Here is a 137,350-nt window from a genome sequence, read left to right on the forward strand (position 1 = left end):
GAAGTAATCAGCATTGTTAGTGTAAAGATAATTTACCAATGAATTTAACTTTCCTGGTCCATGACCCATGAGAATTTGGGCTGCCAGATTCACCGCAAATAATTGCATCAACCCTGATCTCCCAGACTGAAGGAGGGTAAAGAATAAATACAGTAGATTGGATGATGGAACACAGCTGTTTTCTTCTGTCAAAAGCCTGCATCACTCTGGATTTGTGAAATAATGCCATCTTGTGGTGGGGATATACACTTGTGGTACATTGTGTTCTTGAAGTATATTTTTTATTATAAGAAAATTATCTGAAACCCCAATATCGTCTGAACATGTTATTTTGTTTCACCACCTACTGCAAAATGTTTGTGATAGATGTGACTTGGATAAAGGACTTACTTTCTCACATAGAACATGTCATCCATAGACACATTCTTATATTTTGCCATTCATAAATGTACCCCCAACTCACTCCCATTTGCACATACACATATAAACACACACACTCTGCCTACACAATTATTAGGCTACTTCCTCAACCCAACTTTTTTCAATATTATGTGCCCTTTTGGCTCATTATTTGCTATTAAGTAGGCCTACTGTCAGATGAGTGAGTAGGATGTACTTGTCGTCCCCATCCACGAAATAACTACATACATCCTTTTCATTGATCAAACATTGCATAATTTGTGTAAGTACAATTGAGTTTCTCTAAGTTATATAATTATAATAAATGGGAATATAATGATACATAGATGCTGAAATTATACATAAAAAAATATAATAGGAATATCACAATGATGTACATAAATAGAAGCATAATAACACGAATGTGTTTTTTTGTTAAACCTGAAAACTGGAGTAAAAAATGGGAGGCGTGAGTCATGCTCTAATAAATCGCTCTGTTTGGCTGTCAGAGCTGTCTGTCAAAGGCCGCTAAGCCACACAGGTATCGCCATGCCGCAACAGGGGGCGGGATTAGTGGTAGAGTGGGGAAAGAGCACAGAGCGAGCGGTGTCAGCACAGCAGCGGCTCCGGCAGAGGGAGGAATCAAGTGGGATACGCGTTGGGCTGTGTTATATCATTCGGCTTTTCTGGAATACTTTCAATTACCTCTCAGAAGGTAGGTCACAGATTACGTGGATTCGTGTAGAATTCTGCTGGTCGTTTTGTCACCCCCTGAATTGGTTGCAACGGTTGTTTGTCCACGTACAACCAGCCAGACAGGAAAGTGCACGCGCTAGCTCAAATGAATCGGGATAGTCAGTAAAATATTATTTTGTTAAGCTAGCACTAGCCTTCAACAGTGCTTTACTGAAAACGCCCAAAAGTTTCTGATCGATAACAAGAGAAATTGCCCATTTTACAGAAAGGGTTTTGTTCCTTTTGGTGTGGGGTGGGTTAATTCTCGACATGAAATGTGCTGTCGTACGTTGTTAAGCGGGGTGGGGTAGGAAACCATAGTGCGGCAGGAAAACTTATCTCAGAAACGATAGATCCACATACACGGAGGTGCAGGCAGCACAAACCGCGCCCTGGCCCTTTGCATCCTACACTCTTCAAACCGAACAATGGACGCCAAACAAATTCACACCTTCATGAATTAACTATTTCATTTTCAGAGACAATTTATTGTTTTTTCTTACATGTTACCCTTTGATAATGATGATCCAATATTCATCAAGATGCCAGCTTGAGATTTGACCCACTAACACACTGGTATGGAAGATATATGGGAAAGGGGGTCAGAGCACGGAAGCGGTTTCTGCCTCCCATCTGATCTTGCCACTTTAAATGTTACCTAAGTGCATAATCACCGTGTCCTCAATCAGCTTTTCTTGTTTGGCCACAACACGTGGAGAATTTATTTTTAAATAATGCAGAATATTTGCAGGCAATTACCTCATGTAGTCGATGGGCAGACATTGAAATACCGTTTTGCTGCACCCGAGTGTATGTCTGGGTGCACCATTATTATGTTTACAGCTGTTTTTAATTTTAGTGCCCTGACATCGAAACAGGGGTTTGATTTAATTATATTTAAGTCATTTCAAAGACACACTGTTGCCCTATTTATTAGTCTGATCTGCCTAAATATTTTATTCAAAGTTATCACGACTGGAACACATGTCAAATAGGGTTTGCATAAGTGGTGCTAGGAGTACAGATTATTTTAATTATTTATTGATCCCTCCATTATTTGTTTGGCCATCAGCCCATACACATTCAGTTGAATTAATACAAAACAGAGAAAAGATGCATAGCCCCACATTTTAAGTGTTTTAAATATGGCCGTTTTGGTTTATAAAATTACTGAAACAAAACGTTAAATAACTAAGCTAATCAATCTATTGATCAATTGTTTTAAGCCCTGGCAACGAGTATACATTTTTCTAAAGCCTCGCCCTTAAAATTGGACACCGTTCGAAGGTTTTAGGGGGATCAATATAGACTTAATGGTGCTACCTCTCCTCAGTTGGTATTCGTAAAAGATCTCTGCATTTTGACCATAGTGGCTGGGTCTTGACCCCAACCAGTCCTTTGTGTGATCCCTCTGTTGCTACACCACCACCTGCTCATTTGCTTGCTCATCATGACAATGGGGCAGATTGACCGTGGTTAGTTAGTGTGCCAAAAGGCAGCAGGATTTGCATATTTGGCCCCTGTCTTGAACTAGGTTACTTGGCCTCCGTGTGTACTCAACTTGTCAGTTGCAGGAGTTTCCCTTGACGAGACTTGCTGCGGGATGCAGAGCAGGTGAAGGCTGACAGAGCGACCCCAGGGTCATCAGTCAATAGTATTACAGCTGTCTTTGGGCTGGTTAACCATTCCAGACGCATCAACCTCTGCTGGATGTGCAGCAGTACAAGGTCTATAGAAGTGTATGTAGCTAGCCTGCCTTCCTATGGCTGGGCTGAGAGAGGAAGTGGGTCAGGAAGCAGAGGGAAACTAAGCATGACATGTAAGTTTTGGTTCCTTTCAACTGTTTTTTTTTAAAGCAACCTATTTAACATTAATTTTTGGATACCATGAAAACAGTTTCTATATGCAGCCTTTCTAGGACGTCGACATTAATTGATTAGTAGTTTGATATCCCTCCGGTCAAAAGTATCGTATTATATCAGTTGGCTCGAATAATCATGATCCTAGAAAATTAAGTATTTGCTGAAGAATAAGTTTGGCCTCAGCATCTCAGTTGGATTCAAACATGTCTGACATACCTCAGTTTGTGTCCAGTCTTGTCTTTGCAAGATGTTATCTCACTATCTACACTTTCGAGAGAACATTTCAGAATGACATGCCACAACTTGAAAATTCAGCAGATTTTTGAATTTGATTTACATTTTAGAGCTGGTGAGCTACCAATGTATTTTTTCTAAGCAATACACTTTTTTTGCGAGGACAGGTGGGAAGAAACATCTAATTAACAAACCATTTGCTTAGCATGTTGGTGTGTTTGATTTTTTTTTTGAACCAGTCTTGCAATGAATCGGATCACATGTCTAAATGTGTCCTGCTTATTGCTTACACAGTAGAAAACACTCGGCCCCTATATAAATATACTGATCATAATAGTCTCAGTTTATTGGATGTCTGGGCGTCTTTTGATTTACATATATGGTAAACTCTTTTTTTCTCTTGTATCTATGTTATGTTTTAAAGAAATAAGTTTGCTTGTTCTGCAAGGAATCTAAATAAAGTTCAGTTTCTCTCTTTCCTTTCTTGACAAACAACCCCATATTGTCAACCTTTTGTAGCTTAGCATTCACAGCTGATTCACACACAGTCTTATACTATTTTGTCAATGCTTGGTCTTTCCCACCACAGCTGACAACATCTGTTGAAATGGAGCAGTGGTTCATGCATTGCTCATTGGGGGAGGGGGAAGAAGCTGACCAGGAAGAGGAAGGGACATGCTTTGTACCCTCTGGATGTAATATTAGAAGTTAAGATTTTAATTGAGCAAAAGGTTGCAGGTTGTGTTGTTATGTTGTTCACATAAAAAGAGAGGTCCAAGTGACAACCTAGCCCCCGATTATACTTTAAATTTTGTGTTGCTGTAGGTACAATAGTTAACCCTACAAACCCTCATCAGAACTAGAGCTTTTCCTGTTGTAACTATGTAGGATTTAAAGACAATCTTGACTTTTAAATAGGATAAGAAGTTTAGGAGTTAGTCTTAAGTCTCACAGAACATAAATTGATAGATTTGCTGGAATACATCTTAAGGCCCCGTGTCCATTAGCGTTTTTCGGGCGTTAAACGCTGGCTGTGCGCTCAGGAGTGTGTCCACTGAGCGTGTTTTTTGGACTTTCTTTTCAGGCATTTTATGCGTTGGGGGAGAGAGAACGATGTGAGTAGGGGATAAAAAAATCTGATCGTCATCTTGTGCACTGCCACTGTCAGGCCTATGATAAACACTGGTTTCACTGTTTAGGCTCGTTACATTTTAATGAGTAGTCTTGTCAAACGGAGAATACTTTCCACCATCCTCAGTTTGGATGAGGAGTTATCGTGGCTCCTGCAAACAAACACGGAGCAAGTAGTAGTCTTATGTGTGCGCATGAAACGATCTGTAGGAGAAAAAAATTACAGCGAATCAAGTGTCTGCTTAATTGCTCCCACACATAGGCTTTCCTCTCTCTGTTTTGGACCTTTTTAAGTCAATTATTTCGTACAGTTTCTGGTAAACAGAGTCGGAAAGAAGCAGTTTCTCTTACGTCTTCTTGGTTGCCAAGGCGACGAGTCCCGACGATCTACTATCTGATTGGCTCGTTGATAAAAAACGCCGGCAACGCTCCCGACGCTTTTCTGAAAAGGTGAGCTTTTTTCAACTGGAAGCACTCGAAGCGACCGCACAAAAAGGGCAAAAACGCTTGAAAAAAAAAGTGGGCGCTGTGCCTTTTCTCCGGGCGGCGGCCACTTCTCATTGGGAATCAATTGGGGAAAAAAGGAGCTTGCAGTCGGAAAAAGGCGGTAGGTGGACATGAGGCTCGATCAGCATTACACCAAACATACAGATGTTTCCTATGTCTGTATCTAAGGAGTCTGTTTTTCCTGTTTTGGAATAAGGAAGTTGGCAGAGCCTCATCCGTAGACATTAACAGATGAAAATATTTCAACACCATAACTCACTCCCACTACATGCTACTGATACACACACACTTTATATTCCAGTTTGAGGAACTTTATTTGAGCTAGTGGTAATCGGTTCTGTCTATAAGTTACACTCAGTTGGACTTTAAGCCACATTGCTCTTGTGCCTGCAAATCTCATTTCCTCCACAAAGTATACAAGAATACAATAGCATTCCTTAAAGCTACGGTGCGTAATGTATTGTGTTCCAATTGTATTTAAATTGAGCAGAGCAAAGACTGCATGGTCACTTGTGGTTGGAGAGGTGAAAAAACAGCACCTTATCTCATTGTTGCAAAAAGCAGTGGAATGCAGTTGGAATCTGATTACAATGGTGGTCCGTGGCCTTGGTTACAGGAAGGGGATTTAGGTGGCGTCTCATGCGGTCTTGGTGACAAAAGGCAAAAGGCAACCAGTGTATGGGGTGCACTGAGGCGACATCGTGTGTGTGTGTGTGTGTGTGTGTAGTGGTTGCGGGGATGGCATGGCTAGCACAATGTGGGAAAAAAAGTGTGTGAGCATTAATGACTGTATAGTCTCCAAAGTTACGATATGAAACTTTCTTACAATAAATTACCAATTTGTAGAATGTCATACATTCATCACATACTAACCCCCCCCCCCCCCCCCCCCGTATTGTTAATATGTGTGTGTATATGCATGGCAAGCATTGACCTGGGGCCTATTGCATAAAAGTGGAATTAAGATATCCAGGATGATTGATAAGGCCAGCCTTGACAAAGTTTAGCCTGGGCACTTTGGATTAGTCAATTGCATAAACGCCAATCCAGGATGTAAAGGGGCCGCTTTGTGTCAAGCCAGGTGTAAGTCATTCTGTTAAGTGCCAGCCCACAGCTTTCAGAAGTAGACCCAGAGATCGAACACAGATTTACTGATGTAAAAATGTAAAAGACGGCCCATTTTCCCACAATGCCTTGCTAGTTTAAACCGTAAATCAGGGGGCAGTTCATTTTATACAGGGGATGTCATCTCTGCCAATTAATCTTGATGTCCCTGCATTGTTTTATGATAAAATAGTTGACAGTGAGCAGTCTGCAGGTGCATTTAAAAAATAGAATATCATGGAAAGTCCATTCAAAAAGTTAAACTTTCATTACACAAAGTGAAATATGTCAGGCCTTCTTTTTGGATGATTGATTGATCATGGAATAAAAAATCCAGTAGCCTATCTCAAAATATTAGAATATTGCATACAACCAATCAGAAATGTCGACCTTCTGAAAAGTATGTTTATTCTAGATTAATTTCACTTAATGTGTAATGAATCTAGAACATATTTAAGTTTCACTTTTTGAATTAAATTACAGAAAAAAGGAAACTTTCATTGATATTTAATTTTGTTTTAGATGCACCTCGATATAGTTATAAGTACAAAGTGAATTTATTTGACTCACATTTGCAACGTCATCTACCATCGATAATCAATTGTATAAATATAGCCCGCAATATGAACAGACTATTACATAAATTATTATAATTTATATCATTTCATCTTAATGTAATTATAATTAAGTTAATTATAAATGGTTCAGGTTAAATAATAAAAAAGAAGAACTATTTAACTAAATGACAATGCAGTCTTTTATATGGTACTTTAAAACAGGTTATTGAAACTTAAGCATTACACAGAAGATCATGGAATAACTGTTAAACACCTTCAGATCGGAGTGACAGCTGACTGAGCCAGTCAGGCAACAGAATAAGTTTATCCTTTACGTTTAGCCTGGTCAGGACCAGGCTAAACGTAAAGGATAAATCTCCAGGGTAACTTATGTCCCTCCGCTTTTATGCAACCAGATCATGGCTAACGCAAGCCAGGATAACCGAAAAATCCTAGGTTAATCCCTTATCCTAGTTTTATGCAATAGGCCCCTGGACTAAGGCTTCCAAGATGACGCTAGCAGCCACATGGCAGGGAATCTGCAATAACAACAATGATAAGTATATATAAAAAATAAAGGAATTGCCAAAACTAAACATGTGCCAGATTAGACCTGTAACAAATCAGGGTTGAGCCTAGTTTTATTTGCTCATTGCATTGTGTATACTGTATGCTGAGGGCTTAACGCATATCGGGGACCTTAGCTTTAGAATATGTGCCATTTTCAAGATTATTATATGTGAAGATGAGACAAATGTTACAAATGTGATTAGCTTTGCAGATTAACAGATATCCTGCTTTGCAATCAAAGTATGTATTGTTTTAGGGTTATTGCGAATGCAACAGCCACAAAATGTGTACATTTTGACTGGTGAGTATTAATCAATTTGTCAAATGGCTGCTCTGTAAAATCAGTGGTTTTTGACAATTAACCAAAAAAATAACTACCTACGAGGAACTTTTAAATATTTCTGAAATACTCTAACTTTTCTTTTGATTTTCCTCTTTTTTCCCCCCTAATTTTTATCGTGAAGAACCGATATTTAAGAGAGCATGTTTTAAAGCTGGGGTATGTATATGATTCGGGAGAAAATAGCAGTTGAGAGAATCCTAATACCTCAACCGCTCTACTTTTTTTTGTTTCTTTTCAACTAGTGTCTTTCCCGGTCTTTCCTCGTATGCTTGCTGTCTTAGCGGTTTAAGCAGTTGTTGTTAAATGGGAAATAGGACATTTAGAGGCCGTTGATTGTAGACATTGCTGTTTGTCGGCTACCGTAGTGCCAAACACTGACGCAACAACGTTGGTGCCAAAGTGAATGGAAAGTCCCATCAGCCAAAAAGAACGGAGAATCCGAGCCTTGCTCTGATTGGTCGAAGTTTACATGAGCGGCACACAGAGGCAGGGGAGAGCAGAGTGATGAGTAGATATTCTCACACCACTTCATCTACATAGCTGAATGACATTTTTGCCAAATATTACAGTGAAAAAGTTACCCACCCCTAGCCTGGAAATCCAGACCCTGATATCTTGAACGATAGAGGGTCTGGCCACGATCATTAGTAATTTCCAACTACTTTCCTACTCGTGCATTTCAAATGCCACTGCACGCAGTTGGATAGCACTACAACCAATCAGAGCAATGCACAAGGCGACGTGAGCCCCTTTCGTTTAGCGAACAGCTGTTAAACTGTTAAATTAAACGTTTGCCGTTGTCGGTCGGCAAAATAGAACATTCCACTTACTTGCTAATGAAAGATTTGAGTGCCGTCTTCCAAATCGTTAAGGGTCGAGGCCAAAGCAGTCTCAAACTCACACAACATATCCGCAGCCATATTTGATGTTTACTATAACGGCTTCGACGTCGCATGCACGTCACTGTCGTCATCCGGTTACGTCCTCCCCAGAGCACCATATAAAGGGCTCTGGCGCGCCCATATTAGATAGAACCAATTGAAACCACCAGCCAGATTTCTGGCTTTCTTGATAAAGCTTCAACGGAGCGTGTCCAGACCAACACGCGCAGCAAATTTAATTTGCCAGCGCCTAGTGGCAGGTCTGGGAATGCCAGGCTAACCCACCCCAGCTTTAATGATCAAATCTTTTGGAATAGTAATGTAAATCGTTTTCCAAATTAGCTGACTGTTTAGGCTTTGTTAAAATTTTCCTCTAATTCTGCTGCTCCTCGCTGTCCCACATATGCTCATCCTGATTTTTTTCTGGGATTTTCACGTTATGTCATATTTCAGTCATCAAGTGCACCATGAAACACAAAACACCATGGGCAGTTCTGTACCCCAACAACAAGTTATTAAGGCCGTCTATATAGGTTGTAATGACAAACATGGTTCAATCTTGTTCTGTGTTGCAGATAGTCCATAAAAAATATAATCTTGGGGATTCACAGAGCCGTACAAGGCTTTGTGAATCCCTGTGAGGCTGGTTATCTGCTGCAACGGGATCTTAATGTACACACTTTAGTTAATCTTATTATTGTAATAGTTGTATTGTCTATGAGCTCTTTTAATGAGAAACCAGTCAGAGTTACAAATAGCTGTTGACGGAATCGGGTGGCCCCAGGTTGTTATCGAAATGTGTGAACCTAACTCAATGTGGCAGGGATGGGCAGTGTTCAATGTCTCCTGTCCTGAGGATTTGCCACAATCTTGCATGTTCCTGCACATACCCCATACTCTATACACAGCTGCATTTTAAAGTATGCATGCCCCACTTGTAAGAACCTCCAATGACTGAGTAACACAAGTAAAAGGAGACATTTTAAATTTCCTGAACAATGATATTCACCCCCCCCCCCCCCCCCCCCCCACCTCCAGGGCTTTATTGATCCACGTGTTCAGTTACTTAGATGTTTCCTGGTGGATCGAGTGACAAAAAATAGCTTGTCCTTCCAGTAATAGGACATTTAATAGGAACACAGACCAAACAAGAGCCTTCGCTAAGCCTATGTCAACAAAACTATTTCCTCTTGGTTTAAAGGAAGGCAGCAGTCACTACTGTGAGGTAGAGATGAGAGTAAAGATGCAATGACCCACTTTTTTCTGTTCCGATCCAATTCTGATATCTGGGTTTTGGATACCAATACTGTCCGATATCATAATTAGTTTTGGTTTGTGGTGATATTATGTGAAATCAAATGTTATAAGAGCCCAAATGGATTCAATACTGAAGCAGACCAGAACTTCCTGTGTTCCTTTAGTACTTAGTACCTTCATACTACTGACACCACCATTTATATAAGAAGTCTTAAAGAATAACCAGTGACGGTAAGGATAGCCTATAGACCCACATTTCCTAAACAGAATCGTCAGACGTAAATGGTGTTGAAGGATGCTAGAAACTGTCACACTGGTCCCATTTCCTGTCGGTCATTTCCTCAGGCTGTGTGGTCCTCCTTCTGTCTGTGCACATCAGGGTCAGCTCTGCCTACTCGGGAGGCAATAAGGTACATGGTTATTCTTTCATCTGATTTACCCAACAGATAAACTGAGTTCTTTTTACTGAATCAGTGAGCTGTTAATCTCAGGAGAGTGTCTGTGAAGAGCATAGCATTCCCTCAAGGTGTCTCTATCTCTGGTTTTTGTATGACTGGTGCCAACGTTCTACTGCCTCAACACAGCCCCTGCTGACATTTTTATACATGCAAAAGGTCAGCTGTGATCCTTATGCTTTGAATATGGGATGGGTCATGAAATCTTAATATTTTATAATTGATTTAATGGATTCAGTCTCGAGTCTTTAGTTTAGCTGCTACAGTTTTGCAGTCATTGTGTTTAATGATTGTTTTTTGACAGATCATTATGAAAGGAATTTTAGAACGGATCACTGCTCCAGTAGTTGTTGTTAGATGTCCATGTGTGGAGAATGACTGTGCTGACTATTAGTTCCTCGGCTTTCTGTGGTAGTCCAACAGGAACGTGGCTGTTTTGGATAAGGTCTATTGCTAGTTTTGAACAGTAAATCTTCCCTTGTTCTGGTTCACTGCTCTTTAAATTGTACTAACAAATACATCTGAGCGCTCTTCAACCACCTAGCACCTAAGATGATTTAGTATAGTATAAAGGTCCCAGGTTTCAAAACTAAGGGTTTTCTCATTTGTGTTGCCTCAAAATTTTGGGAATGGGTATAGTCTTGAACTGTATAGTTGAAGATGAAATGTACAGAGGACGCTCATCGCTCATTAGCTTATCACAAATACTGGTAGTCATTGGAAAGTATCAATCTGCCTCCACAGACAGTCAGATAATAAGTTTACAACATCACTAAACTTTCCTGTGTGCGTGTTGAAACTTGATTATTTACCACGTAAGGTTTCGTTCTATATTTAATGCACTTTGTCCTTTTTAGTATCAAATACATACCGCAAGGAAACCGCGCAGTGCGCACGTATGTGTAAACTACCACGGATGTGCTTGTCAGTAGGTCTACAAAACAAAACATCTATGTTTACGAGTAGAAGTGCGACATAAAGATAAAGTGCTAAAAATATCGATCCCTGCGCAACCATTCTGAGCATCCAGTGACCAAGAAATGGTTATCTCTTCCTGAAAAGGATGGTTGGTTAGGATACACCTTAACCAAACAATAAGGCCTACTCAACGAGACCTAGTGTTGCTTTGTAAGCTGCAGCCCCACCCATTCTGCTGTGACCTACACTGATATAAGCCCAACCCTCTCCACTAAGGTTTCATATCAAGTTCCTGCAATCAGGTTTATCTAAAGGGACTTTTACATGTTGTACTATTTTTTTTTAATACTTTCAACCTTTGTTTAAACTGTAACACCCTGATATAAAAAAAATCTTTCAATCATGAATGGTTGGGACTTGGTTTTCGCAACAGTGATATTAAACATTTCCTTGTGTTCGTAGAGCTAAAAGGATAGTGTGACTGGGGATCTTTGTGCAGGCCTAGACAAACCTCAAGAATGCAGTGATTGTTTTGTCAAGGCTAGTCACACTATTGTGGTGATAAAACACATTTTATAAAGCTTTCCCCAATAAACAATGTACCATTCTGTTGCAAATAAACGGAGCCAAGAGCCAATTTTTGGTCGTAGTCTACATACAAGATTTTATTATTTATTTATTTTTTATTTAACTTTTATTTATCCTCGAGAGACCAATTGAGGGGTGACCCTCATTTACAATGATGTCGAGTTCAAAGCAAATTCAAAGGAAAAACAATACATACACAATATTCAATGCAAAAACATCAAATACACAACAACAGGTGAAGAGAAAAAAAACCAATTGAAACATTTACACAGTGGTGAAGAGTGGCAGCAATTAAAATTAAATGGGTGAAAGTACAATATAGTCTAATTAAAACAGTTACAGGCAGAGTTTGGCAGATTTAAGATAGTTTGTTTAAATTGGTTAAAAGATATGAAGGTATTTAGTTTAATTTGCTGCTGTAAGTTGTTCCAGGAGTCGGGGGCACTGAAGCTAAAAGCTGTCTTTCCCAGCTCAGACCGGGCTTGTGGGACATAAAGCATAAGCATGTCAGTGGAGCGGGTCTGATAAAGTTTTTTATTAATTTTTTTTTTTAATTATGTGAACATTAAAGGTGAGTTTATCAACTATACAGATGCCGAGATATTTATATACAGTGACTCTTTCAATTAAAAATAAATGTTTTGTAAATATATTGAAATCATTACAATTTGTAGTTCTTGCTCTGGAGAAACACATATATTTAGTTTTGTCTGTATTAAGAACAAGCCTGAGGTCCACTAGACAGTCCTGCAGGGTTTTAAAAGAGCTCTGTAGGCACTGAATAGATTGGTGTACCGAATCAGAAATGCAATACAGTACTGTGTTGTCAGCGAGCATACAGATGGGCGTGACAGTTTTTTAGCGATAAAACAATGTTATTGATATTAATTGTGAAAAGAACTGGACCAAAGATTGAGCCCTGTGGGACACCATTTATAACTGTTAACTCAGATTGGTAGCTACTAGCTAACCAGTTTAACTGATTGCTGTCTATCAGACAGATAATCCCTAAACCAGCTACATGCAGAATGATGATGCAGAATGAGAACCAATGTCATGTAACCTCTGTAAGAGCAAATGGTGGTCAACAGTGTCAAAGGCCTTTTGAAAGATCAATAAAAAGTGTTGCACGGTGCTTTTTCTTGTCTAGTGCTGTAACAATGTCGTGATGTGAGAAAAATAGAACATATACCTTGTTTTAAAGCAAAGAGTTTTATTCTATCGCAAGAGCCACTCCGGAGCGATCACTGATGACAACATATGCAACAGTATTTTGTCAAGTGATGGCGGTTTCTGTGAAATCTAGTTTGTTTAATCAGATGTATAGTCAGGCTGGCTGGTAGATCATCAGGGGCTACTTTTCCCTTACAGTTGTTTTCAACCAAGGTGACAGCGGAGACAGTGCTGTGGCCTGCCCTGAAACCAGATTGGAACAGGCTCAAAATGGAAGATAGAAATGTTTTTAACTGATTATTAATAAGTGATTCCAGGATTTTTGCCAGGCATGGGAGTTTGGAAATTGGCCTGTAGTAATTAAGATTATTTTTGTCATCACCTTAAAGGGATTACGTGATCTTTTGAAGGGAGCTTGATTGAAAATGGGTCCTAATTGTCCTTCTCCATGTACTCCTTTGGGTTGATGGCGAGGAGCACATCTACAATACTTGTAGGAGGGTCAAGGGTGAACAGAGGAGTTTGAGAGACAGGCAGTATGTTGTTATTATTATCATTATTATTTTATCAGTTTTAGAATGCATACATCCTCCATTCTGAAAGAGTTGTCCAGCAGATACAAAATGCGTATTTAAAGCTAAACCAATCTCTTTTTGATCCTTTAAGGCATTTGCACTCCGGGCGCGACATGAATAAACGGCACAAATTGCTTCGCGAAATTGCAGCTGATGAAGCTCGTATTGACTCTGTATACGTTCTGTAATTATTAATAAAGCGTGAATTAATCGCACAAATAAAACGCGCCTGGTGTGCAAAGGCCTTTTGAGAGTGATCATTTATTTTGATCTGAATGGGAACTGTGCTAGAATTATTTGTATTATAGTTCACAGCCTTCCAAAATAGTGCAGGGTTTGAATAGCAGTTGGAGATTAATTCAAGGTAATGACCTTTTTAAATGATTAGATCAGCCTTAACTATACTACATATGTCACCTTTGGATTTTACCACTATGAAAATCAAATTACATATTTTGCCAAGTAATTTCAGGTGATACATTGGCCATGCAGTCATAGCCATGCTTCGTTTTACATAAGTAATCCTTATCCTTCACCAGGTTCAGTAGATGGAAGGCAGCAAGTCAGTGCTCAGTAACACATCTAAACCTCTTCCTGTAGTTTGCAGATTGGTCTGGCTTCCAGTTGATCAGCGCAGTCCATTGTCAATGGTGAAAGAGAATTCGGAGCTAATTACATTTGTCTGTTTTTGCAAAGCAATGAGTAATTCCAAATGTTGAGATACAACCACCACTACCACGTTTAACTGTAGTTTGCTTTTCGACATAGGTAACCCTTTGAGACATTAGTTTTGTACATTTTACTTGTGTTTCTCTGCTTGTTGGGTATTCCCCTGTTGCTAGGCATCATGTCTGGGTTACTAAACATGGAAAGAGATTGCTGCCAACTAAACACCCATGCAATAGCCAGTGGCATAAAGGAATGTTTTGCTCATTTCTTTTTTTAACATTTGACAGAACTATGTCTCTTGCTTGCTGATTTTAAGTTTAAATTACTGTTGACCTCACCTGTTGTAGACGACACTAAGGAGGATAACACCCAGCATGAAGGGTTCATGCCTCCTAGAGAGCAGTCATGAGACATTTTCATTGATGCAGACTGCCAGGACAACATATGGTTCCATTAGACAAGCCGTAGGGACTAGCTTTTAATGACAATTTACACAGTCCAACAATTAGCCTGTCAAACACTCTACAGTCATTTAGTTTATATGCCGATTTCAACTTTCCTCCAATCCCATCACATGTTTTCCCCAACTATGTCATTCTGAAGGGTTTATATTTGCTTAATTGAATCATCACTACCCAGTATTTTCAGACCAAGCATGCTTTTTTTTAACAATTTAGGATAAGTGTCCAATGGATTTTGTTTTTAAGTCCCAGATTGGAACTAAAACAATTTCAGCAGAATAGGGAAAATCTTATAGGGTCAACAGCGCACTGAAAGCGACGAGAAGCCAGTTTCATATTGTTCCGTCAGTCTAACAAGGCTACGTGGCAAGCTGGCTTAATGCCCAATCTGTTCTGTCTTAATTACTCTACTAGAGTTATTTATTTGCCAGGAGAATCTTTAGATAATTCAAACAGAAGACTACACCACTGCATCAGTGAACACAAAAGCTCACCAGCATGAGCGCATTGTCTCCCTGAAGCCAGACTTACCATCAAGTCTATTGGTCTTATACATCATGATGCACACAGTTCTTAATTTAGGATTGCAGGTTAACTGCATTCTGTATTTCAATAGGATAAGAATAATAATCTTTTCAACATAGTTTAGAGAATTTTCTGAAACTTTTCTGTAAAGATCTAACACGTAATGATCATTAACTGCTTAATCTAATTAGAATGAAATGTATATTTTAGCGTGCCTGCAGTGGATGAAAGACAGTTGTTTATGAATGATGTGTTACAGAAAAGTCAGGCTGTTGGGACACGCCCACATCCTTACAGGAAGAACTTCCTGCATGTGTTGTGATCCTTGTCCTGTCGGAAACAAGCCATACAAGTGTTTCTCGCTCACTTATTTTTTCACTCTTTTACACACATGCGCACACACACAATTGAAAACCACCTCCAAAACATGTCCCACATCCTGTGTGCTGTGATTTTTATCATGTTGGTGATTCAGGCTGGCAAACTGTTACCATGTGCTGTGTCAAAAAATTTGAAAGATTTGAGGAGTTTCACAAAACCATCAATGAGCATTTTAGAGCTTTTGTCTTACTTTAGGCGTTAGGTCGGATTGGACTTGGGTTTTGGCCGTTTATCTTAAACTGGCCAGCTTTCCATTATCTTTGGAAATGGTCTGTTATTGTTAGCACAGCACTGGGTCTTGAATGGGCTTGTTTTCCAAAGCGCTCTCGTCTGCCGGCAGACTCTTGTCTTTGTGTAGTTTTTTAGCTGAAGCAGCTACAAAGTCTGCTTTTGTTTTGGATTGGGTATGTCCTATTTTTTGCCACATATACACCATGGTAGTATTTCAGCTGTCCTAATATTTGGCTAACAAAAGCAAAGAAAAACAAGGCAGGGAAAAATACATGTCCTACAAGTCCTATGAAATATCATCAAGCATGTTTTTTTTAAATATAACATTAATGAGCTATACCATGGTTTTACCTGAACATTTCAAACACATTTTTTCTATAAAAGTTAGTCTTCGCAGTTTTGAAAGGTTTGCTTCCCCCGGCTATTCACTGAGGTGTATTGCTGCTTTTAGTTTTGTTATCTAAGGATGTTTAGCTTTCTGTGTGATCACAGGAGTCAGGAGAACTCCGAGACTAGATCAAATTGATTGTCAGGGGGACTGGCCTGACTTTCTACACATAATTTCCCTTAATCTTTCTGTCGGATAAGGCCGTATCAGAGTAACATTATCGATCCTGCCCTTTCCAAAGTACAATAAATTCATATTTGCAAGATAAAACCTGTTGGCACTAGGGGACGACGAAACGATTAACCCATTTTACTTATTACTAGTGCTGTCAAATGATTAAGATATTTAATCGCATTAATGTCATAGTTAACTCGCGATTAATCGCACATTTTTATCTATTCTAGCCTAAATGTCCCTTGATTTCTTTTTGTCCCATTATTTTTTCTCATTGTAATGCTCTTTTCACACCCATTCTCTACACCCTTGTAATTCAGTGTATTTCCCCCCACCCCTAGAACAGCATACACAAACATAATTGGAACTTCCCTTTTTATTTAAAAACCAAACCATAAAACAACATAGGCTATAGCCTATATAAAACAAATTAGTATTAAGGTGGTTGCTGCCTAAATGTTTTGGGAGTTGTTCATCCACGACCTATTTCAGACTGTTTGTGGAGTGGACACATCATACACTTGTCTGTGCTGGTCAGAGCCGGCCCAAGCCTTCATGGTGCCCTAAGCGAAATATGATTAGGGGGCCCCTCTCCAATGTTAGCGCTGCTGAAACTATAGATCTTTGTCACATCATTCACACAGCCAGTGATTTTTTTTAACCTTTTTAAAGTGAAATGCATGAATCTGGTGCACTTTGAGAGGAAAATTAAGAGGCTAAATCTGAGAAATTGTGTGAACAAATAATTTGGAGACACTGGGTCAGATGAATTAGAAGCTATTGAAGAGAAGGACACATGGATTTTCCATAAAAATATAAAATAAAATATTATGAAGGGTCCTCTGGGTTGGGCTTGGAGCTCTTTTTCTTTTACGGGACATATTTCTCTGTAATATAATGAATGCATTTAAATGCAGTGAGAGGAACGAAGCAGAAGAACTCTGTTGTCCAGCTACTGTATCTTTTTTTCCACAGACGAGGCTGAAATAGGCTATAGTCTAAACACAGTGCATGGGCAACTGAGGGCAGCCCCATTTCCAATAGTTTTTAAATAAACTCAATACACACTGTGCATGGATGTGAACGTGACATGATCAGATAATTTCGGATTACCTCCCAGATGAACTGATTACATTTTTAGGCTGTTAATTATCTAGACCAAAACATTTTATTCCTTTCTTTGTATGATAACTTACATTTGCATAATATGATGTCAATATCAAACACACTAACTAAAAAAACAAAAAAATCTGGAGGGGGCCCCCCAGGCGGTCGGGGGCCCTAAGCGACCGCTTAGTTCGCTTATGCCTCGGGTCGGCTCTGGTGCTGGTGGTTGGTTGGTATGCCGCTGCTGCAGCCGAGGCTTAAATCACCCTTGATAGCGAAAATTGAAGTGAAAATGAATGACTGGCGGCTGCCACTAACGTTCATGCAGGTAGCAGGGTTATAAGTAGGACTTTTGCAAATGAAAAGCTTTCTTTTCTGTTCTTTTTCCGCGTAGTCCCCAAGTCACACACGGAAGACTAGTGAAGGTCGCGCAGCTGAGCTAGGAAGTGCTAGGTTCCGGTTTCTGCTTCAAAATAAAAGTAAAAATGTACTTGATGTTTAGCTGTTTTGCCAGTTAAATTATTTTAATGTAAAGTTACGCTGTATGACATGTTCCAGTTGACTTAACAGTAACTTAATGGCGAGCCATATGAATAGTTTGTGGTGTTTCAGTTGTTCTAACATTACTAGTTGATGCAACAGCATGTGAAAAAAAACCACAACGTTTGCTAGGCCATAAAGAGCGTTAATCGCACGATTTAAAAAAATGTACGCTGTTAAAATGGGTTTGCATTAACGCCGTTAATAACGCTTTAAACTGACAGCACTACTTATTACACTTTAAAACATAATGATTTTGTAACCGTATAGGCACAGCTTTACCGAAAAGGGTGACATGGGGACAAAGACAGACAATTGTAACATCTTCCAAATCACAATCCAGCTACACATGCTCATTTGCATGTTATACACAAAGTAACAACCAAGTAAAACAATAAATAAAATACTTTAATAACAAGCTACTTAATGAAACCCTGAGTTGGTAGGGAATTATATTAAAATAAATATGACACTATTTACAATTAAAAATAAATAAATCCTACATCTGTTGTGTTGAGAAATAAAACAAAATATTCATTAAAGGTTCAGTAAGCGGAATGGTCAGTTTAGCTAACTTCCTGTCACTGACTGCAGTTAGCAGTCCCCTCCCTCGTCCCCACGACACCACATTAATGCATTGCGGTCTTCAAGCAGCGAGTTATCTAGCATCATCTCAGATCCATAAGTGTGATAAAACATGATAAAAACCATCAAAACAGACATTGGGAAGGATTTTTACCTGCTACGCCATTGTAGGCCGTGCATAAAAATTCACCCATCTGTCGCTCGGTTTGTAGCATTCTCTCTTCTGATTGGATATCAGTTTCGGGATCCCTGAAAAGTTTATTTACAGATTACATGCAGAGCGGGTGATTGAGAGATTGGCTTTATGAAACGTGCACACTATGTGATCACTGTATGAATATAGATTTAACACTTATATTAACATAAATAAATCGCTTACTTCACCTTAAAGCCACTACGAGTAACTTGGTCCTTTGGCGGCCCCTTTGGACAAAAGCGGTATTATTTTTACGTCGCCAGCTGTCGTGAAGCTGTTTTCTAGCTCGTGCCGGGCGTGCAAGATTCAAATAATCAGGAAGCAATATAGTGCATGTCCGTGTGTTGAAAGTTTGAGGGCACCGGATTCTTTTCGGCTCCGTTAGAGTGGTTAGTGACACAGCATCAACTAATGCCAGTAAGTGCTACACACACCTGATTGCAATGAGTTGTTGCAGTGTCACCGAAGTACTCTAACGGAGCTGAAAGACTCCGGGTCCTCACAGAAAGCGAATGAACGAGAGACGGCAGTTAGTATGGATCACGATGAGGTAATGTGTTTATGTTGTTGTAAATAATGACTATTTCAGATGAATAATGGTCGACTTGTCTGATGATGGTGAGGCAAAGTAAACTTTGTTTTAGTAGGCTATCGTTTGCTCTTAAAGGTAATTTATGATTATCAGAGTAAACATGAGGCTGTTTAAAAGATATTTAAATGTTACTTGGAGCTGCTTTTAAGTCGTGAATTTTTTTTCCTCAGACAAATCTATAATCGTCATATCCCTAGTTGGTAATACTTATTGAAACTGTCAGCAACACAATGCCCAGAAATTCCAAGGGGACCCTTGGAGTAGGGAGAAGTAATAGTTTGCTAGAAAGCGCTCCCTGAGTGAGTGAGGGAGGGAGTTGAACACTTCTGCCAAGAAGATGTGTTGTGGAAAAAAAGCTCACACACAGTATGATCCCAGTGCTTTCTGCAGTTTGTGGATTGGGATGTCTTGCGTTATTTAAAGTATGCTTTGGCTCAAATAACTCTACTCTATCCTGTGTGCTTGTTATGGTTACTGTGATTTATTTTTTATTTTTTAAAGTTTTTTTTTGGCATTTTTATGCTTTATTGAAAGTGTAGAGACAAAGTTGAAATGGGGCTGAGAGGGGAGTGACATGCTGAGAGCAACCGCGGGCTGCTGGCCGAGGCCCATGGGGGGGACGCCCTACCAACTGAGCTAAGGGCGCCCCTGGTTACTGTGATTTTAAACGTGTTCACTCATGCCTTCATATCAACAGTGCTTGCCTTTTGAGTTAATCTGCTAACAGCATACTTTGCATCTTCCTCTCTGCCCTTTGCACAGATATGAGACGAGTTGTACGGTGTAGCAAATTCCGTCACGTCTTTGGCCAGGCGGTGAAGAATGACCAATGCTACGATGACATCCGGGTGTCAAGGGTCACATGGGACAGCTCCTTCTGTGCAGTCAATCCCAAGTTTGTCGCCATAATTATTGAGGCCAGTGGTGGTGGAGCTTTCCTCGTTCTCCCTCTTCACAAGGTAAGTTTATGGTGTATCATGAAGTAATTAAAGACAAATTGGATAATCAGTGCATTGTACTAGGGCCCGACCGATATGGATTTTTGGGTGCCGATGCCGATTATTTTCTGAGAAGAATTACGATATCGATTAAATCGGCCGATTATTATTTTTTTTTAATCCCATAAATATATATTGAAAAAATTTACTTTTTTGAACCCTTAAATATATATAAATACTTGTTACTGTCAATAGGTGTACAGGAACTTCTTATTTATTGAAATATGCATTATCTAAAAAAAAAAATAAGTGTTACAAATATGTCTAAAGTGACATGATGCATTTTTAAACTCAGACATTAAGCATTTTATGTAACTGCACCCAACCCTCTGGAACTCCCTCCCTCCAAACATCAGCATCTCAGACTAAATAAACTCATTCAAAAGTCAACTCAAAACTCACCTCTTGGAGAAAGCATAATTACACCGGACTCCACTCCAAACCTTATCTTTAATTTGTCTGTATTTTGTTTTCTTTTTCTATAAGTATGATTTTCTATATGTTTGATGTAAAGTGTCTTTGAATGATCTCCAATAAAGCACTATATAAATTCTATATAATAACTATAGTAATATCAACTACTATTAACAGTCAAGAGATGACCAATGACTCTGCTATTGGTGTCAGGGGGAACTCTCAAGTGTGAATTAATCCAATGTATTACAACACACATGCTGCTGCTGTTAATATGCTATAAGGCCTCCGGGGCAGCAATGCATCTCACTCAACATGATTGCTGAAGAGAAAAAAATAAATAAAAATCGGCAAAAAGTCGGAGGCCATTTTGCGGAGATGTGCTATAATCGGCCGATTAAATCGGGCGGCCGATATATCGGTCGGGCCCTACATTGTACTGTATTCACACCAATCAGAGCTGTCCTTTTTAAGACAACTACATGGAGAGAACTGGATGTGTGGCGTAAAATTGTATTATTGCCCTCATCAGTAAATTACATAAACAGAAGAAAAGCTATGGCCTCTGAAGAACATATTTGGACTGAGAGCATTTAAATTGTAGTAAGAGTCGAACAAATAAAATATTTCTCTTTATTTTCTGAGAGTAACAGAGCATATGTCCAATGTTTTGTAAGGTAAATAAAAAAAATTGCATTGAAGACTACCTCTTTATTAGAGGGCGTGCTGGCTCTTTGTCAGTGTTCCTCGGGATTCATGTTTACCAGCGGGCTGTTACACACACCCTCCATGTTTACAACAGAAACCACTCCAAAGCCCTGGAGCAAACTGTCTCCTGATCTTTGACACCATATAAGGAATCGCTTCACTAGAATTGCTAGTGTTTAGCTGTAAACAAGTTAGCTGGATGAATACAGCCCTCCCCTTTTTGTTTCAACCCTGTTGTCATAATTGGCCTAATTAAAGGTCACCTATATGCAAAAGGCCATCTGTGTACACAAGATGGCCTTTTACATCTACCTCCACTTGTGATAAGCACAGGTGGTAGGCAGTGGAGACAGGCTCTTAAACAGAACGTTTCAGAAAGAGGCTAAAAAGAGTATATTCTGCAATGGCACTGTTTCTAGTAGAAAACCAAATTATTTGACCTTTTTGAGGTGCAATAGAGGTCAGGCTGAACGCAACAAGGCGTTTTAGCTTGTCTCTCGGAGGACCCTTGAATGTCGTTATGGTTGATAGTGGTGAATTGCTGACTGGGTGTTTTGTGTTTGGCAGCTCCTGACACTGTGAGTGACATAAGTACCGCAACACTGTTGACAGATCTAACTCGGTCCTGTAATTAGTACACACACCAGTACCCTGCCATGTCATCTGAGAAGCCTCTGGCATAAGGGACCGGATCCTCTGGCCTGTCATCACATCGCTTACACCTCTCAGCACCGCGTTCAATACAGAGCTTGTCGTTGCGTTGGGCTGCGAGCTTGACCGCTTTCAGAACCCCTGCCCACCTCTGTGTCTGTGTAAGAACGAGCTGCCCCTTTGCATGGCCAATGTTTCAGTACAGTTATGGTGTGTCAAGTCTACTTTCACTGCTGCACTAAAACTTGTGAGAGACTGAGGTCTTTATGTTCAGAGCAAAGCTCGGGCAATTTCCTCAATTGAGAGATTTAATTTAAGCTCTCTTGATTTTTAGATCTTCCCACGTACAAGCTGGCAGGGCGTGACATAGACTGATCCTTCAGATAAAGAGTTGAACTCATTTCAACAGGCCATGCATTGAGACACTGGCACTGAAAGGGGAACACCATGTTATTTAAGACCTGCAGTGTGTTGAGTATGCTTAACTTTGGACAGGAAGTATTGCCACCAAACCAGTTTTACAGCTTAGCATGTGAAGAAAGTCAGTTGTTGGGATGAAGGAACAACATAAAATTTTCGTCTTTAGTTATGGTAATCACCAGTTTTTTTTTTTCTTCTTTTAGCATTTACCAACACCGTGGTATTCTCCAATACAATTCTCTGACACAGTAGGTCCATCTGGATATCTCAGTATATCCTCACCTGGCAATGCAGATCTCAAAAGTGGGGCGAGTCTGTTTGAGTAGCGCTGCAGTCTTGTAACAGAGTTGCACTCGTCACCTGAGATCATTTCAAAGAAAAAGCTGAATAAATGAGGATCCTGAGGTTGCCTCTTGATTATGAAAAAGATAATGTTATTCTTTAATAAATGTTTACAATGAGTTTACTAAGTGTCTTTCTTTACTTTGAGCTTTTGTCACACATAACTCCACTTTATAAAAATCTGAGCTTGATATAAGTGCACTTGCAGTTTCAATCACCTGTGCCTCATTTTATTTATTTTTTTCAAAATGCACCCACCCCTTTTCCATCCCTAATGTAATGGTGCATCTGTCCAGCTAACCCATCTGCCTATGCTGCAGAGCTCCCAGTCTCTGCGGGCAGCCAGCTGCTCAGGGCCTTTGTCCTATGCTTACTCCCAGCGCAGCCCTTTGTCCTTACCACACTTTGGCTGGGGGGAGGCACAAGTGTGATGATGCTCCTTCCCCCTTCACAATTAAGCCTGATACAACTGTGCAGCGCCTTTGTTTGGGTGATGAAGTAACTGTAGGAGAATTAACTATTGAATTTATCATCAACCAAAAAATTAAAATCTACTCTTTGTTAATTGTATCTGGAAATGGATTGAAGCCTCTTTGAGTTCAGAGGTTGATGTTGTGGGTCTCTGACCTGATGGAGGTCTGAGCCTCATTTTCAACCAATGGAGCCATCTTTGTCTGGCTCAGTAGGGAGAGGTTAATGCTGCTGGCCGCTGTGACTCAGCACAACCATGAGTATTGTTGCTTCCTCCAATCAGAGCACAGTGATTTATAGAGAGGGCATCTGATGTCCAGCTCGACACGTCATTCCTTTGCCTCATGCTTTCAATCCCCCCCTTTCTCCTTCTTAGCAGGATGCCCGCTAATTTATTCCCTGATTTCCATATGAAGGAAGCGGTGGGAGTGAATGCAGCAGCTAGCAAGTGTTCAGTGAAACATTCCTGATAATTCCTCTGTCCACTCAGTGTAGGAGAAGGGAAGTCTTAAGTCATTAGTTTATGTGGTTCATATACTTGAATTACAAGTCACTGTGATTTATCCAAGCAGTGCCATTGTTACAAATTCCATGCGTCAGTCCAATTTTTTCGGTTTCCTCTTTTGTCGGTTTCTTTTCAAGATTGAACTTAACTACAGCCATAACACCACGTTGTGGCCTTTGGTTGATCTAAAAGGCATGTTTCATGTTAGTGCTTTAAACGCTGCCTCTCTAGAAAAAGGATGATCAGATGTGGAGTGTGTTTTTATTTGGATCCCTCAATGCACCATTCATCCAGTGCTCAACCTTTGCTGTTACTAATCCTGGGGTGTGTACACAGTGACACATTATTTCTATTCTCTCTCACATACACCAGTTAGTCCCATTTATAAAGCTCTGCTCCGTCTCTACACACAAAAATACATTGGATATGCATAATTTGTCCTCATTTTTCCTCATTCTTTGTCCAGTTTTTGTTCCAAGACCTCTATACTGCTCAGTTGCCTCTGCTTTTGCCGCTTCTGCCGCTCAGTCCTGCTGACTGCAGATTTTACCATATATGGTCATTCTCTGCTCCCTGTCTGACAGCCTTCCAAGACCATTTCCTCCCTGCCTTGCCATTGGCTGCTTCATGCAGTGTCGTTACACATGTGAATTCTGGGATAGGCCGAAGTATGAAGAGCGGCCAAGATGAGAGAATTGGGTTGAAGTCACATGTTGTCCATGTCAGTCACTCACTGTATCCAAGTGCCATATTAGAATAATACTTTTAATGTGATAATAATGAGTATGGCGGTTGGATTACTGATTAATAATTAAAATATGTTAATGTAGAGCTGTGAGCCCTGATAGTTTTGTTAAATACAACCTTTTTTTAGCTGCACTTACAACAAAGCTATTATGTTGTTTTTCTTTACCATAGGAGGTGTGTTCAATAGCATTTTTAATAATTTTGTGCATTTAAGGTCTGCTACAAAGATAAAAAATTCACAAAAGAACTGCAGTTGCAGACGAATGCACCAACCTGGCAGACAAAATCCCAATCTCTCATATGTTCCAAGTTCTTTCTAAAAAGATCTTTTTGGTCATGTTACCCTTTTCTTCAGTTGATAATTTTGAGGGCCACATGTGTTGGACTGTATTACAGCACGCACCGGAAAGAAAACGGGAAGATGTATAGACTTAAATTCAATTATTCAATTCATTAGATATCTTGTCTAAGATCATGCATTAAAAGGACCATGAGCAACCACCAGCTAACCTTTTCCTGTTTCAATAGATGTGGTACTTTACAAATACTTTCTAATTGGCAATAGAGCAGCAACCATTATTCAATGTTTTTTTTCCAAAAAAGTAGTCTTGTTTTATGTCTGGAATTAATCTTATGACCTCAATTCACTACATTGAATACTGTACTACAGTATGCAGTGAGTGCACTGACTGTAGTACATCTCTGTAATCAAACTTTATTTTTTAAGCTCTATGAAGCTATGGGTCCTTCCAGTCCGTCTGTAGAGAACTGCAGTAAATTGTTCCGGCCCTATCATACAGATGGAGAGACTTGTAAAAGTGGAAATTTCCATGGAGCAGAGAGCAGCACTGGACAGCATGCAGACCCTTTTAGTGGTGTGCATGTGTGAATCACATGTTGAGCTGCAAGGAAAGGAAGTGTGCAGGCCTCTTGTGTGAATGAAAAGAATGTCCTCTATCGCCTTGAGGGAATGTTGTCCATCCATTTTTGTGTGTGTTTCAGGGTTATGCTTTGTATCTAACGCTGTGTGATTCACTCTCATTTTCTGTAGTCTTACGGGTTGCTATGCAACTGGTGTTTTCTATGCATCAGACATTCCTCTCCAAGGATACAAATGTCTGTAGTGTAGTGGACATGGACATGTTAGGTATTCGGCTGTTGAGTTTAGCCCTCTGCTGTTAGTGTGGGTGTTTTTTTTTTTTGTATATAAACGCTCCTGGTGCGTTAATTTTATTCCCTTTTCTGGCCAACATCAGTTATAGATCTTGCTAAGCACGATACATATACCTGATGGTTGGTTACCATGGAGATGATTGTCTTGCTTGGTTGGTTTTGGCTGTAAGAATCGAGCCCCCTCCCACTTCTTTCTTTCTATCGCAGTGTTGTGAAAGTATGACGTACTAAGAGTACTTTATAACTGTTCACTGGCAAGCCAAGGTGTAATATCTTGATGGAGCTTGTGAACTTTTGGTCCGATTTACAAAATTGGAAAAATCACAGCGCTAAGTAAAATTATATAGGGGAGAGTGGTGGGAGTCTCTTTAAAGGGAGGCCATGACAGTAATGTCTCCAACTAAAATATGTATGTATATTTCAGGATGTGGTGCATCCCCTGCAACAATAACTTTGGATCTGAAATAAACTTTTGAAGAAATATAGATTTCGGAAAAAAGTTGTCTTGCGGCACAACTTGCCAACGGTGCGGGGTAAGTTGTGTCGTTGGAGAGAATACCATGGGGTGATATACAAGTGATACTCATATTATTAGAATATCATGGAAAATGAATTGGAATTGAGGCAAGAATTCATGCAAAAGGGGCCCAAACCAAGTACTGAGAACATATGCATGATTATACTTTATAGAGGGCAGACATTTCTGTTTTTAAAATCCCTTATTCATTGATTTCATGTAATATTACAATTTTCTGAGATTTTGAATTTGGGGTTTTCATAAGCTGTAAACCATAATAATCTAAATTATAACAAATAAAGGCTTGAAATATCTCACTTTACATGTAATGAGTCTATATAATGTAGTATTTTCACCATTTTAAGTTGAATTACTGAAATTAACTTTTGCACAATATTAAAATGTTTCGAGTTTCACCTGTATATCTCATAAACTGTAATACAAGACAAATCCATTAGACAATTACTTATTTAAAGTAAATATTTTACAAAGATTGAAGGTCAATTTTCTTAAACAAGCAAAGCTCACAATGACAAAGTCACCATCATCTTTCTGGCCATCTGAACTTTCATCAGTGGTGTCTTTCGGTGGAATGGAGATGTTAGTCTCTTCTGAGTTACTGTAGACAATCACTTTCTTTTTGGTGACCAGCGTACAGCCATGCCACTGGCACAACTCTCAGAAATGTACTTTTCACTAGCTGCTCCGTGCTTGTGGAACCAACTGCCACCCGACCTATGTGATTCCCCCTCCATTTCTGCCTTTAAATCAAGGCTCAAAACCCATCTGTACACCCTGGCTTTTCCTCCCCATTAACTATCTTACCTCTGCACTACTATCTTTGTTTTATATGTGGATGTCTGGGTTTTATTTATTTTATTTGTTATTGTTAATTTACCTTCATTTTGTATCTATTGAAGAATATTATTAGAAATGTGCTTTTATAAATCAATTTTACCTACTTACTTACTTACTTACTTACAACCGATCCCAGGCCCTTTGGCACAAATCACCCCAACCCCTGCATTTTGGATAATTAGCATGATGCAGCTGTTTTGGGCTGACATCGTTCTAACTGTATAGACTCAAAGTGTAACATACTAAATCACTAAAACATGTGTCAAATGCTATAATTGTTCAGACACAATAATCAAAAAACCTTGATCATGGAAATTTTACTTTGAAAGGCAAGAAACAGTTTTTTGAGCTTAAAGAGGACCTATTATGCTTTTTCTTCTTTTCTGACCTATAAATGCTATTATAATGTTATACAGTCATGCTACATGACACCAAAGTGTCAGATAATGACATACATGCATTTTAGACAAATTCCCTGCTTACTGTATGGTGTGGCTGCAGGTGGCTGTGCACAGCCTAAACACTCCGGTGCAGTTTGCGGCAGCCTAGTGTCTAGTTTCCGGGTTTTATCTAGTAGATAAAGCGGATTTTCCATGTATGGTCATGCTGCTACACGCTCAGACATGTGCCTGTCCCTCCCTCCCCACCTGTTCAAATCTGCCAGCGCTCACACTGCGGTCCGCTCAGTGTAACGTGACACCAGGTGGTGTGCCTGTTGCTATACCTTCTCTGATTGGCCAGATTCAAACTGAGTGCAGAGGGACAGAGCGTTTTTGCTGAGACTAAACTGCAGTACCAAAGTTAGACTGTAAAATAGTATAACAGCACCCCTTTAAATGTGCTTATATCTTATTGCATGTGTCTCCCTTCTTTACAGGATAAGTGAAATGGATGGTTCTTCAAAAATATGTGGTTACATTTCCAAATTCTTCCATGGTTTTCTAGAAACAAGGGGTGGCACTACTTCCCCACTGGCACAGCTCCCCCCACTCTCCCCTATTTGTCATATTAAGTTTACTGATTCAGAGATCAATTTCTTGTGTATTCTTTTGCTTTAATTTTTTTTTGTCATGTAATTTGACAGAATTGATCCAAATGTATTTATGCTGTTAGACTGCTAACTGACTTCACTGTAGCTAGCTGGTTGCTAGTCAGTGTTTATAAGATAAAAAGTTGCTACTTGTCAGTTAAAACCAATTTGTGTTTTCCTGCAGTCAAAATCAGAGGAGCCTTAGCAGCAGTTGATTCTGCACAGGTACCAGTTTCAGTTTGGTATGACACCTCTCTCTCTGTCTTTTTTATTTCACAATTTTCTCAAGTCTGAGCAGGCAGTCACACATTTCTTTTAAGATGTCAGTTACAGTAAATAAAATGTCCATTGGTTACCAGAGCAAAGTACTGTCCAACATTTGTAATTACAACCAAAATAAATTAATTAATTAAAAATGAATAATAATAATAATAATAAAAATAATTATAATTATAATAATTGAGATTTCAGACTGGTCTCTACTTATTTCTGGGAGGAACGGAGGCTCCAGAGAATAAGCTTATTATAAATAAAAACTGCATATGATTGAGCCCCCAGTTACCAACCAGCAGTTAGGATGATCCCAGTGTCTAGTGTTTGACCTCGGCACATTAGTGTTCCTAATGAAAGTCAGATTTGAACACCTTGTATCTGCCTCGTCTCAGTCCTGAGTGACATCCCATCATGCTTGTGGCTGTAACATGGCTTCATGTTAGATCTGGGTTAGAATGAGAATTCCACATTTTAAGACAAATACAGACTTGCAGATTTGCCTGAAGGTCTGTTTTTCCAGAGGGAAGAATACAACAAGTTTCCACATGTTAGGCTGCCTGCACTGCTCTACACAAGTAAACCCACTGCAGGGAGATCTGTGTTATGAGCTAGTTCTGTGCAGCTGTGGGTGTTGTTTTCAGTTAAACTGTTAATTGGCAGTGCTAACAATTATAGTGATATAACTCCATACAAATTCCGTGCCTGCCTCATGTATCATGTTATCAGATGTTTATGCAAGCTTGAGGCAATATCAACATGTGTTTGCTTTTTAGACCCTGGCATTTCTAATAATTTATATCAGACACAAAACACCATTAACACCTCAAAGGGTGCTACATTTGACACCATAGCCGCCCTCTTGCTCTCATTAGTCATACCCATACCGAAGAAGCCTGGGGCCAAGGTGTGGAATGTAAAGAACGCCTTGCCGTACTGTAGGTCCTCTTCTGCCATGTCTGGGTTGATCAGGGGGTCAAGCTCCCGTTATTTTTTTGGGTTTAAACACTGATTTATAGTAGTATAAATAGTAGTATTATTGTTTAAGTAAATTGAGTACAATGGAAAATAACGTTGAATTGTTGGCCTGTCTTACTCTGCAATAAGTTTGTCAGACTTGTTTATGCTGTTCCTCTTGCTACACCTGGTCATCTGTGTCCTTCCTGCTTTACAACCTTGATGTAAGAAAAATCCACTGAACTCATCTGTAATATACAATATCTGATGAGATTTAAGTGAATCTGTACATAAATCATGTCTACCTCGTAATGCAAATATTGCCTGATTGGTGATCAACTTAATAAAAGTGGAATTTCACAGTAGACTCAGCTGCAGAGGAGAGGTCACCAGTCTCATATTTAATGTTATCTGATCCTAGATGGTGGTGTCTCATAAATCGACAGTAATGTCAAAGTATGCTTTCTTTGCTCTCTGCTCTAGGATAGATTTCAGGGTGTGTTCAGCAGCCAGGGTGAGGTTTAGACAACATCTTGTGACACACACACACACACACACACACACACACACACACACACACACACACACACACACACACACACACACACACACACACACACACACACACACACACACACACACACACACACACACACACACACACACACAGGACTTTGATCACTAAACTTGGAGTTAGAGTATGTGTGACAGCCAAACTGTATCAGTCATGTGACTGCATGGTTGCAGCTGGCCTAATATTTTCATATAGTTGAATCACTTCCTGTGATTTGTATAGATGTCCAGCCATTGTTGCAGGTCTGTACAGTTTGAACAAGACATTTGAGATAAGAATCATGTTTGTGGGTGATATCAGCATTGTCATAGCAGCAGCAGCAGGTTTAAGGTCCCCTCTGCTGCGTTATCTGCTATAGCAGAGGCATATAAATGTTCCGAGAGAAACATGACACCATTATCCTCCAAGGCCTACAGTCGGCCTCGGCTTGACTCGGGTTTTGTGTATCACTTTCTTTTGTACCAAACATAAAAAATATTTGACTACCATAAATAGTGAATGTGAACAGGTTTGCTGTATAACACTTGATGATACACATCTTTTTTTATGCTCTTTTGAAATTTTCATAGTCATAGTGTGCTGCAGGAAGTGAATTGTGCTACAAAGCTGAAAGGCCATTATTTACTGCTTTCTGGCAGTTCCATCTTTTTGAAAGCTTTCATTTACATTGGTTGGTTTGGTTGCTGTGACATTTTTAAACTTTGTCACTTTACTTACACCTGTAGTCAGGACAAGGTGACTAAAGCAGCATGCTTGCTAGTTAACCACATCACCACTGTTTTACAAATGGACATAAATCTGGCTTGTGCTGTTGACTGAAGTGCTACAATGCATGTATAACATTTAGCGAGAAAAAGGGTTCCAGAGGCCAGTAAAGAAACACAAACAATTACACAAGATGCAGCTGCAGGTAAAGGTTTATTTGAAGGGGGTGGACAATGCTGGGTAAAACATTAAAACTCATATTGCCAATCTGCACACACTGGAACCACCAGTGTCCAGTGCAGTGCTTTCTTCTTGGTCAAAAACATGCCATTCGGCTTGTGTGAACTCCAAATATGTTTTAGTACACTGTTTGGCTATTCAGTACATCATACATGGTATGACAGCTTAGATCTTTTGTGTGTGGAGTGACATTTGTAACGGCTTTGAGTTATGTTCTCATGAGGTATGAGTGTAGTTCTGGTTTTACTAATTTCTGGAGAGATATACAGTTTTGAATTTAGTACTGCTTCTCCAGCCGTTATGGTTGCTACTCATTATAATGTCAGTGTAGCTGTGCGCAGTTCGTGATTAAATTTTTTTGTATTGGGGAAGCCATCATGCTTTAAATAGGGCTGCAGCAGCAGGACTCTTTCCAGTGACATCATCTCTCTGGCCATGCGGTGGGACTCGGAGTCAACATGGACTATGGTGTGTCACCTCACCATGCAGAGACAGTACCTTCTTCCTCTTGCTCAAAGGGTCCAGAGATCAAATCCACCATCAGTTTTATTTAGGTCAGGAAGATAAAGGAAGCTGAACAGTATAATCAAAGGTTGTTTGTGTGCATCTGTCAGAAATTCCTTCTGTTGCCATTCAGTTCATTAGCTGTATAAGAAGGAGGTTATGTAGAGGGCGATTTGTTTGATTCAGGGTTACCATTTTAGAGTAAGGAGTTGGCTGCTGTGTAACACTAAGCATCTGCTGGCAAATGTAAAAACTGTATAATGATGTCACCACTAATAACTTTCTTTAATTACTGTTGGTGGTCTATGGGCTAAATCTAATCTTAGTTTGCTTCTATTTAGCACCATTATAACCTTAGCCTTTTCTGGCTGAGTGACAGTGAAACACCAAGGCTGGTGATCCTCTGGCTTTAGACGGGTTATCTGTGTTCATGATGTGTTAATCATAATTTGTTAATCTGCCATGTAAGAACACTCAAAATGTACAATTTAATTTTCAGAATCCTTGCTAGACTACAACTTGGTTGACGGTTTAGTGGGTCTAGGTGGGATGACCAATTACAATGTATTTTTTTATGGAAGTCCATTGAATTGCCATGCTGCCCTCAGCTCCGTTCTGTGTCACTTGCATCATGTAATTTAATTTTGCCTATAGAATGAATCGGTTAAAGAGGTGGGTGTGTTTGCAGGTGGATAATACTTTTGGATAATTCTGTAATTGTACTCTTTCAAAACATGCAACACTAAGACAAATGTCATATTTAATTTTCTCTTGTCTTGACTTTTTACAGACGGGACGCATTGACAAGTCCTACCCCTCAGTGTGTGGTCACACAGGCCAGGTGTTGGACATCGACTGGTGCCCACACAATGATCAGGTCATCGCCAGCGGCTCGGAGGACTGCACAGTGATGGTAAGGTGTTCCCTCATCCTTTACACCTGAACTTAAACCCTTGAGTTCTTAAGTGACAAGAGACTGCATGCTTTTATTGCAAAAGGCTGGGCTGTTGTAAAGCAGGGATGGGGCAGACCTCACCCTCTGGATTAGATTAGGCTCAAATATGTGTTGTAGGAATCAGAGCTGGGGAATGATTTAGCTGTTTATTGAGCTGAGGTCACCAACTTTTTTTCAGACTGTAGTTGTACTTTACTCCTTATGTCCTTATTTGGGCCATGAAGGGCTGAGATTACTATGCTGCCTGTTAACGTATGCTGGTACCACTTCCTACCTGAATGTCCTAACTTCCAGTTGTACCTACTCTGAATCAGTGCCGTATGAATATCATGTTTGCAGAAGTATAAGCCATGAAAGTCAGGAACCATTGATGGTTCCTCTTTTTCATGGCATTTGACCTTTTTAAACTGAGAGTTTAGTCTTAACAGGCTCTTGTAGATGTTTGCTTTTAGATTAGGTGGGAGTAGTGTAGTTGTGGATGCAATACCTTTTTTTTATACAATACAAAACATGGATTTTAATTTTCATATCACATTCAGTCCCTAGAGTTCATCAGCATAAGGCAATGCATATTAACCAACCAATGCTGCTGTTGACTGTCTGTGTCACTGATTACCTTCTTTAAAATATGTGAACATACAGAATTTTTTTTTACTGAAACCAGCAACTATTGGAATGCTAAGAAAGTTGCATTTTCCAAAGTTTTGTACTGCATTTAAACAAGATTTAACTTTTATCTTTTACTTATTCATCATCAGAAATTGTACTCGGTAGTTGTATAGTTGAATACAATTTGTGTAGTGCTCAAGCCACACGTGCAGGCTTCATACTCATTTTAATTAGGAGAAGAATCAGTTATGTACTATTTATGTAACATGATCATTACAAACCTTACTGTATATATTGTGGAATTGTAATGTTTATCCCAGCTGTCATGCTGTTGCTGAAGTACTAGTCACTGCTGCCCCCCTCTGGTTCCTTTTGGTAACTACGATTATTGGTGTCAGAAAAGAATCTTTCAGCATTTATCATTTTGTCAAATGTACAAAGGTAAAAATGAGTCAAGCAAACATCACGGTCAGCTGTGTGCCTGACCTCTTTCCTGTTCATGTCATCCACAGGTGTGGCAGATTCCTGAGAATGGTCTTGTCACTCCCATGGCTGAGCCAGTGGTGGTACTGGAGGGACACTCCAAGCGCGTTGGCATCATTACATGGCACCCAACGGCACGCAATGTCCTTCTAAGTGCAGGTAAGCGCTCTATTAAAATCTTAAACAACGTATACTTGTGGCTGTAGCATGAGTATACAAGGTCAAAATCCTTTTGTTAGTTGCTGTTGTCCTGCTCACCTTCATCTTCACTCTGTTGTCAGGTTGTGACAACCAGATCATCATCTGGAACGTGGGCACAGGAGAGGCTATGATTTCCCTGGAGGACATGCACCCTGATATCATTTTCAGCGTGTGCTGGAACCGCAATGGCAGCCTCATTGTCACCTCCTGCAAGGACAAGGGCATCCGTATCATCGACCCCCGCAAAGAGACTCTTGTCGCTGTAAGCAGTTTTCAAAGATTTATTTGACTTGTATCCATGATGCTGACCCATCACTGGATTTAAGTTACCATCAGAAGGAAATTAGTAAGAACAAATGAGTTTTAACTTAATAGTATGCTTTAGTATGCTTTATATTGGCACCTATCTAAAATTAGAGCTTACACTGGGATTCACAGAAGGCAAATAAAGTGTGTGTTTTTGTTTGTTTGTTTGTTTGTTTGTTTATTTATTTATTTATTTATTTATTTATTTATTATGAATTACAAATTGACCCAGAGTAAAGTTAAAGTGGTAATAAACTGTTTTGTTGACCTGTAAACTGTACTTCACAGGAGAAGGAGAAGGCACATGATGGCGCTCGACCCATGAGGGCCATTTTCCTTAAAGATGGCAGCATCTTCACCACAGGTTTCAGTCGCATGAGTGAGAGGCAGCTAGCCCTCTGGAACCCGGTAAGCTGCTTTATGTATGCTGAATGAACTGCATCACTTCTGTGAGCTTTTCATTTATGTGAACTTTAAAGGTTCAGTAAGCGGAATGATCAGTTTAGCTAACTTCCTGTCACTGACTGCAGTTAGCAGTCCCCTCCCTCATCCCCACGTCACCACATTAATGCACTGCGGTCTTCAAGCAGTGAGTTATCTAGCATCATCTCAGATAAGTAAGTGTGATAAAACATGATAAAAAAAACATCAAAACAGACATTAGGGAGGACAATTCTGCCATTGTAGGCGCATAAGCATTCACCAATCTGTCGCTCTGCGCGTGCCGGTTTGTAGCGTTCTCTTTTCTGATTGGATATCAGTTTCGGGATCCCCGAAAAGTTTATTTGAAACAAATACCATATTCACAGCATTATTACAATGGGGAAAAAAGATACATTAAAAGTAACAACTGCTTCCTGTTTTTTTTTTTTTTAAAGCCATTGCCTTTTCTTAGGCTCTTTATTTCTCTCTCTCCCCCATTGAATTCTGATTCATCATTATGCCTCTTTTTATCCCCAGCAAAATATGGATGAGCCCATGGGTGTTCATGAAATGGACACAAGCAATGGAGTGCTTTTGCCCTTCTATGACCCAGACACTAACGTCGTTTACCTCTGTGGGAAGGTAAGTTTTCTTTTAAAACAATCAACAGTCAAATCCAGCCTTATTATATCCAATTAAAGTTAGAAGACAAAATATGATTTTCACATGGTGAATACAAGAAAAAAAAACTCTTCTTTCTTTATGACAGGGTGACAGCAGCATCCGTTACTTTGAAATCACAGATGAAAGTCCATACGTTCACTTCCTCAGCACCTTCTCCAGCAAGGAGCCCCAGAGGGGCATGGGCTACATGCCCAAGAGGGGCCTCGATGTCAACAAGTGTGAAATTTCAAGGTAAGCTTAGCTGACATGGTGGTAAATCGTCATCCCTGACACCAGAATTAAGTTTTAGTCTGCCACATCTAATGTTTGAGTCCCTAGCTTCACCACTAGGAGGCAGAATGCAATCATGTTATAATCACTAATCTGTTTTAGGACAGTTCACAGTAAAGCCTGTTCTAAAACCCTGTTGCCTATGTTGTTTACTAATGCATTAAAATGTGGGTAATTGGTTTTAATTTGTGTGTTGGCAGGTTCTATAAACTGCACGAACGGAAGTGTGAGCCGATCGTAATGACTGTACCTAGAAAGGTGACGCCTCATCCTTAGTGTCCACTTTGAACATGGTTTCTAGACTTCTAATCAGAGTTCATAATGTGCTGGTTCTAGAGTTTTCCTCACATCTTGTCTCTGTGTCCTTCCCCTTCAGTCGGACCTGTTCCAGGACGACTTGTACCCAGACACAGCTGGACCCGACCCTGCCGTGGAGGCTGAGGAGTGGTTTGAGGGCAAGAATGGAGACCCCATCCTCATCTCCCTCAAGAACGGCTATGTTCCGGGCAAGAACCGTGAATTCAAGGTGGTCAAAAAGAACATTCTGGATGGCAAGGGGACCAAGAACTCTGAGAACTCGAGCCCTGCCAACAAGTCTGCCTCCCCAACTCCATCAATTGTGAGTATTTCAATGTAGCGCAGGAACACATCAAACAGTTTACCACCAGAGCTGCGCAATATGGAGCAACAGATTTATTTTATTTTATGTTTTATTATATGGACATGCTGTCCAATGAGAAACCTGCTGCAACAAAGAATTTTATTTTATTTTGTCATTTAACCTCATACAGGTAATCTCATTGAGACACATTGAGTCATATTCTCAAGAGAGACCTCTTTGGGTTAATTTACAATAAAACAACAACAATCACTTACAGACAGACATATTTACAAGTATTACATACATTCAATATATAAATAAGTGCCAAGTAAACAAAAAAGTTTCCATGGCCCCTTTTAAAATAAGTTTAAAATCCCCAAGTGGGATCAGGTTGGACAGCTTTAGTGGCTTTAGTGCTGCAGTGCGTTTCAGGTTGAAGGGACAGCACTAGAGAACCTTTTTGCCAGTCTGTATGAACTGATGGAACTTTGAAGGTTTTTAAAGGCCTGGGAGCATAGGCTATACTGCAGTGCTTGCGTGACATGTAAAAGGATAAATACAATGGCAGCAATCCAAGGATGGATTTGTAGATAAAGTTATCTCAAATTGTTGCAGATTAATTATTTGTGTTGCTCAACTAATTGTTTGAGCTGTAGACTGTATGGTATTGGGATGTCTCAGTGGACGTGTCCATTTTTTCAGCTGTGTATAATATACATTGAAGTGTTTATTTAGATATGTCATTGTCTCAGAGCTTGTTCTGTACTGAAACAAATCCCTTGCATGACAATGATCGACAGTAAAAAGGGTATTTCCCAGCCGTAGCATTCAGTAGACCTCATCCAACATTAGTCTGTCCTCCTGAATCCCACCTCGACCTCGGTCATTAATGTGCCTCACATACTGCCCTCGCCTCTTCTGTAGCCGCCTCTCTGGGGCTCACAGTGTTTAGCAGACACATTGTATGTGTTGGGAGCAGGGCATATTGCTGGCTGTCTTCGTGAGGTGCTTGCTAGATGTTCAGCCCACTCTCTGACCCACAAACTGAAGGCTCTGCTGCTGCTCTGGGCGCCTGCTGCTGGGCGTCCTGCCGCACCTCACCCACAACACAGCCACCCGCCCTGGGACCCAGCCCATGTGTCTCTGCAGTTCTGCTCTGTAATCACAGCCCACTAGCCTTCAGTGCTGGCATGTTAACCCCCAGAGTACCAGATCCTGCCACAGTCCGAGACTGTAGGTAGCAGCTTTCAGGCATTAGGTTTAAAAATGAGTTAAAATGCGACTGTTGGGTAGTTGTAAGTGTGAGTTCTGTGATAGAAATTGGTACAAACATGTCTTGACGTCTCACTCGTCTCCCACAGAAATCTGAAGCCAAGCTGGAGGAGATCTTGAAAGAAATCAAATCCCTCAAGGACCTGGTAAGCAGTCAGGAGAAGCGAATCATCAAACTTGAAGAGCAAATGTCCAAAATCGCCATCTAGGGACCCTTTACCCAAACCCGCTACAATTCAGGACGTTCCATTGGCTGGGGGGGAGGGAGGGGGACGTGACCAGTCACTGCCTATCTCACTGACAGTGTTTCGTCTGAGGCCTGCCGAGCAATGATCCCTAGCAACATTCCAGATGAACTTTTCTTAGCCAGCCCCCGATCCTCAATTTAACACAGGTGGAATAAGGACGTGTGGCAAATTTAGCAGAAAATACTCTTTGCTTCTTGGTGACATTTTATTGTGTGGCAGTCATTTTTTATTTTGTCTACTTGCTTAAGGTCTGGCATATTCCTTTGCATTTTAAAATGATTTGACCAAGAAAATTTCAATGCCATTGTTTTCCATTTACAATTGCGCACCCAAATATTTTTTTACGTAGTTATCAGTGTTTCACTTTACTATAGCCCAAAATTATAATGTTGCCAAATTAGAAATTTTGTTTACAACTCCTGAACAGTATTTATTTTCTCATTCTTTGTGGGAAAATTTCAAATGCAAACAGGGAAGCTCAGTGCAGTTGACTGGTTAGGTAATGAATAGGAGAATCTCATTAATAATTTTCTATGAAATAAAAAATTATTGGATAGTTATATGAGGGAGATTGACATCACTGTTATTAGGAGGAAATAAATTCGTATTGAAGACGCATCTAGCTGCCACAGTCTACTTCAAGCACACAGACTCTACTTAAATGACCATTCTTTGTTGAAGATGCAGAAATCCACACCCGCTTTCTTCAATTTTCTTTTCATTCCCGCTGCCTCCCACCATTCCGACTGTGGACAATAGTCCATGTAACATGCATTCCTTCTTTTCTTGCCTCATTAACCTGCACTGTGTGCTTATTGGAGAAAATGACACATTCCACAAATCTTTTTGGTAGTTCTTGAAGTGGGGGGAAAAATACCTGTATTCAGTTATTCTTTCTGTAAAGACTCTACTGTAGCGACTCAGTTACACTGGTCGGTTGTCATTGTGACATTTCTGTGCTGCCCATGAAAATACCAACTTTGTGGATTTTCAACCTCAGTTCAGCTTCTTTTTTTTCTTTTTTTTTATGTGTGTGTGTGTGTGTGTGTGTGTGTCTAAGGTTCAGTCACCAAACCTTAGTGATAGGTATCCGTGGGTTTTGCTCAACACACAAGTGCAGTCAGGTGCTGTGGGCTTTTTTTGTTGTCCCTGTTCCTTTTGCATCATATGCCATCTCAGAGCTGGATCGTCTGCACAAACGCAATAGGAATTGCTATTAAATGACGCCAAGTAATCCCACATTGACTTGTCTATGTCAAAGTATTCGGTCATGAAACTGGAGCTTGCTTCCGTTCATGATGGACCATAAAGGCCCATATTGTGTGTGAATGTGCCTCATGTCTTTGGTCTTAAGTTGACCTGTCACTAGGGATGTTCCTGCTTTGTTTCTTATTTGGGGGGTGGAGGGTTTATCAAACTGACTCACAGTAGACTTGCCTCTTATTTTGATTATGAATTGGTTGCTGGGTTATTGCTTCTCTGTTAATTTTAGCCTGTTTCTTGTTCCAGCTGTGCTTGTATCCCTCTTAGCACTTCCACTTTTATTTTTTTTTTATAACTATAAAGGTGATCTCTCAGAAGCCCCTATTCAGTTTAGATAATACAAAGTCAAGTAACCATTGATGTAATGAAAGCTTTCCTGATGTATCAGATGTTGTGGGAAGGTTCACGGGTAAAGGTTCAGACTGTTGTTTGCCTTCAAAATTCAATATTTGTTACCACTGTAAAGACCTGAAAGTGCCATAGAAGTGACCATGGAAGTGTTGGTAAGGGACTGTTGTCTGAGTAAATAGGAAGAATTGATGGGTGCCCAGATTTAAAAACCACTTTGAGGTGCTAGTGCCAACACTATGTGCAAAATACCCTGTTCCTAAAGTACTGTATGTAAGTCCATTGCCAATCCATCTCGCAATACACCAGGATGCATCACCGGTTGGCGAGGGCCCTGGTTGTGCCCCTGACATTGTCCACCTCTGTACGGGTATTCAGAACATTGCTAAAAAGTCAATCCGCAAAGCCGTTGGCTGAACGCATAGCAGTCATTGCAGCTTCAAGATGCAAGTTGTAAAATATTTGTGACAGGAAATCTAAAAAGTGCTACGGAAATGTGGGTCGGAAACAAATGATACTGCCCGATCTAGTGTATCAGACTGCCTCTTGATGGGTTCTTTATAGCACTGCCGGCACGAGAGCTACGTTTTGGGGAGTAGTAGTGAATAGCGATCCAAAGGGACACTGTAGGTTGGAGAAATGTGCTGTTGAAAGATAGATGGATGTTTGTAATTAAGGTCTAGAAAATTGAGTGGAAGCTGTGTAAATAACATGACCATATTCTTTTTATTGATTTTTTTTTTTTTTTTTGTGGTGGTGCTAAAGAGGGTATTAGTATAGGAGGTGGGTTTTAAATGTTTCCCCTTGTATGTGTTCCCTGCACCTTACCATAATGCATCATGAGAAAAGCAGAACCTGTTATGTTTGAGGTTGTATGAATATCAAGAAATAAAATCGGATGAAAAACGAACCAGGATCAAGCCTTGCGTAGAGATCTGCTCAGCATTTTTGTTCATTACTCTTGCTTCAAGTATCAAACATTGATAAGAAAAATTAATAAAGAATTTCTAAAATTGACTCATTGTGTGTTCTCATTTGAATAGGCAAATTTACTGATTTGTTGGTGTAGCTTTTGCATTCATTCAATGTCTTTGGATGTGTTGTGCTAACTTAAAGGTTTTCAAAATAAAGATTTGATCCCATAGTTTTGAACACAACACATCTGAATCTAGCATGTCTCTTGATACTTGACAACTTCCTCAGTCCAAGGTGTGCCTCTTAAGACATAAATATTTAACAATAAGTCACATATAAACAGTTATTAGTTTTTGTAGTTTTTATTAAACATTACTCAAACTCAAGAAAATTGCTAATTTGTTTGGCACGCTTGGGCAGGGGCTTGATACATGTGGTGCTCTGACTAACATCGCATGTCAAACATTACTCTTGTGTTCATGTGACAACTAGAAATCTCAATAGAGCAATAAATATCAGGCTTTGTCCACACAGAACATACTCAAGCCTATATGGTCTTAATGCATTTTGACTTGGTTCTGCTATCGTTATGACCTGCCAAAAATAACAGTTGACAACAAGCCACTGTAAAGCACCAATTAAAAACAATGAGCTATTATAATTCAAAAAGCTAGTAGAAGTGTATCATACATAGGAAAAGCACACTTATTGAAATAGTCTAAATAATCCCTTGTTTTAGTTTTTCTTAACGGTATACTGAACAAGGAAAAATTGCTACCTTGTTCTTCACACTGACCTGCTATAATATCAACATATCCCAGCAGCTGTAAAAATAACTGAATGAAATAATAAAGGAGTCATGAGCAGCCTCGAATAGACGCCCTGCATATTCCGGGACGTATGCAGAGATAAGTGCTCCTGGAAGACCATGTAGTTTATATGTTCGCTCTGTACATGTGTCTCAGGATGAAAGAGCTGCTAACTCTCTTTGCACTGGTCCTGTATGCCCTGCACAGACAGGCTGTAATCAGTGGGGACTTAATTAGAGAGGACTTGGTGGGAGGCAGAGGAGTCTTATGGGACTCGCCCCGCCAAGTACAGAAATACCCAGTTCCCTAAAACATGGGACTGATGTACTGTACAAACTGCATTAGTCTTTGCAATGAGTTTCAAAAGCAGTAAGCTTCAAACTTGGAATGAACCATCACACATTGTGGCAAATTACACTCGGACACAGTCTAGCCTCACTCCATGTTGGAGAAAATATTCTGTAGAGAATCACTTCTTCATGGCTGTTTTACCTTATATTAATTCAGAATAAAAATTAACTGTATTAAAGTCCCAGGAAGATGAAAACGAAGAATATAGGTGGTTGAGAAAGAGGGAGGAGAAGTTCAAAAAAGGGGATGGATCATCATTTTGCACTAGGCAGAACTTTTGGAGCTCAGTGGGAGAAATAAACACTCAGTATAATTTAGCAGGGAGGGCGGATGCTTAGAAGCCCCTCTTTCACTCTTACTTTCCTCTCGATCCTTTGCCTCCCCTTTTTATTTCCCTCTGTGCGTCCTGCAGTGCGTTGTGCTGCTCCGAAGACAAACCCAGGATAACACATTCCGTAAGTATGTATTTGTATTTCATGTGACTTTTTAAGTGGATGTTATTGAGAAAGAAACAGAAATAAGTACTGCCAAAGATTACATTTATTCCAGGACAGTCTGTGTATCCAAACTGAGTTTCGGATTTGATCAGTTTGGTTCATATAGTTGTTCAAAGTTATTTAATGAAACTAACGTAGTGGTGGTAAGTACTTTTATTTAAAATACGTACCATATTACGCCACTTTATACTTTATTCTCTCACTCTTTTTCAGAAAAAATATTAAACTATTACACTACTCCACCTAATTTATTCTGTAGCTTTTTCTAATCAAGATTTTAGACAAATTCATGTTAATTATAGATTAAATCAACTGACAGCATAGAAAGTTGTTAATATTAGCTTTAACTACACAACAGTGACAATAATCAAATAATATGATATTACAATTTAGCACTCAGGAGCTGTTTTTCTGCGTAAAATATACTTTAACTTTAGTTACTTTAAGTGTATTTGGCCATGTATTGCCAGTTAACTTAAGTACAAGGTGTAAATGCTTCTTTGCTTACATCAACGTTTTGAACCTTTACACTGTTTATTTGATCAGTGATGTGACTAGTGTTTATCCTGTGTGACTCTTATCTAGTCTCTCTTTAGCTCTCAAGACCTATAGTAAGAAAAAGCTTTAAGATAGATATACATATATACAGATTGGAACCCAAACGGTTCACAAGAAGGATCAAAAGTAGTAACAAGCTGATTTAAAAAAGGGTAAAGAAAAAGAACAAATGTTTTCTTGGGTTTGAATATTTTACATATTGTACGGTTTACTGAACAAGTATGATACTATCATGTTGTGTTCAGAAAGCTCCTTTTAACTGTAAATATGGAACGATAAGCACTCAAATGCCATTAAAATTGATTAATTATACCTGGAGTCGTTTAGTTGGAGGTAATGCGGACCCTCCAGTGAAACAGGACATTATCACGGCTGTAATTAGTGCCGTCTCCCCCCCCCCCCCCCACACACACACACACCTACCATCTGGTCCAGCAGAGTACACGCCATGCTGTATGTTCAACCACACAGGGAGGGGGCTCAGACTGTAGAGTATATGTCAGGGCAGCAGCATGTTCACTATAGCATGATGATGATTATAAGCTTGCTCTTACAGCTCAGCACTTTGTAATTACACACTGTGATAGGAGTTGAACAGGTCTTAAATGGTAACAGCCACTGGTTGCAGTTTGAGCAAAACCCTGACCTCACATCAGGAAGGAGAAGCTTGAAGAAAGAATAATGGAATAAATTCATACTTGGACTAGGAGTTAATTCAGTCAGTTGTATTGTCTGTAAATGCAGGTTTCCTTGGAAGCAGAAATATCTCCATCAGGTCTGTGCCACTGAGGCCTGGTGCTGGTGCACAGCAGCTGCTGCCCAGTGTAAATATAGAGGACACTGCCGCAGGTCTCCCACGCCTCTGTGCTCCTTCTAGTATATAGCTTCCTCCTGGCTTTGGTGTGGTGGATGGGTGGCCTCCCTCTACTTTACAAATTATAAGGCCTTCAGCACAGAAACTCGCTGTCTCCACCCCAAATAAGTAATTACTACTCTGCTGCCTGTTAAAATAGATCTGGTGCAAAACGAGGGACCTAGAGAAACCTGAGTCGAGATGGACACTGGACTTACAGTTCAGATGGAAGCAGTCCTTTAAAACGTTCTTTTACTCTCCCAGTGTTAGTTTGTTGCATGAAAGACTGACTAACATAGTCAATAGTTTGTATGGTGGTCCCCAACTCTAGGGTTGGACCCCAAAACGGTTCACAAGAAAAATCCAGAGGGGTCACAGAATGATTAAAAAAAGGGAAAGAAAAAATTAATCAGACTTTTCTCTAATCTTTGCTTTTTCCAATTGTGAATCGACATACAGTAATTGAAGTACATTGCTTCACATGTAATACATTATTATCAAAAGTAAAAAAGAGTCACTGCACCAGGCAAACATTTCTGTTCGTGTGCACATTAAACACACTGGATATAACATGTTAATAATTGACCTTTAGAGGTGCTGGTAGGAGGATTTATTTTACCTTTTAACAAGCCCAGTCTAGCTGTTTCCCCATTTCCAGAGTTCAACTTAACTAAGCTAAGCTAACCGCCTAGCTGTAGCTTCATAGCTACTGCACAAACATACAAGTGGTAAATACATCTTCATTAAATAAGTGTTTTTCCCAAAATGTCAAACTAAACCTTCAACCCTTTGATCCTAAATTCATGATAGCCATTGTTGTTGTTCTAGGACTGTGAAGAGAGGATGAAGTCCTGCTTGGTGTTCCAGGTCACCTGTGTGACCCTGCTCTCCCTGTGGTGTAGTGTGTGTCACACCACTCCTCTGTTCTACAACGTATCCCTGGACGGCAGTGGCGATGACGCAGGGCTGGAGCTCCTTTTCCCAACCTCTTTCTCCACTCGAGCACCTGTTCACGTCAGCGCTGCTACTGGAGCTCCTAGCCTTACCAACAGCATCACCACCACCATGATCCGCCTGAAGGACTTTGTCCTGACCCGCGTAGTGGATTTCCTGCAGGAGCATATGCTCATCATCATCGTTGTGACCTCTGTTCTCATTGTCATGGTCTTCATCATCTGCTGTGCCTCTGCCATGAGTCATAAGCGCAAGCTGGAGGCCTACAAACCCCCTCCTAAACCAAGGAAGATTGCAGCTGACAAAACAGGCGGACGCAAGAACTCCAGCGAGGCCCAGGAGAGGCCGTACGCCGTGGACCACGTCAAGAGGGTCCAGTATCAGAGCATGGCCTCCCCCAAGCACCTGCGCGCACCCTCCAAGGCTCTGGTTGGAGAGAGGGGCATAGACGTCCGCTCTTCACCTCGCCAAGAGGTCAGAAAGGTCAGGGAGGTGGAGGAGGTGGAGAAGCGAAGAGAGGAACCCAGGCACAAAGAGCAGCCAAAGCACAGGGAGGAGGCTCAGCAGAGCTCCAGCTCTGGCTCTGGGCAGCAAGTCTGCACCTGCCATCTGAAAAAGGCCCACCACTAGATCGTGTTCAAGGCTGATGTTGGCATTAGCGGTGTAATGTTGTAACCATGACATAGGAAGTGAAAATCAGATAGGTTGGTTATACTGCACACAAACTAACATATACAGTTTACTGTATTTACAGTATTAAAGCAAAAAAAGGAAGTTTGGCTCGTGCCCTTTTATGAAAAAACATTATTTAAATCCAAATGTTAATGAAAATATGAATTACTACCTGATATTTTAATATCTTAGTGAAAATTTAAAAACAGCAGAATAGAATATATATTGATTAAGTGAAAATATTCAGTTGTGCATCTGCATAAACAATGTATAAAAAAATATAGGATTCATTAAAAAGCTGATTTTTTAACTTGAAGCCATTCATCAGCAGGATTTATCAGAGTCTCATTGATATCCAACGCTGTGAAGACAGTAAATAAAATATGTTCAAAATTCAAAAGAGTGGGTAGCCTGTGTTTTGTTCCAACCAGAAATGTATTTAGTTTTTGTTCAGTATTAATGTGTTTTTTTTTAAATACAGAAATGTATTACTCAATATGCCTGCCAAGACAGAGGGATCTCCTCAGTATGTCCTGCTGTACACTATGGCATCTTTCTCAGCAGCTTTCAGAGCTTTTGGCTGGACCAGTCCGTCATTTTGAGCTAAAATGTTGCTGCTGTAAATGAAGCAAAGTGAGATGCCAGTAAACGTGAGTCGATTAGTAACAAAACTATCGCTTAATATTTACATTCATATTTACCTAGTTTTCTTTGTATAGTGTAATTTTATGTCATTTCATATCGTATTTTACTTTAAAAGCCTAATTCACAAAGCTTTGAACCAAAAAAAATCACAATTACTGCAACTATGTTATTTAAGGAGGAAGTTAAAACCCATTTATACCTTTTATCTTATCTGTCTATATATTTATTTGGATGATAATTTTGATCTGCCTTCAACTGTCGAACATTTAAAGCAGGCTTTTTTTGGTGTAAAAAGATTGTGAATCAGGGTTTGAAACTGTCTCTTCTTTTTTGTTTTTAAATAAGTAGTACTTATGTATGAGGTACAATTATGTTTTTTTCTTTTTCTTCTTGTAATAAATTGCAATGAGTCAAACTTGAGTAAAGGGATGGATGGCCTGTTTTTGCTTGTTTAACTTTGAATCATGCTGGCTAAAGGAGAATATCACTGGTAAAAGCTCTCCAACTCACTGTCCTCATCCCTCAGAACATCTAAACCAAATGTGTTTGTACAATGTATGGGACGGAACATTTGTCACTCTGTTCCGTTGAACCTCAAATGTTTTCCAGACAGATGCTTGTAAGTGCCAGTTTCACTGTTCACAAAATGAGTGTTGTTTTACTTATGTTCAATAAAAATGCTTGATAGGGATGTTTGTGTCATTATTGGAAAAGGCAACAGTGGAGACAGCTTTGTGATCAAAGACAAACACACAGCCGTCAAGAAACCTAACATTAGAAAGGTCTCGTTGCTATATGCACATTATGTCAAACTTTTGGAGGATCTGTAATTTGGAGCTGTGTCCACTCAAGACATCGTGGGTAACTCTTTTTAGGGTTATTACCCAGAAAGTGTCAGTTTTGTGATGTCTGCTCTTTGGAGACATAAGCTGCCTTCTCATTTAATTTAACCTCTACATTTCCATGATTGACCCTGGTGTGGCAGCTGGCACCGTCGCACCCAAACAATGGACTGCAGAAGGTATTAAAGCCTGGAGATGACGAGGCCTCCCCTTTTGTCCATCACTGGGTACTGTACAAGATTGATTAAATATTTCAGCAGCAGTAAACCAGATACATACAGAGCCCCTTGCACCAAAACAAGAACCCATGTAATGTCTTGTAAAAAAAATCTTGGAGACACTGATTTGTGCCAGGATTGAGTATTGCCCCCCCTCATGTGAGCACGGCAAGTACTGATTTATCAGTTATGTACGTTAATGCATTTCTTCTTACCTTATATCTGCCACTGTTTCACAAAATACATCCTGTCCACATCTGAAATCTATTGTTAAAAGTCAAGACAAATGCATTAAAACCCTATAATCAAATATTTATAAAAGGGCTGAAGCTCAAACTACTTTTGTATAATCAAAAAAAATCCATTGTTTGAGCTGAATGTGGGTCAACTCAGCCAAAGGTCAGACATCAAAGATGACAGTGCAGCAGTTTAGAAAGCAAGCGTAACCCTGTGTCGGCTGAAACGTGAGCCCTGACGGTGCCTCTCACTAGGGTCAGATTCCCTGCTCTTCTGTCAATGAGGTGCTAAATAATTCGAGAAAACACTACCCCTTAACTGTCACTCTTCCCACCAGGTGACGGTGGACATGCACGGCCCTCTCTCTGACCGAGGGTCGGTTCACCATAGATCAACTGTCAGAATATGAGGAATATCAACCTCTGTTGCCTTCAGATAAGGGAATGTTTAGGACACCTGTGTTTTTTCTTTCTCTTTAAATGATTTTTACACAATAGCTCTTGCTTAACTCCTCTCTCTATATATTTGGACACTTGGACTCTGCAATTGGTCGCTGACCAACAAAAGGACCTTTCAATCTATCTGAATGGTGAAGAGGATCCAGATTAGGTAATACAGCACCTTAAGGCTGTCATTAAACTTTGATGAGCATCTGCCTGAAATTCTCAACAGCAGCAGTGGAAGTAATCTTCACATCATGTTAGGACCGTCAGGTGAGAAGCCTGCTCATCTCTCCGGAGGAGCAGATAAAACAGGAATTTAAAAAATGGTAAGTGCATGAGCCTTTCTCCATTTCATTATTCTTACCTTAAGCTGTTAATAAGCGGCTGTTTAAAATGGGTAAATATAACATTTAGGGATGAAAAGGGAATAAATGCTTGATTCAGTTACACGTTTCAGCCAATCAGAGGGGTTTAAATTAATGTAAAAAAGCAAGAGTCATGCGGGTTAGTGAATGATTTATTAACCATTAAAAGGCGAAGTCAGCGATTCTGGAGTATACTTGCCGTCGAATCAGTGAATATCTCCTCACAATCCTCTACCTGTCTGTACTGTGAGTGCGCTGAGTAAAAGTCCTGTGTTAATACACAGTATGAGCTCTGCAAACGGGCATGGTGCTAGCTCCGCTGGGACAGGCCGAGCTCCTTTGTTAACATACCTTTTATTTACATGCCTGTTTAGAGAGCCTGGGGCTGTGTACTAACAGTGTATTAACAAGCGTTCTTCAGAATCACTGACTCCACCTTTAATTACATTTACAACCTATATATGAGGCCTTAATACAGTTACAGTAAAGTAAATGTGGCATCAGTTTTAGATGTGCCTGTCTCTCCTACTTTACTCCTGGCAGTGAGTCATGCTTTGCAGCAGATGTGGCGTCCTCCTGGTTCTCTGGATCTATCCTCTGACCTGCCTCCTCCTCATGTCTCCCTGTCCTCCCGGCTGCTGCTGTCCTGGCCCGGGCTTCTTGGTTCTGTGTGAGTCCCTGGGTCTGCGCTCGCTGCCCCACTCTGTCCCACTCAGCACCTCGGCCCTGTCCGTGGCCAGGAACCAGCTGTGTAACGTGGACCACCTGCTCCGGCCCTTCTCTGGCCTGCATGAGCTGAGCCTCAGTCACAACCTGCTGGTCCGCTTCCCCCGAGGCCTGCCTCCTAGCCTGGAGTCCCTGCTGCTGCAAGAGAACCGCATCACCTACATAACGTCCGGCGCCTTGCGGCACCTCGGGAACCTGACTCGCCTGGATCTGGAGGACAATCGCATCCGTGCCATCCAGCCCGGAGCCCTCTGGGGTCTGAGCCGGCTGCAGGTCCTGACGCTGAAGGGGAACAGGCTCACCGGCCTCCCTCCGGACCTCCCTCTGTCGCTGACCCATTTGGACCTGTCAGCAAACTGCATCTCTGTGCTGGACCTGCCCTCGCTGTCAGCCATGGTCAGCCTGCAGGTCCTGAAGATCAACAGCAACTGCCTGCGTTCGGTCCCGGAGAGCGCCTTCGACCGTCTGCCACGGCTCAGGTCTGTGGATCTCGCCGACAACCTGTGGGTGTGTGAGTGCGACCTTCTGTATCTCTACCGCTGGCTGCTCAACGGCAGGCTGAAGATGGCCACAGACCTGGTGTGCACAGAGCCCGTCCACCTCGCCCAACATCTGCTTCTGAACCTCTCCGTGGTGGCTCTTTGTCCTCACGTTCTGAAGCCAAACGAGAGGACACCCAGGCCAGACCGCAACCCTGCACTGGAGGGAAAGCTGGAGGCACAGGTGGTGAGGCCCATGGGTCCAAGCTTGTTTGAAAACAGGAGGTATTTGGGAAATATGCCAGAGACAATATCACAAGAGACCACTACTTCTGTACTCCTTCCCAAGGATGCTGCAAAGACACGTGTATCGCTGGACCACTTCTCTTTAGAAACCCTTACCCATGAGGATTGTTTGTCCATGAATAACACCGTGTCAGTCAGCCCACCCTTATTAAAAACCACCAATACAACTACTCTCCCGAATGAGGCAACGAAATGCAGAGATAACATCACAGCTCGATACCCTCAGACTAATGCGACCACTGCGGGAGCGACACCACCTTTGCTTTCCACAAACAGAGAAGCAGCCTGGCCCTCCCCTGACCCACGGCAGTTCATGGACTCCACCGTGGTCATCTATCTGCTGGCTGCACTGTGTGTACTAGTAGCTCTCCTACTGCTGGCCGTGCTACTTGTCTTGAAAAAGGTCCTTGTGCACAGACAGAGGGTGGCTCCGCTTGATGTGAGATCTGGTGGATAATGACATGAGCACAGACACACTGAAAATGTTTTTCTTAGTTGTTTAATTCACAATAAGGTCATGGTTTTTTACAATATTCTGTATTGCTTTATTATGTGTACTTTTCATACTGAATCCTCCTTGAAGGGACCAGTGATTGTATGCAATCAAGCCAAATAAAGCATGATGCCAAAAAGTATTAAAAATAAAACAACACCAGGACCTATAGTTTATTTTTTTTGGGGGGGGGGGGGGTTATGCATCTCCTTTGTATCCTGTGTGGAAAACAAAAATGTTGATGTCTGGACTCCAAGATAATCATTGGTTAAAAAATAATTTCTGATTATCTGATGAATAAACAAATGAACAACCTTAACACCTGGCACTTAACCTATATACTTGAATTCAAGAGAGTGACCCCACAACCCACAGCCTTTTTACATGGAGATTTTAAAAAAAAATTATAAAACTCCCAGAAGAATGTGAGATCTCAGATCTGATGTATAATTAGGGTAAGCAATCTTCCAAACAGCACTGCAGTGAAACATTACAGGGCTGGCACTGAGTCATGTGGCTGAGCAGGCTCATAGCAGCATATTAATTGGTGGCCTGTGCACGTTCCTCCTTCTTGTCCTGTTTTAGTCGATAGTCTGACAGCGCTGCTCTGATGGCATCTTCCGCAAGCACTGAAAAAAAAAGGAGAGAGGAGGTTTAAGAAACACTTTGAGCTCAGAATTAGCCTTGATTTAATAGGAAAAGCCTGAAGAAATTAGTTGAACTCAAACTGAATAGCTTTAAATGTATGCATAATGAGCATGGGTGAAAGATTGTGACCAGTTTGTTAGTGTCCTCCACCATCATCAAAACACCAATAGGGGAATATCTTTTTGGATAACTGTGTTCACTCCACCCATTGTGTTTCAGAGATTTGAAGAATATATTGTGAAGGAGTACTGGACATTACACTGCTTTACTTCTTTTGTGGTATTGCTTACTAGAACAATGAAGCTTGACTGGAGGAAGGCAGAGCTCCTTGGCGATGTCTGTGTTTTTGATCTTTAGAGCTTCATCGACCTACAGGAGGAAGAAGAGAGACACCATCAGATACACAAATGATAAAAACAACTTGAGACATTTTTATTATTTCGTTTTCATTTGCGTTGAACAAACTCACCGACTTCCCTTTCACCCACTCTGTCGCTAGAGAACTGGAGGCAATTGCTGATCCGCAGCCAAACGTCTTAAATTTAGCGTCAACAATCTTGCCATCTTGGTCCACCTGGATCTGGAAACAATATGAATACGGAGTCAACCACCTGGTTGTGCAAGAGGAGGGTCGAAGTCGTGCCAGCAGTTGTTGGGCTGCAGTGTAACCTACTCTTGACCGCCAACCTACCTGAAGTTTCATTACATCACCACAGGCTGGTGCACCCACCAATCCGGTCCCCACATTTTTGTTGTTTTTGTCAAGAGAGCCCACGTTTCTTGGATTTTCATAGTGGTCCACGACCTTGAGGACGGTCCCGAACAAAATTAATTATAGGTTATTTCTCTGTTGTTTTGTGTCGTGAGTTAAAAAATTAGGACAGTGATGGAAGTGTAGGGTACACCAACAGAGACCACACATACGCAGCTAGGCTAAGTGTCACGTATGTTAGCTGCGTAGGTTACACGTTTGAGAAATACATGAACAATGTCAAACGTGTTTAGTTTAATTACCTTTTTGTGATATGAACAGAGAGCAGTGAGCTGCGGGCTGAATAACCTTCTGCTAAACAGCAACAGGGAGGACGCCGAGTGTCGTAGGGAGACCATCGCCATATTTAGATTCCGACGGTGAACGGAAATCAACGTGTGCGCACGGTGACGGGTGAGGAGCAGTTTTTGTTGACAAACAAGTGGAAAAAGGAGGTTCCCCCCGATGGAAGAGCCCCCACTAGCGGCCTATCGTAGCCGCTACACGTTAGGTTTTCCATAGTGAGTTCAGGCTCCACCTCTCAGTGGCTTTTACCAAGCAGACAGCCTTTCCAACATGGCAGCGTCGAGCAACGCAGAGCAAACGCAGTTGCAAGACATGGAGGAGGAAGGTGCAGGGATGGAGGAGAGGGAGATGGACTCCGACGAAGGCGAGGAGGCGGGCATGGGAGAGGAGAATTCAGACGACGAAGAAGACGATTCGTCGGAAGACGAGAAGGAAAATGAAGCCGAAATTCAACGGCTTGAGGAGCAGGTAGTTATTAGCCAAACTCGGGTTAACAAACGTTAGCCCACGAGCTATCGGGAATGAATGGATGGTAAACAGTCAGTCACGACAATGCTGCAGCTTTCCAACAGTGAGCTGATTTGCCCTGATGTGGGTTTCTTTATAGGTCCATGGTTCAAACCAACTGCAAACAATAAATTCATGTTAGCTGCTGTAATCCAAAACATTTTAACGTGCGCTTATCAAACTACGTCATTCACACAGCTGTCGTGATTAGCTGTGCTGCTAATCGATGATGCTAATGGCACGTCTTGGCTCTCGCGCCTTTTTGTTAACATGATGTTTTGGTATCAGTCTTGCATGACATTAGAGTCTCCAGTGTAGTGCACGAGTTATTTAAAGTTCACACTCCGTCTTAACCTACGGTCCTAACTTTATGGGGGATATCATATCATATTAACAGCGTTTGTAACGTTACTTATGGGTCAATATCCCTGTAGGGTGCCTTTTGGTGTCCCATGCACAAACTAGTGAATTACTGTCTTAATTTAGCTTAAAAATAATATGAAAGAGGTTTGTTGTACTGGACAATGGTTTTCTATCCTTGACAAAACATTATTTGGCTCTTCAGATACATATTTTAGATTTTATTCAGTTTTGTAAAAGAGGATATGTGCTATTTTCCCTTGTCCCTCGCAGTGAACATTAATTTACAATTCAAGTAAAATGTGGTCTAATCATACAAATTATCTTTTTTTTTCATACAATTATATACAATAGTAATAATATTCAACTAAAGTGTATTTATAATTTGAACACACATTTCTCATTTTAATTTATTTAAAAAAAAGAAGATGTTTGTTTGTGTCCCTTAACAATTGTCCACCCTGTCATGTTGGAGAATCCGTCCAATTAAGAAAAGGTCATCCACTCTAGGAACACCACAACACCAGTGATTAATGCATTTCATTGATGGGGAATGTAAAAGGCTGAGTTTAGTGTTTAGATTACTTTCCTACATACACATTTTCTTTGTAAAAGTTTGCTTACAGGTTTGTCCGAAGCTTAACATGTCCACCCTGTCGGCATGAAATACACCATAACTGTTGATAATTCAATAGTTTAAAAATGTGTATGTTTAACTATAGACATTTGTCTTCAACAACCATACCAGCCAGTTATACAATCTTAGTTAGTTATTAGCTTACATGCAAATTTAAGATCAAAATGTCCACCCTGTCATCCTCCTCAATTGTCCACCCTGTCATGTCTTGCATTGGGAAAAGTGGCGACAGGGTGGACATTCCCATGACAGGGTGGACATATCAATCATTTTAAATGGGAATTGTAAATGATGATACATGCAAGACAATTGTGTGGACACAAATACAGATACAAGCTAGGTCATTATTCTATATTATTGCTTATTCCTGGTTGGATCTCACTGTATCATTGCCTTTATCATTTGGTCACATTGAATTATTGCAATTTGCACAAATTGCTCGCAGTCATGTGATTGTCCACCCTGTCATCTTGACATTTTTAGATAAAAAATCAGTCATACTGTAAAATATAATAATATTTAATCTAGTGTATAACAGCTAAGTGAGGGATGGGATAATGTGCACAAAAAAAACTTAACAAAATATCACATTTACTTTCCAAATCAAAGAAATCCATGTGCGACTTGTGTGTGTTTCTTTGAAAACGAAGGGATCACATACATTAAAAAAATAATAATTATAATATGAAATCAAACAAAGTCCTTGTATAGGAAAGGGACATCATACCTTTTATAAAATGTAGTTTTCATCATAAAATTCAAATAAAAAACATATTTAGCAGTAATGTACATTTCCACGACAGGGTGGACATATCTTACACTCATTCCTCTGAAAACAGGTCATAATTAACTAAAAATAGGTGTGGGAGCTCCGTAAATATATATTTAGACAACTTCAGAGTCCACTTTTTATGATAAAGCATAAAGGATATGGAAATTTAGGACTAAAATTTTCAAGTATTGTGACGGTGGAAAGGCACCCTACAGCGATATTGACCCTTATACTACACGCCGAGCTAAAAACTGATGAGGTGAAATATATTGTAAATCCCATCCCCAATGAAGGTTACAAGAGTACGTATTTGTTTAATTGTTGGAATTTGTTTGTGGTGCTGTTGCACTATATTGCGTTATATTATACTGACAACTGTTTCCTAATATTACTACACTGACTGAAATTAGTAAAATAAACATTAGAAACAAACCTTAACTACAGCCTTCAAAAAGACCATATAATTAGATCAACACGTGACTTTATAAATAAATGAATAAAATGCTTTTGTGAAAATAGGCTTTGTTAGACCACTTTACATTAGTGTATATCCTCCTTTTTTGTGTCTTTCAGTAAGCATGTAAGACTGATGTCATGATTAATTCCATCTATGTGACATAAACTGCTAAATTATAACAGATGTACCATAAGTTATTTGGTTTTGATCGTCTTTGCCCCCTTTTATCTTTGTGGTTTTTTTCAGCTGTCAATCAATGCTTTCGACTACAACTGCCATTTGGATCTCATAAAACTCCTAAAGCATGAGGGAGAGCTTCTCCGTCTGCGAAAAGCAAGGCAGAAGATGGCCGAGCTTTTCCCACTCACTGAAGGTGTGTGTGTGTGTGTGTATTTGTTTGTGTCTGATATGGTTAAGACTTACGAAGCTTTACAGCAGTTCTGCGGTACTTGCAACTGAAAGCACGTTTTCTTGCATCCCATAGAGATCTGGCTGGATTGGCTCAAGGATGAGATCCGTCTGAGCGAGGAGGAGCCCAACCGGGAGAAAGTATATGAACTTTTTGAGAAAGCTATAAAAGACTATATCTGTGAGTTTGACGCACCATTTGTAGTGTACTGCCTTCTTGTTTGATTAATTAATTAATTAATTCACTCAGTACCTGATGATCTCAACTTTTCCTCCTGTGTCTTCGTACCTAGGCCCGGAAATCTGGCTTGAATATGGTCAGTATGCAATTGGTGGCATGGGCTCAGTGGGTGGAATAGACAAGGTGAGAGCCATCTTTGAGAGAGCTGTGACAGCTGTGGGCCTTCACATGACCAAGGGACAGACGGTGTGGGAGGCATACAGAGAGTTTGAGAACGCTATCCTGTCCACAGTACAGGTTTGTGTTTCCATCACTGGGAGAAATCGTATCTGAGATGATCAGACGTATGCTCTTTTTTCACATGTGCAGTGTATCCCTATTGGTTATTCAATTTGAATGGTTCCATTTTCAAAAACGTTACATGCTGAATTTAGTTCCTTTTGATGTTGGACTAAATGGCCCCTTTGCTTCATTTTGACACCATTTTCTCCGCTGTGTTTGGTCTCAGCCTCCCCCTGGCAGGACCTACAGCCGCGAGGAGCAGGAGCGGGTGGACGTACAGCTCGGCCGGATCCATACACTGTTTCGGCGACAGCTGGCTGTTCCCTTAATGGGTAAGCATGACACCTCTTCTGTCCAGACGGGCTGCTGTAAAATGTTCAAAGATAAAAGCGGTCTTGTGGAAATAAATTGAGTGAGGGACACAATAGTGATGGGGCTTTTTGAAATGCAGTACGGATTTGGACAGAGAACACTCCTCTCCAGATCCTGCCCAGGCTTTCAGTGTTGTTGCAGGGAGTGGATGAGAGATAGCCAGATTGTCCAGTATTGTGTTGCTATTTTTTTCCTTGCCCATCTGAATGAGGAACACAGGCACTTCTTTGATGTTTGAAACCCTCTGTTACCTAAACTCCTCGCTTGTTGAATTTATCATACACATTTGGGACAGAGATTAGGCAGTATACATTAAACCAATGGGAATTTACACAGATTCCTTCAACAGTCTTGGCTTTAAATGTATACATTTTAATGATAATATTTTACTTATCGAAGATACGGTGTGATGTGGTTGTGTGTAAGCTTGTTGAAGAAGGCAAAACTTAAAGAAAGTTTTCTGGTTGTTTGCAGACATGGAAGCCACTTATGCAGAGTATGAAGAGTGGTCTGAAACTGGGGTTCCTGAGACAACCATACTTCAGTACAGAAAGGCTTTGAAGAGCCTTGAGAAGTGTAGATCTTTTGAAGAGTCGCTGGTAAGTGACTTGACTTCTCTTGGCTGTGTCAGTAATTTGTCATCCTTTTTATAAAAAATTACTTTGCGTAACAATTACATGCTGTTGACTTGCTGCAGATAGTAGCAGAACCTCCTAAACTGGCAGAGTATCAGGCCTATATCGACTTTGAACTGAAAGAGGGGGATCCAGCGAGGGTCCAGATAACCTTTGAGCGGACCCTGGCAGAGAACTGCCTGGTACCAGACATGTGGACGAAATACAACACCTATCTTGTGAGTATTGGTCAGTGTTTGGCGGGGTACTGTCTTTAAATGGCTCCTAGTTATTACTATCAAGTCTGCTGGGTAGATATGGACTCATTTCACATGTTATTACATCCCAAGATGACTCATTTTAATCATCACCTCAAACTTGCCATGTCCATTTTCTGCCAGCAAGAGTTAAATGACTATGTTCCCAGTGTTGCACTGAGCTTATCTTGATAAGGCTCTATGGGATAATGTGCTATTCATATTTCAATGTCAACCGTTTAGTTGGTTTCCTCAGTGTTCAGTATTGTGTCAAAAACAACCAGTGGATATTAATGTTTTACTGTAGTGAAAGAAGATCTGGTAGAGTGTTTGACAATGTGCTTGCCAAAGTGACTCTTAAAATCTTTCTGCGAGTTTGAGATAATTTTTCGACCATTAACTTATTTGTTTTCCCTGCAGGATCGCCAGCTGAAGGTCAAAGACTTGGTTCTCTCCACTCATGACCGTGCCGTCAGGAACTGCCCCTGGACCATGGGTCTGTGGAAGAGCTACGTGCTAGCTCTGGAGAGGCATGGAGCTGACCATCACACTGTCTCAGGTAACAAAAAGACTGTAGTGCTACAGACATAACTCATAGGGCTCTTTTATTTTGTTAGATTGCACTAAAACTGAGAAATGTTGGAGATCTTAAACATCTTAGTAGCGCTCATATAGACAAGTTTGCCAGACTCTCATTTTGTTAAATTGGAACATCATGTAGTGTCTTTGTCTTCCTCACAGATGTTTTTGAAAAGGCGCTGAGTGCAGGTTTTATTCAAGCGGCGGATTATGTGGAAATTTGGCAGGCGTACCTCGACTACCTGAGGAGACGTGTGGATTTCAGCAAAGGTGAGAGAGGTGTGTGTGTGTGTGTGTGTGTGTGTGTGTGTGTGTGTGTGTGTGTGTGTGTGTGTGTGTGTGTGTGTGTGTGTGTGTGTGTGTGTGTGTGTGTGTGTGTGTGTGTGTGTGTGTGTGTGTGTGTGTGTGTGTGTGTGTGTGTGTGTGTGTGTGTGTGTGTGTGTGTTACAGAATTTGTGTTTGGAAACTTCAATTCACTTGTTGCTCCCTTTCTAATTGTGTTTCTTTTTTTCTACAGAATCGAGTAAAGAGTTAGAGGAGTTGCGAGGAGCGTTCTCCCGCTCTCTGGACTACATGAAACAAGATGTTGAAGAACGTAGGTGATTTTTTGAGCCAAATTGAGTTTTCTTTTTGTGCTACTTTTGGTTTTTCATATAACTGTCTGATGTCCATTTAGGGTTTGGCGAAAGTGGAGATCCTTCTTGTATCATAATGCAGATCTGGGCAAGGGTAGAGGTAAGCAGGGATATTTGATGACCATTTTATAAAAATATATTTTGACTTATTGTATTAATATTTTTCTGTTTATTTTTTTGATGGCAACATTAAATTTGTGTAATTGCTAACCCAATGAGCAAATATTGTCAAAAACTAAAGGACCAGTTATTAAACTGTGGCAGCACCAGAATGTGACAGTTTGTTATGTTTCACTACCAAAGTAAAGAATGTATGTGATCATTTGTTTTGTGTGTTTTAAAGTTTGTTTCTTTGCTCCTGACCAGGCCCTTCACTGCAAGAACATCCAAAAAGCCAGAGAACTGTGGGACAGCATCATGACAAAAGGAAATGCCAAATTTGCCAACATGTGGCTGGAGTACTACAACCTTGAAAGGTTTGTCAATCCATGTCTGATGCCATTGTGACAAATCATTCAGTCAAAACAAGTTTATAAGGTCCCTGATTTTAATTTTTTTACTGTATCTGTAGATCTTATGGAGACCCTGTTCACTGTCGGAAAGCTCTTCACAGAGCAGTCCAGTGCACCTCAGACTACCCGGAACATGTCTGTGAAGTCCTGCTCACATTTGAGAGGGTGGAAGGTGAGTCTAAACATAGAGTTAATATAAAACTATTTCTACATGTCCATCTAAATGGAGACCTTTATTATATATCACATTCTAGTTACACATAAAACAAAAGTATATAGGGGAAGGTGGGGTGATTTGTGCATTTTGGAAGTTGCAAAACCCCTTGTTTCTAGAAAACCGTGGAAGAAATTGGAAATGTGACCACATATTTAAGAAGAGCCATCCATTTGACTCATCCTGTAAAGAAGGGAGACACAAGGAATAAGATATAAGCACATTTAAGCTCAAAAAACTGTGTTTTGCCTTTCAAAGTAAAATTTCCATGATCAAGGTTTTTTGATTATTGTGTCTGAACAATTATAGACACGTTTGAAAACATTTGACACATGTTTTAGTGCTTTGGTATGCTACACTTTGAGTCTATATAGTTAGCACAATGTCAACCCTAAATTGCTGCATCATGCCTATTATCCAAAATTCTGGGGATGGGGTGATTTGTGCACAAGGGCCTGGGTGAGTTATAAGTAAGTAAGTAAGTAAAATGTATTTATAAAAGCACATTTATGACAGTTTGCACTGTCCAAAGTGCTGTACATAGTGCATTCAGTAGGTAAACAATGAAGGTAAAATAACAATAACCAAAATAAAAGACGTAAAGCCCATACATCCACATAAACACAGATAGTAGTGCAGAGGTAAGTAAGTAGTGCAGAGGTTAATGGGGAGGAAACACCAGGGTGTACATATGGGTTTTGAGCCTTGATTTAAAGGCAGAAATGTAGGGGGAATCACATTTGTCAGGTGGCAGTTGGTTCCACAAGCACGGAGCAACTAGTGCAAAGTACATTTCTGAGAGTTGTGCCAGTGGCATGGCTGTATACGCTGGTCACCAAAAGAAAGTGATTGTCTACAGTAGCTCAGAAGAGAGTGACATCTCAATTCCACTTAACGACACCACTGATGAGAGTTCAGATGGCCAGAAAGATGATGATGGTGACTTTGTCATTGTGACACAATGACGCACAAATCACCCCACTACGTGGGGTGATTTGTGCGACAAGACAACTTTTTTTCCGAAAGCTATATTTCTTAAACAGTTTATTCCAGATCCAAAGTTTTTATTGCCAGGGATGCACAACATCCTGAAATATATGTACATATTTGAGTTGGAGACATAACTGTCAAGGCCTCACTTTAAAATCACTTTGAGTAAAAAGTTGCACAAATCACCCCACCTTCCCCTACTGTATAAAAAAAGTTAACATAAAACTGAGTACGATTTTCATGATTTACAGCGTGTCTCTGTATTTTGCGTCCTCACCTACAGGTTCTCTGGAGGACTGGGACGTGGCAGTGCAGAAGACGGAGACCAAGCTGAACAGGGTTAATGAGCAACGTGCTAAGGTAGGAGCACATGTCAGCATTGGGCTGGGCAGGGTTTATCATTTAGCTTCTTTTGGCTAATGCTTCCATGGTCTGCCCATCGGTCAGGCGGCTGAGAAAGAAGCAGCCATGGCTCGCCAAGAGGAGGACAGAGGTGATCAGCGGCAGAGGACAAAGTCAGACAAGAAAGCTCAAAAGAAGGTCCAGAAGGGATTCCGACCTGGGGAGAAGAGGAAAGCACAGCAGGACGATTATCAGGACCAGTGGAATGAGGACTCGGGTAAATCGGGTAAGACACTTTGTATGATCAGGGTTCAACAGTGGACCATTTTGCCAGTAGATCAGAGTTTCATTGACCCCGCATCCAAACAATTAAGGAAACCCCCCCCCCCCTCCCCTCCCATCATTTGGATGATTTATAACAACTGTGTAGGGAACAGAAAGTACCCTATAGATTTGTTTTCTTTTCCTATACTTATTGAAATGCAATGTTGATGTATTATCCCAATGCACTTGTACTTGTACCTATGCAAATGGCAATAAATATATTCTATTCTATTCTATTCTATTCTACACAAATTGGCAAAATATGAATTTAGACACATTGGATCAGAAAATGAATGTGGGGTATTTATGATTTTTGCAAAGCTGCCATGTGTCTCTTTGTCCCGATGATGATAAAATTCATGAAACGGATGGAAAGAGTAATTGGCCAAGCCAATCTTCAATCATCAAACAATCTTTCACAAGCACACACACACAATGCAAATCCAGTCCCTCTTTTTGCCTTTTCAATCTGCAAAATATAACGCTGTTGCTGTTTTCCTCTCAGAAGTTTTGTTGCTTCAACTGAAGTCCCAAAATGACCTGAAACAGGCTTAGGCAAACTAAGAGCACATTGCCTAATGCATTTGACTTCCACGTGTGTACTTCTGCGAGGCCTTTTATTGGCTACGTGTCTTGAAAACAATGACTGGAATTTGCTCATGACTCATTTGCCCTGCACAAAAACTTTTTCCAAAATTATGTGTTTCCTAATCTCTCTGTCTCTCTTTGACTGGACAAGCTCCTAAAAGGCAGAGAGGCAATGGGGCACAAAGCACAGAGGACATGGAGACAGAGACGGGACTCTTTGGGAGGAAAGCTCCCCCTGGCTATAAGCATGCTGCACCTGGCACTAAAAAGACCCAGCAGGGAGATGCGGCGGCTGCCCAGAGGCAGAACGATGACAAGCCAGAGCTTCGTGATGATAACTGCAGCGTATTTATCAGCAACCTGGCATACACGCTGGAGGAGCCAGAGGCAAAGCTCAGGACACTGTTTGAGACCTGTGGTCCCATCAACCAGATTCGCCCTGTCTTCAGCACCAAAGGAGGCTTCAAAGGATACGGCTATGTCCAGTTTGAAGCCCCAGTGTCTGTCCCTGAAGCCCTGAAGCTGGACAGACGGGAGGTGGAGGGCAGGCCCATGTTTGTGTCACCCTGTGTGGACAAAAACAAAAATCCTGACTTTAAGGTGAATATGTACACAATCAGTTATGTTGGTTTTTATTATAACCAGAGTATCTGCAGGTCATTACATTGAGTTCTCCCAAAGGCTTTAGAAGGTGCTAATAATCTTATTCTGAAATATTTATTATCAGCTTGAACTTGAATTTACTTATTTTTTTTGGTTAATTCATCTGTAGATTGTATGCCACTTTTCTGTGTCCAGGCCACAATACTGTTATGATGTCTTCAGGATTTATTGTTATATACTGGTGGGAGGCTCTAGGTCGTATTGTCTCCGATGGTTTCCTTTTGTACTTTGGCTGACATAAAACAGGTGTTAAATTGAGATATATATGTGATGTTAAAGAAACTATTTGAAAAGTCTTGGTTAACCCTGCAGAAAGCCTTGTGACTACCTCAAATCAATGTCTCTGTAGGTGTTTAAATACAACACAGCCTTGGAGAAACAAAAAGTCTTCATCTCTGGGCTGCCGTTCTCCTGCACTAAAGAGCAACTGCAGGAAATGAGCAAAGATCACGGCACCATCAAAGAGGTTCGACTGGTCACGTATCGCTCAGGAAAACCCAAGGTGAGGCTTAGAGGAGAACAGTGTCCAGGTGTTTAGCTAATAATAGTCGTCCTGTTTGAACACCTTTTTGACCGTGCAGATGCTGTGCAAGGTGGAGGTATACAGTTTGCTGCTGACACATTAACCTTCTCTGTGGCTCTGCAGGGACTGGCATATGTTGAGTTTGAAAATGAAGCTCAGGCTTCTCAGGCGGTTCTCAAAATGGACGGCATGGAAATAGAGGGCAACAAGATCTCCGTCGCAATAAGCAACCCTCCACGCAGAAACCAGATGGATATCACCGGTTCCAACAGGCCCACAGCAGACCTGATGCCTCGCCAGGTCTTTGGATCGTAAGTTCACGATCAAGTTAATTTCTCCGTCACGCCAACTGAAGTGTTCTGCAAGTCGTCTACTTTCAGAATTCTTTTTTTTTTTTTAATATATTTTTTGGGCATTTTTATGCTTTATTGATAGTGCAGAGAGACAGAGGTGAAATGGGGCAGAGAGGGGAGTGACATGCAGAGATCGACCGCGGGCGGGAATCGAACCCGGGTCTGCTGCTGGGCCCGGCCCGGGAGGGGGACGCCTTACCGACTGAGCTAAAGGCGCCCCCTACTTTCAGAATTCTAAGTGCACAACACTAAGGTTGTGTTCACAACTAATAGTCCGCTACTTTGGTGCGCACCTAGGGGTTAATTGCGACCTAAGCCATTTTCTTTTCTTGTTCCAGGAGAGGAAGAGGACGCACCCAACTCTCATTACTCCCTCGGTCCCTGAACCGTCAAAGTGCACCTGTGAGCAAAGCCGAGAACGGAACGGCACTGTCCAGCACTTCAGCCAATTCAGCAGGGGAGACAAAACCTTTGTCAAATTCAGACTTTGCCAAGATGCTTCTCAGTAAGTGAGAAGATGAGCGAGAGACCGCCTTCACGCTGAAAGCCATCTTGTGTCCTTACAAATAAGTGTTGGTGATTTTCCTGTTATTAGTTTCATGTTTTCCCTTTTTAATCCCTTTTTCATCAACTGTTGTGCGGGACTGCCTTAATCGCCGAGCTCCTTCCCTCCATCACCAACACTTTGCAACCGACACATTTCACCAGGGTGACAGAATGTTTTTTGTTGTGGTTTGTATGAAAGTGGCTTGAAGGTAATTTTATTAAAAAATGTGTCATATTTGTGTGTAAATATACTGTATCAAAAAATGGTATGCCTGGTGTTGGTAAGTGTCTCATTTTGTTTTGTTAAGTGAAAAAGGGTTCTGAGAGAAGCATATGGCGGAGTTTTTTTTAATTCTTTTTTTAAAGATTCAAAACGGCTTAACTTGCTAATGTTCTTTAAAAAGTTTATATGAAAATGTTCAGTAATATAGTTGGCGTGTGTGTATATAGGTTGGATATGGTACAGTGATTTAAAAAAATAAATAAAATGTTTTTAGGAAATTTAGGATTTTGTTTAGCAATTTACCTTGAGGACACAGCTAACAAAGCTATGGTTTGTACCTGACTATATAGTACAATTTATCCCTTATCTTGAATACCATCTCTGAGTAACCACTTGCATATAACCATGATTTTTAAAGGGATAGTTCAGTATTTAAGTGGGGTTGTATGTGGTACTTTAGCAAAGTAAGTGTTTAACCTTATGGAGATGATGTTTAGCATAGTCATTTTAAGGACGTCGCTGTAGAAGTCAGCCTTGTGCTGTTACAGAGGGGGCCATAAGACAAACATTTTCTCAACATGTATAAATGCTAACTTAAAACATAAATAGCCCTTCAATTGTACAATAAACTGAGATTAACACTAAACTAAACTTTAAGATGAAGTAACCCTAAAGGGTCAATAAATTAATATTGGATCATTGGCTCTCTCCTGGCCTGCAGGCTTAATGTAATATCACAGTGCTTACTATTAGTTATAGTATTAACAACTCACCTCTCAGTATATGGTCTAATGACTCCTCTGTTAATGTGACCTGTCTATGCAGGGTAAAACATCCCTCATTTAGTAAAGATACTGATTTAGGTACTAACAACTCAAGTGCTGTGTGGACAGCACTTTAATTAAGCAAATTCAAAGTGTGTACATTACCACACAGGCTGAGGATGCCGATAAATATTTCCTTGCTGGAAGAGGAAATTGGCATCTCAATAAGCATGAAGTGCTCTAAAATCTCCTGGTGGACAGCTTCATTGACTTTGGACTTGATAACACAGTGGACCAACACCAGCAGATGTCATTGTGCCCCAAATCATCACTGAGTGGAAACTAGACAGTGGACCTCAAGAAATTGGATTGTGTCCCTCTTCACTGTTCCTCGGGACTCTGGGACCTTGATTTACAAATGAATTACTAAATGTAATTTGGACCAGTGACCTTGTCATCAGCTGGTGTTAGTCCACTCCACTGTTTGATAGGCAGTTCAAAGTCAATATATTTCATAAAAGAATATTGAATCTAGATTCTAGAATATATGGAACTTGCACTTTTTGAATGAAATTACACAAACACATTTTTCCACAATATTCTAAATATGAGATGCGTTAAATAAGTTTAAGGTGTTAAAAAGTAGAATCATAAATGACAAGCATCCATTCAACCCTCTATATGTACTGAATATTTAGGAGATTATGAAACTGCAATCTTTGTAGTTTTATTAATGTGTTATGGACTACTTGATTTCTCCATCTGAATGAGCTGCAGTTGCTAGCTCATTAGTAATTTGGGTTTAGACTAAATACAGAAGTTCTGTCATCTCCACACAATTTATTTCTGTAGCTCCTACAAAAGAAGGAGCTACACGTTTCTGTGTTTTCACATTAGGTGTCAACCAATTGTCTTGTTTGGATACCAGTAATGTTGCTTGTGTATCATGTTCAATCTTATATTTAAAAACTCCATCATTTTTAAGAAATCTAAAATGTACTTTCAAAACAGATGGAATACAAGCTATATGCATTGCTCTCACCACAGTGGCCTAATATGGAAAAAAAAATTGAAATACATTGGTCTCTAGAAGTGAACTTCTGATTTATGTAAAAGGTGGTGTGTTTGTGTGTGTACATTGCTGTTAAGTATAATTTATATAGTCTGTTTCCAATTTGGTAAGCAGGTAAATAAATTGCTTTTTCATTTTGTTAAATCAGTATTTATTGACCTTCTTGTTTCAGTATCCACCCTTGTGTTTTTGGGTAATGTAAATAAATAAATAAATGTAATTTCATGTATTTCTTTCTGGTCTAAAACTTTTTTAATTAAGTAATTCATCATTGATCCCAGTGAGAAAAACTTAAAAAAAATTTAGAATGTAAAATACACAATATAAGGTCATACAACACTTTAATTTTAAAATAAACAATCAAATACGTGAAAGTGCTTTACAGTGTTACGAGACATCGTTTGTATCAAGGTATTGAATTTATTTATTTTAAATATTTGTATGTTCAAACACTGTACACATCTCCAGTCAAAGGACATGATAAGAAAGCTTTTGTTCATTCCTCCACACATCAGCAGTAGTTGAACTTCAGATTGGAATTTCAACTGGTTACATACTAAAAGTGGGGAAAAGTTCATTTTCATTGTTCAGGTAAAAGATTTGTATGAAAGCAAACCTAAAACCAGATGCATATTCAACACCCTGCAGCAGATGCAATGACTTCAGCAGGTTCAGAAACCAAACTGAAGCATAAAGTAGATTATGGCCCAGGCAATTTAACTGTTTTACGATTAGACTTTTTTTAATTGAAGAGCTTTTAGACTGATTAAAATATCTCCCTGCATGATATCGCTTCACTTTGTGTTCCTGTCTCCAGCTCAGTTGCGGATGGGAATGGTCTGTTTGCAGCTGGGACAGGCCTGGTCCTGGCTGGCTGCCGGCAACCCTACCGGCTGCTCAGTTGTGGAAATCAACAAAGTGTCCAATGTTATCTCTGTACATTTGGCTATGAAGCGGATGAAGGGCCGTACATCCCCCTCATTGGCTGTGTCTAGAGCTCCGTAATACTCCGACCTTTGTTCTTTGCGAATGGTGATGGGTGGGTAGCGCGCTTGCATGAGCACCAGGTTCATGAGCAGCCGCGACGTGCGTCCGTTGCCGTCCACAAACGGGTGCACGTACACCAGCTTGTAGTGGGCGAGAGCTGCGTACTCCACAGGATGCAGCTGCAGGGCGTCCTCAGAGTTGAGCCACTGAACCAGCTCCTGCATGTGTCTCTGCAGGTCCTGAGGGTGGGGCGGGATGTGGTGGCCCACAAACACCTGGTTGGTGCGCAGCCTCCCTCCCTCCACAGGGTCTACGTAGCCCAGCACGCGCCGGTGGATCTCCAGGATGTCGCTGACGGTCATGGCGCCTGTTCTGGACAGCAGCGTGGTGTTGATGTACTTCATGGCAGCGTCCACACCGATGGCCTCGTTCTGCTCCTGGAGGCTCTTCCCAGGCACGGCGTAACGCGTCTCCAATATGTGACGGATCTCCGACAGAGTGAGCGTGCTGCCTTCAATGGCCACCGTGTGGTAGATGTGGTGGTAGTAGGTTTCCTCCATCACTCGGCGCAGTGCAGAGTTGCCTTTGGGAATGGACATGAGACGGCGCACTTTGCTGTCAATGATGCTGAAGTAACGCTGGTCGATCTCTTCCACCAAGGGAAGAGTGCGGTCCCGGCTGACCAGAGCCCTCTCGTTGCATGGCGAGATGGCCAGGGCTTTAGTGTACAGGTGGTCTGCTTGGACCACATCCTTCTCCTCCTCCAGAATGGTCCCCAGCTCCGTCAAGGCGTCTACAAAGTCTGGATTCATGCTGAGCGCGTGCACCAGCAGCTTGTGAGCCTTCTCCCTCTTCCCCACTTTCCTCATTTCCAGAGCCTGCTGCAGCGCCGCTTTGGACTCAAGCTCCATCTCTGCAATCATGACACAATGGAGAACGTTAACTATGCATTTTCCTTAGAGAAATAATAAGGTAACAACTATAGAATCAAAATAGCCAGCATTAGAAATGGACATTAATGGAAATCCTCATGTAGTCTTGTCTAATCTTGTCTTTATCATATGTTAAAGATTTGAACTGTGAATTTAGTGGGAGGAGTACAGTACACCCCTTCTTGTTTGTACCTTTGCTGGGCTTGGACCTCTGAGGCAACAGATCAAGGGCAGTGAAAGGGACCGTGAGGCTGTTGGACTGCACAGCTGGTGGCTTCTGGGAGTTTCCCCACAGCTGGCAGTGGAGCAGAGCGATGCCCTTCAGGGCGGCGGAGCACTGCTCTTCCACCCCAACCATGGGCATCAGGACGGCTAACAGAGAGCCGAGGAGAACGCACAGCAGCGGGCCCCATCCACCCAGGACACGGCCGCTGGTGTAACGCCACAACGTCAGAGCAGCCATGATAACCTGAGGTTAAAGCATCCATTATCTGGGGTTGCGGTGCCCCATGCAGTCTATATTCAGCCCAGCTAAGAGAGCCGAAGGACGGCTGACAGGAAGGAAATCACGGTCGACATAACAGCTGGGAAGAACACTTCGAAAGAAATCAACTCAGGTAGCCGACTTAAACAGCGCGTACGTCTGCTAGCTATGTCAAATTAGCTCCGTGTCTCACTTACGTGTCTCTAAACGGACAGGACCTCGACTAAATTTACAAATACTCGGCGGATAAATACGTGTTCCCGGCGTCAGAACAGCTGTCTACATAAGCATAACACACACATCATCAACTTCCTCGAAGTGGAAGTCAACGTGTGAACATAGTGGGATATAATTGGTCGGAAGTATATTGAAGGGCAAGGGCGATTGGCTGAACACGGGCAAAACAAGGAATGGTTCGTAACGCTCTCTGATTGGATACTCCATGAAACATGCTTCCCTCAGTTCAGTCTTGCAGGCAAAACAGTAGTGCAATATTTAACCTGTCAGGAAAAAGCTTCAGAACATGTCTTATTTTTAGGTGAAATCATATGCATTAAGAAATTATATATATATTTATTCGACTTTAGATAGTGTTTAGTGAGCATTTCACTGCACCTCGTACAATTATAAAACGTTTAAAAATGTATATTTAGCCTATGTACTATTTCTCACTTTATGGTCCAATTTTGTGCATAGGATTACCTGAGAGGATGTACCTAAAGCCCCTAGTATAAACAATTGAGAGCTGAAATATTTTACGATGGGTTGGGTGTTCTCATGATGATGCATTCGTAGCCCCTGCAATGTGGCATGGACAGGTGGTGCAAATACTCTGATATGAATATTAATACTATTAAACTAATATTAACTTTGACCCCACAGTCTTCAAAGGTTGGCCATTTTACTAGTCATTCTTTATTAAAGAAAGGAGAGAATTCATATAAGAATCGTAATTGTGCCTGGATGTAATTGTCTGCCAACCAACACTAATGTACTTTCTGCAAGTGTGAGTGTTTGAGCTCCCTTTGCACAACTGAATTGAAACTGAAAGTTGTTTTTGCCATTACACTTTTAATTACTCGACAGGCTACCAGCTGTTCTCTTGCCATCATTTCAATGCAACCAATGCAGTGTCTGTACAGCCGCTTGGTTCTAAATGCGCATCTATTCATCCCATTACAGCGGTGCAATCATGCCCTGTTCGGAATAGATGTGCACCAAAGTCTGGCTGACCACTGGATTTTCACGGTGCTCTACAGAACTACTGTTCCAAATAACTTGAGATTGATACAGCATTTCTCCGGAACACACCATTCTAGTGTGAAGGCAATAGGATGAATGGTTGACAAGTTAGTGAAGGATACGCATACAGACTCCCAGATACATTTATGTGTAGTGGCAGTGTTTGTATGGCGCACAAACAAACTGAAGAGGGCAGCAGTGCTCTGTTATGGGGACGTCACAGCCACAGAACAGCACATCCTCTGAATGCTGCAGTATAACTACTGGCCTTAAAGTCTGCATAATAAAGCTTTATTCTTATGCTATCGATTTTTTGAAGGGAACAAAAGCTTTTATGGTATATACCTCCTCAGCTTTTTTCGTATAAACATTGGGTAACCTTTCAGTTCTTTTTATAGTTGTCCTTCATCTCATTGGTATTCAGCTTTAGATGCTTTGCTATGTATTCTTCATTAAAAGCTTTTGTACTTTTCTATATGTCATTTATATATAATTAAATTGCCTTTCTGTTGCACACTATACTCAAAGTGATCTCTGGGTCAATCTGCCCACTAAAGACACCACAGTCCCTCTGACCTGCTCTGAGCAATTTAGCCTTGTAGGATAATGGAGTGTGCTTGAGCCGTATAATTTCTTTACTCCTGTTCTTCACGCGCTCTATCACACACTTCTCCAAGCAAAGTGGATGCTGAAGGGGTATAGTGACTATTGGAAGTGTACATTGCTTTTTTTCATTTTCTTAGAAAGAAAGAAAAATGGGGGAAAGAAAGTTAGTAATAAAGAAAGCTTTGGGTAATATTTAATCAACATGCTGCCAATGGTTAACTGGATGGTGGAAGGATGACTAACTGCTGCCTGCTGGATACAGGTTCTGGATTTTATGTGATTTGGCTGAGATCAGTCTCTTTGGCTTTAAAGCAGCTTTCACTCCATAATGTATGAGGCCAGGATTATAGCTGGTTGCAATAATAAGGATTATATTAAGAAAAGACAATGCTTTCACAGGTTTCTATTTCCGCATGTTTATTAATTTAAAAAAAAAACAGAAAACCACAAAACCTTCCTAAAGATAATTTACCCTGCCCTTTAATGGCTCAATACTCACTATCAAAACCAATTTGATGATATTTTACCGCATAATAAAATAGAAAATGTAATGTAAAAAGTACCAAAATTGCATTGTAAATGAGTAAAGTAAACTAGAAGCCATATGAGGGTTAGGGTTGCTTTTTAAAAAAAAATTCTGGTTGAACTCTTTAGTTCAACCAGTAATTATTATCGAGGTTCTTGTAGGTTGAAACAAACAACAAAGTTGAACCAAAACAAAGATGTTTGTCCTAGTTCATGAAAGTGTATGGTCTGGAGATGCAATGTGTCAGCAATGTGTCTGGGCATGTGGAAATTCAATGAAAACAAAACCATACATTTAAAATATAATCCAATGTGTAATGTGCATAACATTGTCAGAGGTGTCAGATGTGTATCACTCCATATTTTAGTGATCTAAAATCCTAAATAGAGAAAGAAAATTGCAGAAAATTAACTGACTCAATTTTTTTTTAAATTTGAAATGAATCCAAAAGAAACCAGCCTCCCTTCAACAGCAGAGGAGAAGCTGCAGAAAGGATGACATAATTTGTTTTGTTACTAATGCACCTATTTGTCTTGTTTTGTCAGATTCAACCACTCATTTTACGTGTTAGAGTCAGTTTTTCTCGTCATGAGAGAACAACAAAGCATTTTGTAATGTTTTCAGTTAAGAAGCTTTGTCAAGTCTGACAAATGATGTCAGTCTTGACAAATTACTCGGCTTGGCCTTGAAGACTACATATTGATTTACTATTCTTTTACTAATTTAAATTTGACAGGAGAGTTGACAGGCATGGGTGTTTATCCTGGCAGAGAGGTACTAATTAGGAGGGGCTGTCTGTGGCATTATGGGAAATGTAGGATTTAAAAGTAAGGATATGTTTTCTGCTACAATTGATTTTCATCTGCTTCTGTGGATCACCTTATTAACCATATTGAACCAATGTAGGCATCGCTTGTTTCTTAAGATCAGGCGGTGACAATTAAATATTTTTTATTTTCCTCATGTTGTTTTGAAAAAAATGATTTGCATTAAGCTTAACAAGGTTTCCCATGAAGCTGACTTTGTGATTGTGATTTAGTTTCTTCAAAGTTAAAGCTCCACTTTGTTTTCAACTGGCACTGTGTTCTGAAAAAGAAGTAAGGAGGAAATTAAGCAAGGTATTTTACCCTTAACAGAATTAGTGGATCCTAGTGTTAAATATCAGTGGAGCTGCTGTCCAAATACAAATACAATTCACAGGTTTTTATGGCTTTTTCAATTTGAGCATAAAAATAGCTGGATGACTCACCGACAGAGTGATTACCATGAAGTGCATACTATTAAGACTAAGTCCTTGTTGCAATGGACCCAGTTTCGACTCCATCCCGGGCTATTCAATGCGTGTCTTACCTCTCTCTGTATTTCAACGTTGTGCTCAAGAACTATACATTAAAGGTGAAAATACCAAAGAATAATAAAAAAACAAGATAAAAACTGGATGACAATGGCAAATGTACATGGAGCATGGAATTCCAAAACATGTCCTACTCAGTTTTCCACAGGTTTGACTGGAACAGTTTAATTTGCATCATCTCTTTGAGCACCTTTCTTCTCCACTAGATTAATGGAACCTGGCTGGATAATCAGCTCATCCAACTGTTTATCTTGATGCCCTCAACTTCTAATACTCGCTAAACATTAGTGGATGGGAAAACGCATCAATCCACATTATTCATTTATTGGCCTCTTGTCCATCTGAGGCTCCACAACAGCAGAATTTAGACCCTGCTTTGCTTGAAAAGCAGTGACAATTATGGCGGAATGAGTGACTGATGAATGAGTAGGCTAATTGTGGCATGAAATAAACATATTGTGGAGTCTTTTTTTGCTTTGCCCATCTGGCATATGTTTACATAAGCCAACCCCCTCCCAGCTGTGGAAACAGATAAAACCACATTAGTCTGAAGTTAAAAATCATTGATGAGTAATAATTCTCCGCTGTCTTGATGCAATTAAATGCTTCATATCACACTGAGATCATTAGCAGAATGGAACAGTCTCAAGGAAAGTTTAGCGTCTGTTATCTTCATTGCATTATTAAAGTATGCTTTTATCTCTTGCAGTGTTGTTAAACGACTGTGATGCATGGAACACGAATAAGTGGCTTACTCATTCATCTATGTGAAACAAATGATTGTATCCGCTGACTATATCTCACATTAGGTCAAGGAATAGGCTGCTGCGTTCATCAGCATGATCCTCACACCAGCTGACACGTTAACTTGAAGCACACTCCAGAGATGACCTGTCGCAGACTATTACAATAACACCCTGTCCTTTCACTACTTGCTGGAACTGCGCTTCAAGAGGGAGAAAAATCCATCTGCCCACCTAGAGGGGGAAAAAAACGAGCTGTCAGGGCAGGATATAAATCCCTCTGGCACTGGCCCCTCACCTCCTCCCCTACCCGCTCCCGCTCCTCTGCCTGGCCTCTGAGGAGCGGTCAGGCTGCTTGCCTTTCTGCCTGAGAAGAGGCTTTGTTCTGGGTGACAGAGCTGGGTGTCAGAGATAGAGGATCTCGTTAGACAGTCAGAGGGGAGAGGGATGGCGTTCTTTCTTTCCACTTTCCAGGTATGGATGGCTCAGAAAGCAGGAATGAGGTGGCAGTAAAAGAAAAAAAGAGCCTGACAGTGAGAAGGAGAGCTGCACCGGGAGCAACAACTGTCCTCAACTGTCATCGTCAAAATACATATCTTAAAATCGAGGTTTGTTCCAAAAATCAGAAACCCACACGCTCATTGACAGACAGACAAGTGCTGTTGTAAGACAATGTGGGAGGTTAGGGTGTCTTTTTTCCCCCTCCAGTGACAAGAGGACAAAGGGTTGTCTTTTGGTTGCCCTCGGCCTGTCTGGGAGCTCCTGAATGAAATCAGGAAGTTTAAAACATATGCAACAAAATCACCAGTTTATAGGCCATGAACTTTTACTGTTTCACAACTACAGTAGCAGATATTTCCTTCATATTCCCCTGATCCAGCCTCACAGCTGAGACTCTGCTCTGCTGTCCCTGATAAAAGGTGGAGTCAGTGATTCTAGAGAATGCTTGTTGTATGAAAAAAGTGAACATCTATTCATGATCATGATCCACTTACCTGTCTGTACTGTGTGCGCTGAAAACGATCTGGTGTTAATACACAGCCCAGGCTCTGTAAACGGTTATGTAAACAATGTGGGAAACTAGCAACAATGCTATCTATAGGCTTTTTCGCTATTAAAATGTGTGTTTTCAGTAGTTCTGTGGGAAGTCTAACAATTAGCCTGTCAATATTTAAATTTAAAGCCAATAACATATCCCTTTGTTGAAATGTTCTATTATGTTATTCGCAATGGTTGAGGTATTGTCATGTGACATCTGGCCAAAGGTCCATTACTTTCAAAATGTGACACGAACAGCCTGAATCATCCACAATAGGCATAATGATGTATTTTTATAACAGTGAAATCTTTCATTTCAGTCATGGATAAGAAAAAACTGCTACCATCTACATTAAGATATCTACAGTAAATCTAAATACAGTATACTGTACTGTATATAAGAAAGCTTCTGTTGTGTCTCATAACTTGCTTTGCTGTAACCCACAGCCTCTTCTATTGTGAAAACACCACTCGACAATGGACATGCATCTGTTCATGACCTTTGGTTCTCAATACATCAAAGTCTGCGAGGTTGTTCAGGGATTGAGAGCACTCTAATGGCTACAACACACAGTACATCCAACACACCCTTTATAGTAAGGTTGTTTATTTAAGCTGTTAGTTCTCCACCCCCGCTCACCTGCTCAGTCCCTTTGTGAACTCTGCTACAAACATTTGCAAACACTTGCTGCAGTGCTACAACTCAAGTGTCTCATCTGGCATTTCCTAAACAAACTGCTTCATGAAGCGTCCTAGAGGAACATATCTGAGATGGCCGACTGAACTTGCATCTTAAAGAGCCCATAAAAAGCAGCAGATCGTAAACCAGGGGGATCACGGATAATTAGTTTTACTGATCGATTTTGCAGTAACTGCATCCGCAGTGAGGAAGGCGGCACTGATGCTTTTTCCTCATGACTTCTTGCCTAGGACCTGGAGAGACTGGAAATGATTTACTCGATTCTTGCTCCAATCTGTCTGTCTTGATCATTGTCACAAGCCCCTGAAGGCAGCCATCTCACTCAGGAACACCTTTTTATGAATGACTGAACTCAGACTATTTGTTTCAGGGCAGCTCAATAGACAGGCACCTGCCGTTTAGTCTGGTGATGGGCTCCATGTGTGCCACATTGTCATATTTGCTTGTTTATCTGTTGTAACTTCCCTCAACCGGTGAGTAAATTATCTGGTGGAAAGACAGGAGACAGAAATAATTAGGTCTTCACTGTGTGGCAGCAATTAGCGGGGACCTCCTTCAGGCGCTTCTTGATTTTTCCACTTATTATCTCACTTCAGCACTGGTCTGAGCAGCTCAGTTAAGTGGGTGTGCAAGCCTTCCAGCTCTGTCAAATGTTGCAATCCCGGCACTATCAGGCATATCCTACAGCACACAGGGATGACTCAGTTACTGTAGGCGGCTCATTATTTTCTTCTACCCACCAAGAGATGACTGCTGGTGCTGACTTTGTTTGGTTTCTTTGGTAACATCCTCGCAGGAGTACAAAATAAAATTAGAGCACCTTATAACACGATTAAATACGACATAATACTACTGGGTGACAATGTTTGCTTAAGCGTGCTCCCACTGAAACCTCTTGCCTTCAGCTCCTTTGTAGCTTGTTTATGAGATTTTGCAAAAGCAGGCTGAGGATTTTGTGGCAGGGGAAACTAAGCATGCCCCCCTGAATTGCACTGCTCTCAAAGCCCCTGTTTGGATTGCCTTATTAAATGTGCCTGTCTACAACCAACAAACACAAATAATATTATAATTGTCAGTATTAATGTCTAATTCCTCCTGCTTTAAACATGCTTTCTCACACGACAGAAGACCCAGTTATTTGCTGGCTGGTGATATTTGTGCTCCAGCGGCATCCAACGCCAGCGACATTGGATTCATTATTGTGTGTCCATATGGTAATGATACAAGGACCCCATCTGGAGGCTGACTTCTACATATCAAACCAAAAACAAATATCCGCCGGCACCACTCCATCCTTTCCCCTGCAGCTTCACATTTACAAGTCCTGCATGTCAGAACGGGGATGCCAGAGCCTCGACATCTGCTCCCACAGTCCTGCACGCTTCGGAGGACTGACAGGCCACAGTCCAGCTGTGAACTGAAGAAAGTTTATTTTCTAATTACATTTTTTTTTCCGGATGATTATTTTTGAAACACACTTGCATTGGAGAGTCAGTTATTATTATTATTATTATTATTATTATTATTATTATTATTATTATTATTATTATTATTATTATTATTATTATTATTATTATAATTATTATTATTATTATTATTATTAGATCATCATAGTCATCTAACTGCTCAAATTTGGAGACACAGCCTGATGTTGTGACTGATTTACAAGCAATAATCCCACGATCATGAGCCTCGGTCACTTCCAGGATCAGAGTTGTTAATTGACTTTTTCACTGCAACGGGATCCGTCTGACCTCTCTAAAAGGATTAAGATGGTTAAAAGCGCCACAGATGATCACATAATTCCAATTTAGGGCCATATTGGATTATCATAGTTGTATATTTGATAACATTCCAGCTCTATCCTATTACTTCAATTTATATTAATAATAAATGTGTCACTGTAGAATGTATATCTATCTGCTCAATAATATCAAACGCTCATAACATTTACACATTTTCTAAACGAATTGAGAGGACAAGTAATCTCAGCATTGACCAGATGGCTGCTTTGCAATCGATTCATACAAGGATGAGAGAAGATATGCTAGATATTGTACTTGGTAACTTAATTTAAACAAAGGTAATGTCAACGCAAAGGAAATGTCAATTAATAGTAAAAAATCAAACAAGAGAAACACAGGTGTTCCAGCTTTGTTCTAGCCCTTGGCTCAACCTCTATACTTTGCACTGTATTTCCCCTGAAGCTGTTTATTTGTATGAAGGTCCACCAATACAGATGTGTCTGTCGTTTGGTATCATCTCTTCTTCAGATTAGTATTCTCCTTTAAAAGCATAAGGGTCAAAAGCCACCAGGTCAGTGAAACAGGTCAGATTCTGCAGCCTTTCAAGCTCTTACGTGCTTTTTCTTTAAAGGAAATACTGTGTCACATGACCTCCACTTCTCCAAGGGGGGTTCGTTGGCAGTTGACCTCTGTCAATTCCTTGTAGTTCATACATCTCCAGTTTGTTACGATGGCAGAACAGGAAGACTTGCAATATGGAGAAAACTATTTAAGTGCTTCTCATTTTAACAGGGAGCGACATGTATGTTGAGATTGGTATATCAGCGTAAGATCTGCCTTGTCTGCGACACATATTCAGGAACCTTTTATCGTCATTTGAAAATCTTATTGTTGTCATATTGTGAGGAGATAATGTCAGTGGGGATAATGTAGTCCATGTCCTCCTGTCTCTTGTCTGAATGAGAGGCAGATGTAAATCAGAACTCTTCTCCTCTCTGGTCTGTGGTCTGATGGAGAAAAGCCTGTCAATGTAAAGATTTAACATGGAGCCATGTTGGTCCATCTGTTCAAATGATGGTTGGCATGCAGCCAGTTCTAATCCCACTGAGTATAGAGTGTGTAAATGTGCACATATGTGAATTTGTGTGGTTTCATCTTCTGTCTCTCTTCCCTGTCTGGAAACTATCACATAAAAGACAAATAAACATTCATCACTTTTGATCCAAACTCATTTTTCTGAGAGTGTATGATTTCCTACTTCAGGACTGGTGCGTATACAGTACTCATACAAAAATCAATAAAGTATCATGGGATTTAGCAAGATTTATCCCCTCACTTCAAATGATTAAAAAATGTACAGCTTATACTGGATAATGCTAAACATATTTTTGGATTACTCTTTTTCTTCAATCTGATGCACACAATGTCATACTGCATAGTACTCAATACTGTTCTATACTATTCCTGTTCATACTATTAATAGTAAGAAGAGGAGGAGAAAGAAGAACAAAATAGATTTTTTTTTCTTTAGCACAATTCACAAGTGTAATGTGAACAAGTGTAATGTGTGTAATGTGTTGCAACACAAACAGAAGATACACATACAAATTTACTGTTATAAAATATATGATCAGAAAGGTACTGTAATAGAACATTTTTATGTGTCATATTGCTTGTGGATCCTATCACAATTATGTTCATAATTACCCTCTGCATGTTTTATTGTCACTTTGGACGATAAGACAGTGTTTCCTGTCTCTGTATTCACAGTTGACACATATTTATTGCCAACACAGCTGAAAATCCTGTTCTACGAAACTGTTCCCACACCTCTGAGCGCCTACAAACTTCTTTCCTGTGAAGCCTCGACCAACACAGATCAGTCTGGTCAGCTTATTGTTTCTACCACATACAACCACTGATATTCCTTTGGATCCTCTGTCACTTTGTATACCTGGACCACAGACCGCACTGGAAATGTAACATGGAAGCTGTCTGTAGGAAGGGACATAACAGACTCTTATGTAGTAACTTTAGTTAACTTCTTGTAACTTTGTTACCATGGTCAGTCCATTTTAATCCTTAATGTGGAGTTGGGTTTTCAGGTAACTAAATTTATGCTGTTGACTGCGGCATCTGTGCCACACTCTAATCTATATAATGGGTTTCAAACAGACACCAAGAAGCGATAATTCTCAAATTACCTTAGAATACAATTTAAACGTCTCTCTGGCTTCCTGGACTGGAACCTAACACTGAATGTCAGAGGAGTCAGAGAAGGGGGCAGACCAGTCATATAACAGGAATAAATGGCTTGTTGCAAATGTTGAAAGCTTGAGAAACACAGCCGTATTTCAGACCGTAAAGTTCAATAAATTAAGATATATATTTCCTGTCATTTAGTGGCTGTCATGGACAATCTTGAGTACCATTTACGTACGTCATAAAATCAGTCTATGTATGACTAATGTGATATGTGAACTATACACATTCATCATCAGAGCTGAGTCAATGTATTAGTATTGTTGAAATCAATGATCACCAAGGATACCATAAAAACATCAGATTCAACGTCAGTATTATGTTATAAGAATAGTAATAGTTTCATTTCCTGAAAATATATAAAGCCAACATTCATTTGTTGAAAGGCTGAACTCCTATTGTGTAGAAAATCAGACCACACAGCAACAGGAGCCACATGGAACCAGGATCCCTCAATAACTATTCTGAAAATCAATTGGGGGTCAGCAAATTCTTTGTTAATTATGAGTTAAATATGAGAAATAAAACATACAGTGTATTTGATACAGTATTCACATTCACCAAATAATCTTCATTCAAGGATTAGAAATTTAAAAATATGTCCCAATGATAATGCAAATGCCCTGACATTGAGCTATGAATATTGGAGTATGTTTGGATACTGTAAAGAAAGATACACATAAATAACACATTCAACAACACAAGAAATATATATATATATATCTTCACCGGGATAGACTTAACAGTAACAAGGTCATGCTTATTTAAATACCCATTCAATTACCTGTAGCTCCTTATCAAAGTGTGGGGCATATTCTGAAATAAAGGAAAAACTGTACGGGGCTATTGTGTGTGTAATTACTTATAACCCCCGCCATCATTATGAAATCTAATCTGCAGAGCGCCAAAAGGTCTGTGTGTCCTCCTGAGTGACAGGGATTTTGCTGAAATGGATCTAAATAGGTCAGGTAGGCATGCTTTACGCAATAAAATATTTGCTAATGTACCAGAGAGCTGAATGTGGTTTAGGATGTACATGCACAAGCTTATTCCCGAAAATGTGAAGTTTGCTAGTTTATTATAATAATCAAGAACACGTTAGGATACACAAGAAAAACTTGAAAGAAATGTTTTTAATGTTGCTCCTATGAACATGAAAGTGCAACAAGTGGCTTCCTTATCTTCATGAAAATGTGTTTTTGTCCTTTAACTTGTTTCCATGTGTAGAAATTACATACAAAAATATGTGGGGGAGAGTGGGGGGAGCTGTGCCACTTTTTGACCAAAGTGACTTTAAAGTGAGGACTTGACAGTATAATGTCTCAAACTAAAATATGTATTTATATTTCAGGATGTGGTGCATTCCCGGCAACAACAACTTTGAATCTGAAATAAACTGTTGAAGAAATATAGCTTTCGGAAAAAAAGTTGTCTTGTGGCACAACTTGCCCCCGGTGCGGGGTAAGTTGTGCCTTTGGAGAGAATACCATGGGGTAAATTGTGCCATTGATATATATCTCATAAACTTTGATGCAAGACAAATCCATTAGACATTTACTTATTTAAGGTTTATTTAAAGTCAATAAAGTAAATATTTTACAAAGGTTGAAGGTCAATTTTCTTAAACAAGGCCTAGCAGATCTAGGTGGTTTTACCTGCAAAGCTCACAATGACAAAGTCACCATCATCATATTTCTGGCCATCTGAACTCTCCTCAGTGGTGTTGTTAAGTGGAATGGAGATGTCAGTCTTTGCTGAGCTACTGTAGACAATCACTTTCTTTTTGGTGACCAGCGTACACTGATAGCTATGGTAGTAGTTTCTCATACAGCACAGCAACAATCCAATACAAGTGACAAATTTAGCGAATCTTCTTCTGAATTTCAGAGAGCAAGAGAACATCTCTAGATACTGCCCAAATGAATCCATATTAAGAGTGCCAAATTTATTAGTAAGTAAAAAGAAAAGAGAAGCTTTCATGTGGATAGAATCAAAACAAAAACAAATATAGGTAGAAAACTAAACAACACAAAATTGCTTTATTCTGTTTCACCATAACAGTTCAAACTAATTCTTTTTTGTTGTTGTTGTTTGTTTTAATATATTCTAATTTCTGCCTCTAAAAGCGACTCACTTAACATTATCAGTTTATTATTTTAGAGAATTGTGGGAGTTTCAGATGAAAATCTGGAATACAGTGGTATATTTGAGAGAGTTACTGTCCTCTTCACTCTTTATTTCTAAAACTAACTTTGACATTTGTGGTTCTTCTTCTTGCTGCTTCGATGAATACGCTGATTCAGTCAGTACTGGTGGACGCGATGTTCTGTGGCCTGTATTTAGCACAGCTGTGGAATTGGAAACATCTGCACACAAAGCTGGGGTTGAAATATCAAATTCAAATCAGTTTGTTTATTGCCTGAGAACGTTGTCATTTCGCCCAATGATTTCTGGATTTATGAATACCGTGCCTCCCTCTTCTGAGTGCTTTGAACAGTTACATCTGGCCAGTGACATGCATCTGGCAGAGAATATCACCAAACTCTGACAGGGGAGAAGTACAAGTACGTATGTGTGTTGAACATACGGGTTCCATAATTAATATACTTTAAAGTCGTACTTGAAACCAACGACAGCTGTTGACTGCCATTATAGTTAAGTAGTTAAAGTATTATGGAGGTATTACTTTACTGTTACACTGGTTTGTATTATATCATTAGACTATTATGATTACTGGTGCATTACTGTAAAAGCAGGATTTCACTGTTGTAAATTATTGAACCGTTACCAAAATATTTGTCTTATTCCTAATCAATAAATGACTTTAGGTTTACTTGTGTATACTGTTTGGTAGTTTACTATGTTTAAATAATGTGTTTTGAATACACAAACCTAACATTGTTACGTCATTAGTAACTGAAGCTGTGAAATATTTGAAGTGCAGTAAAAATTACAATATTTCTCTCAAATGTCGTGGCGTTGAAAAAGAAATGCACATGAAATTAAAGGAGTCAAGCAAAGTTCTAGTATCTAAAATTTGTACATTAGTACACTTCTAGTAAATGTTATAAAAACAGACATAAAAACTCAAAATGCAGAACTGAAACTTTTAGATGGAAGTGTTGAGAAACCAGCTGGTCAGCTGATAAGGGTTTTTCTTCCACCTTTAAAGGAAACGGCTCAGCTCTGTTGACACTAACCTCTGGACACCATTGAGTCAACAGCAGTGGAAGTTTTGTGCTGCAGGTATGGCATTGTTCAGTTTCTTCAATCTGTATATTATACCGTTTCATTTTGATTAGAAAACATTTTCATTCAATTAGCTTTGTTGGAAAATGTTCTTCTAATTCATCGAAATGCTGGCCATTTGAAAGGTTTTCATTGTATCCACAGAATTCTTTGAGACAGTCCTGTTCTTCAAGGCAAAATGGATTATGATTATGGAGACTATAACTACAGTTATGAAGTCGAAGACAATGACACTATATACGGGGAGGCAGTTTTTCAGCACAAATCGACTTGCCTGAACGAAGTCTTGTGTGTCTCTTTACTTGTGATCAGTGTGGTCATTTTTCTGCTGGGCTTCTTTGGAAATGCTCTGGTCATCTGGATATCTGGCTTCAAGATGAAGAAGACGGTCAACACCACCTGGTACCTGAGCCTTGCCATCTCTGACTGTGTCTTCTGCGCCTTCCTGCCATTCAGCATCACCAACATGGCCATGGAGCAGTGGGCCTTTGGCCGCTTCATGTGCAAATTCACCTCCTCCATCATGTTCCTCAACATGTTCAGCAGCATCTTCCTCCTGGTCGTCATCAGTGTCGACCGCTGTGTGTCTGTCGTGTTTCCAGTTTGGGCCCAAAACCATCGCACTGTTAAAAAGGCCTCTGTTATTGTTGTGCTGGCCTGGCTTTTCGCCATTGCACTGAGCTTTCCCTCTGTGATCTTTCGGGATATTGGCTCGCACCTGGGTAGGACCATTTGCTTCAACAATTACACCTCATACCACTTCAGTCACAAGATAGTTGCAGTGAGCCGCTTAATTGCAGGATTTATTGCCCCTTTCATCGTCATCATCATCTGCTACTCCATCATCATCCTCAAACTTCGAATGAACAGGATGACCAAATCCTCCAAACCCTTCAAAGTCATGACTGCACTCGTCGCTGCTTTCTTCATCTGCTGGCTGCCCTACCATGTGTTTGTGCTACTTGAGTTAAACCCCCAAAACCACGACCACGGCATTTTGATTTCCGGACTCAAAGTGGGCACTACTTTGGCAGCAGCGAACAGCTTTCTCAACCCAGTGTTGTATGTTTTCATGGGCAATGACTTTAAGCAGAAATTCAAGAGCTCCGTGATCTCAAAGATGGCAGACGCCTTGGCAGATGAAGGGCGCACCACCAGCCGCTACCTTTCCAGGTCCAGCTCCATGGACGGCAGAGCTTCTACACACATCTAAAGATATCGCATTACCTCAGAACTGTTTCCCTTGACAATACTGTTTTCAAAATGTGCAATGAATTAAAACGAGATATCAAATATGTGGTTGCCTGCAAAAACACTCACACAAATCAAACTGTACAGATTCACAGTAAAAAGTTGACTTTTTGTTTTACTTTTCTATTTGTAGCATATATCTGTAGTGATAATATTAAGCTAACATGACATCAATATCAACCAGCAGAAATAATGTTTTTAGAGCAGAGGAATGTTTTTTGCAGGCAATTATAACTGTAAATGTAAATCAAAAGGGCTGTACAATGTAATGTATATTTTTCATAATAAGCATATACTGTAAATGTATTATCATTTTATTAAGCTATGTCAGAAATGATATAAAGAAAGAGGGTGATTCGATGAGCTCCTTTCTCAAAACCAAGTTCTGTTAATTTAGTGGTGGCAGCATCCTGTTTCTATTTTCATAAATTTGCTCATCATGCATCGGACGCTTGCAAGGCAAAATGTCAAAGTAGAGGTAATACAATTATGGTGCAAAATTGCAGCTTTTGAGTTGCAAATTTGGCTCCAGGAGTATTAGCTCACACAATTGTTCACCGGTATTTCATTTTCAAGAGTTTTTCCAACCAAATCGGCTTGTTCTATGGTTTTATTTACTAAAACCACAGTGCGGTTTCAGTTATTTTAGTGTTGCAGCACTACAGCACAGCACACTTATGCATGGTCTATCAAACTGACCCAAATACAATATGCAAAGTGGTGGAGGACTGCATTTAAAGTACAGTGTAGGTAGCTCTCATGATTTACAGAAGCTGAGAAATAGCTGTTATTGTCCTCCTCCGCTGCTCCACATTCTATATAATCTGTTTAAACCCAGAGTTTATTGTGTGCAATGAATGTATCTCTTGAACAGTACAGGAACCACACACACAGTTTATATTTCCAGGTGACAAACGGCTCATTAAAGGTATCTGTGTTCTTGATATTTCATGTTTCAGACTGACTGAATGTGGTTGGTGTAATAAATGCTTAAACATTTGTTTCTTTTTCTTGCTAAAAATAAAGCTGTAATTAAAATCAGTTATTATCAGCAATCAGCATTATTAATCGCTCAATACTGTGACAACATTTTCATTGTAAAGCCAGTTTCCTCAAATAAATCGTGTAATAACTTCTTGAAAAATATATTCATTTATAATTTATTCAGGTCATGATAGTATGATGATAGTATTTTTGGAAAACAGTGTAAACAGTGTAAAATTTCAATAAAAGTTAAGAGTTAGTTTGCCTGGAATATTTAGAAGATTTTATTTGCAGAAGCTGAGAGATAAATATGAGCAACATCTCCAGGGTCGAAGTGTGCAAACTGCACAAAGAGACAGGATTGATGTGTATCTGCTGAGAACCTTTGAAAATAATATTTAGTCACTTTCTTCTTTCTCAATAACTTATGAGGAATTGTAAGAAGTAGAAGAAGAAGAAGAAGAAGAAGAAGAAGAAGAAGAAGAAGAAGAAGAAGAAGAAGAAGTAACACAGTTGAAACAGTGGAACAAAGTAGGAAGACCAAGACTGTAGATAACATTGATAACACTGGCAGTGAGGCACAATGAAGCATTGGTCAGAGTTGACCTTAAGGCTGAATAGTCAATGTTTTCATTTCAGTTGCAGTTGGACCATGTGGAAGTGTGAATAAAACTGGTCAACTTACAAAGATAGAAGGAGTTGGGGGGACTATCTGCTCCAAATTTTAAATTGTATCTCCAAGCTCTTACCCTTCGTCCATTAATACATTGGTTTAATTGTATTACTTCAAACCCCATGGCTCAACATTGAGAGGACTTTGGCGGCCCCAGCTTTATTGAAGGACATTCTGTTTACAAGTCTGTCTATTAGACAAGTAAACTGAAAAACAGATTAATAATAGCTTATACAATTCAAAATCTATATACTGGGCCAGAGTTTGGAGGAATTTGTCCTGATATTCACAAAATCCAAATCACAAATTAAAAAAACAGAATTTGACATATTGAACCTATTTGACACCAAAGCACCGTTTAATGATGCATTTACCTCTCCAAATTGTACCCTGTGTGGCTTGAATCGAATAGGGACATTTTTACTTATCATGTGGAAGTGTCCACCAGCTAGAAGTCTTTGGGAACAAATAACAAAGCAGCTCTCTAAAACATTTGGTTTGAAAATTAACAGCTCTCCAGAGAGTATGCTCTTGAATGATGATTCTAGGATAAATCTTAACCATACTCAAAGAAAGCTTGGTTTATCAGCATGCACTGTTGCTAAAAGAATGTTGGTGGGTGGCTACCACCTCCCACTCTCTCTATTTATCAGTGGAACTATTCCATTTTAGAGTATGTGTCCATGGAGATTTCTGTTGCTAGGATGAATGGTGCAGGTCAGGTAATGGGTGAGGCTAGAACTGAGGCACTCAACACAGCTAGAAATATGAGATAGTTATTTTCATTATTATTAGTATTTTATATTTTGTCACTCAATATATTGGAAAGAAATATCCATCGAACAAGCAGGTTCATCCTGTAAGTGTCGATTGGAGTATCTACTGTATGTGTCATATTGTTGACAGAGGCTGTACTGTATGTTGTTGTACACCTGCAAAGCTTGTTGAAAATAAAGATAAGAAAAAAAATAAGAAAAAAAAGCTTGTGCACACATCCAAGCCACCCTCAGGCTAATCTATAAGTATAAAGCTTGGTGTCCTGGTCCAGAACACTGAACCATAAAACCACTGCATGTTATAATAATTTATTTGAATTTTGGGTAGATCTACATATGTTACTTACTATATTCATTGTAATATAAGTTTCAATTATTTGGCTTATTAATGGAGGAGTCTGGAAGGACTGTAGTCAGATTTATTTTCTTTGATCTTAAAAAACACAATCACCTTTTAGTGACTGGTCATCTTAATTCCAATGTTTCAGAAATTAGACATCATTTGTAAAAACACTTGACCATAGCAAATCACTTTATGCACTCATTTATTGGGCCTTATCACATTACATTCATTCCATAGAAAATACATTCAAATGTGACACCTATGTTCAGAAAGTGTCGGCTTGTCAAAGAAATCAAGTGCCAATAAAGTTTAAAGCATGTGTTAAAAATAGAAACAACTTCTCCCGTTTGCTTATTGCAATACAAATATTGTTTATGTGTCAGCACACTCTACAAAAATATACTCATATCATCCTGAAAATGGAAGTCAGTTGATGATTTTCTGACTTTCAGTCACCAGTGTTTTATTTATTTATTCATTTATATATTCATTTAATTATATAGCTGTTTATCTTTAAGCATATGGCAGAGCACCCAGAGTACTGTTATACGACATGCTGCTTATAAAATTGGAGCAGGATTTCTTTAAATTAGGAAGAGAAGAAATGATCAACAGCTTTAACAGTTTCAGGGCTCGTATTACAACAAAGTAATAAACAAACAAAGCAAATAAAATCATGTTCAGTATGTTTAACTGTCATAAAATAAATTTGTAACCAATCACTACTGCTAACTTTTAACCTCCGATCTATGATGTGAGTGTAATGCCTAATGCTAATTCCTCAGTGTTCTTTGGGGTGGGTCTTGCACAGTGTAGTGCTTTTTGGATATCTGCATCGAGTCCAGTGTTACGAATAACATACACAAACAAATCAGTCAACATGTGCACTCCACACCAGAGATAAATAAATGCTGTCGAGATAAATCCTCTTCTCTTCGTGAGTCAGTGCCTTCAATAGGATTATTCATCTTCTTGAATATGAGAAGCTGAGAATTGAGTTCTTTACCTCTTCATCATTGAAAACATAATTCCTCATACATACGGTAAGTTAAATAACTTACATACAACTTGGAAACACACAGTATCATCATCATAGCCTGCATATTGCATTTTTCCCCCTGACAAAGGGCTCAAAGTTTGAATTGAAGTTCACGTATAAAATATTATTGTTCTGTAACTATTAAAGCAGCAGAAGATTTACACATTTTAGTTTGAATGTATCATTATTGTTATCACTATTTTGCACAAAATAAGCTCATACAACACACTCTGCAGTATTGTATAATATCTTTTGGCTTAAATGATTTTTCCACCTGCAACAAATCACCCAGCAGAGTCTGTTTTCACAGCTATTGTACCTTCTTCATGTTAAGGCATGTGCACATGCCTACACAGCACATGTGCATAGAGCGGGATAAGAAGTGCTTTTCATTCCACCAAAGAGAGAAAAACAAAGGTCTTTAATTAAATGCATGAAGCTGCTGAGGTTCAACAGAAAAAAAATAAAATCTGATTATAAAGTGAAAATAAAAGGGTAAAGAAACTGATCTCTGCTCACTACAGCTTTGATCTATGGGACTTTACAGAAAAAAACTGTAAGAATTGAAAACACTATTTTAGTCCTGTAATCCTACGAAATATGGTGCACAATGTTTTGACAGAGCAGTCCACTTAAAGAAAATGTGAAAAAAGGGAAATGAGTAGATCACATATATCATCTTGGCATATAGTCCTCTGGAACTCCGGACATATTCCTTTTCTTCAACACAACGTCTACTGTTCTGATCAGTTCGTTGATGTTCGCCCGCATTTCAGGCGTGTAGGGGTCGTATTCAAGCTTTCGTAGACCCGATCGCTTGAAGTTCCCATCCTTTTGGCCCTCGACGCAGAGCAGGCGGTCCTCAGACACCTTCAAACCCAGAAACTGAACCATGCCCTTCAGCTGGGTGAACAGGTCCCTCTTCACGTTCTCAAAGTGGACCACGTGGACGCTCTTCCCATAATTCAGCCAGTCCAACGTGTGGGACGCCCACCAAGGCGCATAGTTCCTCACAAACTCGGGCCACTCTGCAGGACAAACAAGAGCACAGAGAGTAGATATGCATGCGTTGAAGGTACCAGTGTACTAAAAACGTCTATTATATTGTCTAAATTGGAATATGTGAGACAGAGAAACCACTAAATCCAGGCCTATATTTCCCAAACCTTTAAGATTTGCTATTTAAAATGCTCTAAAGAGCCATTGAAACGTTCTGAAGAATGAGGCAAATTTATCAACTCCATATCACCGTGAAGTGTAGGAGAGCTGTAATTCAGAGCAGCTCTTATAGTAGTCACATCATTTATCACATGCAAACTCAGAGCAGGAATCTGACAATCGGACATCGACCACATTATTCATTGTCCAATCTAAAATGGTTTATAATAAGTAGTGACGAAATGATAGGCAACTGGCTGTCCAAATCCAAACTGAACCAGGAAAGAAAAATAAATGTAGATTTAGCTTTATTTCTAAAGTTTCCCTCTTAGCAGTTTGATAAATAAAGACCCTGATTTCAACAAAGTAAAGTCAAATAAATAACATCTTAAAAAGTCACTGTGGGTGCTGAACAAAGGGGAAGTGAGAGTCACGCTAGCCAAAGCTGATGTCACTTTGCTCAAGAAGCCCATTGCAATACACTGCAGGGCACATTGAATCACTCTACTGTAGAAATGTTTGAATACTAGTAAAGTGGACTTTCTCGGTTGTCAGTCAAACTGCAAAAATGTACTGGAGAAAAATTCTATGCTTGCAACTTTCACTCATTGGTAATCTACTACTGGTGTATAAAAGCAGCGGCTGGCAGGAACTGTGCTGCATTAGCACCCATCTTTACTCTTGGGAGAGGTTGTCATTAAAGTTTAAAGCCTGCTGAGTTTGAAGTGCTGTCCCGGAAACCAATGAGAGGGGCAATTTTAGTACCAGAGTGGACAAAATATTATATAATGCGATTTAAAAGCCCAACCAACTGTAAAGAAACCAGAGCCTAAAGTTATTGCAGCTCTGCTTCTAAACCTCCTGCTCTGCTCATGTTTGACTACAGTATAATCATTTAGACACTTGTTCATTCATAAATGTTCTTGTTAGCCATTTGAGTTCAAAAACCCAAATTAAATTATTTGAAAAAAGGCCTTTGATGGTGATAACACTGAAAAAAAACCTGTGCTTTGTAAAATGACATGCGAGGGCGCAAATAAGTTACATCTGCCCCTGACTTGACTTTATGTGGACACACTTGAGGGCGTTCACATAAAGTCATTGTCTCCTTCTGCAGAGGTGAGTGCACCCAATCATACATGTGGCGCCCCAGAACACGATGTCACGCCGACTCTCGTACGCTGTATTCGAGGTGGCAGCTGTCATAAAGCCTTTCTCTTTGCTGATATCGCTGCATCGTTTCCCCACCAAAAGAAGGAATAAACAATCATCGCACACGGCGGGCCAAATGTGCTTATGTTTTCACAGAGAGAGGTAAATGCTGGGTCGGCAACTCTACAGCCTCTGGAAAAATCGATGAAATCTCACAGAAAGTCAGGGAGACGATTACCCGAGACAAGACATAACCATAGTGGCCATAGTGACCAGGACACACTTAAGTGAGTGTACAATCTTATAGACAAAGGAGTTACTGGGCCCAAAGGCTTAATTTCTGTAAATACGCCATGAGCTCTTTAATATCCTCTTTTAATCATCAAGTACACACAAGAGGAATGTAACTCTGCTACATAGTGCTGACAGATTATTAAATGGTTGCACAATGCAGGGGGACATGCAGCATGTAAGACAATGTATCCAAATCTATTGCACCGCAAAATGGTCAAGAAGGGACTAATTAAATATGTAAAAGTGCACTGTCTTTGTCTTATATATGTTAGATATTGATACCAATCAACCAGCTATTTGATAACGAAACCATAAGCTGATTTTTACTGGCATCTTTAGAGCACCAGCTTGGAGGAAGTTACATGGAGACACTCTGCTGTAACATTAAAAATCAATGAGAAAGGTTTGAAAATGTTAAAGCAGACAGATATGAGTGGTATCGATCGTCTCATCCAGCTCTCACACAGTAAGCGAACAAATGTTTTTTCTTAAATGTCATCACAGCTGGAAAATAACTTTCTATGTAGAATGTACACATCTTCAGACACACACAGTCTGTACATGCACACATTGCTTAATTAAATGTAGCACGAGTCGAGAGGCAATCTGTTTATGCCTGGTGACACGACTCATGATCCGACTGAACCAAGGACACAGGGTTGCGGTTTATTGGCTGTTTCATTTCTTGTTTCTGAAAACAGGCATACTGTGCTAACTTGACATCATGTTGGAAATTGGTTTTGGAACGTCTCCAAGCGTCATCAAAAACTCAGCCACAATGGTTGATAAGGTCAAAACCGCAAGGTTTTGACACCCATGGGGGTTTTTATTGCTCATTTCTTTTACTTCCTTATTTTTCTATCACCATTGACAAGTTAGTTTAATATCACCACAAACTCCCAGTGAAAATCTTTAGTCCAGTTTTTCATTTAGATTTATTCAGTAGGGCTGGAGGAAGTTAATATCCTTCTGATGTCCCATGTGGGGTGTGTTCAGGGGACCGTCTGTAAAAATGTCTATGTGATGGATGTTGGCTTGTAAACTCAAGCCTCCAGTCATGATTAATTTGTCTTTCAGCTGGACATTTTTAGGCCACATGCTAACAGATTCTTACATTTTGCTTAAATCTATCTAATTTGATTTTAGTTATGTAGAAATATGTTTATAACAAAACAAAAAGGTATTTCTGTTTCCTTACACAACAGGCAGCTCACCTTTCCCTTTCCAGTGGGCCTGGGAAGCAAATCCAATATGGCCGCCATATTTTCTGTTAAATTCTGCCATGAGGGCTTTGTAGGGGTTACGGATCATGAGGATGCCGGAGTCGAAGGCTTCGATCTCCTTCCTGCCGCTCTCATGTGTCTTAATGCTGATGGTCCTCCCACTCCGCCAGTGGTCCCGCTCCCCTTTAAACCCTGAACAAAACCACAACGTCCCAGAGTGAATATGTTTAATACACAGTCACGGAATTAATGAATGAACATGCTTTGTGAATCATTTTAGATAAATGTGAAGGGGCCTACCTTTGTTGTAAAGGGAGCCATCAAAGTAATAGCTTCCTGTGTAAAAGCCAGTTGCGAGCTCGATGAGGTGGCGGGCCCAGGTGTTGCCGGCTCCAGGGAAACTGGCGAGGGCCATCAGCTGCTTGGCCCGAGTCGGGAGGAAGTGCCGGTCCATGCATCGATTATCTTTTAAAACAACACAAACACCAACATGCTATACTATTGATTTGTTGTGTAGAATTGTGATCTGTGACAGTGAACTATGACTTGACGAACTGTTTAACAAGTTGCTCAACACAATCAAGCTTCAAATAGATACTGAAAGTTTGTCACTTCCTGCTCATGAACATAGTTCTGTCATAATATGGGTTAAAGAAAAGGGATTGTTATTTTGAAACATTGGAAGTTTGTGGACAAAACATTTAATGTCATTGGAGTAAAGTTCAAACAGGCCTTAACACAGGATATAGATACATTGCGGTACATTGTTCTTTTTTGCTGTGCGTGGGTGAGCTTGTCTGATTCGTAACCACCAGGAATTGGCTGATATTGCAAAGCTACTGACGTTAATGTGCGGGATAATATGTTTAGCCATTAAAAAAAATACTGAAGTAAAATAAACAATATAGGCAGATTTCTGTGTTCAACTTGCCGCTTTTTTTTTGCTTGACAGCATTAAAACCTCCTGCTTTACTGGGCTTTGTGAGTGTGTGCGTTGAGGAAACACATTTACATAACAGACTGACACGAGATGTCTTGGGCTGAAATCAATTATGTGTCAAAATCTTTTTCTTCTCAAGCGGATTTTGTCCTGAATTGTGGTTTTTAAGGTGCTATTGTAAGTAAACCTTCATTTTGTTAAGATTGCACTTAGAGCAAATATTTGATGACATAATAATAAAAACACAAACATATTAAGCTATAATGTAAAATAAATCTATATCAATAATACAAAAACATGTAGGTAATGAATCATTTACATATATGGATGATTTACAACAGTTATGCAGTTAGCAGTTGGACTTTTTCACACTTGACTGTGCCATTAACGTGAAAGTTTTTGTTTCCTGCACATAGGGTGTTATTTAGTGTTATGTTAGTTCCGTGGCATGCCTCCCATTGGAATGTCCCCTTCATGTACTGCTGTGAATGTGGGCCATGGAAACTGTACCTTGAACCTGTGTCTGGTAAACCACAAAGTACTGGTCATTCCCGCAGCTCTCAAACTCATCCCCGTGGCATTGGTGGAGACACATGCTCTCGTCCTCCGGCTCATGAAGGGAGAAGAGAGACGTAGGGAAACCACAGTGACATCTGTCTGCAGCCAGGACGGCCAGGGGTTTATCCTGAAATACGGCAGCAGTTACACACTGAATACACACTTGCAAATGCACAACGCAGGGAAACACACACATGATTCCCTTACCCTTTCCGTGCACATGTCCACACACTTGTCCACGGACATGTTTAGGATGACCGCGCTGAAAGGAAGTGCCAGGCTGACATTGTCTGGCCTGTGGAAACATCCTTTGAAAATAGCGCTGCCATCTGGAAAAGACAAAACACAAAGTCATTCACCCATAGGACAAAAAAAACATACACACTGTATCCTTCACTTTTATGGTTACCGAGCAGCTCCCATCAGCCTGGCCTCTATTCAATGACCCCTGATGCAGAGATCCCCCTGGGACTCTGCCCCAGTCCACTGAGGCCTTGGCCTGCCAGTGGACCAACAGCAACACTTACATTCCTGCTGCTTGTCAGTGACCTTTAACCTCAGCTCCTTACTCTGCATGGTCTGATGGACAGACCATATATCACAACAGCAGAGATGAGCTGCATCGCTATCTGTGAGATGATAATTCATACTTTGATTTTTGTATTTTAAAAAAAAATTTCAGTGATTCTTGAGAACCGGGACAAAAGGCCGTCTTCCATATGTAACTGCTGTTATCTTTAAAAATAAAAATATTAAAATTTGTAGATGTTATTAGGGATTAAGAATAGAATGTTTCGAGCACAATTATCCCATTTAATTTAATTTGATCATTATCATGTTAAATATATGACACTTGATATCTTCTCACGACATCCAAAACAGTGTGTCCACAGAGAGGGTTTCAATCTTTCATATGCAATAAAACCTATTAAAAATTTAATTTAATGATTAAAAAGTGCTTTTTTTCATTAAAAGCAACACTAAATAATCTCTCATATTTTCTTCAACACATTCATGTTTTATATGGTTTCAACTTCTGAAGAAGTTATTTGAAATGTTTCGATAATTTTTTTTTCATGTAGTAGTTCATACTAGCACCTATCATCAACAGAAAAACCAAATGGCTAATAGAAAAACTCTATTTGTTCTGTTTAAAAAACGCTAAATATGTCAACATGTCAATGTCAGATGTCAAAAAATTTATATTTATATACATTTTTTGTGGCCTCTGTCAGTCTTGGTAAATATTTGTGAACATTATACATCTCATGGGTCTAGCATAAATTGAGGGAAAATGTATTTGTGTTTTTGGTGTCTGACGCTGTTGACACAAAATAAGGAATGGCAAGCTAAAAAGCCCATTTTGATAAAAAGGACAAAAGCTGGGAGGTTGTGTCAAAGCTTAGCTCAGTAGCTTAGTATATGTTGGATACATACATGTAATTTAATTTGCCTAAACATAGGGTTTGTATTGTTTTAGCATGGGACCCTGTTTTGTCCCACTTCTCAAGAATCACTGATTTACTATTTGCTTCTTCTGCACTGCACATGGTAGCTTGATTACAAAACGATTAGGCAATTATGAGTTGTTCAGCCTCAAAACATTTTAGAATGAATCATCAAACAATCAGCAGTAGCATTGCTTCGGTTCAAGACCACTGTTTAAAGTCACTGCTGAAGCTTATCTACACATTCATTTCACATTTATTTCAGACATGTCAACAGGGCCGATATGAATATGAATCTGTTTCTGCCGCCTATCTACATGTGGAGCATTAATAGCATAGGAAGAAAAGCAAACACTTAAGGTGTTCCTATGACAGATACCCTTATGAAGATGTCTTGCTTTTTAAAACGTCACTGATTAAAATGTGCAGATTAACTGTGCACCAAAACAAGACCTTCACCAAGACTGCTTGAGCTTTTCTCTGCTTTGATTTACTGCAAACTTGAACAATCAACAACCCTGTTGAATGAGCTCCAGCCACGAGGGTGCATTTAATGTTTTATTTATTTTGCCCTTTTTCTCTGACTTGCATTTTTAATGTCACATCCATGCTCACTTTATTTCCCTGCACTGTATCTTCAGTGCGTACCTTTTCTGTTGCTCTTTTTTAACCCTTGAATGTGGCATCCTCTATTAAATCCAAAGGCTTTTTTTGTTATGTGCCCTGTTGACCCACACATACAGTATGCAGCATGGTAGCAGATTACTTTTACTGAAAACACTCATTCATGTGACTTTAATGGTCTTTCAGTGGCAACTAAAAAACAGCCACCTCGACACAATCTCTGCATTTCCTCTTTGAATTTCTAAGAGGGCTCACATGACGGAGACCAGAGTCAGGGGTGAAAACAGAAAACATGAAGAGCTTGTTCAGCAGTCTGATGGATGTCAAACAGAGTAGGGGGGAAAAGCAGAAATGAAAATAAAAATAAACAAACAAAACTGAACTGGACAAGGAAAGTAGGATGTTTTATATTCCAGTGTTGCTTTAAAATATTCTCAATAGGGGGGTGCCTTTGACCCGGGTTCGGTTCCCGCCCGCGGTCGTTCTCTGCATGTCGCTCCCCTCTCTGCCCCATTTCACCTCTGTCTCTCTGCACTGTCAATGAAGCATAAAAATGCCCAAAAAATATCTTTAAAAAATTTTTTTTTTAAAAAATATTCTCAATATACTGTATGTATAACATGTACAGTATATTTCTTAACCTAATTAACTCAATTCTTTCGGTTCAACAGATTATTTCTCAGAAGTAGTTGGAAGATGAGAAAAAGGAAGAAGGAAAGTGTGAAAAGTTACCTCACCTTGTGGCCGGGACTTTTTAAAGCAAAAGGTAACAGCAAAAAGTACCAAATAAATTAAACCACAGCATATTGCAACAATTTAGTTTTTTTAACAAACTATACGTCAACATGTAGATACTTTTCCTTTCTGGTAAACAGACCTCCCTTACCGCTTTTCAAAGCAGCAGCCAGCGAGTGTTTAAGATGCAGACCACGGTTACGCAGGTAGCACAGCTCTCCGGGGAAAGAGGTAAACACAACTGAGCCGCCTGCTCCCAACTGTGGCATTAACCAGAAATAACACAAATATTTCCCCTCCAAACAGCCAGGCTCATTACATTCCAGGATCATAAAGAGCCTCTTGGTGCCTGCCTCAGGGTTGGATACTGTCAGTTGTACTGTACTTGGGCTTGTTCGCCTTTTTTTCAGCACATGGACATGAATTCCAATGCTCCCATTTTTTCCAATAACAAATAATTACATATTTTTGCTATTTAAAGAGATGATTATGTGAAACCTGACAGCGCTGCCTCCTGTTTACTTGACAGCCCTGTGTGGAGCAGCTCCCTATAAAGCGTGGGGGAGAATATTTCCCTGGTTGCAGAGCGTCAGACTCACAGCGTCGCGCCGACTCCTGGCTCAGCTCCATCCTATAGATGGAAAGTCGGTTGGCTCCTCCGCACTGGTTGCTCTTCTCTCCTTTACACTCCATATTGCATTGGCTGTCTGAAGCATTGGGGGCCTGGATCTTGTGACCGCAGTAGCACTCTGCTCCAAACTCCAGCCCCGCGTACATGTAACCTCTGGAGGAAAAAAAAGGATTAGCATCATTAGCAAAGTGAGACAGAGAGCGTTCAAGTGATTGTTCTGAGCCGTTGGTGCATCTCTCAGGGCAACATTCAGATCAACCGGATAAGACGAAACAAACAAATTATGCAAGGGGGATGTTGAAGTAAACATGAAAAGACATCCAGACATTAATCAGGAAATAACATCTCTCTCTTTAGTGAAGATGAGATAAATTACTATTCCTGTGAGAGGGTCTAAGGCAAAGCCAATTATACATATACTTGAAAACTGAATCCCTGACGCAAGGTCTCTTCTCTGCCTTCTGTTGCTTCATGGAGGATTTGACTTTGCCTTTCGGATGCAATTAGACGTCTAACACCCCTTTCACACAACATGTAATATCTGGCCTGTCAATCAAAACCCCAAAACGCTGTGTGCTGCTATGTGCTTTTGCCCCTCATTTATTTGTCTGTTGTTATTAACTAGCTGCTCTGGAAGAGGAGGCAGGCAGGCAGGATGAAAAAAAAGGAGGAGGAGGAGGCTGAAAACAAGCTTCTCTCTCTGTTCCTATTCTCCACTCTGTGAATCAGTGATGGATGTAATTCAATGCATTCGATATAGCCGTCCCCGCTATTCCTCAGGGAGGAAAAAGAGGTGAGAGGGAGACAGGATGTGATGTAACAGGAGACAAATTGAGGCGAGGGGAAGGGAGATAAATGCTGTGGAAACTGGATAGCAAAGCAGTTTTTCATGTTTTGACCTGATCATACCACCAGGAAGAGACACACGCTGTATTGATATGCCCATACAGATATGAATAAAACAACACAATGTGGATTGTAATACAGTATAGTATGATGATTTTAATGAATAAAACTGAATACAGCAAATTTGCAGCGGGTCTCACTTGAATTTAGATAGAACATTCTTTATTTTTAGGGTGTTCTTTATGACCAAATGTATGCTTAAAACCCGTTTTAGCACCAATATGCTATAAGAATATAAAAAAATAAGATTTTCCTTTAAGTTACAAGATGGTGACTAAGGTTGAGCACTGCTGTGGGCTTGCAGTCCCGTTTAATAAGAAACGTTGCCTGCACACTGACAAAAAACAGCAGAAGAGGATCTTAAGATACAAAAAGAATACATTTTCCCCATGTGCAGAAGGAGTCATAATGCTGACACTTTTTGTTACATTGTTGCACATTGATTTAACTGATTATTTTTGCATTTACTTTTGATTTTTTGTCAGTGTTTTTCTATGAACTGGAGCTACCAAGAGCTCCAGTCCTCCAGGCTCTAGATAAGGGTAAACACTTGAGGTTAATAGGGATGCAGCAGTGTTTTTCTCTCTCTCTCTCTCTGACAGGTTGTTTGCCATGGTTGGATGGGGGTGCAGGCAGAGGCTCTGTAGGACATGTCGAAACAGGAAAAGGCCTTCCCCAAACTGTTCACACTTAGCTGGAAATACATTTTGACTAAAATATTAATAATATATTAGTACACCATGTCAATTGGACAGTAATGATATTCTCCAGTGTTTTTAACAGAGAAATCCCACCTTACGGTCCATTTTATAGCTGTTCTGGAGCTTTTCATAATATCACGTGATCTTTATCAGCTGATGCATTCTGCACAATTTTCTCTGTAATGTGCATCGATTTTCAGATTTCAAATTTTACTAACGCAAACGTCAGTAAAAGACGTCATCTTTAAAAAAAAAATCTTTGACATTCAAAAACCAGAGAAAAATAACGTGACATGATTTAAAGGGCAATAAAATGGGCCTTGAGGCGAGATTGTTTGCTCAGCTGCAAGTGTTTTTTCTCCAGTCAGTTGTTGTTATTGCACGCTGTGATATATGTCGATAGTATCTGTGGAAAGCTTTTATTGGTCAATAAGTGGCCATCATATCTTTCATCATTCAAGCTCAATAATACACCACAGATGAAGAAGTTACTCTTAAACACTGTTTCTAATTCCCTTATCAGCTCTTCTGCATCTGCAATATCACTCCTACTTTATTTCTCAGGCCTGAAAGGAGACATAAAAAAGAAGAAAAGGGTAATGGAATGGAATGGAAAGTTTTGTTTGGTTGTGTGCTGCTCTCATACCTTTCTGCACAGTTGTCCTGACAACGGAACACAGTCATTTTTTTGTAGTCAAAAAAAGAAACTCCTCTCAGCGCCCTTTTCTGTGTGTCATCAATGTAGCAGCCGACGTACTTTGCTGAAAAAGAGAAAAAAATTAAGTTTAAATAAGTTTTCGCATACAAAGACAAATACACTTTGTAAAAAATTTATTTAATTAAATCCACAAATATATAGTATATGTTTATTGTAAGAATGTATATCAGCAACAGGGCTTTTAAAGGGCACACTCATTTGTGGAAAAGCTGTTTGACCATATAACTGTCAAAAATCAATGCTGTGTATGCCTCTTTATCGGCTTCATATGCGCACACAGTGTTGTAACAGAGCACCAGAGGAGTCCTAACTGGGGCAGAGTGTTAATTTATTTATAAAGACACACATCCCCTTCTAGTGGCCTGTAACTGTAGTGGCAGTCATCTCTCTCTCTCTCTCTCTCTCTCTCTCTCTCTCTCTCTCTCTCTCTCTCTCTCTCTCTCTCTCTCTCTCTCCTCTCTGCATTATTTCAGAAGCATTGTGGGGGTTGGGCTTCAGTGAACCAGAGGCAGCCACCCTCCAACAGCTTCTTTCCTCCCAATAAAACATTGTTCCACTGTTTAATCGAGCTGTGCGGATTCTACTGTACCTTTAACAAACAAACCTCTCGCCATCTGTGCTGTGCCATTATCGCTCTGAGCCTCTGTTAATAGCTAAATGAGTCCTGGTCCCCTGCATTACTTTAATTGTTATGGTCTCAAGGTCTGCATTTAAGCTCAATGCATTGTGCTGCAGGCTGTAATCATCCTCCTAACTGTTTTCAAGCTGGAAAATAATCTGCTTTACGGTGAGGGAAAATGCTGATTTAAATTAAGCTGAAACCTCTATTCGGATAGTATATTCCTGTTTAGCATGGCAAAAGAGTAAAGGGTGACAGCATCTGCAACTGATGTGACATAGTATTGGATGCTTTGAATACACAAATGTTGCACAATAACTTCCCTGTCCCTGGTGGATCATATGTCAACAACATTTCAATATTCTTTACTCAGTCTACCCTTGCTTTCAATTCAGTACACCATGCCTCTCTGCTATCGCACCACACAGTGCAAATGTGTCAATGTGATGCGTCTGCTCATGCTGCAATGTTCTCTCCAAATTAAATTCAGAGCCAGTGCAATGCCACAAGCATAACATAAAAACATGCAGATGGTAAAGACTGCAGAGTAATGATTGGTTTTGGATGTATGAGAGTAAACAAATGCTTTGAAGCTACTTAGTACTCCATTATCACTTTCAGCTGCAGTCCTGTGAGGTTAGCGTTTTTCAGAGGAGAATGATGGGAGGGAAAGAAGAGGACTGAGCCAGAGTGAGAGACTATTTTATCAGATAACCCAAGGCTTGGATGTACATTGGATGTAAACACGTTTGTTTTCCTTGCCTTGAATATGGAAAAAAATAGCTTGAAACTGTGCTAGAAAAATATTGTTCTTTAATATTCAAAACTACAGGCTAACACACTCTACTGTGACTCAGAGTTTTTGTAACAGGATCACTTATTTATTTTCTCTTCTGGTCTGACCTTCTTCAGACAGAGAGGTTGGACTGCCCCTGGAGTGAAGTGAGGTACATTTTACAAAGAAAGACAGAGAAGCAATCGCTCAAACTTATGTTTCATATGAATGGGCGGTTTTAGACTTGCCCGTTCTGCTCTTAGAAGTAGAAACAGTTATTTATGCCTACTCAGTGTCTATTCTAATATGATTATGATGGCCATTATGAACAAACAGAAACATGCAAACAGCATGTGCGGGTTTCCACTGAAATTGTATCTGGACCAGATGTTTACAATCCTGAACTGAATGTTCCTCACTGTGGAATAAAGACTAAGAACATGTATTGAAGAGATAAACTAAAAAAAAATTGGAGACTTTTTTATTTCTTAACCTTTTTGGATTTTTTGTCAAGAAAAGGCTTTTTTTTCATAAAATCACAAGATCTCGAGATAACGGCATTAAAAATGGATGGCTTATGTATCATACCTCAGTATAATTAAGCACAGGAGGAGAATTACGTATGTTTACTAAACCTTTAGAGGGGCATTTATTTGAAACAGTATCAGTAACAGAGTATTAAAAAATGATTGTGTTGCTATTTTTACTTCGTCAATGGATCTAATTACTTCTTCAACAGCTAATGTTTTTTAGAGAATAATGGTGGCCTGGCAATCGGATTATTTTCTTGAATACATATTGGTGAAATCCAGTGTTGACTGTTGTTTTAAATAATTTACACTTCATCCAACAGTGCATTGAGAGTTTGTCAGTGTCTAAAACACAGCAAGGGGTTAAATTTCATCCTCTTATCAGCTATGTTGATCGTTTTCTACCGCAAAGGAATAATTTAGCTGGATATTTATGCCATCCAAGGTCAGAGATGTCTTGACGGGCACTTCCCGTCCTCACAGATGTGCTCTCATTCATTGTGTAATTTCATTGGATGTCACCAGCCAGACAGGAGTTTATATGTAAACCTTTTCTGAAAGGATTATGTGGTCGCACAGTTTATAAACAGACAGATAAACCTGTAAATCCTGCGATCATGAACTCATTCAGATGTTGTGATCTTGTTGCGTGTGCAGAGCAGCTGCAGCACTGTGGGTGAGACACTTGAAGGATTCACTCCAGACAGACCAGACAGAGGGCTTAATCATTATCATCATCTTTCTCCTCTCTCAGGAGATTTCCTATAGGACCAATTACAACTAGATATTTTTGTAGTAGTAGAACCAGAGATTGCTTTGGAATAATTTCAAAATAACATGAAGTGTTGGAGGGACAAGAACTGCCAGTGGATGTGTTTTATTAAATCGACCTCTAATGCAAAGTTCTAAATTCCAACAATTTGTCGAATAGTCTAATTAGAAGAAATTACAAAACAATGGGAGATTGTTGTGATAAATGCTCCAATATGTTTAACACTAAATCACATATTGTGACAATTCACTAATTTTATTCCCTTTCTATACGAGTAAATTCTAGTGCACACTGCATTGCATTAACATATTTTTCCTTTGATTTATTTTTTAATGTCGGAAAAGCCAATGGCAAGTTGTCATAGTCAAAGTCAAATCCTATCTTTTATCATTAACCGACTCGTTTTGTATTTTGAGATGAGAGAGAATATCTGACGAGGTTCCTGTGTTGAACTTGAACAACTGCCAAACTGAAGACAACACCATTGCAACGACATGGTATAAACATGTTGTCTTGGTATGAAGAACCCACCTCTTCCGTCGTCCACGTCTTTGGCATTGCGTCCCTTAAGTGCCCGGTTCCAGTTGTTGGTGTAGTCTCCCCCCCTGCGCACATTCTCCTGGCCCTCCTGTCGCGCCTTCTTCATCCACGGGGGGCCGTACCTGCGTCCAGACCTGCGTGTCTCCTTAAACACTCGACTCATGATGCCGAGCCCTCGGGTGTCTGACGATGAAGTCTGTTTGCCCTTCTCTGAAGCCACCACAGAGGCCCGGCCCCCTCTGGCCCCGGGGCCGCTGTTCCCCACAAAGCCAGAGTGCAGGAAGACCAAGCTCCCGGCAGTCAGGTAGAGGAGGATAAGGGAAAAGAATCGTACAGGTTTCCTGCGGAAGTAGCGCTGTATCTTCAGCAGAGGCTTGGCCATGCTGGCTCCACCTGCCACTCAGACACACTCTCCCACTGATGAAAACACATAAAGCAAAAGAATCAACACCTCAGTGGCTCTCTCCCTGTTCCCACCACAACGCAGACCACACTGGGCCCCAAACTAAAATGGTGAGAAAGTCAGTTTGAAAGTGTCCTAATCCAGTATGAAAGTCATCCAAACAATAGCATTTTTCCCCCTTGTGTAGGCCTCCTGAGTCTCACGGGGGAGAGGTTGCTTTACAACTGCATGTGCACCGTGCAGCTCTGCAGATCCTGTCCAAGTGAGAGTCTCTGTCAGTGTTCCCGCTGACAGTACAGCCCTGAGAGCCAGATCCTGGGCCGCGGCATGAAAGGTGAGTGGCTCAGAGTGAAAGATGATCGCTCACACTGCTTTCACTGACAATTATCGGGCCTGCAGAGATGCCACACTGGCACAGACGTGGCACTTTCTCCCACAGTGTGCGGAAGGATGAGGGTTTTATTTAGTGGCTGAGATCTTCTCGCCTTCGTGAGGCCGACTATTCACCGAGACCATCCCGGGAAAGAGGGCGTGACTCACCATCTGCGGACGAGACACACACACACACACACACACACACACACACACACACACACACACACACACACAAGAGAAATGAGTGTCTACCGGAGAGTAAGCTCTATCACAGGTGGCAAAGGACAAACAACATGAGCAGGTTACAAAAGCATGCAGTGAGTCCATCTCCTTGTAGGAAATACATCAAGAGCCTCCTCCTCAGCTTTCCAACAATCCAAAAAAGGAAGTGTACAAACAAAAAGAAGCTTGGTTTTCTACTGGAATTGTTTTGTTACATGGAATCTCAAGTTAAAACGCACACATTCTTTTGTATTATTTCAAAACCAACATTAACCACAATACAATTGGGAATAGACATAAGCAAAGGACAAATAAAAACCCACTTATTTTTGATGTTATTTTGTGGACCAAAAGGTTCAAAAAGCGTCACTGCAGCAATAGCGTCACTGCAACAATGTTCTATGTTATATTTTTTAGGTTAGGTTAAGCAGAAGGAGGAAAAACAGATAAATAGCAAAGTTACACCCCGCTGCGTTTTCACTGATGTCTTTGGGGACTAATGTGTGTGGGAACTGAAGGGAAATAAAAACATAGTTCAAGATGATCTACAGTGACGATTTATTGTGTAAATGTGTAACAGAAAGAAAGCCAAAGTCTCACTTGAAAGAATGCAAAGGTTAAAATCTGTAAAATAAGTCTACCCACCAAATAAACAAACAGCCTACACTGTAATGGATTGTCCTTTTTTAGTATCATGAGTCTGTTTAAGGTTTACTTTTTGCTTCATTTTTGGGGACGGCTGAATCCCGACATCCCAAATTTTCTACAGCCTCTCTCAAAGGAGTGTCTGTTCTGGGACGAGCACGGGAGGCTACAATTGGAAGGTGTGTAATGCTACACTCCTGGGGGTCAGGGAATTTTCCAGTACATTCAAGGGGACACTCACCCTTGTGGCTCTCTGTCTGCCTTGGGACAAATCTACAGAATACTTGTCATCTGAGACCTCAATGGCACAGTAGACCACCCTTGGCTTTACACCCTTCTACTTTTCCCTCCGGTAATCTGGGAAGAGTCCGGGACTCTCAAGGAGAAATGGATCACATTCTAGCTCATGAGCTTCAACCTGTAGCATCCAAACACAATCCTCCTCCTGTCTGAATTCTCAAAACTTTGCCTTTGTACCCTGTTCGGAAGCTTCTTAAACCCTACAAGGACTAGTTTCATTACAGATGCCTTTGTCTGCATTTTAATTTTTCCTTTTTCTTTTTAAAATCACATCTTCTTACCAGAGTCAGATCAAGTTCCAAAATGACAAGCACTACATTTTCAGAGGTTTAATGTAGGGTGTTGCAGCTGATGGGTCAAGGGCAAACAGCAAAGCTAATCAGCTACTGGCTCTAGCTTGATATTTAGCGGACAGACACAAGAGTGGCATCGATCTTATCATCTAAGTCTATCAACGGATAATAAAGCAAAGACAGTACGTTTCAATTAATAACAGCGATCTTTTTCATTTCAATGAGAGGCCCGTGTTCCACAGGGATTCACATGAATGTAAGTACACACATTATGTTTTGCCTCTACAGCTCAGCAGCTGTATCAACACAATTTAAAGTGAGTCCCACACTGTATCTGTAAGCATGCCAATTTGTCAGTCCCGTGTCAGTATTTTGCTCCATTCATTTTTCAGGATGGACAAGATCCAATAACTCTAAACAAGCCGGTCTTCACTTCAAACTAAATATTTGTTTGCTTGTGAAAAACTCCAAATTAGGTAAATGAATAAAAACCACATATTTCAACATGCATCCTACTCTTCACTCACTGTGGAGGGAGGCATTATCTTGAAAATTTTAAGTGTGACTGAAATGCATATTGCAATAGAAAATATTTGTAGGGCCGTATTCACAGGGCACATTATGGCGGCCATAGCTTAAAGAGAGTACTATGACGCTTAAAGAGAGTACAATGACGCTGATGGGAATAGTTTTCTAGGTATTTGTTCAACCAAGGAAAATGGATGAACGGAAATGTTCGCTTGATGAAAAGTTAACAGATTACCAAAGTTATGAATATCTGTATCAATTTCATGGCCATCAATCCAATAGTTGTCGAGACATGTCACTTAAGGCGAAATAAGAGTCAAGGGATTTTAAGAGGTCTTTTTGCCAAATCATGGCAATTACTCAAGTGAAGCAGACATGAACCCACTGACTGACCAGTAATTCACATCCATATTAAATGAGCCAGCAAATATTTAATCAGAGTGGATCTAGGGGAGGAAACGTCAAAGTTAATCTTTGTTGAGCAGGCCGACAGCCAGCTCAGCTTGTGCTGCAAGGCGAATGGCTCCAACAGTCAATCCATAATTATTCTTCATATCTGTCCTGGGACTCATTGTCCATGGAAAGAGTTGAGCAACACAGAGCTGTGGTCGACTCTGTGACACCTCCAGAGATCAACATCAGACACAACACTTTACTGTCAGCTAGCTTTGGCCCCTGGTGGGAGTTACTTTACTGTGAGAAACACGTTGAAATCAAGGTCCTTTTCCTTTCTTTTTTTAGTGGTTTGAAGGCATATTAGGTAATATCCAGCGAACGTTTGGTGAATGTTTGTTTGAAGTTCATACTAACCGCGGCAAAAGTTGACCAAGTGACCGGGACAGCCATTCCCCGTTACGTCAATCCACGATGTTCTAGCCAAGGTTAATATTCAAAATAAACAGCTGGTGGCTCCACCAGCTTTTTTAGAACCCCAGTAGGAGCCGCTGCTGTGTGTAAAACCCCGACTTTTTTTGAGAGTGCACACAAGACTGACAGGATGGTGAGTAGATATTAGCTGATTTTGACAAAAAGTTTCGCTCAGTATGCCTTTAAATATTAATGCAATATAAGGTAAAACAAATTAAAGGTAATGCAAGATGTTAAAGACAAGATACATGTATTTTTATCCTTAAACACAAGAAATTAAGCAGACAAAATATTTAGTTTTGCAACCTTATTCTGCAGATGTTACCAATTTCCATTTCCCTGTATGCTGATAGCCAAAAAGCATTCTTTTCACTAGAACATGGGTGAGGCTTTTTCGACTGCTAGACGTCAACATCTCCTTGTACAGATCACACCATCTGAATTAAATTAGTTGCGATATCCTCCCACAGTCTTAAATGGGTTTTCCTTTGTTTTTTGACAGAGGTCAAAGTTAGAAATATGCAGAAAGAAAAGTGGATGGTGAATTGTTATGAGGTCATGTTTGGTTCACAGTAACAACAACAACAACAACAGTGAGTTTAATAAACAGTTGGCTTCTAGAGGGAAGAAACTAACGTTGCTTCAGAAGCTGTCAAGGGTGACAGTCACAGGAAGAAGACGTTATCCGGAGCACAAAGGCCAGTGGGAAAGGAAACCATTTAAGTCTTCTCCCATTGTCTATTTTCTAACCCCCAGTTAGAAACAAGGTCAACTTTACCTACCATCCTGTAAGTACACTGTACTATCCTGTAAAATGCATCACCTCCATTGTTCTTCAGCAGCAGAAGGGTTAACAGCGTTAGCTGCAGCAGCAACAGCCTTGACCCTCCCCTCACCCTGGGGCTTGTCTTTCCGCTCTCCTACTGTGTTTGGCCTGCCAGTGCGCATTAGCCATGTTTGTCAAATCAAATCAAACTAAAGATCACATTCCTCCTCCGGTGATAACACTGGCTATGCTTGTGTTCACAAGTTTAGAGAAATTGTTGCACGCCATCCTACTTGAAAAAAGTTGTCTGATGCCTCATTACAGATCCAGGAGAAAACCCAACAGCACAAGAAAGTTTGTTGAGGGCATATCTGGATGATGATTTAACTCATAATATGTATTTGATACAAGAGCATAAAACAATAAAATGGATTGCGACTCCAAATGAATGTAAAGTATTGTGCAGGTGTAACAACAAGTAAAAGATGTTGAGGACATTTGTAGTCAAGACAAAGACTGCAGTTCATGTGTAAAAACTGACTCAGCTCAAATGAACCGGTTAGATGTTAAACGTCCTCTACTCCATGGATTCAGTTCCCTCAGCGCAGATGGCAACTCTTAGGAGTGCATGACCCCTGAAAACTGGAGTGTGAACATGACTGCTTCCAATAACAACAGGATCCCACTGCCAAAGCAGTTTTCTTTGCTGAGTGTTTGGCAAAAGTGACCACGGTATGTGCTACAGTTTTTTGGCTTCTTTTTTTTATTGCAGCCAATTAAATTAAAACCCGCGTTTGATCTTAGCGTGTGCCTGCATTAGTGATTGGCTTAACGCCCAATATACTTAATTACTTGAGGCCACTCAGAAGGAAGCTCATCAGCACAGACGTTTGCAAGAATATATGTACAGTGACAGATTATACAAAGCTAGTATGTCGAAGTGTCCCTGGGCAAGACACTGAACCCCAAATTGCTCCCGATGGTTCAGAGAGCGCCTTGCATGGCAGCTACTGCCATCGGTGTATGAGTGTGTGTATGAATGGGTGAATGTGGTAAGATATGTAAAGCGCTTTGGGGCTGAGAAAATCGGCTAGAAAAGCGCTATATAAGTCAAGTCCATTTACCATTTACCATTTAGTAAAGCTAAGTTACAAAATGTTCCTTATAACACTTTCTCCCAAACCAACATGACAAAAATTTTCCTTTTGGCACGGACAACATACAACTCTGCTCCAGGGTTGTCACTGAAAAGTCCCACATCCGATACTGTGTGATATACTTTCTGAAAAAAGTATACGCCTTAGCATTAACTGAATGTTGTGTGTTACTAGAACCTGTCTGTAATCTGTCAGGAAGACTTGAGAATGTGAAGCAAACGTGATAAAAGTAAACAACTTTAAAGGCTGTAGACGGCCTGCTGATTGGTGCCAAATAAGATATCCGGTGCCCCCACTCACATTTCATTAACCTCTAATCAATGGCCTGCTGCAAGGTTAATGATAAATAAGCTGTCTTGCAACTCATTTTAGATTTATTTTAGACCGCCTCATTTTCTCGGTTTTACTTTATGGGATCCCTGAAGTTGGGCACCAAACTGTTGACAGAAACTTTAATAAATAGAAATAATATAACTTAACTGTAGTTTGTGTGCACATAAGCAAACAGTTGCTCAAGTATAATTCTCGCCAGTTCAAGTGTGAACAGAAAAGAAGGAACACCTGCTGACAGTAAAACGGTAGACCCAGACTTCATTTTCTATTCAACGGAATGGTCTGAGAGAAGAAGTTTTTGTGTAAATTGCAAAATATGGTCCCGATCCATCAAAGGTTTTTGGCACCTTTCCAGTACAACACATTTGTTGGTTTCTGTTGCCTTCACATATTTTTCTATTCCTCCAGCAGCTGAGGAGCCGACCATTACTTTAGGATGAGGTGAATGAGATGAATTAATAACATTTACTCACCAGACCGGCACATCGCAGCTGCCATACTAGATCTCATCCAATCCATCAATAATGTTGTAATGCTGTTGTAGCAACAGTGGTTGTTGTTATTGTTTGATTTTTAGCTCATTATAGACACATCCGTATCGGCGTATATTTTGGCAAAAAGAAATGAGATAAGATTAATTTACATTGTCAAATGAGCACTGGCAGGTTCTAATTTAATCTTTTAAACATCTCTCCCTAAACTTGACTCCACTTGACATAAGAATATAGCATGCACTGTACAATGACAATGTCAACAATGATTGTACAGCGATTGCAAAGCAAAACACTCTGACCCTTGTCGTGACCCTTGTGGTGTATGGTAGACTGAGTTTTGTTTTTTTGCTACATTTTGAAACATGCACCGAGATTGACATATCCTGTCTCTCATGATATGATTAGATTGCTTTGTTTAACCCTGTTGGTACACCCTCCCAAAGGCTGGGGTGATTAGATATACCAGTGCAGTTGGCATTGGAGAGGTTGAACAGACCAAACATTGGAAGAGTTTTTAAGCACATCCCATGAAGCTCAGAAAATTAAGCCCAGGACGGCAGCGAAAAGGCTCATTGTAATCCTAATACTATGGTCCATTAGGCTCAGTGGTGGCCTTTTATTCAGAAATAAAAGGGGAAAATGAAAGGTTCTAAAAATAATGTAATCTCGTTCTTTGACTAGTGAACAGTAGCGTTAAGCTTTGGCATTGTAATTGAGTGACTGATGATCGCAAACCTTTCCACCAGTATACGGTGATAAGAGATGGACACACTCAAAAGGAAAATGGGAGTGAAGGGATGCAACCTCTATTGTGATTGTGGATGCAAAGCAGGAGAGTTCAAAAGGCAAAAAGCGTACCAATCATGGGCACAAAATCTGGACTAGTACCAATTATTGTACTCGTAAATATTTTTTGGTAAAGGAAGGAAATTAATCAATGAATTATTCTGCAGCGGGGTCAATGGGAGATCAAATGATGTCTTCCACTTTCCTACCCGTCACTAAGCACAGAGGATCCCTTTGCTTTAATGTGTATTCTACCAGCTCAGTGAATCTCAGTCCGCTCTGCCTGAAAATACATTAGAGAGGACTGCAGAGGGTTTCAGCAAATGTAAGCAGCAGGAGGAGGAGGAAAATGGGGAGGGGGGGGTGGTGTGTGGAACTTGAGGCAATGTTCAACAGCACCTAATTAAGTTAACCTGTGAAAAGACAACGCAGGAAATCCCATCGTAACACGTAGCGAAGAAATACAGTTATTTATTAATCGAGAACAGGGCCCTTTATTTTTCCATGTTGGATAATGAGAAAACTTAAATTTTTACTAAGGAGAAGTGTCCTCAACTGCACCAACAAGTAGGTGTTTGGCTCAGTTATATTTAGAACCACTTGCTAGATACTTTTAACATTAATGTGACTCATTATTTCCTATTTGTGGGCTTAGGCAACTGTTCTGTAAAACAAGAGACCAGAAATATATAGCGCTAATCTGTGATCCTGATCATATCAGTAAATGTATGGATGCAAATTTATACATCCAAATCTGAACATGTTCAAGTGCTACATTATGTCATTCATCTGAAACATCTTTAGTCCCACAAGTGTTTGCCAACAATCAGTTGTAGGTAGCCCCTACAACCATAAATATTAGTTTTTATATTTCTGTTTGTGTGCGGATGAAACACAATATGTTAATTATTAACTGTTTGAGCATTTTAAATTAATTGACAGTACTTTTGTTAACTTTGGAGAGAGTGTTGTCGGGGGATTCATTTACAGAAGAGGACGTTGTCTCGACTTTCCTTCTGTATCACACAGCCTCCTCTGCTCTGAGAACGGAAAAACAACCGAGTGCTCGGCGGTGCAGCGAGAGGGGAGACAGACCGTCTACTGTAGGACTCAAGCTCTGTTGTTAACAAGCACCCACTCAGCATAAGTGTCCTTAAGCAACACGCTGAATCCTCCAGAAGTGTTGCTCTGAAGCTATAACCCTTCACTCTGACCTCCAGCCAATTACAGAAATGAAAATAGCATTTATATTTATCCTAGAGCAATATAAGGAGTGACGGTTCAGTCCGAAATCGCTTCACTAAATACCCAGGCCATTACAGTACAATTGCTTCAGAAGCTCCAAATACAAAAAGGCCCCCTTTGTATGTGGTGTCCTACACAGCTGAATCTATTCTCTAAATAGCATTGAACTTGCCCTTTGCCTTGGTGGCGCTGTGCGTCTTTAAGCACACTGTCGACAAATCTAACATTTAAGATTTTGAGCGACGTATCTCCTTGAGAGCTTAATATGTCTGCATCGTCCAAAGCTGGGGAAAGAGCGGATTAGAAAGACTACAAAAGATGTTGTCTGGAGTAAAGGGGGGATCCTACCCACATCACCACATGCTGGGATCACTTCAGACAGTAAAATCCTGAAGCCTCAAGTCTATGCCTGAAGCATGGTTGACAGGGAGACAGTCGTGTATTTTTCTCTCTCTTTTTCTTCTAGTCATTGTAGTAAAATTACAGATGTATTGACAGAAAAAGGGGTTGTAAGCATCAACAATAATAGTACTCATAAAACATTATTATTATACTTGTATTATCATATATAGTAATTAATATTAGTACTATGGATGCATAAGATTGCATGGGTCATTTAAATGTTGCAGCTGGTTGATGAGGAGCTATTTTTTTTTACTATATGCTGTTGTGTACTGTATAGTTAAGTCGGTAACACTTTACAATAAGGGTACATTAATTAATGGTTAGTTAATGCTTAATAAGGTTTAACTAACCATTAGTTAACTGTTAACTAATGTGTCTAGTAAGCATTTACTAATGGTATTCATGTTAACTAAGGTATTAATTACTACATTATGTAATGTTTATAAATATCCTATATTAACCTTAGTTAACCCATTAATTAAGCTTGAACCAACAGTTGATTAATATAATAATAAGCATTAATTAACTGTTAACAAATGTCATTTCTGTAACATTACTTAAGCATAATTAACCATTTATTAATGCTCTTTGTGACCCTTATTGTAAAGTGGGAACCATTGATCCATTAAGTAACACTTAATAAATGCACACCAGTGCTGAATAGGCATTACTGAAGCATAATTAACCATAATAGGCATTACTTAAGTGTAATTAACCATTTATTAATGGACTTTGTGACCCTTATTGTAAAGTGAGAACCATTTCTCATGAATTAACACCTAATAAAGGCATACTAGTGCTGATTAAGCATCACTTGAGCATAATTAACCATTTCTTAATGTTATTTGTGACCCTTATTGTAAAGTGGGAACCATTTATCACTTGTTACACTTAATAAATGCAAAATAGTGCTGAATAAGGATTACCTAAGTACAATCCATCAATCAACAATGCTCTTTGTGACCCGTGTACATTCTCTATAATAACAATATTAAACATACTAAAATATTTCCAACTGGAAATCAATTCATGACAACAATCTGTTATCAACACAATGCAGTCACAATTTAAAAAAGAGAGAATTTTATTTTATTTAGAATCTTTAGTTTTATTTGGAAACACGGCTCTCACATTTGACATGAATACCGTCAAAGAACTCCAAAATAGTTTCTTCAACAAATTATATCCAGTTTAATGATTTTCTCTGAAAGTAACAAACAGGAGGAAATGGATTACTAACAGCAATGGTGAAACACACTGACTCAACAGTTAGGTTTAACAGGTAAATATGTATTTTCTACTCTCTTCCTTGAAGTGTATATCATTGTTGCAACATAAACAAAAATAAAATACACAAAGAACATAACAGTTCCATTTTTAATCATGGACTGAAGATATAACAAAATAATGATCACTCTCTTGTGACTAAACACTAGTTTAACCTGGCCCTATCATTGTTATTTGAATGAGCACATATGTATTTAATTTAACCTTTATTTATACTCGAATGATCAGTTGAGGGGTGACCCTCATTTATAATCTTTCGCTCTCTTTAGATCCAGTTCTTGGGTTTGCTAGCCACTCCAGGCCTGGGTGCTCCTCTCCAAATGAAGCAGTTGGGCTGGAATCCAAGAATCTTGTCTAATCACCAAGTTGATGTACATGGAAAAAATGAAAATAATCAGTTAACAGTTCAGATGCATTTTTGTTTCCTTTATCTATGCATTGTTGTTTTTCCTTGGAATTTGTTTGAACTCGACACCATTGAAAATGAGGGTCACCCCTCAATTGGTCTCTCGAGGATAAATAAAAGTTAAATGAAAATGAAATTAAATAAATCATTAAAGCATAGCATTACGGTTCCACATTATGTATTATTATTATAACATAATGCATTGCATTGCTTAACTGAAATATCTTTGGTACCTTAATCAAATAAAATTCTAACTGAACCTTTAACAAGTTGACACTATTTTTTCATTCAAAAAACATGTTATCTCTATGGCCATTCTACACAACACATGCTCAGCTTTAGCTCATTTTAGCAAGAAATAGCAACATGCACTTTGCATATGGAATAATGCTAACATTTATTCACATACGGTTTGGTGTCCATGAACACACACTTTACTTTGCCACCACTACAATTACTGCTAAAAGTTACCTGTGAAGCTAGCCAGCACAAGCCTCATGCTAACGCTGCTCATATAGCAGCGCGCTAATGCTAACGTTGCTATGCTAGCGGGAGGCTATGTCGCTAATATATTTCAAAGTATTCTTACACACACACAACTATATCATCTCACTAACACCTTAATTAACTCACCAATAATTTCATTTGGCTAATGGCAGCATAACTGTAACCACCACAGGTCTTTTGTGTGAGAATAATGGGTCGGTCAGGTCAAGCTGGCTTCAAGCACGTAGCTTAGCTGCTGCTTTTACTGTCCAGGCACACATCCGTCTTTCTATCCTCCCAGTGGCCAGGATCCAGTAAAAACGAGATCTATAGGTGATTTATATGATCAATAATAGGCTATTGATAATCAACAATGGCTGTAGAGTGAATGCATGTATGTATGCAATGTATTTTCAACTTTGGGAAGGTGAAAATATGTTTGGAGACTTTACTTAAGAAAAATATTTCTTTACAAACCTTATTGACATTAGGATTACCCACGTTTTACAAGCACTTGAACTCGCCCAGCGATCAGCTAGCAAGAAAGAGGATGTGTGTCTGGACAGTGAAGCAGCAGGCCAGCAGCTATGTTCTTTATTCTCACAAAAGACCCGTGGTGGTTACAATTACAGTATGCTGCCATTAGCCCAACACAATTATTGGTGAGTTAACTAAGGTATTCGTGAGATGATATAGCTGTGTGTGTGTGTGTGTGTGTGTGTGTATGTAAGAAATGAATAATGTGAAATATATTAGTGATGCAGCCTCCCGCTAGCATAGCACCGTTAGCATGAGGCTTGTGCTGGCTAGCTTCACAGGTAACTTTTAGCAGTAATTGTAGCGGTGGCTAAATAAAGTGAGTGTTTATAGACACCAAACCATATGTGAACACATGGAAGCATTTTCCATATTCAAAGTGCACGTTGCTATTCCAGGCTAAAATGGGCTTAAACTGAGCATGTGTTGTGTAGAATCGTCATAGAGATTACATGTTTTTTGAATGAAAAAATAGTGTCAACTTGTTAAAGGTTCAGTGAGAATTTTATTTGATTAAGGTACCAAAGATATTTCAGTTTCAGCAATGCAATGCATTATGTTATAATAATAATACATAATGTGGAACCGTAATGCTATGCTATAATGATTTAGATAAAGGAAACAAAAATGCATCTGAACTGTTAACTGATTATTTTCATTTTTTCCATGTACATCAACTTGGTGATTAGACAAGATTCTTGGATTCCAGCCCAACTGCTTCATTTGGAGAGGAGCACCCAGGCCTGGAGTGGCTAGCAAACCCAAGAACTGGATCTAAAGAGAGCGAGAGATTATAAATGAGGGTCACCCCTCAACTGATCTTTCGAGTATAAATAAAGGTTAAATGAAATACATATGTGTTCATTCAAATAACAATGATAGGGCCAGGTTAAACTAGTGTTTAGTCACAAGAGAGTGATCATTATTTTGTTTTATCTTTAGTCCATGATTAAAAATGGAACTGTTATGTTCTTTGTGTATTTTATTTTTGTTTATGTTGCAACAATGATATACACTTCAAGGAAGAGAGTAGAAAATACACATTTACCTGTTAAACCTAACTGTTGAGTCAGTGTGTTTCACCATTGCTGTTAGTAATCCATTTCCTCCCGTTTGTTACTTTCAGAGAAAATCATTAAACTGGATATAATTTGTTGAAGAAACTATTTTGGAGTTCTTTGATGGTATTCATGTCAAATGTGAGAGCCGTGTTTCCAAATAAAACTAAAGATTCTAAATAAAATAACATTTTCTTTCTTTTTTAAATTGTGACTGAATTGTGTTGATAACAGATTGTTGTCATGAATTGATTTCCAGTTGGAAATATTTTAGTATGTTTAATATTGTTATTATAGAGAATGTACACGGGTCACAAAGAGCAATGTTGATTGATGGATTGTACTTAGGTAATCCTTATTCAGCACTATTTTGCATTTATTAAGTGTAACAAGTGATGAATGATTCCCACTTTACAATAAGGGTCACAAATAACATTAAGAAATGGTTAATTATGCTTAAGTGATGCTTAATCAGCACTAGTATGCCTTTATTAGGTGTTAATTCATGAGAAATGGTTCTCACTTTACAATAAGGGTCACAAAGTCCATTAGTAAATGGATAATTACACTTAAGTAATGCCTATTCAGCACTGGTGTGCATTTATTAAGTGTTACTTAATGGATAAATGGTTCCCACTTTACAATAAGGGTCACAAAGAACATTAATAAAAGGTTAATTATGCTTAAGTAATGTTACAAAAATGACATTTGTTAACAGTTAATTAATGCTTATTATTATATTAATCAACTGTTGGTTCAAGCTTAATTAATTGGTTAACTAAGGTTAATATAGGATATTTATAAACAGTACATAATGTAGTAATTAATACCTTAGTTAACATTAATACCATTAGTAAATGCTTACTAGACACCGTAGTTAACAGTTAACTAATGGTTAGTTAAACCTTATTAAGCATTAACTAACCATTAATTAATGTACCCTTATTGTAAAGTGTTACCGTTAAGTCTTAAAAGATGCATTAGATATAAGCACAATGTCCCACTCTGAAATGTATGGAGCAGGAGCAAATACCTCAAAATTGTGTGGTGGGCTTGAGAACAACTGAGAGCTTGAGTAAACACATATTACTGTATATTACATGGTGCCTAATAGAATTCATATGACAAAATCTTTCCTCAGAAATCAGAAGTGTACTTAGATTGTATGCTATTTTGAAGACAGAATAATTAACTCAAAGCAAGGGATTTACATTATATTCCCCATGTTTGTGGAATAAGTAAATCAACACTGTACAACATACAACATCATACAACATTAAAGATAAGCACGGACTAACACTTTCTGACTTCATCCATACTGTATAAAAAGAGAAAATAAATGGCAGAATGAACACGGTAACCTAGATCTGTAACTCTTTTTGTGTTGTTTTACGCAAGCTATTTTGCTGATTCTGAATAGCTGTTGAATCAGGCAGGGCAGTGACACGAGTGCAGTGGTCTGGATGCATTCATTTGAGGACCATGAAGCGTGCATGTGGTAGGGTGCTCTGTGAGCAGTGAGCACGCCTTGCAAAATGTTAACTTAACCATGGGCCTCATCAGCATCACGCAAATCTGCTTGCAAAGGTCGCGCAGCACCAGAGGCCCGCTGTCAACGTATCCTGTCCAATTAAGTATGAACATCATAAGATGCCTGGTTACTCACACAAGCTATTTTTAGTCAAGTGTCTTTGTTGATGTCATTATGTCTTCAGTGTTGGTTCCATCAGCTTCATATGAAATTAAAATTTCACAAAGGAAAAATGTATATGTCAAAGTGAGTACTGCTCTATTTACAATCTTCTCAAGAAAGATGGACCTCTCTTATAATGTTCTAATAACGTTCATGTGTATTTTAAGTCTGGACAAAGACTAGGAGCATTTAATGAATGTTTAAAATCTTACAGTAATGTAATGGGTGGTAGAGAACGATTCTCTTGGGAGATGGGAATGTATACATATAGTCTACAGATAAGGTTACGATGATGGGTTCCTTTGAGCGGGTTATGAATGTACGAGTTAACCTGTATGTGTATATTAGTTTGCAATATACCGTATATGTATGTACAGTCATATGAAAAAGTTTGGGAACCCCTCTCAGCCGGCATTATAATTGACTCTGCTTTCACAAAAAAAATATAATAGTGGTATGTCTTTAATTTACCAGGAACAGTTAAGTACTGGGATGTTTTCCAAACAAAGATTTTTTGAAAAGCAGTATTTGGTTGTATGAAATAAAATAAAATGTGAAAAACTGGCTGTGCAAAAATATGGGTACCCTTGTGGTTTTGTTGATTTTAATGCCTGTAACAGCATGTAAAACTGATGACTTTAAACACAAAGTTGGTTGGATTATGTTGTTAAGCCTTGAACCTCATATAATTGTCTGTTTAATCATGAGAAAATGTATTTTAGGTGCCTAAATGCAAGTTGCACTTCTCTTTGACTCTCTGCTGAAGTGAGACAGAATGGGTTCATCAAAACAGCTCCCAAAAGATCTGAAAAACAAAGATTGTTCATTGTCATGGTTTAGGGGAAGGCTACAAGAAGCTTTCCCAAAGGTTTCCATTGTCAATTTCGACTGTAGGGAACGTTGTCAGGAAATGGAAGGACACAGGCATAGTGGCAGTTAAACCCAGACATGGCAGACCAAGAAAAAAACAGGAGCGGCATAGGTGGAGGATTGTGAGAATGGTTGCACACAACCCACAGATCACCTCCAAAGGCCTGCAAGAACATCTGGCTGCAGATGGTGCATCTGTACATCGTTCAACAATTCAGCGCAATTTGCACCAAAACATCTGCTTTTTATAAAGACCAAATAACTTAATTTTTGTCTCATCAGTCCAAAGCATTTTCTTCCAATATGATTCTGGCTTGTCTAAATGAGCTTTTGCATACTCCATGCAACTGTATCTGTGGCGTGGGCGCAGAAAGGGCTTCCTTCTCATCACCCGGCCATACAGATGTTTTGGTGCAAATTGCACTGAATTGTAGAACCATGTACCGATACACAATCTGCAGCCAGATGTTCTTGCAGGTCTTTGGAGGTGATCTTTGGGTTGTGTGCAACCATTCTCACAATCCGCCGCATATGCCGCTCTTGTACTTTTCTTGGTCTGCTAGACCTGGGTTTAACTGCAACTGTGCCTGTGTCCTTCCATTCCCTGACAACGTTCCTTACAGTAGAAATTGACAATTGAAACCTTTGGGAAAGCTTCTTGTAGCCTTCCCCTAAACCATGACAATGAATAATCTTTGTTTTTAAGATCTTTTGGGAGCTGTTTTGATGATCCCATTCTGTCTCACTTCAGCAGAGAGTCAAAGAGAAGTGCAACTTGCATTTAGGCACCTAAAATACATTTTCTCATGATTAAACAGACAATTATATGAGGTTCAAGGCTTAACAACATAATCCAACCAACTTTGTGTTTAAAATCATCAGTTTTACATACAGGCATTAAAATCAACAAAACCACAAGGGTTCCTATATTTTTGCACAGCCAGTTTTTCACATTTTATTTTATTTCATACAACCAAATACTGCTTTTCAAAAAATCTTTGTTTGGAAAACATCCCAGTACTTAGCTGTTCCTGGTAAATTAAAGACATACCACTTTTATATTTTTTTTGTGAAAGCAGAGTCAATTATAATGCTGGCTGAGAGGGGTTCCCAAACTTTTTCATATGATTGTATGTGGATATAACTGAATTTATTTCCCCCATAAGATTTTATACTTTCTTTTTAAATCTGTTTGAATCTCACTTAATTCACAAATACATTATATCATTTTTATTGAATAATTCCTTTTTTAACGTATGTTTTTTGTTGTTGTTTGTTTGTTTGTTTGTTTGTTTGTTTGTTTGTTTGTTTGTTTGTTTGTGAGACAGTAAGACAAATGTTTTTTTCTCCAATACTTTCTGATGTAATAGCAGTGTTTCGCAGAATCTGACCCCGTTGAAACTGCCATCAGTTCTCGGTCCTTGTGGACCTTAAATAAAAAGGGAAATGTGTGTGTTTGTGTGTGTGTGTTTTGAGAAGCAGAAAATGGGCAACTTATCTGGGGATTCAGGCTTTCTGACAGCTGCCTGCTCTAGGCTCTCAGGAAGAAGAGAGCCTCTGCACTGCAGCCTCTCCCAAGATGAATAAAATATGACAAGCATGCAATAGTGTTTCACTGTTGCTCTGATGCAACATGGAAAACTCTAAATCTCTACATCAAGGGAGACTTTGTGTGCTTGTGTGTGTGTGTGTGTGTGTGTGTGTGTGTGTGTGTGTGTGTGTGAGAGAGAGAGAGAGAGAGAGAGAGAGAGAGAGAGACATTGTATTTACGACATGTCTGCATGAGAAACAGAAGAAAAAATATGCAATTCAGTCCAATATGTAAGTTGTTGCATTTACTTGAAAAGTAGGTTCACCTGTGCCCCAAAAACATACTTTGGGCTTATTTTGCCCCTGAAAACTCAAAGGGTCGCTTTCCTCAGTAGAAAGTAGATCCAAAGGAAATGTTCAACCCCAGTTAGCTCTGTGGATTTTTCCTGAGTAACTGGGACATTATTTATGGAAAGACATGATATCTCAAAACTATCTGCCTGGGTAGATCACAGTTATGTTCAATGGGGAAAAAAAATTGTTTTTGTGAAAGCAGGGTTTAAGATTTCGTAAGCACAGAATTCACAAAAATTTCAACAACAACAAGGCAACTGCATGACACTCAGGCAACCAGTCAGGAGTAACACCTGAGAATAAGAATCAAATGAGCCGAAAAGCCTAAAGGAACTAGGCTGGTTCAAATGTCCAGCTTCTTCTCCAAATGGAAGTGATATGGAATGAAACTTTGATAATTAATAATATATATATATTTTTTTTTGTGGAATATTATCAAACATTTCCAGGAAGCCGTCTGGATCTATTGAAAAGGTGCAGTGAACCCCTACATTTCGAGAGTCTCTAACGTGTCTAAGAGTCTGTTCTGGCCTTGACGGTTCAGCCAGGCCGTGTTTGAGTTGCCGCGGTTGAATGAGGAGAGTGCTGAACAGGGAGTCTGTGAAGCGTTGCGCAGGAGCTCGAGCTGAGTCATCCCAGCCTGGAGCAACTTAGGGAAAGACATCTGCATGGTCATAGAGAGCGCGGAAGGCGATGCGGGTCGACAAGGCGTGGCAATGGGCTCGTGGCTGACGAGGCGTGCTTCATTTACTGCATGTGATACTTCCAAAAATCACAGCCAAACCTGGGCAGTTTTACTGACAGATGGAGAATATTAGCACCGCGGGGAAGGGCTCATGTCTGCACTCTGCTTACTGCCAGATTCAGAAGAAAAGCTGATAGGGGGATAAACTTAGGGGCTCATCCCGCTTGCTGCTGGAAAATTAATAGAACAACATCTAAGGCTGTTTGTAAGAATTATAAGCCCTCGCTTTAAGCATGTATAGACTATGATTGGTAACCGTTTCCAATCTTTCAGAGGAAATCCCGGCAGATGCAATTATTACTGAGCCCAGAAGTATCCTGGGAATGTGCTACTATTTACCCTATAATGGCCAATTCCCAACAGGAAAGGAAATAGGCAAAGGTTTAACAAGTTTGAGGATCCTGTTATTCCATGATGATCAAATCTGTAGAGGGCTGGAGGATCCGGAGGACGCACATCTTGATTTGGACAAATAGTTCATTTCACAACATGACAAATTTCTCCATGAAGTGCGAGAGTCCAATTAGGGCCTGGTACACTGGAAGGAGATGTGACGCCGTGCTGACACCGACTGCACATGCAGACAGGCCCAGAGGGGACTCCTCTCCCTCTGACTCTTAATCACACCAGGGCTCCTGCTGCTGTATGGCACTATTGTCAGAACAGGGCTTATCAAAATCTCCTGACATCCCGTCTAATTCTCCACAATGCAGTCTGGATGTGAGTGGATGGGTTTTCAAAGATCGACCAAAACTGCTTGGAGAGTAGTCCTCAAAGCTGAGAAAACACCACAAGACCTGCTCCCTTATGTGGGTAAAATATTTATTCTATTAACCTACAGAGCTTTAAAAACTACTTTTTATAGTCATGCTGTCATCAAGATGTGCTTTCTAGCCAAAATCAGTAACAATTCGAAGGAAGAAAATTAAGATTGTATTCCTCCATGATTCAGTTTTCTTTGAGCTATTAAGATTTTTGATGTTTGAGTTTGAGGTTTAGTTGATTTGATTCATGCATCTCAGACTCACTCACAGGCTGAACTCAGAGGGACATTTTATCCTCCAGTTTCCTAAAAGCTGCTACCTTAACTTTCTGTGCTCAAAGGCTTGGATGTTGCCAGGTTGGAGTTCTGTTGGTTCAGCAGGTATATGGAAAACAGAGCCTAGCAGTTTGACACAGACAAAGGGCTTTTTGTGAAGCGGGGATCAAGTTGAAGAAAGGACAAGGGGGTCTGCTACTCGAGGTGAGCAATTACAGTGGTGATGTGCTAATCTCTGAGACTGGCACAGTCTCAAGGTCAGCCATGGACCACAGAGAACTTGGCTTCTACTGTATATTCAGCATTTTTGTCCTTATCTGCTCCTCATCTTTTCTCATTTCTCTCAATTGTTTTCACACAGACACAGACACAGACGCAGACACACACACACACACACACACACACACACACACACACACACACACACACACATGCACACACACACACACACACACACACACACACACACACACACACACACACACACACACACACACACACACACAATGTTGAACATTCACACAGTTGTGAGTTGGTCTGACGGTGTGAGGGGCAAACACAGAGTTGGGGTCAGACTTAGGGGATCCGGAGCCGATGCCTCTGAGACCCTGAGTGACCTCCCTGTGAGCAGCAAATGTTGTGGAAATCAAGGAGGAGAGGTTTTTTCTACCTTGAATTATTCATTCATTTAAGCTGTATTTAATCTCAATAGATCATTGAGAGGAGGCTCTAATTTAAAATGATGTCGAGAGTACAGCACATAGGAATAACACAATTAACGGGTAGAACAGACAGGACCGTCGATTAAAAAAAGAGTAAATCCATTTCAATGGAATAAAATTCAACAAGTAAAAAACTCAAACAAGAACAATAGGAAAATAGCAAAAGTATCAATGATAAAACCTTTGAAAATAAACATGTTGGTATTTGATTGCACATACTATTATCGTCAAACCAGGTTGGAAAACATGGAACACATCTAGATGAATAGATCTGATTCGTGAAAAACAATAACAAAAGTCTCATGTAGGCAAAGATTGGGGTTAGTCTGATTTATTCAAACAGCAAAGCAAATTGACATGTTACTACAGGATGTCTTGACCTAGGAACGAAAGATAAGTGCTGCTTTTTGAGGGTATTCATCAATCAAATATAAAATATGACAAAGCTTATCCTGCTCTCAGGTTTACTTTCAGTGTTGTCTGAGAGCTTTGTATTTTCCGTGTACAAAGACTCAAAATGTCACATGCATTTTTCCATTTGCACTAAAATAATGACCTGGATATCATGTTTATTTCAATTCAATTGAACTTGCTACCAGTTGGTTCTGTTTTGGGCTTTCCAAAGGGAGACATGACCTTAGGGTAATTAACAGACAAAGATTTAAGACTAAGATTAAATTACAACAGATATTGTGTTGCACCATAATAAAGTTGTTACTCGTGTTATGAAGATATTCTCTTTAAAACACAGTAATAATGTTATCTAATGACTCTGGCAATTAGTTTGAGTTCCCATGCCTGAGGAATAAACACTTATCCTAAGTGTTTTTTTCCTGCCAGTGATGCAAGCAGACACCCACACACAAACATGTAAACCTGTCTGGGAGAAAAGCCTGCATCTTTAACTCTTTTGAAAAGTTATTTTTAGGATGGAAAGAAAAGAAAAATAGAACAAAAAGTAATCCCTAAAATTTGGTTTCAACATTAGATGGCCTAAAATATATTTTGTCCGAAGTTGTTTTGGTGCCATTTTCTAAAAACTTGATGCATATTACTTATAGTTAATAACTATCAACAAAGCTCACAGATTGGGTGTAAACTTAATGTTTTGGGTTTCCCCATACAGGTTGGTCTGATGTCTACCACCCTGCATTTCCTGACCACCTGTCTAGGCAGTGATTATGTGGATACGTCTTACTGAAGAGGTCCGCTGTGAATAATCCTCCTATAAGCTGACAATCTGGCTGAGATGTGCATGCAGCAAGGCTGACCCACTCCTTGGATATGTGTAACCGGAACACGGTTTTAAAGATAATCCTGTTTCCAAAATCATCATTTCTTTCGAGGAAACGTTAGATAAGCTATACTTATACATAAAACATGAAGCTGTGCCCTTTGTGTTTCAGAAAGAGAATTTGAAGCAATGGAGCTACTATTCTGCTTTTGAATGCTGCATGGCGGTCAACATGCCTTTGGCAAAGACAGCAGAGTATTTAACGCCAAGCTATTTCTGTAGGCGCTCTAATGAGGATCTTGACATCCTTTCTTGATGCTCAAGAGCGAACACACCATTCCGCCTACACACAACTCACACTGCACCACTGTCGTTTCATCGTAATGGCTAGCACAAGCATGCAAACTGTAAGTCCTTTCAGTTCCTCCGGCCATCTTCAAAGCCTGCGGCCATTGGATATGATCCATGGCACGTCCCTGAGAGGTCGCCAAGACGATGAAGTGATAAGCTCAGTAGGAATTCAAAGCCTTCTCGCTCTGCTGCCAGCCAGCCCGCCTGCTACACAAAGGACTTGATATCTCAGCCACTTTCAACTTCTCCTCTGCAGCCAAGGCAAAACTCAACTGTGAAAAACTCCCCTGAAATTCAACGTTCAATTTACCAGAGCATGTATGTCTTTCAGGATTCAGTCTTTACTGTGCAATTTGCCAGGCCGAAGCTACACTCATATTCCAGAGGGGCTCCTCATGGTGATGCAAAATGCTGAGAGCTTGACCCTGATTATTCACTGAAACAACAGCAGCAGTGGAAACACCACCCTCTTGTCCACAAATATGAATTTCAGCAGTTGCAATGCTTCTCTGACGTCAGTTCATTGCCTCAAGGGGGACTGAGCTCACGGGACAGCACAGCCCCTATTACCAACAATAAAATCTATGGGTTTTTATTTTGCCACAAGAGTGTTGATGGATTTCTGCCACGTGCAGCCGAAGCCACATTGCAATAATACAACGTGACAGAAACTCCCATTACCAGAGGGTTGAATTAGAATTAGAAGGAAGGGGAGCTTTTCATTTTCATTTCACAGTGACATTCATCGTATTGATGAGTTCTGCTTGCTCCAGATTCAGGAGCTATGAACCGAATGCTTGCGCTGCCATAGCGAGAGGTCCCTCTCAGTCTGCTCTATGCTTTTTAATTACTGTCATGCCAAGTGCTGAAACGGCAGCTGCGTGTGCAATTAGTTCTGATCATCAATTGATTTTAACAGCATCGTGATCAATCTTAACAAACATTATGTTCTTCCGCTTCTTCTCACGCAGAGCAATCGGTTCAATACAGTGATCTACAGTTCAACGAGGCCATCTGAAACAATGAGGGACCAAGGAGGCTTCAGGATTTGCATACTTTCATGTAATTTCATTAGGAGTAGACTGCTGAGAACCAAAACTTGCATATCTATGGATTAGCCTAATATTGAAATAAGAACATTTACTGTATGTTAAACTATGGTCTGATGAACTGTGTTTTATTAGTGAAAGAGTCCCAGAGATTGTGTTGACATATTTAAATATCTTGTTTTGTCTACAACCACAAATATATTACATTTACATTGATACAAAACAGAGAAAAGCAGCAAATCCTCCAACTTGGAAAAAAAACAACAACCTGAAACCACAGAATACTTTTTGTTTGAAGATGATCAGGAACGATGAATCTTTTAGGAAAAATTATAAAATCAGACTTCTGAAAATGCCTTTATAATAACTAGCCTTTATAAAAATAGCGTTGTTACAGGTCCTTTATGATCATCAGAGGAAAAAGGTATGAGAGATTACAGAATTGACTGTTTAATTAAATTTGAAAGTTCCTCATAAGAGGTTTAAACTAAAGAAACAAATGAGTGGAGGAAATGCAGTTCAGCTAGCGCCTGTTTCCTGAGTCTGAGTTGCAGCTCTGGTTAAAAATTTGCAGGAGCCCTCTAATTAGAGTCCAGCGACTTCACACTTTGGGGGAAAATGATTCAGTCTGTGGGCCACCAACCCAGCACCTGGTTAGACACTAATGCATCGTTACTGCTCAGTGAGCATGATAATGTACTGAGCAGAGAGCAATCCGTCACACAGCAGCTGACAAACACCACATGTGCAAATATTACACAATCATATTAACATGAACCTCTAAATTGGATTGGTCAACTACTGCAATGGTCAAATAGATGGAATAATAAACTATGTACTGTACAGAAACAGAGAGGACAGATTTTGGCACCACTTTCCTCAGGTATTTTTATCACATGAGGCTCAAGTCTAATAAAAACACAGCCTTTAAATAGACGAATCCTACTGCAGATAGGCCTACTGTTCACTCTCTCCTTTAAGAAGTGGCAGCTAATTTATTCAAAACAATAAATGCATAAATAAAATACTAGAGAACACAGTCCTGGGTTTGATGATTTTGGTTTTACTTCAGGGATGTTAACCAGCAGTGTCCATGTCATATAATCAACCTGTGTACACATGTTACAGCACTGCTGCTTAATTACCACCCCCTCCCTCCCCAACAAATGTTTTCGTCAAATCAAGAGCAATTTTGGTAGGGATTTCACCTTACCGTAAAACACAAGACAGTGCTCCAGCAGATGATTAGATGTTGCAGTTCACACGAGGAAACTCAGCCGAGGATGGTGGTCATCTCCCAGGCTCGGGCATGATGTTATCCACGGCCATTCAAGCCACATTTGAACAACAGCCTGTTCTCAAACGAGCCGTTTCTCACGGTGCCTTCCTCCGCAGAAAACTAACGGTAGTTTATCAGTCTCTTTCTCTCGTGAGGTTTCTCGGCGCTGTTAGATACTCTGCTGCACTGTAGCCTACTGCAGATAAACCGCTACGCACCTATTGCTTTCAGTCGAGGATGGATGCGGTAGAGTTATAATGGCCCTGTAGGTTCACCCGGTCCACACCAGACGGTCCCCCTCTTATTCTCGCTCCAGTCAGCTGTTCAGGTCAAAGCGTGGATGTGAGGCAGGCGCCAAATCGACCTGTTCTTTTCTGTCGCCTGACCCAATGTGACGGAAGGCTGTTTGACGCTGCGGAGAGGCTGCGCCGCACCGTGCGCCCTGCGCTCCCACACGGACCAACAGCACTGCCTGCTGTACTTAAAGAGACACAGCAAAGCAGGCACGGACGGAGAAACAGCGGCAGACGCAGTCAGCTCTGCTTGTTTCTTCTTCTGCGATAAACACAGCACATGAAATGTTTGGCGCGGACACACGCTCCCTTTCTGATTGAAGTTGGGTTTGGTGTGGTGGGGACTGGAGTCAGTGTCACAATATGGTTCCTTTTTGCGCATTCGAGCACACTAGGTCGATTGTTGCAGAGCAGGGCCAAACACATCTCTCTCAACTACTAAACGCGTCATCTATCTAAAACACTCGTATACTGTTGATTTAAAAAAGAAAGTTGAACCAATATGAAGTGTTATTATCAGTGTATAGGCTGTGGCCCTTTGTTGGAGCCTGCTTGTCTGCACTCTTGTGTAGATTAGAACATGCACTATCCATGGAGTGCTAATCAACCAGACCAGGACATAGAATATAGTCTACCACAGTGTGCAGTAAAAGGAAATGGAAAAGGCAATAATAATATGAACATAAAGTCACTATTTCTATCATTATTCACTATTTCAATTATTGTTATTATTTTCACCAGATGCAGAACTCTAAACCTTAGCCTACTTATAGGCTATACACAGGTAGGTTAAACATTTCCGAGTTGATTTCAACTCCCCAAGTGTTACTTTAACAGTGTTTGTGTTGATTAGTGTTCAGTGTTTGGGGTTATTTCTCATAGTTAATCAAGTCATAGTTAAATCAATTCAGATAAACTCTGCATAGATTTAATTTAGCTCCTCCCATGCATTTCACCATTGCATTTGGAGACAAGAATACAAGTCAGCGCCAATCTTCTCTCCTCGTGCAATTGACAAGTACAATTAGATAAAATTTACTGAAATAATTATAAATTGTTGCTATGAACTGCAGTCTTTACTGTGAAACATCTACAGAGATTACACTCTTTGCAATGCCATGTTTAGGAGTCTGTGGTATAGCTTACACTGGTAACTAGCTAAGGTAGCTTAACTAAAATCAACTCAAACATTATCAATGAAGTTTGAACAACACTTTCCAGTTATATCATGTGATTCTTTGTCCTCAGCCTACGACCAAGAAATGTCCTCCTTGTTGCTGATACATCTCCTTCCACCAACACCAGGGCCGAAGTCTCCAACAGTTAGTGCCTCTGATGCAGTTGAGAAACTTGCAGTCTTTTCACAATGTAATTATATTATTAAGGTGATTCTCATAATTTGTCTTTTGTCTAATGTTCAGGAGCAGGTTGGCAGCCATACCTCCTTGCTGTTGGGTGTCAGAAGAAGAGCAAGATTGACAGCTTTTAAATCACCATGGATATGCATCTCATCCCATGCCAGGCAAACCACTCCCTTGGGGCATTTCATGAACTTTTCAAAGCACATTCTGGTTGCGTTCCGAATCGCATACTTTCTACTATATAGTATGTAGAAAAAAGATTTAGGATGTCCCGATTCTTGTGGCCAGATTTAGGATGGTTAGAAGTACCCGGATGTCCTACTTCATGCGGCCAAGATTGTTAGTGTTGAAAAGTGCATCCTATTTGGGCGATTCTGACCCACAATCCAGTGCGCACGTGAAGTGACGTAACATCGACGAAGCCTCCATATGAAAACAAACGGGGATGCGACGGATATAAAAGCAAGAGGCAAGATCAAGGCGCAATGTTATGATGAAATAAGAGAGAAAAGTATGTCCCAATAGTATGCCTACTGCATCCTAATTAGATTCTTTTTATCGTCAGATGTAGTATGTAGAATAGAGAAAAGAAAGAGTATGCGATTCGGAACGCAACCTCTGTGTTTAATTTGTGCTGATTTACTTAATGGTTAGACATTTCTGTAGACAACAGTGTATGACATTGATGTGGGGAACTGAAGGAGTCAGCCACAGTCAGAGACTTGAGAGACAGACTGCCCATACAATGTTTAAGATGAAAGTTTGTACATTATACCATCCTTCATAATGTTTAAGCAAGTTCAGATGAGTGAGTAAGGTAAAAAACAAACAAACAAACAAAAAACATTTTACTTAAAATGTTAGAAAGGGGTGCGAGCAGGTGCCAGGCACCCGTAAAGCTCTGATCTTAGAATCGCCCCTGGTAAATACAAAAACATTCAAAACTTAGCCATTGCTGTCTCTCTATGAGCCAAACATTACTAACTGATACACCACACTGCTCTCATGTTTTGATTAACAATGAGGATGTTTTTGCCTGCTCTGCATTCTGCTTTTATTTAGTTTAAGCTTGACCTCTCTCAGACCAACCTTGTTCAGGTTATTTTGTCTGTCCCAACTAGACGCAGGATTTCTAGGGTCTGCTCGGGCTTATCATCTGGTCTGTTAAACTGTGGATCTCCTTGTGTGCAAACTCTGTGCTTCAATCAGTTTCATCGTCCTCTCTCTGACAGTTACAGCTGTTAAATCAATGGCTAAGACCTACCGAATTACACAGATCTTCAAAGGGCATTTATACAAATAGACATTCACACAAATATACATTCACATGCAAGCAAAGAGCACATTAGAACACAGATAGAAAGTGCACAAGAAGCTCAGACTCCCCAATCAACCTGGGAGACTGTCTAACACAAATATTACGTTTTAATGAAAGAGTATCATAGGTTTCTCTCACCTGTGAGGTTACTCAATGCGTACTCAGTCCCTTCCAGCTTCAGCACCTGCAGACTGAATAAGCCACTCAGTTATTACCAGCTTAACTCTGGTCCTTCCCTGAGGGATGATGTGCTGACACAACAGAGATGACTCTGCATATTTCAGAAGCATCAACTCATGGGTTTGGTTGCTGTCTGTGCTGTCGCCGGTAGTGCTGTCACCTACAATTATTCTCTCTCTTTCAAGGTGACTCAGCGAAGGACTCCAACTAAGAGGGGACACTTGAAATCACCAGTGTGCGGCAGTGATATTACTCTTGCTGAATCACACAGACAGGATGGGAAGCCAGCCCGAAAAAGCTGAATCTTGAAATGATCAGGCGGATTTTTGACAAAGGCAAATGGATTTTTGCAGGCTAGTTAAGATACACTGTGCTGTGCTGATATATCCAAACATCTCTCCTATCTTTTTCTCAAGTAATTCTCAAGTCTGAGATTGAGCACAAGCGTGCATTCTCAGAAGTGGGGGTGTAGATCATGTGTTGCAAGAGATAAAACTTCGGGCCAGCCAACACAGTACCAACCCTTTGTACATCTGCATCACAAGTCAGCAGTCGCTGTGTTGTGTGCATTATGTGTTGGCCTGTGTTTGACCACCCCGGGTTTTATCCACCCTGCAGATGCAGATGCAGAAGACAAAAGTGAAAATGCGACAATGGGCTCATTATGTATCCGCTCTTTCATGGGGATAAGTAGGCGGTGATATGAAAGGGGGATGGAGAGAATGTTCCTATATTTTCAGATTGTGACCAATTAAATCTTTCTTCTGATTGTCCTGTTTCATGTCACAAACTCACAGATGGGTTTTGTGAGCAAAAGCAGCACATGATCCAGAGGATGTAACATGCTCTATGATATCTTCCTCTATCACTGGAATATTTGTAAATACTGTATAGTGCCAGATTTCTCTAGCACAAAGCAAGAGACCAAAGTTTATATCAAAGACAGTTATATGTACAATCCCACCAATCTAGCCTAGATTTTAGCTAAATGCATTAGCATTGACAATGCCTACCATGTTGATGGTTTGTCACCTAAGTCATTTAGATCAATGTACTGGAAACATCTTAAATTTGACCTGAGGGTGGCAATAGAGGAAGGTCGTTAATGTCATTACGATTCTTCCTCTGGGGAACATTGAATACCGAAACTTAATGGCAATCTTTAGTCAGAATTAAATTGGTGGATCGACCAACAGACTAAGATAATGAATAGATTTTCAAAATAGTTGCGGTACTGTAATTTTCTGTCTCATGACTAATTGATTAGGGGCGCTCCGTGGCGTAGTGGGTAGGCTCAGTCCTTGTCGCAGTGGTCGGGGGACGAATCTGACCCGTGGACCTTGACTGCATGTCATCACCCCCTCTCATACCCATTTCCACCCTGTACTCGCATTTTTAAGTAAACATCAATCAATTTCAATGTGAACTATTTAATATTTTTGCCAGGGTTTGTGTGTGTGAAGATCTCGTTTATTTTTTTGTTCAGTTTACAGTTAAGATTCCATGTAAAATGTTTTGTGTTTTTATAGTTCAGTATGATTATACTGTCATGCTCTCTGCCTCCCAGTCTCTCTCTCTCTCTTCTCTCTCTCTCTCTCTCTCTCTCTCTCTCTCTCTCTCTTTCTCTCTCTCTCTCTCTCTCTCTCTCTCTCTCTCTCTCTCTCTCTCTCTCACTGTGCTTGATTGCAGGGTTGGAGTCAGGTGTGTCGGAGTCACCTAATCTTCTGCTCTACTACTAAGACCCAGCTCGGCCTTCCAGACCTTGCCTGATTGTAGAATCTGTTCACACAGTCAGTCACTCTCCAGCCTACTTACCTGTTTGCAGTTCCGTCTGCATGTTGCCTTGCTTTATCACCTGTGTCCTTCTGTCACAGTTCTCCTGCCACCAGCTCACCATTTGGCAGTTCCCAGTTTGCCTACCAGCCCACTGCCTGACCTCCGTCCAGACCCCTTTGGTTAAAATAAGCAACCTTGAAACCAGTACTGTCTCTGCGCTTGAGTCCAACCAACCCGGCCTTAGCTTATACCAAACTGCACACTCTCTTTTTCCTGCATAGGTTCACTGTATATTTCTGTGTAGTTTGAAAAATGATACTGTATAAACTAAAGGAGAAAACAATCTTTTAGCTAACTTCCTGTCAGTTACTGCAGTTAGCAGCCCCCTCGCTCGTCCCTACGTCATCACCAAATTAATGCACTGTGGTCATCAACAGGCCCGGTTCTAGACAGTTAGATTAGGGTGGGCCTGTAGAAAATGTTGTTGGGCACACTGGGCAGAGAGATGCGAGCGCGGGCAGAGCGCGTGAGCAGAATCTTTTTGCCCTTGTAAGATCTCTGCGTCTGCTTTTTGGCACATTTACTGTGAATTGTGTAGAACACAATATGCAAATACACTTTGAGTGTTGCTGTGTGGGAGATTTTTCCAAAATGTTTATGAATAACATATAATATACATTATACCAGTGGCGGCTCGCCCATAGAGGGCGATAGGGCGCCGCCCTCCTTGAGCCATATCAGCAAAAAACGAAAATATAATAATGAATAATAATGATGTTTTTTGTTTTTTTTTGTATTAATAATCATAATTTATGATTTCAATACAGTTTTTACCTGCATCTAAGTCTGAATATCATTGTACAATCAGCGTCTGTGCTCTGTACCGTCACTCTGGGGCGATGTCGGGCTGGTTGAAAATCGCCCCCAGCGCTCTCATAGACATCAATGTAAAACTTTTTTTTTTCAAACTGCAAGCCTCGCAATGCAATCTCTATGGGTTCCGGGGGTGCACGCCCTAACGTGTTGTCGTCATACGTACAGTAAACAATAAACCAATTACAGTGACTGATACAGTCACATGTCCAGTATGCAGCCCAGAGCGGTCATATTCAAGACCAACACAACTTTATATCAACTCAGGCTAGGCTGGCAAGCTACTTACTTGATCGGACTCGGACTAGGTCTTTCCCAGACAAAATGTAACCATCAAGCAAGTATCTACCAAGATGGATTGGGGGATCTTATAAACGCGGATTTTCACGGGGCTCGTTTGAACGGCTAACGAGGCTAGCAGGATGCTAATGCGCTAACGCTCTGTCCTGCTGCCGCTGCATGATGATATGGACTGTATACTGGCTTTTTATCCATCCTGATGGCAGCACAGAGACCGCATGGATAACTTTGGGTGTCACCCCTATGCATCATCTCTCAGAAAAGGTAAAACAAACATTAAACATCAATCTGCATATACGAGCCAGCGCCGTTCAACAGCTGATCGGCTATTGAACGGCGATCAGCTGTTGATCGTCGTTTAGCTGACAGCTGCTTTCACCGTCCGACATAAACCCGCCTACCAAGTGCTGTAGACAGTAGTAACCCAAACCAATGTGATGATTAGCACTGTTAATGTTGCACATGCTATGCCAGCATCCATTTTTGTCTCCTAACTTTTAAAGGAAGCCTATCTGAGGAGCACACTGGTAGATGACAAGTTATCTGTGATGGCCACAGCCGGATAATTAAATCATTTTAGAGCTAAAATAATTTTATTCAAGAAATTAACTAACTTAATTTCCAAAAATACTGTACAGTGCAATGCTTGTCTAATGTTGCCAGAGTGGTTATGCCAGATGAACAGGAAAAACAAACAGTTAAATGCAATATGACATTGTCATATGCTATCTGATTTAGGTTAATTTTGGGTCATATTTCCCATCATGGCAACAATTGCCCCCCCTGAGATTATTGTCAGGAGCCGCCACTGCATTATACACAACATAATGTATCTTTTTTTTAAATCGCAGTATTAACTGTAGGCAGCCTGAGCTGATAGAAGAGAAAGCTTTGGGACTGGGCAACCTGGATGGTGTTAGTCCAGAGCTACAGTATATACTATACACACTATATAGATATATAGTCTTTCCACTATTGGCTCCGATGTTAATTTTTTTTTACCTTTTTAAAGTGAAATGCATGAATCTGGTGCACTTTGAGGAGAAAATTAAGAGGCTAAATCTGAGGAATTTTGTGTGAACAAATAATTTGGAGACACTGGGTCGGATGAATTAGAAGCTGTTGAAGAAAGACACATGGATTTTCCATAGAAATATACATTTGAAATAAAATATTATGCAGGGTCCTCTGGGATGGGCTTGGTGCTCTTTTTCTTTTAGGGGACATATTTTTCTGTAATATAATGAATTAATTTAAATGCAGTGAGAGGACCGAAGCAGAAGAACTCTGTTGTCCAGTTATCTTTTTTTCCACAGACGAGGCTGAAATAGGCTATACTGTACACAGAGCATGGGCAACTGAGGGCAGCCCCATTTCCAAATATGTTTAAATAAACTCAATACACACTGTGCATGCCATGGACTTGAACGTGACGTGATCAGTTAACCTCGGATTACCTCCCAGATGAACTGATTAAATTATTAAGCTATTAACTATCTACCAAAACATTGTATTCCTTTTATTGTATAATAATTTACATTTTCATAATATGATGTTGATATCAAACACACAAACTAAAAAAAAAAGTAAATGAAAAAAAAAATTGGGGGGGTCCCCCTGGCAGTCGGGACCCTAAGCAACCGCTCATTTCGCTTATGCCTCGGGCCGGCTCTGCTGACCAGTGACCACTATAAGCGGGTGGGTAACTTGGAGGCAGGCTGTCCAATAATACAATTAGAAGCAATGCATGGTAATGGTATATTCTTTAGTATATTAACTAATTGTCTGAATTTTATTTTACATTTTCTTGGACAGTGAATGAACAGGTCTGTCCGATATTGGGTCTGGAGTTCCACCTAAAAAAAAAAAAAAAAAAAAATTGATTGGGTGGGCACAGCCCTCATTTGGGTGGGCACGGCCCACCCTGGCCCCTGGCTACCGCCGGCCCTGGTCATCAAGCTGCGAGTTATCTAGCATCATCTCAGATCCATTAGTGTGATAAAACATGATAAAAACCATCAAAACAGACATTGGGAAGGATGTTTACCTGCTCCGCCATTGTAGGCGCATAAACATTCACCAATATGTTGCTCTGGCGTGCACCGGCAGTGAGACCATGGGTGAGACGGGTGTCGGTTTGTAGCGTTCTCTCTTGTGATTGGATAAAAATGTTGGGATCCTCCAATACGTTTATTTGCCGATTAGATGCAGAGCAGCTGAATGAGAGATCGGCTTTATGAAACGCACACATTATGTAAGTGATCACTGTATGAAGAAATAGCGATTTAACACTTATATTAACATAAATAAACCGCTTACTTCACCTTTAAGCTAACAACCCCTGATGAAAAACCTCATTGTTCCTTTCTCATTGATTTGACCCAGGAATAACACGATCAATAAGTGTAGTTGCTGTGTACTCTGTTTGACCTTTACACAAAGAAACACTTGCTTCCTACTCCACAGCTCTTACTGATGAAAAAAACTGCATGCTAAATTCATCTTTGACAATGTCCACACAGGTTCATTCTCATTGTCTGAACCACTTGCAATTTACTTGCAGTAATGAAGAAAGCAATGTATTTCTATTCCACTTCTTTCTGACTCAGAGGAAAGATGTATGTATCTTCATTGTTCTTTCCTGGTGTAGCCCCTTTGGGGATTAAGACACTGAGCACAAAGCCATAAAATGCTTCTCCAAGTCTCCGAGATTGTTTTCCTTACGACTACGAAGTGACATTATCACCACTAAGCAATTCTCCTCATCAACTGCATGATGAGTGATTAAAGAGTAACATTGCTGCTGCTGCTGCTGCTGCTGCTTCTGCTAACGACTGTTCTCTTGTGACTGTTGCCTACTAATGGTCACTGTTTCAATGTCATCTCCAGTTCTCCAAACAGATGGCTCAGAGGTTTCATACATACACATCCCTCTGGCTTCCTGTCTCCATCATACATTTCACTAGATATTCAGTAATAGTTGTGTAGGGAAGACAGGCAATTTGGCCCACTAGTATGAACTTAAACTCTATGTCCCATCGATTCTGTATTTTATAAGCTCTCTTGAATTGTTGTTTATGCTTTTTTTCTGATATTCTTTATGCTCTTTGTGCAAAGCTAAGTCCCCTCAGAGGCAAAGGCTTCATTTGCATCATAATTGTATGCACTGCATCACTGTCATTCCATAATCTGTGGGTTTTGGTAGTGACAGTTTGGGTAAACTGAAAAAACGTGTGAACGACTGGAAGTCATACATCAAGCACCAATGACCGACAGCGACTTATTTTTCAGTTAAACTCTGCCCTTCAAAGAGGTTGTGCGGGCCAGGACATTACTGATAAGCCTTTGTCGGCTCCATTAACACAGACAAAAGTCCATGTGTTTGTTGCATAAAGATTTTAATCTTAATCCTGAGTGATTCTGAGTATGTTCGAATGGCAGTGGACTGTCCCATCTATGAAATATGTTTGTTCTCACTAGCCTTCAGTTAATATACCTATGCAGCTCTGTGAAACCTGATTGGGGCTGTTTCAGGCATTGCACGGTAGCAGCATGACATGTTGGGTTGTAGCGTGACGAATGATGATGAAATGTCCTTGGATACAGATAATGTAGTAGAGGAGGGTGTTGAAGAACGCAGGTACCGGCTGGTCTGTTTCTCGTTGAGAGAGATAAAGAGAAAGAGAGTGAGAGGGAGAGACAGGAAAGAGCAGGTGGAGCAGGATTTACTGAGGTAGCAGTCTTCTATTAAACCTAGTGATGGATGATGGCATTAATAATTCAGCAGTCTCTCTGAAAACTACCAAAAACATAGATCCTGCATTATTTAAAGGGCACACTGAATTAATTAGGAATATGAATAAATGATGAGATTATCCTGAGCATTCAACTTAAATCCCTGCCAGTAGCACGCAGCAATCAACGGACAAATGGGTATTTTTTCTTCTTTGTGTAGATTGCACAAGAAAAAAAATCCTGCTCTGAAGACTGAGGCTGTGAAATCAACCACTCACTGTCATTGCTATTCAGTGAGCATCTCAATGTCAGTGCTGCAGCGCGGGGTAGTATACAGGAGACCCTCATCTTTCAGTCACTATAAAAAAATAATGATTTTGTACACTGAGTTTCATTTGATCCTTTTGACTCGGCTGCCCTGTCGTATCTCATTGGACACATGTGACACAGTTTGGGGTGTTCTGGTCAGAAGTGTTGTTTCCCTTGCTGTGCTATCAGTGTAGCACACAATGCTGCAGCTTAAACACAATCGCACAGAAAAAATGTGTGCTGTATTGTACACAGTGATTTTATAAATCATTTGCTTGTGCTATTACAAGGCACTAATTTCACATTCCTTTTCTCTATGTTATGCATACCTTCTAAAGGCAGGGCAGGCATAACACCTCTTCTCTGAAGTCTGCACGGACTCTTGTCTTATGGTATTAACAAATGAGTACAAATAGAAGAGTGGTAGAGAATCAGTGCTCATTATAGATTTGCACTGTTTTGTGGTTAGTCTGATGTGCATTTCGCTACACAGTCTCCAGGCAGAACTGACACATCTGGCCAGCTTGTGGTGGCAGTCATCTACGGTGAAGCAAACGATCAGCACAGAAAATGTGTCAAACAAAGGTTTGATTGTATTTACTTTGCAGAGGATAAAGATATATACTCCTGGTGACTTGAATCCCACTGGTTTGAGATGTATTCAACCTCTAGCCTATTCAAAGGTTTAAGGTCTGGGTACTATCGTATAATTCCTTTTTTCATTGATATCAAAATTTAAAAAACGGAAAACTTCTGTTGGTTTCAAACCAATAACGGACTGAATTGTTTTTTTTGTCTGAATCGAAAAACGAACAGAACTGCCCAATGTGCTCCGTTTTTCGTTTTCGTCGATACCTTTGATCCATTTTCGATTTTGAATTGAAGAAGGAAATGACTGCTAGCTGATTCCTTTTTTGATTTTGTGCTCAAAACGAAAAACGAAGTCACATGGTGTCAAACAGGAAGGAGGTCCTGTGTCGATACCGTGGTCAAATTGTGTCCTTCAAAATAAGAGTGCATTTGTAACGCATTGCTATCTGATGTGTGGAAAACGTTTTTTTTTTTTTTTTAATAATGAAGAATACAGAGCTTTATTTACAAACAGTTTAATATATAGATAGGCTATTGTCAAATAGTTATTCATTGTTGGCTATATGATGCAGTATAACCAATTGCTAACCCATTGCGTAATTTAAAAGAAAAAAATACTTCAAACAGATAAACAGCAGTCATGAGAGGATTTTTTTTTATTGATGCTGCTCACCTCTCTTCAACTATATTTGTTGACCCAAACAGACGGAAAATTATTTCATTGAACACATACACAAATAGGCCTAATATCTTTATTTGTGTTAACATTTCAACAATACAATTCTTGAACACATACAGGCCTACTGGTAGAAGTCAGGCCCGCCCACACAAATGGCTGGGCCCCTGAAAAAGGACTGTTTTGTGATTATTATACTGTATATATTTTCAAAAATAGTAGCACATTTCTGACTTACTTACATATTTATTGTTTTACCCTAAAACTCAAGCAATTGCTTAATATTCAACAGATTTTTACAAAATAACATTGGTTTTCTTGAGTATTCACTAGGTTTATCACAGGAGCAGGCAACAACAAAGGACACTGTCACAGATATCGCCTATGCCCTGAGGTGTGACACCTGGGTCTGGTCTATACAGTATGTTCAGTATGTGACATGAAACTCATGGAACATTTTTCAAATTGTACCTGGCTGCTCGTGTCAACCTGAAGACATAAGTCAAAGATGTTGGACGTTATTGTCCCCAAAGGGAAATTCTTTAACACAAAAATGTAAGTTACGAATTTAAACCTCTTTGTAGTCTCAGGAAAATAACAGAGTAATGACCCTGTCCACTTTATAAGAATGAGAAATAACAACAAAAGGTACACCTGTTTTCTGTTTTACCTGAGGGGTCCAAATACTTTTCACAAGTCATTGAATAACACCTAGACACAAGAGCTGAGAGAAGAAAATGACGTAATTTTCTTCTCGCAGGTCTGTCACCGAGAACTTTGTTCTTTCTTCTCGCGGAGTATGTAACAGCCTTAAATGTGTCGGGAGACGGAATAAGCCGTTTATATTGACGAACGGCCGAGCTAATCCCCGCTAGCATGCTAATGCCCATAGTCGTTGACGCATCCCTCCCATGATCCCTCCCCGTCACGACATTTAAAGGAGCAGTAGAGGTGTTTTGAGAATTGTACAAGAGCCCATGTTTAATTAAATGCTTTTGCTTTAGTTTCTTTGAGAGTATTGTGAGAATAATACGGGTCTGGTGCTGACTATGTGTTAAAGAAAACGGAAAACTTCTGTTGGTTTCAAACCAATAACGGACTGAATTGGGTTTTTTGTCTGAATCGAAAAACTAACAGAACTGCCCAATGTGCTCCGTTTTTCGTTTTCGCCGATACCTTTGATCCATTTTCCATTTTAATTGAAGAAGGAAATGACTGCTAGCTGATTCCTTCTTTGATTTTGTGCTCAAAACGAAAAACCAAGTCACGTGGTGTCAAACAGGAAGGAGGTCCTGTGTCGGTACCGTGGTCAAATTGTGTCCGTCAAAATAAAAGTCTTTGCAACGCTAGCTGATGTCGGAAAAGTTGTTGTTTAAAATAAAATAAAGCATAACTAAAAATACAGTTTTATATATAAATATTTTGATATAGATAGGCTTCTGTTATAAATAGATATAAAATGTTATTTTGTTGGCTTTAGTCTATTCATTTCAATTGTTAAAAAAAATAAAAAAAATTAGAGGAGAGGAGATGAGAGGATTTTTTTTTTAAATTATAGGCCTACTGCAGTGCTTACCTTTGTGCAAACAATTCAGTCCGTTATTGGTTTGAAACCAACAGAAGTTTTCCGTTTTTTAAATTTTGATATCAATGAAAAACGGAATTATACGATAGTACCCAGACCGTTTAACACGGCAGTCTGTATATAAAATGCACACAGGATTTGTGACGTATGTCTGAATAAGCATAATTGTTTATTTATGTTTTCCATTTCAACCCACAAAAATGCTAATGAGTGTATCTTGCCAACTATTCATATGCAGATAACAGCTTTTGAGGCTTGGATGCTTTCGGTGTGCGCCTGCTGCACCAGTTGCCATTGTTTAATGAGGATTTTGTAGAGCTTCTTTCAGGCTGTTTGGGAAGTGCACACAAAACATGTCCCAAGATAAGTAGATCTCACCTCCTGCCGGTAATGAGGCTACAGCTTGTGGCATTAGTTGGCCTTCCTCCCAAAAATGAACTGCTGTTATACACTTATGTAGAGTCTGTTTTCTTTTAAAGGACGATGCCTTCATATCGCTTTCTAGCTATTTATTTTCACCATCCAACGGTTTCCAAGTTCATAACATTCCACCTGCAAACACCTGCATAGATCAGCAAAGATCAGAGTTGTGGATATACTTTAGATATGATTTTATTTTTTATTTTTTTCCATTCATTATAATTAACTTAAGGCAGATTTTGTTTTGCTGTACACTTTTTGGATTAGCGAATTGGCTTCTGCATATAAATACAGAGATAACTGTATGTCTTAAAAAAAAGTCCCCTGACTGAGCTTGAGGCTGTTATTGGTTGAATATGAATATTCCTGGACTCTTAGAGAATCTTACTTTGAGCATCCTGGGGGATGGTGTAAAAAAGCAGCAGTGTTGGATTCAAAGGAACGTACTGTGAAGAATTTCATTGGATTTTGGATGAGGATGGAATTGATGTTGTAGGTGTATTTATCTCACTGATTTGTTTTCGATGCATCGCTACTTCAAAGATAATATATTTCCTTTTTTTCTTGTCGCTTCAGATGCAGGAATAACCTGCTTCTCCCATGCTAACCTAATGAGGTCAAACATGCATTTTGATTTGTCTCGTCTGCTTTCATGAAGCTAGCAGGGTATTGAATTTGGCCCTGTGGTTAATATTCTGTATGCCTTCCTACATTTGCAACAATTTTCCGACCTGATAGTGTTGTGTTGGCCTTCATTCAAATTAAATTGATTTTTCTTGTTTTCCATAATATAGTCCTCTTGTTAACACAATATTGTAAATCCTTCCTTTATTTTAATGCAATTCAAATTGAAGCTAACACACTAACAAAATTGTGTCATCTAACACATTTGTATCATCTACAAAGTGACATTGCAGTTTTTTTTTCTCTCATAGTCATAAATATGTTTGAACTGGCTGACTATGATTAGTGGTTATCAACAACGTGTAACTCGGATTATCTTTGTTTAATAGAGAAAGATTACCACCCTGACCTGAGATACGCAGGGACACCTAATCGCACATGAATAACCACACTGAACTTGTTCC

General features: G+C 40.0%; 7 protein-coding genes across 9 annotated transcripts; 4 read left to right on the forward strand and 3 right to left on the reverse strand.

Moving 5' to 3' along the window:
* The first annotated feature begins 990 nt into the window (after positions 1-990).
* coro1ca (coronin, actin binding protein, 1Ca) lies at positions 991-39,902 on the forward strand. The gene is made up of 11 exons (XM_080045148.1): positions 991-1,114; positions 19,901-20,097; positions 32,013-32,135; positions 33,299-33,428; positions 33,551-33,732; positions 34,065-34,184; positions 34,737-34,841; positions 34,969-35,114; positions 35,354-35,411; positions 35,530-35,772; positions 37,116-39,902. Exons 2-11 carry the CDS (start codon positions 19,903-19,905, stop codon positions 37,233-37,235), a joined length of 1,422 nt encoding a protein of 473 aa, XP_079901274.1. The 5' UTR covers positions 991-1,114; positions 19,901-19,902; the 3' UTR covers positions 37,236-39,902.
* Positions 39,903-41,307: 1,405 nt separating this feature from the next.
* tmem119a (transmembrane protein 119a) lies at positions 41,308-45,824 on the forward strand. Of its 2 annotated transcripts, none has more exons than XM_080041452.1 (2): positions 41,308-41,415; positions 43,697-45,824. In XM_080041452.1, the coding sequence occupies exon 2, from the start codon at positions 43,712-43,714 to the stop codon at positions 44,450-44,452; it is 741 nt and encodes a 246-aa protein (XP_079897578.1). In that variant the 5' UTR covers positions 41,308-41,415; positions 43,697-43,711; the 3' UTR covers positions 44,453-45,824. The 2 variants fall into 2 exon arrangements, with proteins under 2 accessions (XP_079897578.1, XP_079897579.1); XM_080041453.1 differs by having other exon boundaries at positions 41,335-41,419.
* Positions 45,825-49,235: 3,411 nt separating this feature from the next.
* Positions 49,236-51,046, reverse strand: iscua (iron-sulfur cluster assembly enzyme a). The gene is made up of 5 exons (XM_080043778.1): positions 50,911-51,046; positions 50,588-50,701; positions 50,366-50,476; positions 50,187-50,265; positions 49,236-49,877 (listed from the first exon to the last, which is right to left on the reverse strand). Exons 1-5 carry the CDS (start codon positions 51,010-51,012, stop codon positions 49,789-49,791), a joined length of 495 nt encoding a protein of 164 aa, XP_079899904.1. The 5' UTR covers positions 51,013-51,046; the 3' UTR covers positions 49,236-49,788.
* A 144-nt stretch (positions 51,047-51,190) lies between these two features.
* sart3 (spliceosome associated factor 3, U4/U6 recycling protein) lies at positions 51,191-64,296 on the forward strand. Of its 2 annotated transcripts, none has more exons than XM_080043752.1 (19): positions 51,191-51,421; positions 53,933-54,059; positions 54,171-54,275; positions 54,388-54,572; positions 54,784-54,889; positions 55,404-55,528; positions 55,627-55,782; positions 56,221-56,359; positions 56,542-56,658; positions 56,897-56,974; positions 57,056-57,114; positions 57,381-57,490; positions 57,586-57,698; positions 59,014-59,090; positions 59,178-59,358; positions 60,136-60,584; positions 60,997-61,149; positions 61,294-61,481; positions 61,862-64,296. In XM_080043752.1, exons 1-19 carry the CDS (start codon positions 51,224-51,226, stop codon positions 62,034-62,036), a joined length of 2,841 nt encoding a protein of 946 aa, XP_079899878.1. In that variant the 5' UTR covers positions 51,191-51,223; the 3' UTR covers positions 62,037-64,296. The 2 variants fall into 2 exon arrangements, with proteins under 2 accessions (XP_079899878.1, XP_079899879.1); XM_080043753.1 differs by having other exon boundaries at positions 51,192-51,421; positions 56,542-56,649; positions 61,862-64,295.
* A 228-nt stretch (positions 64,297-64,524) lies between these two features.
* On the reverse strand, positions 64,525-66,824 carry ficd (FIC domain protein adenylyltransferase). The gene is made up of 2 exons (XM_080039916.1): positions 66,240-66,824; positions 64,525-66,028 (listed from the first exon to the last, which is right to left on the reverse strand). The coding sequence occupies exons 1-2, from the start codon at positions 66,508-66,510 to the stop codon at positions 64,947-64,949; spliced, it is 1,353 nt and encodes a 450-aa protein (XP_079896042.1). The 5' UTR covers positions 66,511-66,824; the 3' UTR covers positions 64,525-64,946.
* A 13,127-nt stretch (positions 66,825-79,951) lies between these two features.
* Positions 79,952-82,313, forward strand: cmklr1 (chemokine-like receptor 1). The gene is made up of 2 exons (XM_080038745.1): positions 79,952-79,993; positions 80,141-82,313. Exon 2 carries the CDS (start codon positions 80,175-80,177, stop codon positions 81,207-81,209), a length of 1,035 nt encoding a protein of 344 aa, XP_079894871.1. The 5' UTR covers positions 79,952-79,993; positions 80,141-80,174; the 3' UTR covers positions 81,210-82,313.
* A 1,992-nt stretch (positions 82,314-84,305) lies between these two features.
* On the reverse strand, positions 84,306-99,991 carry wscd2 (WSC domain containing 2). Its single transcript, XM_080038773.1, has 8 exons — positions 99,378-99,991; positions 96,079-96,193; positions 93,794-93,978; positions 90,595-90,716; positions 90,340-90,514; positions 89,190-89,354; positions 88,881-89,081; positions 84,306-86,090 (listed from the first exon to the last, which is right to left on the reverse strand). Exons 1-8 carry the CDS (start codon positions 99,766-99,768, stop codon positions 85,738-85,740), a joined length of 1,707 nt encoding a protein of 568 aa, XP_079894899.1. The 5' UTR covers positions 99,769-99,991; the 3' UTR covers positions 84,306-85,737.
* Between the last annotated feature and the right edge of the window lie 37,359 nt (positions 99,992-137,350).

This window comes from Ammodytes marinus, assembly GCF_949987685.1.
Source record: "Ammodytes marinus genome assembly, chromosome: 2".
NCBI lineage: Eukaryota > Metazoa > Chordata > Actinopteri > Uranoscopiformes > Ammodytidae > Ammodytes > Ammodytes marinus.

Coding starts and splice junctions, on each gene's coding strand:
- ficd (XM_080039916.1), bottom strand. CDS start 66,510: ATGGCTGCTCTGACGTTGTGGCGTTACACCAGCGGCCGTGTCCTGGGT. Junction 66,029..66,239: donor GAGGTCCAAGCCCAGCAAAG/GTACAAACAAGA, acceptor TCATGATTGCAG/AGATGGAGCTTGAGTCCAAA.
- tmem119a (XM_080041452.1), top strand. CDS start 43,712: ATGAAGTCCTGCTTGGTGTTCCAGGTCACCTGTGTGACCCTGCTCTCC.
- sart3 (XM_080043752.1), top strand. CDS start 51,224: ATGGCAGCGTCGAGCAACGCAGAGCAAACGCAGTTGCAAGACATGGAG. Junction 54,060..54,170: donor GCTTTTCCCACTCACTGAAG/GTGTGTGTGTGT, acceptor TGCATCCCATAG/AGATCTGGCTGGATTGGCTC. Junction 59,359..60,135: donor TGAGGACTCGGGTAAATCGG/GTAAGACACTTT, acceptor TGACTGGACAAG/CTCCTAAAAGGCAGAGAGGC.
- coro1ca (XM_080045148.1), top strand. CDS start 19,903: ATGAGACGAGTTGTACGGTGTAGCAAATTCCGTCACGTCTTTGGCCAG. Junction 33,429..33,550: donor CAATGTCCTTCTAAGTGCAG/GTAAGCGCTCTA, acceptor CTCTGTTGTCAG/GTTGTGACAACCAGATCATC. Junction 35,412..35,529: donor TAATGACTGTACCTAGAAAG/GTGACGCCTCAT, acceptor CTTCCCCTTCAG/TCGGACCTGTTCCAGGACGA.
- wscd2 (XM_080038773.1), bottom strand. CDS start 99,768: ATGGCCAAGCCTCTGCTGAAGATACAGCGCTACTTCCGCAGGAAACCT. Junction 93,979..96,078: donor CAGGACAACTGTGCAGAAAG/GTATGAGAGCAG, acceptor TTTTTCCTCCAG/AGGTTACATGTACGCGGGGC. Junction 90,515..90,594: donor TGGACATGTGCACGGAAAGG/GTAAGGGAATCA, acceptor GCCGTATTTCAG/GATAAACCCCTGGCCGTCCT.
- cmklr1 (XM_080038745.1), top strand. CDS start 80,175: ATGGATTATGATTATGGAGACTATAACTACAGTTATGAAGTCGAAGAC.
- iscua (XM_080043778.1), bottom strand. CDS start 51,012: ATGGCGATGGTCTCCCTACGACACTCGGCGTCCTCCCTGTTGCTGTTT. Junction 50,477..50,587: donor GTGATGTAATGAAACTTCAG/GTAGGTTGGCGG, acceptor TATTGTTTCCAG/ATCCAGGTGGACCAAGATGG. Junction 49,878..50,186: donor AGTCAAGCTTCATTGTTCTA/GTAAGCAATACC, acceptor TTTTTTTTTCAG/TGCTTGCGGAAGATGCCATC.